This window comes from Gouania willdenowi, chromosome 5, assembly GCF_900634775.1.
Source record: "Gouania willdenowi chromosome 5, fGouWil2.1, whole genome shotgun sequence".
NCBI classification, from domain to species: Eukaryota; Metazoa; Chordata; class Actinopteri; order Blenniiformes; family Gobiesocidae; genus Gouania; species Gouania willdenowi.
In genome coordinates, this window is record NC_041048.1 from 4,209,135 (window position 1) to 4,342,292 (window position 133,158).

The 133,158-nt window shown below is 35.6% G+C and overlaps 7 protein-coding genes across 11 annotated transcripts; 6 read left to right on the top strand and 1 right to left on the bottom strand.

The window, feature by feature from the left end:
* The first annotated feature begins 4,880 nt into the window (after positions 1–4,880).
* On the top strand, positions 4,881–18,516 carry LOC114463107 (membrane-spanning 4-domains subfamily A member 18-like). Of its 2 annotated transcripts, none has more exons than XM_028446374.1 (8): positions 4,881–5,279; positions 7,239–7,425; positions 10,065–10,175; positions 10,259–10,315; positions 12,233–12,328; positions 13,835–13,936; positions 18,110–18,226; positions 18,308–18,516. In XM_028446374.1, exons 2-8 carry the CDS (start codon positions 7,282–7,284, stop codon positions 18,380–18,382), a joined length of 702 nt encoding a protein of 233 aa, XP_028302175.1. In that variant the 5' UTR covers positions 4,881–5,279; positions 7,239–7,281; the 3' UTR covers positions 18,383–18,516. The 2 variants fall into 2 exon arrangements, with proteins under 2 accessions (XP_028302175.1, XP_028302174.1); XM_028446373.1 differs by having other exon boundaries at positions 4,894–5,279; positions 12,233–12,343.
* Positions 18,517–26,897: 8,381 nt separating this feature from the next.
* LOC114463093 (monoacylglycerol lipase abhd6-B-like) lies at positions 26,898–38,532 on the top strand. The gene is made up of 9 exons (XM_028446355.1): positions 26,898–26,986; positions 29,232–29,359; positions 32,837–32,996; positions 34,421–34,534; positions 35,958–36,090; positions 36,175–36,335; positions 36,795–36,849; positions 36,972–37,072; positions 37,897–38,532. Exons 2-9 carry the CDS (start codon positions 29,241–29,243, stop codon positions 38,074–38,076), a joined length of 1,023 nt encoding a protein of 340 aa, XP_028302156.1. The 5' UTR covers positions 26,898–26,986; positions 29,232–29,240; the 3' UTR covers positions 38,077–38,532.
* A 1,057-nt stretch (positions 38,533–39,589) lies between these two features.
* On the top strand, positions 39,590–45,346 carry rpp14 (ribonuclease P/MRP 14 subunit). Of its 3 annotated transcripts, XM_028446382.1 has the most exons (6): positions 39,590–39,722; positions 41,133–41,262; positions 41,351–41,435; positions 42,858–42,934; positions 43,083–43,161; positions 44,642–44,848. In XM_028446382.1, the coding sequence occupies exons 2-6, from the start codon at positions 41,171–41,173 to the stop codon at positions 44,696–44,698; spliced, it is 390 nt and encodes a 129-aa protein (XP_028302183.1). In that variant the 5' UTR covers positions 39,590–39,722; positions 41,133–41,170; the 3' UTR covers positions 44,699–44,848. The 3 variants fall into 3 exon arrangements, with proteins under 3 accessions (XP_028302183.1, XP_028302182.1, XP_028302181.1); XM_028446381.1 differs by lacking the exons at positions 39,590–39,722; positions 41,133–41,262; positions 43,083–43,161 and having other exon boundaries at positions 41,375–41,435; positions 44,642–45,346; XM_028446380.1 differs by lacking the exons at positions 39,590–39,722; positions 41,133–41,262; positions 41,351–41,435; positions 42,858–42,934 and having other exon boundaries at positions 44,642–45,346.
* A 3,346-nt stretch (positions 45,347–48,692) lies between these two features.
* pxk (PX domain containing serine/threonine kinase) lies at positions 48,693–80,893 on the top strand. 2 transcript variants are annotated; one of them, XM_028446315.1, is made up of 19 exons: positions 48,706–48,978; positions 54,046–54,096; positions 54,353–54,400; positions 57,786–57,972; positions 58,132–58,209; positions 59,789–59,862; positions 61,118–61,192; positions 62,029–62,133; positions 63,166–63,267; positions 63,338–63,499; positions 64,083–64,200; positions 64,300–64,378; positions 64,461–64,509; positions 66,993–67,070; positions 69,174–69,260; positions 69,362–69,425; positions 70,377–70,436; positions 71,701–71,729; positions 77,190–77,281. In XM_028446315.1, exons 1-18 carry the CDS (start codon positions 48,877–48,879, stop codon positions 71,715–71,717), a joined length of 1,536 nt encoding a protein of 511 aa, XP_028302116.1. In that variant the 5' UTR covers positions 48,706–48,876; the 3' UTR covers positions 71,718–71,729; positions 77,190–77,281. The 2 variants fall into 2 exon arrangements, with proteins under 2 accessions (XP_028302115.1, XP_028302116.1); XM_028446314.1 differs by lacking the exon at positions 71,701–71,729 and having other exon boundaries at positions 48,693–48,978; positions 77,190–80,893.
* Positions 80,894–82,053: 1,160 nt separating this feature from the next.
* pdhb (pyruvate dehydrogenase E1 subunit beta) lies at positions 82,054–93,948 on the top strand. The gene is made up of 11 exons (XM_028446353.1): positions 82,054–82,162; positions 82,238–82,297; positions 84,517–84,624; positions 85,581–85,643; positions 87,029–87,064; positions 88,533–88,723; positions 88,817–88,911; positions 89,798–89,908; positions 90,809–90,900; positions 90,993–91,134; positions 93,323–93,948. The coding sequence occupies exons 1-11, from the start codon at positions 82,124–82,126 to the stop codon at positions 93,466–93,468; spliced, it is 1,083 nt and encodes a 360-aa protein (XP_028302154.1). The 5' UTR covers positions 82,054–82,123; the 3' UTR covers positions 93,469–93,948.
* A 190-nt stretch (positions 93,949–94,138) lies between these two features.
* On the bottom strand, positions 94,139–99,551 carry LOC114463070 (uncharacterized). Its single transcript, XM_028446324.1, has 5 exons — positions 98,929–99,551; positions 98,089–98,256; positions 97,830–98,008; positions 96,712–96,952; positions 94,139–95,856 (listed from the first exon to the last, which is right to left on the bottom strand). The coding sequence occupies exons 1-5, from the start codon at positions 99,424–99,426 to the stop codon at positions 95,368–95,370; spliced, it is 1,575 nt and encodes a 524-aa protein (XP_028302125.1). The 5' UTR covers positions 99,427–99,551; the 3' UTR covers positions 94,139–95,367.
* A 1,942-nt stretch (positions 99,552–101,493) lies between these two features.
* ccdc71 (coiled-coil domain containing 71) lies at positions 101,494–120,823 on the top strand. The gene is made up of 2 exons (XM_028446354.1): positions 101,494–101,711; positions 117,818–120,823. The coding sequence occupies exon 2, from the start codon at positions 117,828–117,830 to the stop codon at positions 118,902–118,904; it is 1,077 nt and encodes a 358-aa protein (XP_028302155.1). The 5' UTR covers positions 101,494–101,711; positions 117,818–117,827; the 3' UTR covers positions 118,905–120,823.
* The last annotated feature ends 12,335 nt before the right edge of the window (positions 120,824–133,158 follow it).

The window sequence follows — 133,158 nt, forward strand, 5'->3', positions numbered from 1 at the left end:
CAATAAGGGAGCTACCACATCCCACCGTGAGACATCGAAACAAATGTTATGAAATAGAACTCTAGGTTATTTACATAACGCCGGTTCTCTGAGTAATATGAGTGAGATGTCCCACAAAGACCACCCTTCTTGCTGGCAGAGCGAGAAGTGGTGCTTCCAGAATGCCAATGTAATCTCCGCCCGCCCCACTTATAGTGGGTGGGACTAGCGGCGGCCAATCCGGTTGGCGGAATGGGAAAGGACTTCTGAATATGATGCTGAGGCGTATATATCCCATAGTGAGACATCTCACTCATGTTACACAGAGAACCGGGGTTATGTAAATAACCTTTAGTTAATACATGTGTGTGTGCAGGAACAATAATATGTGTTAAGCATATAATTTCCTTAACAACCTCATCCATTCATAGATCACTAATCTCTTTGACATATGTCTATGTTACTGATGTGCGGTGGGTTTTATCACTTCTCAGCTCGAGAATTGTCGTGTGTGTGTGTGAATGTATTGAATTGCGTGAGATGTTAGAGCCCTGGAGTCTTTGCTGTGTTCTGGATTCATCCTTTCATTCATCTTTTCCTGGAGCAAACATCATCATTCATATCCACCTCCTCCATCTGTCCATCCATCCATCCATCCATCCATCCATCCATCCATCCATCCTTCAGCTGAACAAATGCAGAGAAAACCAGATGCACTCAGAATGTAAAACGTCTGCTTTTGACATTTCATGTGCATTTTTAATGAGTTGGATAATGTTATTCAACGTCATTCGCTACAGGAGGCAAAAAAAAACCTGTGTCGTGTAAAGGACTTCAGTTAAAAAGAATATGGTGTGTGTCTTTGTACATGGTAACACATGCTGCAGCCAGGGTTGGAGTCAATTATAATTGTAATTGCATAATTGATCATTAATTACACTTATGGCAAATTTATAATTGTAATTGTAATTTTGAAAATCTGTTATGTGCACGTCTGATGTGGGGTGACCAAAAATGTACCAAAAGTGGCAAAAATGTGGCAAAAAAGAGTGAAAAATGACTAAAATGAGGCACAAAAAGAGGCAAATTGTAGGGGAAAAAGGAAACAAGTGTTATTGATTGGGCATAGGTTAGCTTATTTGGATGAAAAGTGGCCCAAAAAATTAAAGAAAGGACAACAGTTGGGTAAGTGTCAAAAAGAACTTGCTAAAATGGAACCAAAAAAAATAGGAAAAAAGAGATATTTATTGGTAAAAGGTAGATAAAGTCTGAAAAAAGAGCTTTTTAAAAATGGGCCAAAATGGGACAAAGGAAAAAGGTAAAAGGGGGTTAACAAAAAAAAATGTTGCTGCTAATTTAATGCAAAGCTGGGGAACCACGTTACAGTTCTATGTACAGTTCTACACACAAGTAGTGAACAATTATTAAAATGTGTTTCATATCAAGCTTTCCCACATTTTACCATTTTAAAAATACATTTTACACCAAAATTATCAAAAACCTATATTTTCATTGATTAGGAATCCTAACATGGTAACTACAGTAAGAGATAAGAAAGAAATTAGAATGAGATCATGTTTTTAGTGTCTTTTACAGCTGAAATATGGCCCGTTACTGTCATGGGTAGCAGACAGGACCCAATTGCAGGACTCAGAGGCAGGATTGTGTTACAAAGTCTTTATTTTAACAACATATAGCACCGACTGACGTGAGGAACAGGGCGATCCTCAACCTGGGGTGTGCGGCCGACCTGGACTCCAGACTGACGAGTAGGACGGACCAGACGTGAAAGACTAACAGACCAACAAGGGAGATACACACAGACAGGATATATATAGGTGATGTGATTATAGCAGATTGACTACAGGTGTGGTGCTGACAGGAACGCACAGAACATGTGACCCTCCCACTAGCTGAAGGTGATCCTCAGCCTAGTCCCTGACAGTTACCATAAGAGATGCTAACAGAAAGCTAACACAACAGGAAAGTTAACTTTTATTAGGTTATTTATTTCAACTTTAGTAATTGAGAATGTAATTGTAATTTACTTTCTGAGGATAAAAAAATAATTGTAATTTAATTGTAATTGGAAAAAAATGCCAGTCACTGTGATTGTAATTGAACATGGATAATTGAAAACGTAACTGTAACTGATAAATGTAATTGACACCAACCCTTGCTGCAGCATAAATAAAGAGATGTGGCACCACGTTTTTCATTGGAGCTGCTTTCTCAAGGCTCTAATCTAATTGTGTGCGGCCCCTCAATTAAACACACACAACACTCCAAAAACACACAATACGACAGAAAAATATACAATATGACAACACAAAAATAACAGAAAACATTATACAAAATGAATGCCAAAATCCAGCCTCCATCAAGCACACTTCATCGGTTACCGCAGCATTTTCTGTTCAGCTCATGTTTCTTCCACCCACCCAAGGGCTTTCATTTATTGAAAAGTTTAACCGGCAAGGGCATTTTCACAAGTTTTAAAATTAAAAACCATTTATCAGGGAACAGGGTGCAGTTCTTCAAGGATGGTATACACATACTTTCTGCTTCTTAAAAAAAACTTTCAACTTTTGTCAACAACCTTGACAAACATGTCAGTCCAGAAAATAACCCTCCTCACAATTAGTGATGTGTTTGGCGTTAGCTAATGAGGCTAAGTTGGTCACTGTTTCATAGCCGTCATATTTTGAACATTTACCAAATTTTTCATTCATTTGAGACCGATAATCATGTAAAACATATCACTGTTAAAAATGTGTACACATGAAAAATAAATGTAAAACTAAGTTTTAAATCTAAATCAAAATGTGATATCTAAATGTTAAATGTAAAACTAAGTGTTAAATCCAAATCAAAATGTTATATCTAAATGTTACATGTAAATGTCAATCTAAGTGTTAAATATTACATGTAAAGGTGAAATTTAAATCTAAATGTTAAATGTAAATGTAAGTGTTAAATTTAAATTTGAAATGTAAATCTAAACGTTAAATCTAAATCTGAAATGTTAATGTAAATCTAAATGCTAAATTGAAATTGAAATGTTAAATCTAAATTGAAATATAAATTTAAGTGTTAAATGTAAATCAGTTGAAAGAAGAAGAAGTAGAAGAAGAAGAAGAAGAAGAAGAAGTTTATATACACTGTGCAAAAAGACACATAATGCTTTTTTTCTCACTGTCTGAGGTTAAATCAGACTAAATCTCTCCTGTTTCAGGTCAGTTAGGATCACCAAAATCATTTTATTTTGTTAAATGCCACAATAATAATTTCTTAGATAATTTTTCATTGAAATAAAAAAAATGGAAAGTGTTAATTCCAAATGTAAATATAAGTGTTCAATCTAAATCTAAATGTCAAATTTAAATGTAAATCTGAATAGTCCAGCAATAATAGCTGCTCTAACACAGTTAGCTGTCATTACAAACACAGGGCACTCGTCTTGGTACAAGTGCTATCATACATCTGTAATGTTGAATGAATACAAATTAATGGAGTCCTGTAAACAGAGTCCATGTGGATATCTACAGTCCAGATGTCCATGTTTTTGTTCCTCCTGGATAAAGATGATGCCCTGACAGATTTCTGGCATGTTGAGCACATTTTACCTTCATCTCTGCACTCAAACACACTGTGGTGCTGTGAAAACTGTGTTAAACACAACTCGGGGCTGGGTCCAGGTCTGGAGGGGTCTCTGGTGAGGGGATGGAGAGAATAAGAAGCTCATTTGCATATGTTATCTTCACCCCAACAATGTGTTGGTCTCATCTGCTCATGTTTGTGGAAAGCAAAGTTGACAAAGGCTGAGGCTGCCAGGCAGTCAGAGCCAGATCCTCAGATAACACCCACGAAATGAGTAAAATAAAACAAAAAACTAAACAATATTTATACAAAAAGTACACAAAAATATACAAAAGCCTCCAAAAACACAAAAAATGACTCTAAAAAACATACATTACAGATAAATACACCAAACAACAACAAAAATATGAAAATGACTCAAAATACATAAAACTAAATATTTATACAAAAAATACACAAAATGACAACAGAAATGCACAAAACTATACCAAAAAAGATACAAAATGATTCCAGAATTGCATTACAATGGCAAGAAAAACAATATTCATGCAAAAAAATGCACTAAAAGACAACAGAATGATACAAAAATACACATAATGACTGTGTATTTATTTGCTGTTTGTTGTAGTTGTCTATCATTTTGTGTAATCACAAATGTAATGTGTTTACTTAGGGGGCGACACACAGTTGAACTACAGGCTGCTATATTTGTCTGATATGTATTATGTATATATTAATATACTGTATGTTTGTGAGTTTTTAAGTTTTAATGATGGATCATGAAATCACAGTGAAAAGGCTTCAAGTGATGCCAGCAGTACTCCTGCCTCATGTAGGGGGCGCTCGTGAGCTTCATTTGACTTTAACCAGAAATAAAATGAAAAGTTTTAAAACGTGTTGTGTCGTGAAAAGTGTCACTGGTATGTTTGTGTGTATCTGTGTGTGTTCAGGATTTGTCAGATGCTGCTTTGCTGTGACCATCTCCCATTTGGCGACAGGTGGAACACACACACAGGCACACACACACACACACACACACACACAGGCACACACACATAGACTAATTAAACCTTGCCCTATTCTCTGCTCTGAAATTAGCCTGAGCACACAAACACAGCTGTGTGTGTGTGCGTGTGTGTGTGTGTGTGTGTGTGTGTGTGTGTGTGTGTGTGTGTGTGTGTGTGTGTGTGTGTGTGTGTGTGTGTGTGTGTGTGTGTGTGTGTGTGTGTCCTTAGAATAAATCTTCTCTTCAGTGAGGATGTTTTCTATTTAACAATATAACATTTAAATCATATATTTTTGAGAGAAAAGAAATATCACAAATTTCTGTTTTGTATTGCTGTAAATCTGGTCAAGAGTAACATTAAAAAAATTCACACATGTTTTTTAAAATGTGGTTTGTTGCTAAATGTTGCAAAAAAGTTGCTGTCTATTTTGTCGTGCGCTACTTCACAATCGGTGTCACATGATAAACGTGGTCCCAACGATTGGATCATGAACCAGCTTGTGAACAGGGTTGGGTTGGAAATGCTCCCAGTGGGGAACCTGCATTTCCCCAAATGACAAGGTTGTTATGACTGTGAGTAAATGCTGAGGACGGGCGTGTCTGGCAGACACATCTCAGGGCAAAAGGAAAATAAAAGAAGAGAGAGACTCAATCAAAGTGATCGGGAATAATCACTGATTCACACCAACAGGAGGTAAGTGATTGACTTTACATTACACTACACTGCTGGAGGACAGAGGCATGGCTGACACAAATATACAAATACATTCATATTTCTTCATCAGATAAAGACACAGTGTAGGCTTCATAGATCAATAAATCCAAGATCATTTGCACAAAAAAATATCTTGAAAGTTATGTAATATAAAGATGTAAATATATATTTGTGTTTTTGTTGTTGCCGTGATACCCATGGCATCATGTGCTGACTGCTCAGTGTTCCTGCCTGCTGATTGGGTAATGTCACACACTTGGGCCCAGTGTACTGAAGTCTCCAAAAATCACATACAATCCCAGAACAATAATGTTTTTTTTTTTAAGCTTCTACATGAACTACATGGTTAATTTGTGTTCAGATTGAAGTCGGACCTTTAGTGGTTACAGATGATGTGAAAGTTTGGAAATATATGACACTGAGTGACAATAAATCATGTTTTGAATACAGAAATCTGTACTACGCCAAAAAAAAAAAAACGAGAGATTTACATCAAATATAAAGGCAATTATCATAAACAAAGGCTATGAAAGCATACAAAATTAAACTAATGTATGGACATCAACTGCAGCAATGGTGATAATAATAAACAATAGGCCAAAAATACACATTTTGTACAAAAAGGTTCAAGCAGAAGCCCACTGTGCTACAACTGTGTAGCTGTAATATGTCAGACATAATGATTAAGCAAGAAAAAAATTGCTTCAAAGTCACTAATAGATTGTTTTCTGAAAAAGCCGTTTTTCTCAGCTTTTTGTCACAAACTGACGATTTGTGTGAAACTTGCAGATTACCGAACAAAACAAGCTAGGAACTAATTTTTTTTTTTTTTATGAAATTAGAGACTTTAATCTTTCAAAATCTGGATCAGAATTCAGATAGTCATTGTACAAAATATTCTGTGGGTATTTAAATATCAGTCAAAATGCTAAAAAAAATGGCTGGCACTGAATGAGTTAATTTGGTCTAATCCAGACGGTTTATTTGATTTATTAACTCGAAAGTTTGATTTTGCCTAATTAAACAATAAAGATTTATTGTTATTTATGTTTGCCATGGTTTTGTGACCTTTCAAGCCGGGTCATGACTGTTTCTGTGTGTTTTTGAGTCTGTGTATATTTTCTGTCATTTTGTGTATATGTGTTGTTGTTTTGCGTAATATGAGTCATTTTGCTTATTTTGTTGTCGTTTCGTGCATTTACTCCAGAACGACTCCAAAATCATACAAAATTACTCCAAACACACACAAGAATACAAATGTATAAAAAACTGCTGAAAAATATACAAAATAAAACCAAAGATAATCCACAATAATTACAGCAAATGCACTAAGTGACAACAAAAACAAACAAGACAACACATTAAACAAAATGATTACAAAAATGACTAAAATACCTAAAAAAATATATATACAAAATAGCACTAAAAAATACTACACATGAATGACACGAAATAAACAAATTGACAACAAAAACACAGAAAATGCCTGGTAAAAAAACACAAAATTACAACAAAAACAAAAAAGACAACAAATTACACAAAACAACAACAGAAGCCATTTGTTCTTTCCTGTTTCAATGCTGAAACTGGTCATTATTCTGAATGTTGATCATGTGGCACATTTTTGTGGCCCCTGCTGTGATGGAAGTTGCAAAGTATGAATTTCACTTTTGGGCAAGTAACACAATGTGTTTGTTTTTACAATTAATTTATTTATAAAACCATAAGTTTATGTGTTTTCCTTTAAAACCTTTGAGTTATAAGTCAACATGAACCAGTTCTAGATGAACAAATACTACATTTACACAAGTGTTTCCTGTTGTCTCCGCCCACTCTGACATCATACTGGTTTCCAGTAAACGCCAGTCACTCCCACCAGCTGTTGGTTTAGAGTTTCATCATTAATTATTAACAGACCATCTTTATTCTTTGCTGCAGGACGCTGTGGGTCAGACCATCAGAGGAGACGATCACTGCCAACATGTCCTCATCTGTATCAACCACAGCTGGAAACGTGGTGGTGGTCACTCACGTGCACCCAGCTTCCCAACAGGTGCAAGGCAACAACAATGGCAACTGTGTGAGCTACCTGAGGTTCAACAAGGTGTGGCCGATGGCACTGGGGGTAAGAGATACCATCACAACACATGATGTGTTATATAATAGAGGTTAGGATGCAGTGCACTGTTTTATTTTAGCTTCACACCCTGTGTTTGTATTAGTTTTGACATTAGGATTTTAGTCCAGGCCCAAAGTATTGTCTAAACACACAAAATGGAGTCATTTTGTGTGTTTTTGGAGTATTTTTGTTGTTGCTTTGTATGTTTTTCTCCTATTCTTTCTGTTTTTCTTGTTGTTTTGTGTGTTTTTGGAGTCATTTTGTGTATTTTCCCATCATTTTTGTATTTTTGGAGTCATTTTGCACATTTTTCTCAATTTTGTGTGTTCTTGTTGTCGTTTGTTGTGTATTCGGAGTGGAGCAAAAAAGTGACGTGGAGGCAGCTAGTTGTGAAAATAATAGATTGTGGTTCCCAACCTTTTTTGGATCGTGACCCCATTTTGACATCAAGAATTTCTGGCGACCCTGTTGCATCTCGTGTGTGGATGATGATGACAAACGAGGTGGTGTAGAAAAAGTCTGAGTTGTAAATAATAGGCAGTTTATTCATACAATCAGAGTCAAAACTGGTTAACAAAAAGAGGGACCTGTGGGAGTATGCTGGACGGATCATATCTGAGCTTGTTTGGGGGTCTTTTACATTAGCTCATCACCATATAAGGAATCAACTTGGTTCTGGGCACTAGTATGAGGAAAACAGTGTATTCATCGAATAGAAACTTGGACAGGAATACAAGCCTGTCTGGCACCAGCAGATACAGTGTAACAAACTTTAAAAATGCACGTAATCATTATATGTCTAACTGTGTCCCCCCCGATCCAGTAACAAGCTGAATAAACATTCTCTTTCCTCAAGAGAGCTGCACATCCTGTTATTGTCAACTGACTCCAAAAATACAAAAATGATGGGAAAATACACAAAATGACTCCAAAAACACACAAAACAACAACAACAGAAAGAATCAGAGAAAAAGGAACTTTTTGTGTTTAAACACTAGCCTTAATGTGATGCAGAGGAGGAGTCATGTTCAGTCATTGACACAGAGCTAGATTAGAATTAGAAAAAAAGTGACACAAAGGCCATTTTCACCATAATGTCAGAGAAGCTATTCTACAAGCGAGTCATGATAAAGTCAGAATGTTTCTTCAATATTTCTCTCTCTAATTGTTTCTGTCTTGCATGTTGTCAAATGAAAAAAATTAACAATAACATTAAAATCCAAATAGCCTTTTCTATCCTTTCAGTAGTTCCACTGTCTTAGAGGTGTTAGGAGGGTTAATTATGAATGTAGATGTTTATTAGGGTGTCACTCCTAGTAGGAGAACAACACTGTTTCACAGTTATTAATAATTCATAATACCTCAGGTTGTAGGGTGCTGGAGCGTTGCAAGATGTAAAGTTAAAGTCTACTGAACAAAATACTGTGATGTTACAAAGAAAATTATTTATAATAATAATAATAATAATAATGGTTTGGATTTATATAGCGCTTTTTTCAAGAAGACTCAAGGCACATTACAGGAAATACAGAAACCATGATTCATTCACATCAGTCATATAGTGATAATCTGACTGTTGTTATATCTGATTGTCTCATGGCCAACGTACAGCTTGTGGTGTTATTAGATTTAGATTCAGTTCAAATCAGATGATGTAACAGAAAATAGGCCTAAAAAAAGTAGACCTTTACATATATTCATCATGGGTAAATAAGGGCTATTGGATATAAGGATATTTAGTATAAGGTTATATAATTCTAATATGTTAAAAAAAAAAAAAAAGAAAATAAACCATGAAGAATAATTGACATCAACAGGTTACAGGTTTTTGGAGGCCTTCTCTTAAAGAGAGGCGTGCTGTGGTATCTGTGCACGAGTGACACGGCAATCTTAAAATATTGACACAAAACATGAGAAGAGAGGTGAGAACGGTCAATCAGTGACAATAACGTGTTCACTTGTACACACATCAAATTCTTCTATAAACACTGTTATTGTTTCCTATCAGAGGTCCTACTAAAATACTCATGTACAAGTAAAAAGTAGCTTCATTAAATAGTACTCAAAGTAAAAGTTACTTTCACCCCCACGTTTATTTCTGGTAATAGATCGTTGCCACGGTTCCCTTACGTACAGTAAATATCTCATGTAGAAACTTTAAAAGGAAGAGAACAAATCTACCACAATTGGAACTTTATTGATTTTCCACAAAGTAATCTGTATAAAATAAAAGGTTTGTCATAATGTACAATTCTTTTTAAAAAAAATAAAATAACCTTTAAATATAGTTACATTTATGAACTGTAAAACAGTGCCATGCCAAATGTGCCATTATTAACCGTAACAGCATAAAAGGCAGAAAGCCCCAACCTGAACCTAAATAACCAGCATTCAGTGCATTACGTTTAATCTGATTGGTCGGCTACGATGTGATACATTATATTGTCTGGTCATTTTGTTTTTTGTAGTTTTACAATGTCCGTTGATAATTTTAAAACAAAAAATAATAATTTAGTCAGTAATGGTTGGGTGTAGAAATGTAACAAATGACTTCTTTTAAAACGTACTTAAGTATAAGTAAAGTTACAGTACTCATTAAAGCAACTTCATTACAGTAATGTCAGTATTTGTAATGGTCCCTGCAGACAGTTCAGATCATGATCGGCGTGATGATACTGTTGTTTGGGATCGCCAGCCTGTTTTATGGACCTTCTCTGGGCGTTTACAGCGGCATCTTTGTGTGGGGGGCTGCACTGGTGAGTCACTCTGATGTTTGTCTTGGTGGGTTTCTGAGCTCAGAGCCACATTTCTTTATATTTATGTTTTCGCTCTCTTACAGTACGTCTCCTCTGGATCTCTGACCATCGTTGCTGGGAAATCTGGGAGCCGGTGCCAGGTCAGTAACGTCTGCTCCTCACCTCCAGGACCTTCATCTGGTCATGTTTACTATCAACCAGGGTTGGGGTCAATTACATTTTTTAGTTACAATTACGTTTAAAATTATCCAGGTTCAATTACAGTTCAGTTATGATTACAGTGACCAGCATTTAAATTACAATTATTTCTTATCCTCAGAAAGTCAATTATAATTACGTTCTCAATTACGATTGTTCAATTATAATTAATCATAATTACTGCGCCTGAAATAAACAACCTAATAAAAGTTAACCTTCCTCTTGTGTTAGCTTTCTGTTAGCATCTCTTATGATAACAGCTCCTAAATACACTAGCTGTAAAATACACTAAAAACAAATATCTATCATCTCATTTCTTTCCTATTTATTGATTACCTTGTTAAGATTTCTAATCAATGAAAATATAGGTTTTAGTATTTTTGGTGTGGACATGTGAGCCTTTTTTGTGTCAGTATAGCCCTCAATTATTTACTTTCTTAAATGGTAAAATGTGTGAAAGCTTGATATGAAATATATTTTAATAATTAACTACATATGTGTAGAACTGTACATAGAACTGGAACATGGTTCCCCAGTTTTGCGTTAAATTTTCATGGCAATTACCATTAGAATGTCAATTATCTAAACTCAATTACAATTTAATTACAATTACAACTGCAATATTATTTTTAATTACAATTATAATTACGCCATGATTGTAATTAATTATGAATTACACGATTACAATTTTAATTGACCCTAACCCTGCAATGAACACATGCTTCAGAGGCTTGTAGAGAGTGGCCACGTACTAGTCATACTAAATGAGAATGTAGCGTGTTCACATTACATAGTATGAAAAGATTGAGTACACTAGAAATATGTACTATATACTATGTACTGTACTATAACACAGACATGGGCCTGCACTGGCAGCCACATTCGGCCCTTGGTCTAGTTTTGTGGGGGTCCCAAACGTAAACGCACAACATGACTCCAAGACACACAAAATGTTACAAAAATACACAAGATGTCTCCAAAAATTCATTAATTTATAATGAGGGATAAATGTACTAAATGACACCAGAAACACACAAAACGACAAACTGAAATAGTCACTAAATTAAATCAAGAACATACCTCTTTCTTTACCAAAATGGGACAAAGGAAGTTGCAAAATGGCCAATTACTTTTTTTTTCAGCCTTTAGCTTCGTTTTGTCAATAAATATCCCTTTTTTCCTTTTTTTGGTCCATTTTAGCAAGTTTTTTTGGACACTTTTATACATTTTTTTAATCTTTTCTTTAAATTTAATTTGGCCCACTTTTCACTTAAAAAAGCAAACTTCTGCCCAATAAATACCTCTTGTTTCCATTTTCCCCAACATTTTGCCCCTTTTTCACTATTGTTTGCCACATTCTGCCCATTTTCACTATTATTTGCCACATTTTGCCCCTTTTTCACTATTGTTTGCCACATTCTGCCCATTTTCACTATTGTTTGCCACATTCTGCGCATTTTCACTATTATTTGCCACATTTTACCCCTTTTTCACTATTGTTTGCCACATTTTACCCCTTTTTCGCTATTGTTTGCCACATTTTGCTCATTAAAGCTGCCCTTTGCCATTAAATTCCACCTGGTTCCTCTTTATTTGCCCATTTCGTGGCCACCCTTTACTGCTTTCGGCCCATTTTAGTCATTTGTTAATATTTTCTTGCCTCGTTTTTACCACTTCTGGACCATTTTTGGCCACCTGTTACCATGTCTGCCTCCACTAATTAACCCAGCGGACCGGACAGGCCCACCAGGACGATGCCCGCTATGCCAGAGGGCCAGTCCACGTCTGCACCTGTGTGAGCTGTAAACATGATAAATCTTGGGGTATTCTACTCTGAAACATGTGTTTTCTCTTTATAGATCAACGGCTCAATGGCTCTAAACATCATCGCAGCCGTTGTGTCCCTGACCGGTGTCATCCTGTACGCCCTGGATTGTTTCATCTGGAATTATTACGTGGAAGTTACACCGGTATTTTATGTTAAATGCATTTTTAAACACAGCGTATCGGTGCTGGGCTTTGTGATGTTTTTAATCTGATCTGAGACAAATCCATCCAGCGTTTTATGATCTGTTTCTGGGATAAAAGGGATAAATCCACCCATTTTGGTTCAATGGTTTTTTCCCATACCAACTCTGCTCTGTTCAGTCAACCTTTATCTCCAGGTTCTACTCAGATGTTTAGAAGAGGAAGACGATTAGTCAGACCAGCAGAGAAGGAGGAAGAGGAAGGAAGAAAGGCAGAAGTAGGGAGTTACGGACATTGATCACAATTAAACTAGAACTGTGTAGATTAGAGAGAGGAAGGACGGAACACTTACAGGAGATGAACCAATCATTGTACAGCACATGTGTCAAACTCAAGGCCTGGGGACCAAATCTGGCCACTTTTAGATTATCCAATCTGGCCCGCAGGAGAAAGTTTAAAAAAGACAGAAGAATAAATAAATGATTGTCTACATTTCCAAATAATTCATTTGTATATATCTTAGTAAGACATTTTCGACACTTATAAACCCGTTCCACCACTTTTCCCACCTCATGTTGCATATACTGAGCTTTTATTGTCATTTTTTACCTAATTTCACCACATGTTATGTTTATTTTTGCCAATTTAACCACATTCATGATTTTCAATACCCATTATTTGCCAGGTTAAACCAATTTTCCTGACACTTTTAAATTCCATTACCCATAATTTGCAACTTTTAACCATTTTCGGTGGTTTGTAAATTTGAATTTCACCACCTTTTCTCCCATTTTTGGTCACTTTTAACTCATTTTATTTCTGATTAAAAGAAGGATTTACATCTTTAAGATGACTATATACTGTGGCCCAAATGATAATAATAAACTTCCTGGATTATATTTTATATTACTCAGATAAATAAATAAAGGTTATCACAGATTTATAGAACGATGGACCAACATTTTGCTGACTTTATGGATATGATTATGGTTAATTTCTCAGTTTCAGAGTTCATAAATGTAGCTATACTTAGAGCCTGATACATTTTTTAAAAATTTTGAATTGAATTCATTGGTGATTTATTTTACAATTGTATATTTTTAACAAACCTTTTATTTCATATCTTTGTGGAAAATTGTGAAAAGATTTGATCTTTTTAAGTTTATACATGAGAAGTTTACTGTATGAAAGGAAACATGGCAAGATTTATTACCAAAAATAAAGGTGGGGGTGAAAATAACCAGTAACTTTTTAACTGTGGTACTAGAGTATTTTATGTATTTTATGTAACTCACCTGTGAGCCCAAAGACTAGCATCTTACTCAAGTCGTGATTCATTTATTTGTTATAATTTTTGTCAATTCCAAAACAAAAACACAAATATTTGTGGACATTGATGTACCTAAACTTCTCTAAAGTTAATTATTTGTGTTTTTTTCAAAGTAAATGAGTAGCGTTTAACCCTAAAATGTCCATTCTTGGTGTGTTCTCAGGGATATTCAGGCGTTTTGGCTATTTTCCAGTTCCTGGAGCTCATTGTGTCAATCCTGGTCGCCGCCACCGCCTGCAACGCTACATGCAGCTGCTGTGCTGAGGTGAGTCCCTGAACGCGTCGTTTGCATTTTAATGTTGTATTTTAAAGAGCAAATAAAACCCTGTCTGCATTTAATGTGTTTGCTCCACCTGGGTCAGGCTCAGGTCGAGCTAATAATTGTTTTCCTCTGCAGTGCCTGGACACAAAAGAACAACAACCACGAATAGAAGCACAAATGTGATCAATCAAATGACACGACATTCAAAATAACAAAAAAAGAGGAAAAGGCTGTGCAAAATAGGTTTCAACCATTTTAACGTTTGGTATTTAGTCCAAAAATTGATGCCATTTTTCCGACTTCTGCCCAAACTATTGAATCCAACACATTAATAAACATTTTTGTGAAATGTATCATAATGCAAGACTTGTTAGTAAATAAAAACAAGTGTATGATATTTTATATATATATATATATATTTATTATTATTATTATTTTCATTATTTTAGGATTATATTATTTTAGTTTTTTATTTACTATCACACCGAGTTGGTCACAAATGAATCGGGATCAGTTGTTTGACAAAATAAATAATCCCATTGTTTATTTATGATTTGGGAATTTGGGGAGATTTTGTGGAATAATTGGAGAAACTTTTGCCAGATTTTGAAAAAACTGAATTTTTTCACAAATTTCAGATTAAAAATAAGTGCAGTCATCATGTGATATAAGAAGTGGAAAAGTGAGTCCTGCAAATATTGTGGATTTTAGTTGAATTTTTGTATTTGGGGTGGCTGAGATATCTACAACTGAATACCAGAGAATCACATGAGTGAGCATGAGAAACAAATGTTAATGTTTAACTTAAAGATAAGCAACGTGAAATTAACAGTAAATATTCAATGTGTTGACTTGTATATGAACTGTAAGTATATTAAGAAAACACGCGCTTCATATACACATTTATATTTTAATTTAGGCTGTTTTATGATCAAAGGATTAGGGCTGGGCGATATATCAAGATGTATCGAGTTTCTGTTTTAACGATATAGAAAACTACGTGTATAATTAAGTAAAAGACTGTTAAAAATAGAAAAACACACATTACAGTAGTAGAAAATAAAGTAGGATTATTAATAATAATAATAATAATAATAATAATAATAATATACAATATACAACTTTGGCAAATCGGTAATGGAGAAAACAAACAGTTTTCCATTTTCTGTACCGAAGCAAAAGAGCTTGAATTTGAAAAACAAGGCGTTTTCCGTTTTTTTCATTTTGGTTTTGGAAACAAATATCAAATAATGAGTGTTTTTTTCGTTTTTCATGTTTTTGTTACATAATGAAAAACGAATGAACGAATGATACACGGATTCTTTTACTTCTCAGAACAGCATGTAAAGTTCAGTTAGATGGATAAATGAGTGCGTTCTAACCCAGACCTTCTTCATAACAAGCCTCACTACAGAACTCACTCACACGTGCTGTCCCTTACAGGTGAAAAAGCCAAAAGTGGCACATGTTGTGCAGCTGTTTGTTAATAAATGAACCTGTGTGGCATTTTGCATCAGCAAGTTTAACTATACATTTTTTGAGATTTATATCGTATATCGACATTTTGATGAGTTTTGGTCCATGTCACCCAGCCCTCGTAGGAATGTTCACAGCATTTTAATGTTAATAAACACTTGTTTATTAACTTGTACACTTCTTGTACACTTGTCTTAAAATATAATGGATACTGGAGCTTGGTTGGGCGGGTGGGACGGATCGTAGTGGGCGCCAAAAAATGTTCCATTATTTCAAATCTAAAACTTGACAGGTATGAGTTTCTGTGTTTGTTTTCCTGTTTATTTCTATAATTCTAACTACGTTTACCTGCTGACGAAGAGAGATCAAAGTTCTATCTTAGTCATGACTTAGAAGCCTTAAAGTTTTATGACTTGAAGCCACAGTCCTACATTCAGGACATTTGACCTCAATGGAAAATAAATCTGTGGAGAAATGGAGGCTTATCTTAGTTTTTACTGCACTGAGGTCATGCTGAGATCAGGTGGATGTTTTAGGGAGTGTTTCAAGCCTAACCTTTGCTCATTTGTTGTGATTCAAAGACGTTGTTCACTGATTCTCAAAAGAGTTTTTTTTTCCAGCTGATCTGATATCCAATAAGCTTGAACTTAAGCCACAAACGATAGATTATTTCATTTTTTCTTTTTGTAAAGTCTTACATCAAATCACTAAATGATCGCATCCCATAAATGCTTAGATTAATAATCTGTTCCTGATACTATACAACTATACAATTAATCTGTTGATGAAGCACATTTACATCCTGTACATCAGTTGTTTTATTCCTTCTGGTGTTTTTCCAGGTGAGGGAAAAGGAAACGTGAGGATGAATCTTTGTTTTTCACGTATTAAAAACGTTCAATGTGTCAGAGACCAGTCCCACGTGTTTGGGTTAGCTTAGCATGTAGCCGCACTGACTCAGCACGGTCAAAGGGTAAAGGGGAGTGGCCTAAAGGTTTAAACTGCTATCAGAATGATTTTAAAAATGAAAAAAAAAATATGGCATAACAAGGGCAGTAACAATGAGCCCATAACAATGCAATACACCAGGGGTTCTCAATATTGGGGTCAAGACCCTATTTGGGGTCACCAGACACTGGGAGGGGTTCACCAGATGCCTTTAAAAAACTAAGAATATTTTTTGAACAATTTTTGCTTATTTTTACCCTTTATCTGGAACTACACCAAACTTGCCTTATTTGAACCTATGTTTGTTGCCACATTTTTGCTAATTACTCCCATTTCTGCCACTTCTCCATCAAATTTCAATACTTTTTGCACAATTTTTCCACATTTTTGTCACTTATAAACCCTTTCCACCACTTTTCCACCTAATGTCACATATGTTGTTGACCCATTGTTGTCACTTATGTGGTTTGGTTTGGCAGTTTAAACACCTTTTCCATTACACACAATTTCTAACTTTTAAACCATTTCTGTGCTTTATAAACTCCAATTTCACCACATTTTCCATCATTTTTGGTCACTTTTAACCCATTTTATTTCTGATTAAAACAAAGATTTACATCTTTAAGATGACTGTATACTATAGTGCAATTAATAAAAAGCTTTCTGGATAACAGTGGATATTAGGTACAATGGGGGTCCCTGGTCTCTGGAATCTTTATTTTGGGGGCTGAAAAGTTTGAGAACCACTGCTCTACAGTTCTGTTATCATCTGAGAAACTTAGAGTTTGTTTCTGAGAACAAGCTTAGTAAAAACCAGTGTAGAGTTTTGAATTGTAACGGGTGAGAAGTGAGAATTTCAGAAAGAGGGAATTAAAACTCAGCGTAACAGATTTGCTACAGTCTGTAAACATATTGTGGTCAGGATCAGTTTCCTCCCTGTCCATTTCCTCTTTTTGACGTTCCTGTAACAAGTTCAATGTAGGACATTTACGGAAATTGAGAAATTATGGGGTGCCGATTGTGAAGTTTTACAACATTGAGCAACAAACTATTTTTTGTATGTTACTTTTGTCCAGATTTACAGGAATATTTGTGATATTTACTTTTCTTGTAAAAATATAACGTCAATGTTAAATATAGATTTAAATCTTAAAAGGTTAAATATCAAATGTAAGTGTAAAATCTAAATATTACATTTACATATGAATGTTAAATCTAAATCTAAATGCAAAATTTTAAATCAAAATGCAGAATTTTAAATCAAAATGCAGAATCTAAATGCAAATGTACATTTTGAATCTAAATGTTAAATGTTTGATCTAAATGTCACAGGTGAAACTAAATATTTAATATGCAAATTCACCAGAAGTACCAAAGGAGAAGCTCAAAGTTTTAGATTTAGCATTTAGCATTTAGATTTAACATTTAGTTTTTAATGTAACATTTAGATTTAGATTTAACATTTTGATACAACACTTTGATTTAAAATTTAGATTTGATAGTCAACCTATAGATTTAGATTTAACATTAACATTGACATTATGTTTTTACGAGAGAAAAAATCACATATTTTACAAATATTGCTGTAAATCTAGTCAAAAATAACATAAAAAATGTTTTATTGCTTAATATTGCAAAAAGTTGCTGTTTATTTTAACGCGCAACTTTACAATCATCGCCCCATATGAAATAGCATCTAGTAAATGTGTCAAAACAGGAAAGCTTTAGTCATTTGTGTTCGTCTTTCCACAGCCGCAGCCGCACTTCATTCCAGCTGCTGCACCGGTGATGAACGCTCCGGCTTTTCCTTCTTACCAAACACAAGTAGCACCCGTCACACCGGCTCAGTTCTCCGCTCAGCCTGCACCCGTACGTATGAGAGTAAACACTGTTATTGTTTTTCAACAATGAAAGCTGAATGTAACGTGTTACTTTTTTGTGTTTTTATAGATGATGGACTACTCTAAAAACCCAAATAATGGAAGTTTGGCAGGCGGGCCTCCAGCGTACGATGCCCCGATCTGAACAGTACTGATTATAGACTGTTACAATAACCACGAATCAGCTGCTTTGCACATCTTTGCACTAGATTATCTGTCCTCTAAATTTCACTGCTTTGAAAAATGTAGCTTTAATAAACAGTAATTCAGTAAAGAAAAGGCTGTGGTTACTGTCTTTGGTAATGCCTTCAACTGTTAATCTGTGTTTTTACTTCCAACAAAGTACAAAAAATGTAATCTGCAGAATTAGCGATTTCAACTAAAATCAGTGATGATAATTCATTTTCTTGAACTTTATCAGAAGAATGCCTAAGAGACATGAGTTTGGAGTTATTGTAAATAGTTTTTTTTTATATAGGGCACCGATTGTCAAGTTGAGCATGCTAAAATAAACAGCAACATTTAGCAACAATGCTAAAATAAACAGCAACATTTAGCAACAATGCTAAAATAAACAGCAACATTTAGCAACAATGCTAAAATAAACAGCAACATTTAGCAACAATGCTAAAATAAACAGCAACATTTGCATCATTTAGCAAACCATGTATAAAAAACATATGTGCATGTTACTTTTGACCAGATGTACAGCAATGCTTCATTCACGTCAATTAGCTTTTAATTTTGATACTTCCGGCGAATTTGCATTTTAGCAAAATATTTAGTTTCATCTGGTCAAAAGTAACCTAAAAAAAAAATTTATATACATTTTTTAAACGTGTTTTTTTGCTGAATGTTGCAAAAAGATGCTGTTTATAATAGCATTAGTTTATATCGGCGCCGCATAGTTTTGTTTATTTTTGTTGTAATTTTGTGTGTTTCTCAAGTCATTTTGTAAGTTCTGTTTTTGTTGTTTTCTATATTTTTCAGATTTCTTTTGTGTGTTTCAGGAGTAGATTTGTGTATTTTTACTCCCTTGTGTATTTTTCTGTCATTGTGTTTTTTCTGAGACGTTTTGTGCATTTACTTTGGAGGCTGCACGGATGCATAAATTTGGGCCTAAGGCTGCATGTGGCCCCGGGACCATGAGTTGCCTACAATTGCATTAGGCAATGATTGAAAAAACTTCCTGTGTGTGAGCGTGCATGTGTATGTTTGTGTGCTACAGTTGTCAATGCTAGTGAGGATAACAGTTGTGTCTTTGTGCCGATGCTAATTGCTAGCATCAACGATAATGAAGTGAAGGATAAGTTTAACCGTGTGTGTGTGTGTTAAGTATAAGCACCATCAGTCAGTGTGTTGTCATTAGCGCATGTGCTAATTGCTAGCAGACAGGGTAATGAAGTGTTCGCCAAGGACGGTTCAACAACTTCTGATTAGGGCAGTGTGTGTGCACGCGTTCGTGTGCGTATTGTGTGTGTGTTATTTTTGCTTACATTACTCGGCCATAATTTTGAAATAGTGTACTTATTTCTGAGCGATACTACATGCAAGTGAGATCAACATCTGACTTTTCAGTAGATTTTTACCATCATTTCTTTTGTCTAAAAAATAAAATGTTCTTTCAGCTTTATTCATTTTGGCCAATTCACCATCTGACAGCAGATTGTGACCATCTACAAAACTACTTCTTTCTTTTTTAGCTCCTACACATGACATTGTAATCTCTTTAAGGACTTTGAAGAGATATTTCCAAAAACGTAATTTGTTCAGAAGGAAAAACCGGTGAAGTTTGGAAGAGGTGGAGCATTCAGTCCGTCTGTGGCGATTTGACTTCATTAGAAAACTCTTAACTCGTATTGTTTATTTTCGACTTTATTTTCGAATACATTGTAAATGTATTCTCGTAATTTCAATTTTAATCTCGACATTTTGATTTTATTCTTAAAGTGCCTAAAATGATTTTCCACATCAAAGTTGTCCCTAATCCGCTAACGTACTTTCTCTGCTCGTGTCGCAGACGGTAAATGTTCTGCCTTCCTCTGAGACTGTGAAGGAACTCCAAACCACTGGCCAGTTCTACATGTTTTGGTGTTAGCTTAGCATGTAGCGAGTAGGGTTTGCCAATTTATTGTTTTAAAGGATCAAATCAGGGTGCTAAAGAATGCCAATTATTGATCAATAAATTGTAGAACAGAAAGTTGTCGTGCATCCAGGGCTGGCCTTTCCGACAGGCAACCTAGGCGGCTGCCTAAGGCCCCATTCTGCTGGAGGGGCACCTAATTGAACCCCCAAAAAATAAAATAATAATAATAATGCTTTCAAAATGGATAATAAATGTGAAATACACCCGTTACAAACACTGTACATGTACATATCTTAATTAAATATTAATATTTAGAGAGAGACAAGATGGGAGCAGCATACAAACAAAAAATATATAAACCAGAAACACCAAGAATGCATGGGAGGTGAAAAAGTTAGAAACCCTCACTTGTAAATTAAAATATAGGTTTAATAAGGTTTAGCAAGACTGTTGCAGGCAATGTAACCTATTAAATAAATGAATGTATAGTACTGAAAACATTGCATTGTATTGCATTGCATATGTAATAATTCTTGTTCTATTCTATATAATTCTATTGTTTTTTGCACATTGTGTTCTTTGGTTTTAAAATGTTTGTTATTGACTAGTAAAACCAAACAGGAAAGTAGAATTGTCCTTGCACTGAAAGGTTCATATTCTATTTTAACTTTTTTGATTGAACTGTTTTGCATTGTTTTTACACCATTGTTGTTGTTGTTGTTGTTCCCTCAGGACATTTTCACTATACCTGTAGGTGTTATATTGTATTATAGTGTATTATTCATTTTTTATTTTTTTTAAATAAGTTATATTTTGTGTACACACTGTGTATACACTTTCAAAAAACAAAAATATGTATATTTATTCATTTATTTGATGGGGAGGGGGTGCAAAGTCCACTCTTGCCTACGGCACTGATTGACATAAAGCCAGCCCTGCGTGCATCCCTAATATACAGTTAACACATAACATGTTTTTTAAACTAACAGCAAAGTGACTTTCATTCCATCCTATAACCTTTGGAATTGGAACATTAGATGATAATACATGATTTAATTGTGCCTTTGTGTTTCAGAAGGTGATCATTTACTGCAAAAGTGTGACTTTCAAACACAAGAAAAGGACAAGTGATGATTATAATGAACATATTAAACTTAATGAAATGTCGACGCTGCGCCTCCTTAAAGGGACAGAGAAGTAAAACAAAGCTGCAGCATTTTTCTCTCTCCTCACTTTTTATTTGTGTTTTAATGAGAATATTCAGACGATCAACCTTCAAAAAGCTGCTCTTATTATCCCACGCTGCAGGAAACTGCTGATGTGTTTGTCTTAGAGGCATCTTTTACATCCTCAGATCGGTTCATCATCTCCGATCAACTTCAGTTTATTGATAAAGTCACTTTGAGGAACCATGATGGATCTTTGAAGGACAGGAACGGAAGAAAGAAAAGTGCCATAAAAACTCAAACTAAAAAGTTTTGGGCCAGTGTTTGTGTTTAAAGCTTTGGGCAGATTCCCAAGAAAACTGTTTAAAGCTCATTTAAACAAGATTGTAACATCTTAAATTATTCATTTATTATTCATCTCAAACATAATGACACTATACTATGTATGTACACTATGTAGCAGCTCCATGGACCCATGATGCTGAGAAAGAAAATGTGTCTTTTTTTAAAGCTCTTAAACATAACCCTAAAGAGGAAAATGTCACCTCAGCAGATGTTTCTGATCCGCCAACATTTGAACATGCTAACTGGATTGTGCGTTTTATGTTACATCACAATCACAATCAGAAACATCTTTATTGGCCATGTATGTTAAACACACAAGGAATTTGACTTGGTGAACTGTGTTCTCTCTGAACAATGTAAACATTAAATAATGACAACTAAAAACTATAAACAGTAATTAAAGACCAATATGTACAACACTAAATAGGATAATATAATAAGAGAGTTGAATAAAAATGCAGTGGTGAGTTAGTGCAAAAGGATGATGAAGTAAACATGAAGTGATTATCTTTTCTGGAGCCTTATTGTGTAATTGTGCTGTCATTTTGCATTCTTTGGAATAATTTGTGTATTTCTGTTGTGGTTTTGCTTGTTAGTACTGTGGGTTCACGGAGAAATTTTTCATGTTTTTCTTGTCTTTTTTTATACTTTTGTTATAATTTTCTGCCATTTTGTATTTTGTATTACTGTTGTCGTTTTGGTCACTTTTATAGTAGTTTTGTGTTTTTCTCTTGTCTTTTACAGTATTTTCCTTCAATGTTGTAATTCTACAGTATGTATTATTTTTATGTATTCTTGCTTTTGTTTTGTGTATTTTTCTGTCATTTTGTACAATTACTTTGGGGGCCATATAAAATTAGACCAAAGTGAGACGCTAAACAGGAGTCAAGCTTCTGCCACCACTGGATCATATTATACACTGGTATTAATACCCATGTGTATGCATATTCAATGGTCGATAGACGACAGCTCAGCCATGCTAGGGATCGTCCTGGCTAATGATAACATACACAGATCAATAGGTTATTTGAATTATAACAGTGCGTTTTTTTGTGTTGCTAGGGTCAGCACAATAAGGTGAAAATAATGTTTAAATGTTGTTTATCTAAAAATAAATCACTTTCTATTGTAGCCTACAAACTGAAACAGGGTTTCCTTCATGGACGGGATGTGAGGAAGAAGTTTATTTTTTTACGAATTCACGAATACTTTGGAGGTCTCAACAGTTATTTCTTGTTTAAGAGTTTGTGGCCGAAGCTCATTGATAAACGCAGCCGATTAACAGTTATTGATAGCCTCATTAACTGCTGATTAATAGTAACATTATTTTATTTATTTAAATTTTATTATGTAATGTTGTATTATTTTATTTAGTTTTGTTTTATTTTTATTTATTTCATTTTATTACGTTTTTTGTATTTCTATTTATTCTATTATTTTTTTCCCTATTTTATTTTATTTTATTTTGATATGCAACCCATGCCATAAAGATGATCACTCTCGAGCTAAATAATAAAACTTGGTTTGTGTTTTTTGTCTTTAGAGTGTTTTTATCAACTTTTAGCCTGAAATGCATGTGTGTAGGCTACCTCTTTATATGTGGGCGTGGCCATTTTGGAGATTTCAGCCAATCAGCATTGACATGCCATGTTCTTTTCACCACACCCTCACAGCAGCTAGACCAGGATTATAGATAAAGCTGTGAATAAACTGATCACATTGGTCTTTCTTCAGCTCGTCGTCCTTTGAAGGTGGATAACAACAAACCACATGGTTGTTATTGTGAGATGGGAAAATAATATTAGAGCTGATGCATCATTACAATGTTGGATCCTTTGATGCAGCGACTCCACTTATAACAAAGGGACAGCACTCACAGCTTGTCAGTGATGTTATCTTCAAGGACTGCACCACATTCAGTGCTCATTACCTGGAATGTACCAATGCATGTGGGGGGGTTTTTTATGTAAAACTTCTCCGTCCAAAGTAGAAGTCACTGATACGGGCAGATTTAGCACGAATAGTGCTGAATGTAAATAAATAAATAAATGTAATTAGCTGATATATTTTTAATATTTTACTAATTTTCCTCCCGTTTATAAAATAAATTCATTTAAAACACTTTATATTTAATCGTCAACAATATGTTTATTAAAAATGTGTAATCTAAATGTTTTATTTCATCATAAATCTAAATTTAAACAAAATGCTGCATAGACTGACTGTCTGCTCACAAATAATTTTTAGTGTTGGTTTTAGAGTTGTGGGCGGGGCCTCACAATTTGGAGCCACTATCACTATCGGCAACACATTTAGCATTCAAATTCAACGTTTATATTAAAATGTTGTATTTGTATTAAAATGTAGTATTAAAATTGAATTTGAATTTAGAATTGAAATTCCTATTTGAATTCAAAATTTGAATTTGAATTTGAATTTAAAATGAAAATTTGAATTTAAAATAAAAAAAACCCATTTACATTAAATTGTAACATTAAATACAACTGTTTATTTATGCTCACTATTGGTAACACAATTAATTAAATATGTATGTTAAAATGTTGTATTTATATTCAAATGTGGTATAAAAATAAAATTTCAATCCAAAATTAAAATCTGAATTTAAAAATTAAATTTGAATTTGAATTTAAAATTTTACTTTTAAATTTAATTGTAGCATATTGTATATTTTAATTTAAAATTTTACCTTGAATTTAACATGTATTTAAATTTTACTCTTTTTTATCATTTTTTTTTTACATGTGAACATACTGTTGACAATTATAAGAATTTCTGTCCTAAATGTGAGGAAACTGAGCTAAATGTAAAGAAAATGAGCTATATTTTTAAAATGTACCGGCTAAAAATAATTGTAACCAAATTCTTATATCCATCCTCACATGGCGCTCAGCAACAAAGAAATATAATAGAAAGAATAAAAATGTCATTGTTTAAAATCCAGCAGTGAGAACATTAAAGTAATCCGTACCTGTTTTATATAGTATTATTTAAACCAAATTATTAAACACAAATGATGTTTCTGAAATTCCTTTAAAGAGGAAATGTTCACGTTTATCATTATTACATTAGATTTCAGTCAGAAATACAAAGCGCTGTAATTAGACGTTCCGTCCTCTAAATCAATGCTTCAGGTGTCCACTGCTCGTATCCAATAACATGTACTCATCATTTATTTAACACATGCTGGAATAATCTGACCTCACCTTCATTAGAGAGAAAGCTTTGATCAAGCTGTAATTTAGCACCAGTAACACCAGTGAACCCAACATACAGTACGTACATGTTTCTGGATGGTGGGAGAAGAAACCAATGTGTATAAGAACATTATGGGTTCATTTAACTCTTTAGAGGCCAGAGAATTCTCAGAAAACTATTCATTTGTATCCATTCAAATAAACTTTATTTACATAACACGTTTTACTAAAATGCATCACAAAGTGTTTTACAGTAAAAGCAAAGATTTAGATTTCATTTTGTTGTTTATTTGAAAGAAACACATATAGTAATAAACAATAATAAACATCCATTTACTCGGAAATAAATGTAAATATATCAGATGACAGCAATGATGCTTGTTTATGGTACAAAGAAAATTGAGACAACAGTAAACAGAGTCTCATAATAAAAAATAAATAAAGAACAAGATGATTAAAGCAATAATAATAATCATTATTATTATTATTAATATTTTATTATTATAACAATAATAATAAGTTGAGTAGAGATGGTTTAAAAAAAATTATAAAGTCTATTACCATTATTTTGTTAAGATCAAAAACCACAGAAATTGGTTAAAAAAGAATGAACAAAAATGGACAAAAGTAGTTAAAAGGGTTCAAATTTGAACAATTAGTTTAAACTGGCAAATAATGGGCATGACAAATGGTTAATGTGGTTTAAAAGTGCTAAAAATGTCTTGAAAATGGAAAATAATGTGCAAAAAAATCAATTGAGATTTGACGGAGAAGTGGCAGAAATGTAGCAAAAATGCATTAAAAGGAGCAAAAATATGTCAAGAAAAAGTGATGAAAAAAGGTTAAGATATGAAAGGTTTGGTGTAGTTACAGAAAAATTGTAAAAAAAAAATAAAAGCAAAAATGGGTTTTAAATATTCGAAAAATTTTCATAGTTTCTTGAAGGCATCTGGTGACCCCCTCCCAGTGTCTCGCGACCCCAAATCGGGTCCTGACCCCAAGGTTGAGAACACCTGCACTATACAAATACGGAGCAGTTTAATCTCAAGTAGGCCACAGATTTTATGCGGTAAAACGAATAATTTCAACATTATTGTTCACTTCTACATAAAATACAATATATATATATATATATATATACTGTATATAAAAACCTGACAATATCCAAGCAATAAGTGACAGATATCAGTCCCAACAGGGTCTTCACTTTTTATTTTCTAGATTTTTGAACACATTTCTGTTTAATTAAGGGAAATATTAAATAATAATTTGAGAAACAATTCAAATACTTTTTTAGAATTTTGAGTTTTTTCAACAGTTTAACATAAAAAAATGACTTCAATTGTGCGATAAAAGCACCGGGAAAAACTGTGTCTCTGTCATTTTTACTTTCTCCTGTGGGCCTTATGTATTGGATGCTCTAAAGCAGTGTTTCCTAAACTGTCATGTACCCCTTAGTCTTTGTTTCCTATCACAAGCAGTACCCCTTTAGGCTTTTTTATTCATTTATTTCTGATGTTTTGCTCATTTTAGAATTTGAACTTCACCTTTTGTTGAAAAAATCTGTAACGTTAAAGAATAAACTGTTTCTGTGCACCTCCTGAGAGGTGTTCATGGACCCCAGTTTGGGAACCACTGGTCTAAAGGGCTGGATTTGGCCCCCGGGCCTTGAGTTTGACACCGTTGTTGCAGACACAATTGTTGAGGACAAACACTAATAATGTGGCGCCCTCGTGTGGAGGATCATAATACTTCCATATTGCAGGGATTGAGGAATCGTGGAGATTTCCAATTATTTTGGACGGTGTTTGAACGCAGCACGGCCTCTGTTCTACTCTCCCTTTAAGATAGAGATAAGAGAGTTGCGTCATCAGGTCAAAAAAGCGGACCTAATGGAGGACAACCGTTAGTCAGTGACAGAGACGAGATCTGCTCAGGTTGGTGAAGTCTTGTTTGTTTAACACACATTTAATCACATTTAAACAGTAGGTTTATTGATTTGTTTGTCTGTAAACCTTCAGTAGTTGTAAATGAAGGTAATTAATGGTCTGAGCTTTAAAACTCAAACATTCACCTGAGTTTTTGTGAGTCTCAAGCTTTATGTTCACAAAATGAATTCTGTGTTAGAACCGGTTTTTAAGTGTTTCAGATAAGATATGGTAAAAAAAAAAAAAAAACCTGTCAACCTCACGATGACAAAAACCAAACAAACATGTTTTACTCACAAAGTCATGTATTTGGTTTTGCAAATAAGAAACGTACCTATCAGATAAATACATTTGCACATACAAAGGAACATGTCTTAATTAAAGGTCTATGAAAAGATGATCGGGAAAAAAGTGAAATCTGTTCTAAACTTTGAATGTTAACTTCTTTACAACACTTTTATTGGACTAAGAAGTTATTTTATTCTGGCAGCAGTCTCCGTTATTTTAATGAACATTTGTGAATTGTTGCTATGTGTGTTCTGTGGAAGCTCTAAATCATGTCAATGGCATTTTTATTGTATGTCATCTATTTCTTTTGAATTTGTTTTTTTTTTTTTGTAATTTGTATGTACTTTTAACGTCATGTTGTGGACTGTATGTGTAAACCGTGCAACTTGGTGGCAAATAAATTTCCCCATTGGGATTAATAAAGTTTCTCTAATCTAATCTAATTTCAAACTAAAATCTTTGGCAAGTTTTATACATAAAGGCTACCATTACACTGTCATTAATATGACATGACACCTGCCATTAATATTGATAAAGTGTCATAAATGATGTCATTAATTTACCCTAACTCCTAACCCTAATTATTTATTTTATTTTAATTTGGTGGGGTGATAATCTGGTTTTTAATCTCACAGGGAAACTGCTGGTCTCTACCTCTTTAATTGGGACCTGGACCTGTTTATTGGAGAAGTTTTTTTTAATTTATTTTTTATTTTTTAAATTTGTTCTTTTACTTATTTATTTTATTCATTATTTTAATTTACTCTTATATGGATTTAGGGTATTTAGCAAAAGCAAAATGTAATGACAGCCTCTATGACACTTTATTTATGCTAATGACAGTGTAATGTCAGCGTTATGTATAAAACTTAAAATAAAGTGTGACCAAATTTTTCAAGTACAAAATAAGACATTTCTGAGAAAGCATTAATACCAGTATTAGTCTAAAATCAGTGTTAAACGTCACATGACAGTTTTTTGTAGTTGTAGATTATTATTATTATTAATTTTTTGTACTTAAAAATAAAAAAATGTGTATGTTTCTTTGTGTAAAACGTGCTGTATTTATTAGATAATTAGATAAATACTTGAATCACCTGCTTTATTGCTAATACTGTTAAAAGTTATTATTACTGTAATAATATAATCACATAATAGTTTCATTGATAAGACTAAATATAATTTTTTTCAGGGAAACATATTTTATCTGTAGGTTGTTATCTACCTCTACGAGCCTGTAAAACAGTGTTTCTCAACCTTGGGGTCGTGACCCCATGTGGGGTCGCTTGGAATGCTTAGTAATCAATAAGAAAAACAAAAAAATACTGATTCAAATTTAATTTTAAATGTTTTAATTTTTCTTTTTCAAATTAAAACACCACACACAATCTTAAACAACTGTATTCTACAATTTTACTTTCTCAATAGAGTAGAAAAAAATAGAATAAAGTACATTATAATATACTAGAATAGAGTAGAATAGACTACAGTATGATAGGATAGAGTAGAGTAGAATGGAGTTGAGTAGAGTAGAATAGAATAGAATAGAGTAGAATAGAATAGACCTTTATTGTTCGGACAGTAAGAAACAAAAATAAATACATTACCAACTTATGATAATAATGTAACAACTGTAGGGTAGGCATAAGTTAGAAGAAAAAAAATAAACAAATGCAAAAAATATTTAAACAAAAAATAAATATCTATAAATGTAGTTCAAATGAAAATATCTGTATCTGTGTGCATTAATCCTGTCTAATCTCTATGTGTAACACAGTAAAACAAACATGATCAAAAACTAATTCTACAGGGAAAAATTCTCTGGGGTCACCAGTCGTTATAAATGAGGTAACGACCTTAAAAAGGGTTGTGAACCACTGCTGTAAATGATTATTATTGAAATGCTGTTTGAAAGCAGGTGTTTACATCATGTTAGAATCCTCAGTGGTTTTCTTTCTGTTTCCAGTGTGACAGGATGGAGCTGAGCGCTGCTCGTATCGTGGTCCTAACAGGAGGACTTCTGCTCTTTCCTGCTGTCGTCTTCATCACGTCCTTCATCTTCTGGCCTGGAGCGCTGATCAGAACCTACAACTGGTACGACTGAACCATTAACAGAGAATCAGTGAACAAAGTAACCACAGAATTCATCAGTTTTTCTCCTATAGCTGCATTAAAGTTCTATTAATAGAGTTTACATCAGTTGTTCTCACACTTTGTTAGCTCACAGTAACAAAAGCAGCGACTCCTAAAACGAAACAAAATAAGCTACAGTATATAACGAAGGGCACTTTATGAATAATATTAAATACTTTTATAATGTGATTTTTACTGTGATTAAATGAATATAAACAATTTTAAAAAAGTAAAACCACAATAATAAGCACATTTAGTGATGCCAGTCAGTAGCACACACAGAGTTTCAGTATTTGTGGCTCACTTTGTTCTTTAGAACAACTTTAACAGCTTCCACACACACGTGTGTGTATATACAGTAGTAGATGTAACTGGTTGGGCTGGTGGAGGTTCTTCTTCTACTTATTGTTGGGAAGTTGGAAAGGGAGCGCGTTTAGGGGAGGGGCTTCTCTGTTACTGGTGGTGTTCAAACAATGGATGATCAGTTACGTTCATAATTCATCCAGTGACTGAAGTGGTGGGAACATTATTGTGTTGAGAAGGTGGTGTTTCTGGTCGGATGTATTTTGGTGTGACTCAGTGTGAGCACTGTGATGTCAGAGAGCTATAGAGAATAAAGTTTGGCGTTCCTTGCTGAACACGCCCCCTCTGACCCCCGTTCATCAGCTCTACATTATCCAGAGAGTGGCTTGGTTTTATTTGAGCCTCGGCGCCGTTCCTGGATTCACCAGAGCTTTCAGCTCTTGGACGAGAGTCACTGTCAGCGCTACTTCTGTCTCTCTCGTGCCCAGTTTGACGACCTGCTGACCCTCATCAGCGCTGACATCTCCTACCAGGACCCCAACTACAGGTGCTCTATGCCAGCAGTAGAGCATCTGTCCATCTGTCTCCGCCTCCAGTCAGGGCTTTTTTTTCCTTCTCATTATTCTGAATACGTCACAGTTGGGGAACGCTCCTGATTGGTTGATGCGCCGCGATGTACCCCAAAAGTTTTACAATCCCAACTCTTGCGTTGGCCGCGTTGGAGGCCGTTCAAGTCAAAAACTTGAAATCCCAAAACGCACAGTGTCCGCCGCGCAAAAAGCTTCAAAACGAGCCACACAGGAGGTGCTCCCTTAAACGCGTCCACCGTATATTGTCTATGTAAACCTGATGCTGTTAATGCTTTGAAAGTGTTTGGTGTGAATGTGTCATTAGACGTTGTAAATGAACAGATTGGTGCACTAGCGCCACAAATGAAAGTTCCTCCTCCTCTAGAAACTAATTATCCTTTATTATTCCTTAGTGACGCATGTTGTTTCAACAGAAAGTTTAAGACATTCTATAAAATAATAATAAAAAAATATGTAAGTTATTTTGTAACGTAAACTAATAATAGTATTAAACAGTAAATAGTAATAAAAATAAATAGTAATAAATAATAATTTATAATTGATGTAATTATTAATTAAATTATAATAATTATTACAATTTATTTACTACTATTTAAATAAATAGTAATAAATAAAGTACATTTATTAATAAGTAATAGTAATAAAGTAATTTATAATTAATGTAGTTCATCATTTAAAAATGATTAATGATTAAACATGAATTAATAATTAATCGTAATAAATAGTAGTGAACTTGTAAACTAATAATCTTTGTCATTCCTTAGTGACGCCATGTTGACTCTTTGTTTCAACAGAAAGTTTAAACATTCTACAAAAATAATAATTATTTAAGTTATTTATAATGACGTTTGGAAACATTAAATATGTTTTTACTTCCCTTAACAATCGACTGCCTAGAAAATAGAAGCTGCTGAATATTAACATTCATTCACTCCCATGGTGATATATAATCATATATAATCATATTTATAACCAAATCCTCATGCTTATTGACTGTGTGAGCCATGTTGCCTGTGAGGCTCAATTATTACATGTAATAGTATTTTACCTTTTTAACTACATCATTATTTGTTAATGTTCTTTTTATATATTGTTTTAATAAGAAACCATGTGAGAACCAAACCAAGTTTCCTACAAAATGATGTAGAAATGTTGTAGTTTTAGGAACATTTCACTGATGTTTATTAATATTGTGCTGCTGTTACCTAAATGCTTTTATTGTGAAAGGGCTGTGGTTGGGCCTCAAGGACTTTGACCAAGGCTGCATGTCGACTTCTTAAAGGATTAACGTTCACGCAGAGCTGAGTCTGTCTCATAGAACTTAGAATATTTATTTATTAGATACAATCATCAGCAATATTATCATTATTAATATAAACAGTTCACATAATGAAATGTTTTTTTTTGGGAAACACAAAATAAATAACATGTAGTGCAGGTTTTAATGTCCTCCTTACTGTCATGAATAAATCTGATCTTGTGTATAATTTAAATGGAGTTAATGTTAAATATGTCAATAACTAATCTACATATATTAGATCATATTATTATTAGCTCCCTGACGCTGTGTGGTTTACCTTTATCATCCAAACAGACCTCAGCATAACAAACGAGTTCAGGGGCCAAATACGGACCAGTTTGATCTCAAAAGGGCCACAGATTTTATGCAGGAAAACGAGTAATTTCAACAATATTTTACCCTAGTTTGCACTTTTACGTGCACATAAAATACAAAACATGTAAGAAAACAACAATATTCTAGCAATAAGTGACAGATATCAGTCCTAACAGGATCTTCACTTTAAATTTCTCATGTGACCAATTTCTATTTTATTAATGGAAATATTATGTAATAATTTGAGGAAAATTGAAGAATTTTGTAAGAATTTTTCAACAGTTTAACATTAAAAATGACTGCAATCATGCAATATAAGCACCAGTAGTGTCGAGTTTAATTTACACAATGATTCATGTTTTCTCTGTAATTTTTTTACTTTCTCCTGCGGGCCAAATTGGATGCTCCAATGGGCCAGATTTGGCCCCCGGGCCATGAGTTTCACACATGTGAACTAACCCAATAGAGAATTTTACGATTTTAAAACACAAGCTGAAAACCTATTTATTCAGTCTGGATTTTATTTAGTGCTTTATCATTTTATTCTTTGAATTATTTCATATGTGAAATCTATTCTTTTTTATTATTATTGTTGTTTTTAACTTTTACTGTTTTTATGCTAATCTTTATGTTTTATATTTTATAAATTCTTCGCTTATCTGCTGTGTTTTTATCGCTCACTCTTTCTTATTTGTCATCTTTTTAAATATTTTATTAAATAACTTCTGTGTGCATTCGTCTCTAAACCTTTTTGTCATTTCACTTTTCATCGTTGAACAGTTCTATCAGGTACTATGGATCACAGTTGAATCTGTAATAAAGATGCTATATAAATAATGTTGGATTGATATATTCAATCACAATAACCAAACACAATGTGAAGCTCTCAAAAACCCAAACCCTGATAATGTGGATGAATCCGTTCTGCAGGTACATGCGGCGTAAACTGGGCCTGGTGGTCAGTTACTCCCACTATGGAAGTTATCGCTTCTGTTACTCCAGTCGAGGAACGCCAGGACGTGTCACGCCATCGCTGCTGCTGCTGCATGGCTTCTCAGCCACAAAGGACATGTGGCTCCCTGTTGTCAAGGTAACCACATCCATTCATTCATTTAAAAGTTGGCGTATTGGTTGAAGATGAGATTAGATTGTACTTTATCTATTCTAAAAGGAAGAAGGGGAACCAACACTGTAGTTTGTATCTGTTAACTCGGTCGTTCTCAACCTTGGGGTCAGGATCCCATTTGCGGTCGCAAGACACTGGGAGAGGGGTCTCTAGATGCCTTCAAGAAACTAGGATTTTTTATATATATTTTTTTTTACAATTTGAGCTCATTTTTGCTTATTTTTAACCTTTTTCTGCAACTACACCAAACTTGCCATATTTTAACCTATTTTTAACCTATTTTCTTGCCACATTTTTGCTACATTACTCCCATTTCTGCTTTTTCTGCACATTTTTACCAATTTCATGACATTTTTGGCACTTATAAACCATTCCCACCACTTTTCCCACCTAATGTTGCATATTTTGACCTATTATTGTCACTTTTAACCTCATTTCACCATATTTCATGCTTATTTTTGCCAATTTAACCACATGCACCATTTGTCATGCCCATTATTTACCAATTTAAACTAATTGTTCCAATATTGACACTTTGAAACCTTTTTTACCAATTTTTCTGTCCATTTTTTACTACTCTAATTTGTAAGGTTTAACAAATTTCTGTGGTTTTTAAAATCCCATTTCACCTCCTTTTCCACCATTTTTGGTCACTTTGAAATCATTTTTATTTCTGATTAAAACAAGGATTTATTATATACTATGGAGCAAATAATAATAAACTTCCTGGATATTAGTGGATATTATTCAGATAAATAAATGTGGTTATCACAGATTCATAGAACAATAGACCATCATTTTGCTGACTTTATGGATGGACCCCATAAATCTCTCCCCTTTATTCCCCCTTATAGATGGTCCTGTCTGTGTCAAGGGCTATGTACTGTATATAGGTGTTCCTAGGGGGACCGATTTGAGTGGGACACGGACCGGAGCTAGAGCCGACTGCAGTAATATGTATGCTGAGAGACACGAGGATAAATAAAGAGCAACTGGGAAATAACAACGTCCATTCTGTATGCGTTAAGACGGAGTGAAGGGAACAGAATGAAACACTGTCCACATGACTGTTCTTCAATGTTCATGTCTGTGTTCAACCACCTTCAGCTACAGTGGGGGTCCCCGGTCTCTGGAACCTTTATTTTGGGGATCATGGGCTGAAAAGGTTGAGAACCACTGGGTTAACTTGTAATTTTAATGGACAAGTGGAGAAAAGAAATGATAGAAAATAATTTCATGTGATCTTAACAAAAAAAGGCACAATTTATGACATTGCTATGATTTATTGCCATGTTTATAACCCGTTTGTCACTTTCATAGTTTATGCAAACGCGTGATAAAACGAGCTGGTTGTTAATGCTGTGTATTTGTTTTTGTGTATAAACCAGTACCTCCCCAGGGACCAACATGTGGTGTGTGTGGACATGCCTGGACACGAGGGGACGAGCCGCACAGGCCCTCAGGATTACAGCATCCAGGGCCAAGCCAACAGAATCCACCAGGTCTGATTATGTGTGTATATATATATATATATATATATACAGTATATGTGTGTGTGTGTGTGTTTTCACCAATTGTAAGAAACACAAACCACCAATTTAATGGCATTTATTACCATTACAATCACATGAATAACCTCTGTGTTAGTTTTTTTTGTGCAACAAACATTTCATTTTTCTCCACATATTTATCACAGCAGTGACCAATGAGACGCCCTAAGGAAGATTATAGACCTTTACTGTTCATGCCATCATGACTGTTTGAATAACGTCGTTTGAATAAAGACTAGTTACAGCCACACTTTCCCCCTCAACATATCATAAGTAGTGACGCACATTTTCAGTGATCGCAGAAAATAAACGGGGAAAAGTGGAATTCACTTCCTGAAACTGAAATGCTAATATCATTAATATTTTTGATTTATTGTTTTCAAAATCAAGCTTAAATTACAGTACGACAGGAGATACAACATTTTTTGACAATATGTCGCATTTTAACGCAATTTTGTGGTGGCCTAATGTGTAGCAACTTTAGCAATTGGACAGGTGTCAAATCTCGTGCATAATCTCACGTGATTTCATTGTGTGTATTTGACACAGACAGCGGAGAAATATGATATTAATAACAAACGTTAACATCATTAACTGTATTAAGTACGTCTGGCATGATTTTAGGAAGTTTATTAGCCTGTAATGAATCTAATTAGTGTGAGTAAACCAATTCAAATTCTGAATTTAGGAAATTTTAAAATTGGAAAATCAGAGCCTCTATATGAGAAATGTGTGGCATATAATTGTTGAATTTCATTGTTGTTTTCCTTTATTCCAACTATAAATACATTAAAATACCAGCAAGTAAGTTATGTACATTATTAGCTAGTTATTAGCTGAATAACTGTTAATGTGTTACGTTAACATAAAGCTCAGCCTGTAGTTCTGTCTGCTGTCGTGTTATTTAATAACTTTCCTTTCCAGATTAAATATTTATTATTGGTCTTGGATTTTGTGAAAGAAATTGCTAAATAAATGCAACTTATAACCTAGTGCGACTTATATGTTTTTGTTTGTTTATTTTTCCTTTTTCATGACGCATTATTTGGCTAATGCGACTTATAGTCAGTAAAATAATGTGTATTTTATCAAATCAATCTTTATTTATCAAAAACACTTTTCATACAATAAAATGCAGCTCAAAGTGCTTTTACAAAGATAAAAATGAATTAAACATCCACCCCATATAAACCCTATTATAGCAGAGATTTTAGATGCAGGTCGATATAACGAATACTCTTTTTATTTTATTTACATTTTTGTCTGCTGCTATCACTTCCCTTTATTCCCACTGTAGATAAAATTACATTTCCTTTTTAGTCTTGTTTAAACATTTCTAGGTTATTTCTCGTGACTAAAACCACACTCTGTGCAGTTTGTGCAGAGTCTCGGTCTGGATAAAACACCCTTCCACCTGGTGGGCACCTCAATGGGAGGGAACGTGGCCGGTGTCTACGCCGCCCGGTATCCCACACACCTGTGCAGCCTCACACTGATGTGTCCAGCAGGTATCTACAGCATCTCCTCAGCATGACTCTTTCTGATGTTTGACGACTACGTTTTTAACTGAAGCCTCGTCCATGTTTCTCCAGGACTGGATTACCCAAAGGAATCAAAGTTCATCAGTCGTCTGAAGGAACTGGAAGAAAATCCACAGGAGAACGAGTCGATCCCGCTGATCCCCACCACCGTTCAGGAGTTAGAGGACATGCTGAGCCTCTGCTGTCACGCACCCATGAAATTCCCTCGACAGGTACAAAAAAAGCTTTTTGCTGCTATCGTTCTGTGTGCTACTGTGTAGTTGAATAACTTTCCTTTCCAAAGTAAAAGTCTATTCTTGGTTTTGGATTTTTTTTTTTAAATGCATTTCTAAATATATGTGACTTATATATGTTAGGGTTTTTTTCTCTTCAGGACTCATTAGACGTATAGTCTGGAAAATACAGAGTATTATATCAAAGATTTTAGATGCAGGTTGATATAACCAGATACTGCTATTGTGTAGTTTAATAACTTTTCTTTCCAGAAAAATCTATTCTTGGTATTGGATTTTGTTTAAATAAGTGTCTAAATGAATGCAACCTATAGTCCAGTGCAACTTGTATATTTTAGATACAGGCTGATATTACCACATGTTTATTTATGCTAATTTTTAAATAAATAGGACTTATAGTCCAGTGCGACTTATATACATTTTCAATTTGTTTTTCAGTTCCTTAAAGGTCTCCTGAACAACAGGATCAAAAACAATGGTTTCTACAAAGAAGGTGAGTCGACTCTTCATTATCCGTCATCCGCTCTTTGTCAGATTATCAAAGCCAACCTTATGATGGTGCTGCTAACCACAACTTCTACTATTAGTGAAGACAAACCATGTCTGTGTTTGTAGTTTTCATGGAGATCGTTGGGGAGAAGTGTCGTTACATGCTGCAGGAGAACATGCATCTGATCACAGCGCCTCTGCAGGTCATCTGGGGGACGGAGGACCAGGTAAATAAATCATCACAGAAACAACAGTCAATGTTAAACGTTAAAGGTGTAGCGATTAGTTTTAACGATTTGATTCCAATCATGATTCAGTGAAATCAATGCAGTAACTTTGAAATAAATCCCTGGATACTGGACAGTACAGCAGTACAGGTGAGGTTTCATAGACTCCAGCTTTCTCTCACAATCCAAAAACATGACTGTTAAGTTGATTGGAGTCCAACATTTCCCGTAGTAGTGATTGTGTGTGTGAGTGGTTGTCTGTGCGTGTTGTCCTGTAATGGACTGGTGCCCTGTCCAGGGTGTACCCCCACCTGGAGTTAGGCACTAGCAGACCCCCGCTACCCTGAAAACAAGAATAAGCGAGTCAGAAAATGTATGGTTGGATAATCATGTTTTTAATTTAATTGACTGGCCCTGACCATTGCTGTGCAGCAGCTATAATTGTTGAGCTCACAAAGCACTCATGTATGATTTTCAGTAAACAAGGTGCACGGTAACCGTTAGAGTTTGGGTTCCAAGTGCATCTTGGGAAACTTGGAAGCATACTTTAGTGGGAATGGTCACAGCCTAATCATGTTCATAGTATATAGTAGACAGTATATACTCAATGAGTTTATAGTGTACAGTACGAAGTAGAAAAGAGGTTTTTCATAAATTATTATTTATAAACTTCAATAAATAAATGTAAGAAGTTATCAACAGAACATAATGTGTTGTTAATGTAATGTTGCGTTATTTAACCTTTATGTTTTAAATAAAGTGAGAGCCAGTATTTTAGTACATTTTCAAACCACGATGTGTGTGTTTTCTACCTTTACCCTCAGGTATTGGATGTTTCTGGTGCGTCCGTGCTGCAGGCGGCGCTCCCAGACTGTCGGGTGGAGCTTGTGGACAACTGCGGACACTCTTTGGCGCTGGAGCGGCCGAGAAAGACCGCCAAGCTCATAATGGACTTCCTGTCTGTGCAGGAAGTCAACAACGTAAATGCAAAGAAACTTTCCTAAAGTGTGAAATGTACTTGTACCACAGGGTGGATGATGGAGGTGAGCTGGAAGACGATGATGCTGCTGTTTTTATGGTATTATTGTTTTTGCAGAACTGTGAAAAGAAAACAGATGCTTTAAAAAAAAACAAATGTTTGGAAATAGTTCATTTTCATTACTGCACACATTCCCTTTTAAAGTTTTTACTGGTTTTATTCCACATTTTCTCTTATATTTGTAAGGAAACCTTTTCAGTAACAATATATTTGACCTCATGAAACGTTGCACTGTAGAGAATGTCAATGTAATAATGTGTGAGATTTCTGATAAGCAAATAAATGTAAAGCAATAACAGAAAAATGTTGAACAGATTTGAGTAATAAATCTTTTGAAGGAAGACGTGTTTGGGTCATTAGATCCTTTTGCAATCGTTCCTCATCCATTTTCCACTAATGCACCATAAGCCAACAGAACCCACTGTAAATGAACGGTAATTCTGCATTAAATCTGTTGATCAACAACTAAAAAAATGCTATTTATTTAATTTATTTTAATAGATCTTGCATCGCATTGCTTTGTAAACCTTTTTGTGTACATTTCTTGCTCTAATGGGGCAACTGTGTTCTTACTGTTTAAAGGAAGGGGTGAGAGAAATAATCAGTGCAGCTTCATTAATTTCGAATAATCGATTTAATTTGTAAATTACATAAATTACTGTAGAAATGTTTCTAAATCGCTATGGTTATAGTTTATTGTAAAAAATAAAATAAAAAACAGCATATAATCTATTATTTAGAACAACCCTTTCTTTGTGTTTAGAGTTTTTTGTAATTTTATACGTTACAGGCAAGGATGCTGCTACAGATATTATCTGCTGGTTTGATGGTAAAAAGATGTCCTTAGTCTGAATGTAAATGTTATGTTTCTAAAAACAGCAATTCATCAGTGATCACGATTAGAAACAAAAAAATACAGTGAAAATCTGCATTTTGAATCTGCATCAAATCACAATCCCTTTAATCAATATTTTCAAAATAAAATAAAAAAAAAAGAGAAAGGATTTCTGTCTGAGCTGAAGGCCTGAGTTTGATCACTTAGTGGTATTTGGTTCAGTGATATTAATACTTATGAAAAACAGTGTTGTTTATGAGGACAAAAAATTACATGACTACAAATAAGTAAATGTGGAAATGCAATTACATCTACATGATATGAATATAGAATATCACAAATAAATGCATACATAGATAATTGAGGAAATAAATATATATTTTTTTAAATGGTAACAAAGACCCCCGCGACCCTGAAAACAGGAACAAGCGGGTCATAAAATGGATGGATGGATGACAAAGACATTATAAAATAAGCATTTCATTATTTATTTATTTATTATTGTATGTGTTAATTTATACTTGAACAACTATTTTTTGTACAAGTGTATATTAATTTATGTATTCATTTAATTCAGCATTTATTTATTTATTTGTTTGTAAATATGTCATTTTTTGCAAACACTGGGAATTCACATCTTTCTTGTCTGTGACTCGGTCTCCATTTGTTCAGCGCAGTGATCATCTTCACGTTCTCAGATCTTTGATGGCACAGTGCGCATGCGCAGAGCAGAAAGGCTCCTGCGTAATGAATGTGCGGCACGTGGTGTGTTCATGGTGAGTTTGGCGCTTTTAACGCGTTTTAACGACATTAATGCAACGTTACCTGAGCAACACTTTAGTTTATTGTTTATCCGCTGTTTTTCTGCTAGTGTGGCTGTTAAAAATAAAGCTTAGCTAAAGCTAACCGTGATTAAACTAGTTGACCTTATCCGTCATGACGCATGCGTTAATAAACAGTTTGTTTAAATAATAGATCATTAAATCAAGTGTGGTTATATACTGTCGTAAAATAAGTAATAATGCAAATCTTACAAACTGTAAGTCTTAAAGAAATACAGTTAATCATTAATCATACTATTTTTTTTTTAGAATATTCTAACTGTAAATATTGAACAACACTATTACTTAATCATGTACTGAGTTTATTTGTATTTATTTTTCAGTATAATAAGAACTTTATGAAATTAAAAAACAATTTTAAGTTTTTATATAACTTGAAAAATCATACAAACTGTAAACACTAAAGTAATATAATTAATTATTCCAACTCTGATTAAAAACAGAAATCGCCTGAAATGTCTAGTAATTGATTTTTTTAAATTACTGATTAAAATGATATTTTTGTAATGTTTTTACTTAATATTGCTTTTTTTTATTAAAACATCACATACAATCTCAAACAACTGTATGCTATACTTTTTTATTACAACATAAATATTAAATAATAATGAAAATTTTAATTATATTTTTGTCATTTTTTAAAACGATTATTCCATTTCAAATTAAAACAACAAATACAATGTCAAACAATTGTAATCAAATATAAATGTAGTTTAAAAAAGGCTGTATTAAAATGTTATATTTAAATAGTTAATTCAATAATTAAATAAAATTACAATTATATTTTCGTAATTTTTTTAAATCAGTATTCTTTTTCAAAATAAAACATCTCAAACAACTGTATATATACTTTAACTTCCTCAGATATACATCTAGTAGTACTAGTAAAATACAGTTTAACAATTAAATAATCATTAAAATGAAAATTATATTTTTGTATTTTTTGAAAATGAATATTCCTTTTCAAATTAAAACACCACACACCATGTCAAACTACTGTACTTTATACTTTCACTTCCTCAAATATAAATTTAGTTTAAAAAAATAAAAAAGGAAATACACTAGAACAATATCTGAGCTGGTGCATCCTGTCACCATAGTGTTTACTCGTATCACAAACATGATCAAAAAATAATAAAAATAAAAGTATCCGGGGTCGCTACAAATGTATGATATCAAAATGGGATCACGACCCAAAAAAGTTTGAGTTATGCTAAGTTTAGCTAAATTGTCATAATCAAAATATTTTGCAAATGTTGCACTCTGTAAATACTAAAGATAATAATAATAATATTTGCAGATCCAGATCAATATGTGTATTGTTTTTTCTCCTCCTGCTATCAGCTGATTGATCTGCTGCTGATCACTAATGCGTGAGTAGGATGAGAAACACCGACGAGAAAGAGGAAACGTCCGTTTACCGACGTGTGGTGCTGAAGAACTCTTCACCGTACCATTACATGAGAGTCTGTCTGTAAGTCCATAATTAAACTTAATATTTACATTATTAATATAACCTGCTCAAATGCATTTGTTTCTGGTCCTGTGTTGTTTCTCCTCAGAGTTGTGGATGATCAGAGGATCAGACCGAGTGTTGTGGAGTTAAAGAACTTCATTATAACAGGCCTGAGGACTCTACATGGACAGGTGAGACTTTAAAGCCATCATCATTCATTAAAACCAGCTGATAATGTTAAGCTGGAGCTGAATTTATCCTCAGGAAAAATAGTGGTGGAATTTGTGTTTATATTCAGAGTTTCTCAACCCCGGGGTCAGGACCCCATTTGGGTCGCGAAACACTGGGACGAGGTCGCCTGATGATTTCGAGAAACTAAGAATTTTTTTTTTTTTTTTTTAACAATTTGAGTCAATTTTTCCTTGTTTTTACTCATTTTCTGTTCATTATAATTATGCCATAATTGTCATTGATTATTAATTACACAATTACAATAATAATTAGTGGTGCAACGGATCAAAAAACTCACGGTTTTGAGTCACGGATCGGATCAGCAGGAAAAATAAAAAAGACCAGACAAATAACTCTCCATTTATTTTGTAGAACACTTAGCGCAACATTTTTCTGCTCATTAAATACAAATAACGTTTAACTTGAGGTGTCACTTCAATGCTTAAATAACATTTTGCATCATATAAAAACAAATTAAAGTGTAATATAAGGCATGACACCTTCATCTTTTAAACAGGATGAAGTTTATGGAAAAAAATTTAAAGCATCATCTTTTTTTAAACATGGAGAGTGAATTAAATACTAGCCTACGCCCACATCATCAAAAAGAAAGCAGATCTGACTTTTAATTTCTAATTCTTACAATAGTCAAGTATGGCCATTCTGACTAGAGCCGATATTTATTTAATAAGAGCCTTAAAAGACATGGATGGACAGAAGCATAAACATGACGACACTTATTACGCACACACACAGAGCTGTTCCTCTCTCTCTCTCTCCCTGTATGTGTGTGTTCTTCAACTCTCATGCAATCACACACAGATACACAATCAAGAGCCTGAACCACACATATGCAAGTGCACCCGCTGTCAGTTGCGCGCGCACACACGCATGGACACACGGAGTTACACACACACACACACACACGGACGGACGTCGCAAACGGAACAGGCTTCATCGAGGCATTACTAATGATGCGCTGATCATTATAAAAAAGTTTTTGTTTTTTTTTTTATTTTTATTTACCATCAATCAATCCGCGGACCACGTGCGCGCCGAACCATGGAGAGTGATCCGTATGGATCACAAATCAATGATGACCCGTTTCATCACTAATTATAATTGACCTCAACCATGAACAATGTGCACGGTAACATTTGGGTTTGGATTCCACGTTTTGAAAAAGAATGTGAACAAAGCGTGTTTGTGTATTTTATGATGTCTAACATTTGTTCTTTCCTTCGCGCGTGTGTGTGTGTGTGTGTGTGTGTGTGTGTGTGTGTGTGTGTGTGTGTGTGTGTGTGTGTGTGTGTGTGTGTGTGTGTGTGTGTGTGTGTGTGTGTGTGTGTGTGTGTGTGTGTGTGTGTGTGTGTGTGATTCAGGCGGGAGCAGCAATAAACTTTGATGTGTTGAAATACGAAGAAGACTCTCTGACTGCCATTCTGCGCATTTACAGCAGGTGAGCTTTAGGAGAAACTTCACTAATGATGTTTATCAACAAGAAATCTCTCCCAGAGTTTGAAAAACTATTTCTGTGTGTGTGTGTGTGCGTGCGTGCGTGCGTGCGTGTGTGTGTGTGTGTGCGCGTGCGTGCATGCGTGTGTTAGAGGTTTGGTGAAGCTGTGGAGCTCGCTGACTCTGATCAGTTCCTACGAGAACCACAACTGTGCCTTCAGAGTGAATCAGGTCTGTAGAATAAAACCTATTTTAAATCTTGTTAGAATGAAATGCAGATAAGAGCGTTGTTATGTATACATCAAATACATAATTATGTCTTTATACAGTGATCCCTGATCACTGTATTGAATGTATTTGACTTCCATTAGTGATGCACCAACATTTTGGCCACTGAAACTTTTTGCCTGAAAATGGCCCTAAAGTACATTTTTGGTTTTCAGCTGAAACGGGTCAACATGTCTGCAGACTCAGAGCGTCTGTATTTCAATACATCTGAGAACTAAAGGGTTTTCTGAGACGGGGGATTTAAGTGTGTTTTATGTTTCTGAGTCACGTCGACACTGTAGTAATTGTTAGCCTTCGTTAGCATGGACTTCTACACCGCAGCTTGACACATGGCTGCACATCAGCAGTATTAATCAGAGTCTGTTGGCACACGTTTCACAGAGATCCTCTGATACCTTCATCAGGACTTCCTCTTCTGCTCCTCGACGAAGGCGGTCGCGTTTTCTCTGCTCCCTCTTTCCCACCATATCTGTCCTTGCTGCTGCTTTGTTTTGTCTGGTCTTGTGAATCTAATAGGAGCCTCTCTTTGCATCTCTGTCCAAACTAAAATTATGGAATTGATCAGTTGGTCTCTCAATGCAATCGATCACATTTTTTTTGACAAAAAGATCGGGCAGTGGTGAGCCCGCCTGTCCGAGCGGCAAGTTTGTTGTTGGATATGCGCTCGACACTTTGAACAAGTGGCTAGTTCTGTGTCTGTGGAAAACATCTACATGATTAGAGTTATGGTAGCAGGCATGCTGCTGATTGGAGCTGGCAGCTTTCTGACCTATCGCAAAGTCTGTATTATTGGCAGCTGTTTTGGGAAGTCATTTCTGATGGATGGAGCAGGGCTCTCAACACTCAGACTCATGTGATGAATGATCTCAAAAGCAAGCAGGAGGCTGCTTTGGAACGTTTACACAAAATTGAATCCAACTTGGAGAAGTTGATCGCTCGGTTTTCTAGTTAAAAGGCCTCCTCATTGGATTACTGCTGGGAGACCTGGGAATAAAGGCTGTTCAAATTGAGCTAGCCTGAATCAAAAACCAAATGGCTCATCATCTTTGGCTCCCAAAGCCAGCCGTCAAGACTGTCTCATCTATCACCATTATGTTGTGCGGAAATGTTCAAAGAATAATTGATTTATTCTTTCAAGCATTAATATTAATTTATACAATTGCAATGTTTTCATTTTTGGGTGAAGTTACAACACATTCCGACTCAGAGCCATAAATGCAATGGTACTAATAATTAGCATTAATAGTTTGTTTTGGTTTTCTCATTTTCGGTTTTGGCCAAGAATTTTCATTTTATTTTCGAGCTCATTTAAAAAGAACTGGTCAGTGTGAGTCAGTGAAGAACACCAGACTAAACATGTTACATAATGACGTTTTTCACCATTAACATCAAATCTGCTCTCTGCCCCTCGTGTTGCCTTCAGGTGTCTCCGTACTTGCTAGCGCTGACAGGAAACAGTCGGGATCTGCAGCTCGACTGAAGCAGGAAGTGATTTGTTTTTGTCGTCATGGCGTTACCGTGGAGAAAAGTCCTTCATCCACTAAAGCTCTTCTTCTCCTCCTCCTTCATCGCTCCTCCTCTTCGTCGTCGTCTCCACATAGGACAGCGAGCTTCACTCACTAAAGCTTTCTCATCACGTGATGTGGAGCTGTTTGCGGAGCTGACGGGTGACACTAACCCCCTCCACCTGGACGCCGCCTACGCCAAAACCACGGCGTTTGAGACGCCCATCGTGCACGGCGTGCTCATCAACGGGCTGATCTCAGCAGTGCTCGGCACCAAGATGCCAGGGCGCGGCTGCGTCTTCCTCTACCAGGAGATCCGCTTCCCGGCGCCGCTGTACGTGGGCGAGGAGGTGGTGGCAGAGGCCGAGGTGCAGAAGATCAAGATGTCGTTTGCGTTCATCGCCGTCACGTGTTCCGTTAAAGACAGAGTGGTGATGGAGGGGGAGGTGATGGTGATGTTGCCTGAGGACCAGCAGAAAGGCTGAGAAAAGGAAATATTTAAACTCTTATCGACACCAAAATACACCTGATTTACTGTTTAATAGACTTAAATTATCAGCTTCACGCTGTTCTGTGTTTGTACCTGTACATTTAACTTGAATAAAATTGAAGTGTGGCCTTGATATATTTGTCAGCCATAATATTAGGGCAGTGGTTCTCAAACTTTTTTGGCTCAAGTAGCTTTCCCCCATTGTCCGAATACAACATTTTGTTCAGAATTCTGTAAAAAAAAAAACAACTATAGAGCATAATCATGAAATGAATGAGTGATGACACAGATTTTAAAGAATCTAATTTTCTAAATAAATGTAATGAAACAGTATTTAGTGCCTTCTGAATAGATTTCTATAGATTTTATCATCACTGGTCATCTCCCTCCTGATGTAGGACTGTTCCTTGTATTTTCAGTTCATGTTCTAATCAAGATCATTTCTATCATTTTTTGTATTTTTTTTTTTGTCATTTTGTGAATTTTGTTTGTTTTTTAATATTCAGTATATTTTTTTTCTTATTTTGTTTATTTTGTGTGTGTTGGCATTATTAAAATGAATGTGTGTGTGTTTGGTGTCGTTTTGTATGTTTGTTTTTGTGTATTTTGCAGTGAGCTTGTGTGTTTTTGTCTCATTTAGTGTGTCTTGTCGTTTTGTATGTTGCTGATAATGGGAAATATTTTTCTCTGTGTTTTTGGTGTCATTTTTATGTTTGTTTTCATTATTCAGTAAAAGCTGTAACAATGAATCGATAAAAATCGACTATTAAAAGCGTTGGTAACGAATTTCATTATTGATTTGTTACGTCGTGGGATTTACGTCACTGAACGTGAGTCGAACCGTTTGATTCACCTGCAGAGCTTTGTGTGCGGCGCGCGCACCACGAGTGTTTGTGTGCGCGCGCGCACGATTGTTTTTGTGTGACTTCGTGCGCAAGCGTTTGTGCGTAAGGGACACTTTTACTACAGTTTAAATAGTTTAAGCAGAGTATAAATGCTTTTTAGATAAACTATGTTTAAAAATAAATCACATAATTGATTAATTTATTGACCGATGAATCTTAAAATGAAAATAATCATTAGTTGCACCTCTATTATTCGGTATATTTTATCTCTTTTTGTGTGTTTTGGTTATTTTGTGAGTTGCTAGTAATATTTAGTATGATAGTCATTAACTAGAAATAAACATTACAAAAATCCATATTTTTAATGCTTTTATTTGTTAATTTTCCTCTCTCTCTCTCTCTCTCTCTCTCTCTCTCTCTCTCTCTCTCTCTCTCTCTCTCTCTCTCTCTCTCTCTCTCTCTCTCTCTCTCTAGGGCCATCGCGTACCCCGCGTACCCCCATTTTGGAAACACTGCCTGCCTTACTATGTTATTTGGAAAAATACATTAGTTGCTTTAAACCAGGAGCATTGAATTCATTTTAGTTCATGGGCTAAATAATACGCATTAGTTTGATTTGTTAGGCCGCAGATTTAAACCTGTGAAAATGAGCAATATCAAGATTAATAATGCCCTAGTTTGCGCTTCCATCTCTTAATAATATATAAAGTATGTAAGGTATCGATAATATTCAGGCAATGTGACAAATAACAGCAGGATCTACATTTAAATTTCCTTGATTTTGTGACCACATTTTATTTGGTTTGAAGAATTATTGTGGAATAACTTGAGGAAAATTGCTGGATTTTGGAAAAAAAGTGAGAGTTCTTTCAACAATTTGTGATTAAAAAGGAGGGGCTGTGATATCTACAACTGAATTAGTAGGTTATTGACAAAATGATTCGTTTTCTGTGATTTTTAGTTTACTTTCCCCTGCAAGCTGAATTAAATGTTCTAAAGGGCCAGAATAAGCTCCTGGGCCTTGAGTTTGACATTGATTATTGAATTGATTATACTTTATTAATCCCCGAGGGGAAATTCAGTTTCAGTTACATCCCGACCAAGAAACATGAAAGACAATAACATATCACATGGGGAACAGGTATGGGGGTACTGGGGAGCAGCCAGCAAGAGCAGCGATGCGTTTGTTAGATGAGAAATATGAAACAATGGGTAAGAAGAAGAGATTTAAAAAAGGCAAAAACCAAACTAGGCCCTTGTAGAGAGGGGCGGAGTTTGGGATCATGAAAAAACTCTTCAGCAAACCTTGCAACGTAAACACAACAAACACAACATACAATTCAATACAACAGCACGTGAGCACAAGGAATGGATCTTTAGGATGGGTAGTTCGCAGGTCAGCCAGAGTGTGGCGCTGCCCTCCCACTGCCCAACCGCTGGGAGGGAGGAGGGTTGGAACCAGAGGAGACGGTGACAAAGACAGGATATGTAGTGATGTAGGGGGAGTGAAAGTGTTTGTTGAGATAAGCCTGTTTACTCAGACTCTGCTGCTGACTCTCACATAGAGATGACCTCGAGAGTTCGTCGGCAGAGCCGAGTCCAGGTGTACATGAAAAATGAGGGTAAGGTCAGAGCGTCTTATCAACATTCCGTCCTTGGAGAGTTTGGAGAGAAGAAAACAGACCACGGGCTGTTCATTCAGGAGGGGGGGGGGGGGGGGGATGAGAATAGATAAGGTGTTTTGAGACGGGCTAGCCATAACATGGCTGCCAGCCCTACTGTTCCTGGTCAGTTTAATAAGTAATTCAATGGTGTGGCAATATCCAGTGAGACAAACTATCCTCCTCTTAAAGTTCCATGGTGGAATCCATCTGAGAGAGTTTGGAGAGTTTGGCTCCATTCGTCGTTAACTGCGGCTTCCAATCGTGCTGCCAACGTGATCCAATTTTGCGATAATTCAGGAAAATGCCAGATCCAATCAGCAGAAGACCCGATGTCATACATTCCAATCTGGTGGTGGACGTCTTCCACATCCTCAGGACTTGTGAACTCTCCCATTGCCCATCCTTCTAGTAGAGAAATTTGACCAAAAGTGAAGAAAGACCAGATTCAGACAAGACATTCTGCTCTAAAAAGATGTGATTTTTGTTCTTGGCTATTTACACATTTTGAAGTTTGCATTTTCTTTATAATCTAGTACCAGTAGCTCTTATTATGATATTACAAATATGCTGTTGTTAATCTCATTTGAAGGAATCTTTAATTTTAGACAGATTTTGTTACACGAGCAGTTGTTTTTTTTTTCTTTTTCTTTGTTGACTGATTCCCTTTTAGTTGATAAACTAGGAATGAAAAAAAAAATGCAAAGGCTCTCAAATTGGCTTATTATTATTATTATCATTATTATTTTTTGTCTTCCTTGCCTGCACATGCTGTCGAAGGTCAACACTATACATGTAGTGCAATATTTTTGTGACAGCAATTGAATGAATTTATTTGATCGCATAACTGTGACCATGTGTGTGAGGTTCCCTGCTTTATAGATAGATTCTATTTTATTCCATATTATTACAAACAGGTGGCGATGATACGCCTGCTTTAATTTATTTATTTTATTTTATTTTTTGCCTGCTTTTATTTTCCACAGTCAGCGTGATGACGTAAGACGCACGTCGCTCTTCCTGGTTACTGTATGTTGGCGCTAGCCCTAGTTAGCCTCAGTTAGCCTGGCTTGTTCCACTCGTTTGGGACGTTGCTGGTTCTCCGTCTCGGTTCGTCTGCGACAGACGCTGCGGTCTGTCGGTGGTCCTTGACCGGCATGTTTCTTCAGGAGAAGCCGGTCCCTGGTCGCCTGTTGCTGGACGACACCGTCCCTCTGACCGCGGTGATCGAAACCAGTCAGAGCCTTCAGTCACACACGGTGAGATTTTACCGGATAATAAACGTTCATTAAACGGTGACAAGCAGCGGAATTTATTGCTGAACACATTCCCATGTTTCCAACGATGACTCGCAAATAATGTTTGTTATTTATGGTTTAAATACTACATAATCCAGAGTGGTGGTGGTTTGAGTCTAATGCTGCGTCACTGGTTCCAATATCGGACATCGTGGTTCTCCTGTTATCCTGTGGTTTTTCAGACATTTTTTAGTGTTAAACTCAGGTTTCCTTTAACTGAGCTATAAAATTATTGCCTTGACACATATTAATCATTTAAGAATAAAGCAGCAAGGTTTTCATAGACACCAGGCGATGACTGATGGTTCCATTACCGGACACCTCGATCACCGTCCCTCCAATCTGCATGCTGTCACTTTTTAGACTATTTCCATTATTTTTCACTGCCATCAGAAAGCTGTCAATACTGCACCTCACTGTTACGACTTTTAATGTAATGTGTTTAGATGGACGTTGTTTCCCAGAAGTTAACAGAGCGTTAACATCCAATGAATCAAAAATGCTTGTTTTTCAAATGAACTTTGGCTACGCATTTTACAAGAAAACCACTCTTATTTTACGCAGACTGTTTTAAATCATTTTAGCAGAGTTATTTGGTATTAAAATAGTTCTCTAGGATTGTTTAGGTAAAACATCCACATGGTCAGGCATAGACAGGCTCGTCTCTGTCCGATAATGGGCGTATGGTCGGTGTGTTGTTGACAGTCGGGATGGGATCAGCTGAGCTAGCCATGTAGCTTAGCATCCCACTATCAATGCAAACCAGGTGGAATCTGTTTGTAGCATCTGGACAACAAGTGCATTGGTGATTGATTTATGTTAGTGACAACTTTTCACTTTTATTTAATACTATCAGAGGTGAAAGTAACAGATTACAAGTAGTCACATTACTGTAATTGAGTGGTTTTTATGGGTACTTGTACTTTTTTTAAGTATATTTTTCAATCAGTAATTTTACTTGTAGTTAAATATATTTTAAAAGAAGATTAACTTATTTTATACAGATGGAAAATAAATTAATGGAAATTTCCATTTAAACTGGAAAATAAATTAAGTTCCAATTGTGCAAGAATTGATCTCTTCCTTTTTAAGTTTAAACATGAGCTGTTTACTGTATGCAAGGGAACCGTGGCAAGATTTATTAGCAAAATAAACGTGGGGGTGAAAGTAACTAGTAACTATTACTTTGAGTACTATTTAATTTAGCTACTTTTTACTTGAAGTTAAGTATTTTATATTGGACTTAATTGTACTTGTACTTGAGTACAACTTCAAACAAGTAAGAGTACTTCTACTTGAGTATGATTTATCAGTACTCTTTACACCACGTGTGTCAAACTCAAAGCCCGGGGGCCAAATATGGCCCTATAGAGCATCCAGTTTGGCCTCCAGCAGCAAGCAAGAAAGTTAGAGAAACCATGAATCATTGTGTAAATTACCAACTAATTCAGTAGTAGTTATCTCCAAATTAATACACAAATTCAGTGAAACTCCACAATATTAGCAGGCTCACATTACCCAGGCTTGTATCTCATGATTTAATCTCAAATTATTGAAAGAATTCTCAATTTCCCTAAAATCCGGCAATTTTCTTCCAATTATTACATGGAATTTCCTCAAATTACATAAAAATGGGCCACAACATCAAATAACATGGATGTGAAAACCATGCAGGGACCGATATCTGTCACTTATTGCTTTGATATTATCAGTTTCGTACATATTTTATCATTTATTTATGCGTGGAAGTGCAAGCTAGAGCACAATAATGATAAAATGATTAATTTTCCCACCTAAAATCTGTGGCCCACTTAAGATAAACTGCTCCGTATTTGGCCCCTGAACTAAAATGAGTTTGACACCCCTACTTTATACCTCTGAATACTATTCACATCTACTGTTACTAAAGGATCTTGTGGATAGAGGATCCTATCCAGTGTGTTGTCATCTATGATGTGTCACATTCATGCACATGTTGCTTTCCTCTAATTCCCTGCTTCCCTGTGAATGAACTGCATAATTAGGTAAGAGCAGTTTCTCACTGACTGCATCAGAGCAAATGGCTCAATTTTCCAGGATTTCCCAATAAGTAAACAGCTGTGACCTTACGCTGCAAGGACACTGTGATTTCCAAGCACAGCACTCAGAACAACAAGTAACCCTATTGCCAAGAGACTAATTATTATAAATGAATGATCTACCATGCAGCCATAACATTAATGATCACTGTCAGTAGTAAATAAGACTCTATATATACATAAAAAGAACTGGAGAAAACAGAAATGAGTTAAAACTCTCTTTAATATGCCAAAAACTTTCTACAGAATATTATAAACATGTTTTTGTCCTTCTATATCAGGGATGTCAAACTCATTTTAGTTCAGGGGCCAAATACAGACCATTTTGATCTCAAGTGGGCCACAGATTTTAGGCAGGAAAAAGAGAAATGTCAACATTAATGTGTCCTAGTTTAAACTACCAAGTATAACTGACATAGAAAGTATAAGAGACTGACAATATCCAAGCATTCAGTGACCATGGTGACTTTTTAATGTTTTATTTTGTGAACAGTGTGTCTTTTGAAACACTGTTGTTTTTTTATATGTAAATAGAAGTATTATATATTATTATGTAGTTGCATTCTTCACTGTATATTTCTTGTACCGTAATTATTGTTCTTTTAGGATAACAATAGAACACTGTGTCCAGGACTACAGATGAAAAATAGCCTTCTCTCTAAATCTGGTACATTTTCTGTATTGATATTAATGTCCACTGTCCCTGTTGAATAAACCAATAAATAAAATAAACCTAAATTCACTTACATTTCCTTGATATTATGAACAGTGATTTAATTTAGTTAGTGGCATATTTTAAAGCTGATATCCAGAGGATGAAAAGAGAAAATTCAAAAGTGAACGTCTCGATGTCCCGCCCTAAACAGCTCCACTTCCTCCCCCTGCCTCTGCCAATCTACCAGAAGCCACGCCTCTACTTTTGTGCATGCGCACAACAAAGTTTAACACACCAACACACGTGTAGTATTGTTTTTCACTAATAAACCACTTATGGTAGTTTGATTAAAACATGTTTATTACCTGTCCATGAGAAATGTCACCAAATCAGAGTCCGTTTGGAATCCTTTGAAAAGCAGCAAGTCCCTCCCCCTTTTAAAAGCATCTCCGAGATTAATTCTGTTGCGGTCACAAAGACGTTTATGCACATGTTTTGTACCCAGACTTTTCTTTAGTTTATTAGTAGAAGTTTTGGCGTTTCTGTTTGCTGTTGTGACGCACGGCCTTGTTTTCGTGCACAGTTTACTTTGATTGACAGTCTCCGCTACAGGAAGTGGAAGCCTATTGGATCACGGCGCAATTTTGTATTTGTATGGGGGTCTATAGGACAAAGGCGGGACTTATATACATTGTCGTATATGAATGACCACCAGCAGTAGACCATAGTAAAAGACTAGGTTAATATTTATTCTCATTTCAAAAGAATCACTTACATAAACATAAATTATAGATTTCTCAGAAATTCTGGATATCAGCTTTAAGGAAATTTGCATGATTTTGAAGAAAAAAATGTATATCAATTTGAGTTTGAAATGATAAAAAATGACTGCCATCATGTGATATAAGCATGGGAAATTTGTGAAATTTAAGTGTATTTGGAGTGACTGAGATATCTACAACTGAATTATGATTCATGTTTTCTCTGTCATTTCTACAGTCTCCTGGGGGCCGAATTCGATCCTCTAAAGGGTCGGGTTTGGCCCCGAGCCTTGAGTTTGACACAAGTGTTCTACATGTTTACAGCTCATTATTTTGAACTGTGATAGTATTGTGTAATATTTCCCCATTAATGCTGATTGTTTTAACAGTGGTAATAAAGACAGTCCTGTCTCTATCTCAGCTGTTTGTTTGTTTACAGTTAAATGTGAATAATAACCCAGAGCAGACGAAGGGGATTATGAGGCCGTGTTTATTCCTCTGGGTGTTGTGTTCCAGTTCCTGCTGTTGATTTTAATTTTAATGCAGCTTTTATCGCAAAAATCTTATGCACTGTGTGAGGTAGCGTGAGCAGACCGGGAATTAATTACCTGAGCCCTCATTAGAATCAGATTTGTGGAAATGAAACATAATTAGGGGTCGACCGAAATATCGGCCAGGTGATATACTTTTTTTTTTTTTAAGACCGCCCATTGGCTGATTTTTTTGATTTTTTTTACATTTTTTATTTAACACTTTAGAGTAGCCATTAAATGAAAAAAGAAGGAACATAAATATGAATATACAACAAAAAGGTAATAATAATAACAGCATTTGCATGTGAGAGGTAGAAGCCAATAGGCTTACAAATAAAAAGCCGATATAATAGGATAAGGATATTACATAATCATTAATGTTAAGAGTTCTATTAGTGTATTTAATTTAATGTCTAATATATACATTTATATCATATGAGTGTTTCAATTGTCTTTCATAATCAATGTGCTTTAAAAAAAAAAAAAGTATATCGGCCTCAAAAATCAGCTTTAGATATCGGCCATCGGCTGAATTAATATAAAAAAGGTATCTGCATCGGCCTTTGGAAATCCCACATCGGTCGACCTCTAAACATAATATTAACATAATAACTAGGATCATTTGTTTATTTTTTAATCGCAAGAAAGACAAACAACTGTTTATATTAAACACATTTATTATTTACTCAACATTTTCAAATTCCCCCTTAAAAAAAAACAGAATTCAGTCATAGATTACACTTGACTTAACATATAAAACATTTTCCTTACAGTATTAGGATTTTTATTTAATAATAATACTTTTAAACTGTTGCGATTGTACATACATTTTGTGGAATAACTTGAGTAGAAATGCTGGAATTTGGAAAAATTTGTGATTATTTGCCAGCTTGTGATATAAGCAGCGGAATACTAAGACTTGCAAATAAATCGTATCGTCTGATTGGTTATAGTTCTGCTTTTAATTGAAATGGCATATTTTTTGTTTCTTGTGCTTTCAGGAGTACATAATCAAAGTCCAGAGGGGCGTGTCTTCAGACAACGTGTGGCAGGTAAATGAACCATAAAGAGCACTGCATGGTTATAAATTAGCCCTGTTTAACTTCATCATCAATAAACAATCATATTCAGTCTTCGCTGCAGTCTATCAAATTATTTATTGTTTATTATAAGTCTGTTTTAGTTGTAGTGAACGAGATTGTAGAATAATGACTTTTTAAAATCTTTTATTTTTATTATTCAAGCTTTTATTGACTTCTAAGTTGTCTTATCTTTATGCTGATGATGAGTTGTAACTGTTCTTCACAGGTGATTCGTCGCTACAGTGACTTTGATGTTCTGAACAACAGCCTGATGGTGAGTGTGTGTCACATGGTGTGGTTTTAAAAAAACTCATCATTAACCCACATGTGGTCACTTGGGGAAACGCTCTGACAGTTACACACACACACACACACACAAACCGACACAGTTACATAAACCTTACACGTCAGCCTTTTTCTCAACAATGTCCGTCATGCTTTTGTTATGACAGGCTCCAGGCTGGTCACATTTAAATATAAAATATGCAAAAATGCGTTTTTTAAGGCAAAAAGACCCTAACAATATAAAATGTATAGAAATATAATGAAACACTTTATATTTATGGTTAAGTTTGAAGTTGTTGAAAAGATCTGATGGGAAAAAATATTTATATATGACACTTTTATGAGGGTTACAGTTTTGGTACCTAAGCTCGAAGAGTGGAGGTTTTTTTTTCCCCAATAAATGCTTATAGCTCCAAAAGTAATAAGTAATAATACCTCAAAATCATTGTTCCTATCAATTGCACCTTACTTTTGGAAAAAATGCATGATTTTTTTTTCTCATTGAAAAAAAATGTTTTTATGACAGAAACAGTTTAAAAAAATACATTTGTAACAAAATACAGAATTACAATGAAAACTTTATCTATAGCCTAATATTAGGCTTTCTTTACCCACAATGCATTATGGTCCAACTTTTGAATTGAAAAACCATGAAGTCGTTACAGTGGAACGAAAACACAGAGCTGTCACACCCTCAGCTACTGTCTGTTATTTATACACGTTTATATATGTTAACCATTGATCAGTCATGTGTACTGATGCGTGTGTGTCAGAACACACACTCATGGCCATTTAACTTTACCAATATCCAAACCCTGTGTCTCAGCATTACTCAAAGTGAAGTCTGTGGACCACTCGTGGTCCATAAGATTCCCGTAGTGGTCTGTAAGGTGACTTTTTGACATTACAGTTGAATGTTCCTGTAATATTTGTAGGACCTTAGATTTCCTGGTTGAAACTGCCCCAAATAAAGTATCGATCTATATATTTTGTAGTTTACTGTTCATATAGATCTATATTAAATAGGTTACTGTTTGTATAGAGCTATACTAAATAGGTTACTGTTCTTATAGATCTATACTAAATAGGTTAATGTTTGTATAGATCTATACTAAATAGGTTACTGTTCATATAGATCTATACTAAATAGGTTAATGTTTGTATAGATCTATACTAAATAGGTTACTGTTCATATAGATCTATACTAGATGGGTTACTGTTTGTATAGATCTATACTAGATGGGTTACTGTTTGTATAGATCTATAATAGATGAGTTACTGTTCAAATAGATCTATACTAGATAAGTTAATGTTTGTGTAGATCAATACTAGATAGGTTACTCTTCATGTCGATCAATACAAGACAGGTTAATGTTTGTATAGATCTATATTAGATGAGTTACTGTTCAAATAGATCTATACTAGATAAGTTAATGTTTGTGTAGATCAATACTAGATAGGTTACTCTTCATTTCGATCAATACAAGATAGGTTAATGTTTGTATAGATCTATATTAGATGAGTTACTGTTCAAATAGATCTATACTAGATAAGTTAATGTTTGTATAGATCAATACTAGATGGGTTACTCTTCATTTCGATCAATACAAGATAGGTTAATGTTCGTATAGATCTAAGCTACATACGTTCTTGTTCATATACAGTAGATCTACGCTACTTATGGTAGTAGTAACCTGTTCTAATGCCAGGTTTTTTTTTATGTAAAAAAAATACACTAAGACAAATAATTTCACAACTTTTTCCACCTTTAATGTGATCTATAACCTGTACAATGTGATTGAAAAACAAATTGAAACCTTTAAAGGGTAAAAATAAAAAACTTAAGATAACCTTGTTACATAAACATGCACACCCTTAAACTAATACTTTGTTGCAGCAACTTTGGCTTGTATTACAGCACTCAGTGTTTTTGGGTCAGAGTCTATCAGTGTGGCACATCTTGATGAGGTAATATTTACCCACTCTTCTTTACAAAACCGCTCCAAATCTGACAGATTGTGAGGGCATCTCCTGTGCACATCCCTCTTCAGATCACCTCACAGATGTTCAATGGGATTCAGGTCTGGACTCTGGCTGGGCCATTCCAAAACCTCAACCTTATTCTGGTGAAGCCATTCTTTTGTTGTTGTGGCTGTGCTTAGGGTCATTGTCGTATTGAAAAATAAAGTTCATCTTCAGCTTTCTAACAGAAGCCTGAAGGTTTTGTGCCAACACTGCCTGGTCTTTGTAGCTGTTCATAATTCCCTCCACCCTGACTAAGGCCCTAGTTCCAGCTAAAGAAAAACAGCCCCACAGCATGAAGCTGCCACCACCATGCTTCACTCTAGGTATGGTGATGAGCAGTGTTGTTTTTGCACCAAATATACCTTTTGGAATTATGGCCAGAAAGTTCAACCTTGGTTTCATTGGGAGACTTCAAATGTGTTTTTGCAAAATGAAGCCGGGCTTGGATGTTTTTCTTCGTAAGATAAGGCTTCCGTCTTGCCACTCTACCCCATAGCCCAGACATATGAAGAAGACGGGAGATTGTTGTCACATCTACTACACAGCCAGTACTTGCCAGATATTCCTGCAGCACCTTCAATGTTGCTGTTGTCCTCTTGGCAGCCTCCCTGACCAGTTTTCTTCTCGTCTTGTCATCAATTTTGGACGAACGTCCTGTTCTTGGTAAAGTCACCGTTGATGACTGTCTTCACTGTGTTCCATGTTATATTTAATTCCTTGGAAATCCTTTTGTCTCAGAAAAAGTTGTGCCTCAACATTGCAAAAGACACGAGTGAGTGTTTCTAAAGACAGACACAGAGTGGGGAGTTGTGGTAATTTGTCTTGCAGACGATGTACAAACCGCTAAAGCGTCAGTGAGTCACTGTTTTATTTATTTTTATTTTACCATGCAGGAGAACAGAGTTTCTATTAGAATGTGTAACAGCAAACCTTTAAAATCAGCCATGTCAGCTTTTTACTGACTCAGTTGTTGTTCATTCTGGTGGGATTTTGGATGTTTATGTGACTTGTCAGTAAGGGGTGGGTAACCGGAAACTCTCAGCTTTTCTGATGAGGTTTGGTCTTCTGGTTTCCTCACGCCGACCTCTGACCTCATGAGGCTGCAGAGCTGCAAAAATAAGTGGTTTATAACATGTTTAAGATGTATTTAAAAAAAAAGTGGTAGATTTTTGCAAAATGTTCAAAAATTGTGGCTAGTGAAATAGGAACATGATGATTTCCTATGAAAAGTTTCAGAAGTAGTCATTTGAAAAGGAAACTGTTGCATAAATTAAGCAAAATAAAGACCTCAGCTCCAGATGAGGATAAATGAATAAGTTTAAACTGGTTCCCTTTCTGTTTTCCTGTAGGTGTGTGGGATCAGCCTTCCTCTCCCTCCAAAGAAACTGATCGGAAACATGGACAGAGAATTCATAGCAGAGAGACAGAGAGGACTACAGGCCTATCTGGACTCCATTACCCAGCATCCCCTGCTTTCAAGCTCCCTAATTGTCAAAAAGTTTCTGGATCCTAACAGCTACTCTGCCAACTACTCAGGTTCATGTTCTGATGTCTCAGACTCTCCAGAATAATCAGAAACAGTAGATTTCCTGATGTTTATATATGTTATGAACGTTGTTTTGATGTACAGCAGCAATTCATTTATTTATTTTAGGTTGTTTTGCTCATAATTGCTGTTCTTCATCTATTTCTCAGAAATCGCCCTTCAGCAGGTTTCCATGTTCTTCAGGTCCGACCCAAAGTGGGAGGTCCAGGAGCCCCTTAGAGACATCGGTCAGTGTGATCCATTCACTGTGTAAACACCATGTCAGTCAGTCAGCTGTTTGCAAACCTACTTAATTCATTCCCACTCAGAAATGGAAGCCAGCGTGTTCTCAATAACATCACACTTATTTCACGTGACTGCACATGATTATCAGGAGTGTATGCCAATGTTTTCTTTCTTTTTTTCTTTTTTTAAAGTGAATATCTTTTTACTGTTACGGCATCTTAGGGCCACATTGAGAGGAATAAGCTGAATAAATAAAGTTTAATGAATAAAGTTTAAATTTAGGAGAGAACAAAATTCATAATATGAGAGTGAAGTCAAAATACTAGGATAAAAAAAGTTGTAATCTTACAAGAAGAAAGTTTTAACTTTAAGATAAAGAAACCTTGCAGTGTATCTGCATCTCAAAGTATTCAGATAAAGATCCACAGATCCGTCATTAAAAATCAGATCTGTGGAGTTCATTGGAAAATTCAAAAGACTTCATCTTTTGGCTCAAATCTGCACCACATTAAGATCAGTATCAGAACTATAGTAAGTAAGTGTATTTCAGACAAGAAACTTCACAGACTTAAAGAACATTGCGATTCCCATGGAGGAGGAGATGGCTGCTACTGCTACTGGCCAATTTCATGAACACATTATTATTATGTCGTTTAATACAGAGAATACAACTTTATTCCCGTAATATTATAGTTATTCCTCTTATTACAAGTTTAATCTTGCAATATTACAAGTGTATTCTAGTAAACTGAGATCGCAAGTTTATTCTTGTAATATTATGACTTAATTCTCAAAGTCAACAAAAAAATAAAAACTGTCTCTAAAACGCTTTAGTAATTTCCATGAGGCTCCATGGACAGAAATGTTTAATTTGATGGTGCCCTCTTGTGGATAGTAGGCAGATTACAACTGTACCAACGTGGTGAACATTTTGAGTTTAACCCCTAAGTTTCCATAAGAGTCGATGTGCCAATCTCCACCGTATGCCAATCTGCTGCAGCAAATACACTGACATTCTATTTTTGCTGGACGCCGGAGCAACAATGCATGAATTCAGCAAAAATAAGCTTGTTTATTTTCAAAATAAAATACTCCGTGTTCAAGGCGGATCGTATTTCCATCCATTTACTGACCCACTTACTCCTTCAGGGTTGCATGGGTCTGCTGGTGCCTATATCAAACTTTCTTCAGGCGCTAGGTGGGATTGGATCGTAATTCACACATAACTATTGAAATTATCAATGGTTGAATCACAATAATCTCCATTTTAAGCTGAAGATCTACAGGGTAGGAAATAATGGATTTCCTTCTGCTCCTCTCCAAGGACACAATGAACTGTTTGTTTGGCTCTGTGCTTCTTTGTATTCACTACAACTCACTATATCGTGTGATTATGTGTGAATTAGCGACATCGCCTGAATCCTCGCTGCAACAGTTACGCATCACAGACTGAGGTAGTGGGGGTTGACGTACAGTCAATTACGCAGCAGTTGCACAGCAGAGACGTTACGGAGTAGTTATGCATTCCAGTGGAAGTCTGGTGTAAGATTCTGGTCCGCTGACAGATTGTTTGTGTTTCAGGTTGGAGAATCAGAAAGAAATACTTTCTAATTAAAAACAAAGATGTGCCCAAAGAGAAACATCTGCTCAGCTGGGTAAGTTACTGAGTAACAACGGACATTTCATCGCAATTTTTATCCAATAACTAAAAGGATATGTCCATACTGTTGGACTTACTGTATGTTTTTTTATGGCAATAGAAATGTATTCCAAGCCTTTAAAGTGTGAATGATCATGGTACCATGATCAGCATCATAGATCCAGATAACTGATTATATTTGACATAGAGGAGATTTGGCACTTGGCAGAGGTTTTGTGTTTTTGTTCTTTTTTCATTTTTAATCAGTATCAGAAAGGATTTTATTTGCCAAGTAAAGTTTAAAAACAAACACAAACACGCCGCGGCCGCCAACTGTGGCGTTATGTTTGGATGAAAAGTGGGAAAACAGGATGAAAAGAGAGGGGGGAAAAAGGCACGTTGTAAACTGAGTTCTCTTTGGAGAGCACAATGTAGAACTAGGAAAAACCTCCTCAGCGATCACCAAAACAAAACAGTCACAACAAACTTGAGAACATAGCACGTGGGTGGGGGGGTTGAGGGATGGGGTGGAGAAAACGATTGCAGCCCACCGCTGAGGGGCGTGCACGTGCAGCCTCATTTACTCCTGCTGTAGCCGCTACAGGTGGAGGAGGGGGTACGGAGGGCCGAAGAAGGTATTGAAACATGATCCGGTTGCTTCATTCTGTTCAGTCCAGCCCATCGCAGATGACGTGAGATGACCTTGGGTAGATCTGTTTCAAAAACAAAGCGGTGGCGGTGTGGGAAGAGGAGGAGGGGGACGGAGCGTCATTTCTGCTTAAACATCCTGATGAATAGATGAACCAGCCTTGAACGGCTGGCTTGTGAGGGGAGCCAATGATAAGCCATTTGTTTTTCGGACAGGCTAAACACAATTCTGTTAGCCTTGAGTTCATGTCTCTAGCAGTGAATCCCATAAGGTGGCCTTAACTCAAGCATTTAACTTTTCTAAGTTAGTTTCAAATCCGCGTAGACGTTCCAAAGTAGCATCCTGCTTGCTTTTTAGTTCGTTCATCGCATTAGTCTGAGTGGTTAAGCCTCCTTTGTACAAGTGTTGCAAATTAGCGCTTGTGCGAAAGCATTCTGAATAAACATCTGAATTGTCCAATGTTATTGTCGTATCAACATCAAATAATAATAAGAATCATGTGAAAATGTATATGTGGCGTTCCAAGGTGTTTTGAACAGTAAAATGATTGCAAAGTGGAGGTTCACCTGATGATTTTATTGGTTGGGGGAACTCTCCTCTCCTTGTCTTCTTGCCTGTGCAGGTGGACCTGGGACCTGATAAGTTCCTGTCAGACAAAGATCTGCAGTCGGCCATGAAGCTGCTGACCAGCCTCTCTGTAAGTGCTCATCAGAAGGAAAGATGCATGATTGAGCTTCCCATCTGGTTTGAAATGTTTTGTATATATGAAACAAACCACGTAACTCACATTTTAAAACTACCTGTATGTCGTCCAAAAAGTGAAAGATAAAATATCAATTTCATTCTGTGAAAACACCAGAAATGTCACTTTAACAGAGTTTTTGAGGGCACAACGAGAAGAAATATTGGATCTGCAACTGGCAGCCCGGGGTTCACATGTGGCCCTTGCTGTAATTTTGAGCGGCCCCTGAAGTAAATGCACAACATGAGTTTAAAACACATAAAAAATTACATCAACATAAATAAATACACAAAAGGACTCCAAAAACACAAAACTAAACCAACACCAAATGAGAGAAATTTTAAATTTACAAAATGACATCAAAAACAGAAAACAAATACACAAAAATGGTCTTCAAAAATGCAAAAATTGGCTCATAACACACAAAAAAATCCATCAAAATAAGAGGAAAATATGCTAACTGACTTCAAAAGCACACACGCGACAACAGAAAGCACAAAATGAGAAAACAATTACACAAAAAACAAAGCAAAACTATAAATTATGCCAAAAAGGAATAAAATGACAACACAAACGTATTGTTTTTTGCTTTATCAATGCTCAGATTGATCGTTATTATTCTAAATGCTACGTGGATGTTGATTATTTTGCCCTCTGATCAGAAAATCACTTTTTGTGATGAAAGTTGCACACACCTGAAATCCAGGTATTGTTTTAAAAATGTTGGTTATGTTGTGAAGCAGATTTATTGTCTAACACCCAGTCCTTCTGGTTTCTCTGACCCTCCACAGAACCCTTACCTGTGTCCACTGATGTTCTCCAGCACCAGTGAATCATCAGCCCTGCTCATCAGACCGTTCAATGAGAACGGATCACTGAGAGATCACATCTGTAAGGTAAAGTCTTTTACTGAGAACACAAAGAATTCAATCAGATACAACTCTAACTTTAATAACATTAAATAACTAACATTGATCGTAATCAGAGATCAATATATTACCTATCACAAGCAACTAACGGCTTTGATTTTCATGCTAGGGTTAATTTTGTTAATTTCATCATAGTTTTTGTTGTCTAAGTTTTTTTAAGTGACAATAACTAGACTATGACTAATAAAAATACATGTGTGAATAAAAACAATTTTAAAATTAGTCGATATTGATACTATATATGTAACAGATTTAGTTGACTACAATCTTAACATGATTTAGTTGACTAAAACTAGACTATAACGTAAGTAGTCCTGATGACAACATTTGAACTAAAATGAAGTTGAATTTTAGTCAAAAGACTACGACTAAAACTAAATCAGAATTTGCCCCTCCCCCACACAAAACGACTCCAAAAGCACAAAATTGACAGAAAAAATACACAAAATGAGAATAAGAAATGTCATCACATAAAACTGATGACAAACACAAAATTATAACAATCAATTACAATATCAACACAATAAACCAAAGTTTAGGACAACAAAAACACAAAACATCTCTAAAAACACACAATTGACAAAAATACACAAAATGAGAGTGAGATATTATGAAATGTCAACAAATCTACACAAAACTGACAACAAAAAACACAACATAAACAAACAAAATATAGGAGAACAAAAACACAAAATGACAATAAAAAAACAAAGTTATAGAAAAAATATACAAAATAAAAACAAAAATGCATAAAAGGGCTCGAAATCTTTTGTGGCTCCTGTTGTGATAAAAGTTGTTTACTCAGAGAATCTTTATAATGGCCTCCTCAGCCATCACAGAAGGGTCTGAAAATTACCTACATTTGGTCAAAACTGAAACACATATGGTTCACTTTTTTATTTTTCTTGTTTGTGATCTGGTGACTCTGTTCATGTCATGTGTGTCATCACACACAAAGTAAAAAATGTTTGAAACTTTTTTTCTTCCTTTTTTTTCCAGGTAAAACCCAGAGAGAATTACTTGAAGAAGTACTGTAACCCCAAAAAGAGTCAGGGTCTGGAGCTGCAGGACATCAAACTGTACGGCCGTCAAATCCTTGAGGTACGTGCTGAAAACACACACACACACACACACACAGACGATGGATCAATGTGTGTGTGTGTGTTTTCAGGCTCTGAAGCTGCTCCACGACAGCGGCCTCTTTTTCGGTCACCTTCACACGACTAACGTCATCATGGAGGACGGCGTGTGTCGACTGACGGACGTGGAGAACGGCATGCTGGGAGTTCCCTCAGCGTTACGAGCGGCTTTCACACAGTTCAGGAAGATCAATGTAAACACAAGTCTTAAATAAATAAATGTTTGTTTAACCCAGAGGTCCCCAACCTTTTACGGGTCGTGACCCCATTTTGAATCAAACGTCCGACGACCAGAGAGACATTTTCTTTTTCTAGAATTTGTTTCTGATCATGTTTATTTACGTGTTACAAATGCGCAGTAGCCAGAATTAGTACACAAAGTTACAAGTGCCTCACTTCAGATATTTTTATAGTGCATTTTACTTGAACTAGATTTATATTTGAGAAAGATTAGATAGTTAGTTGATATTTTTTGTGTGTGAAAAATGATAATTTAAAGAATTTTTTTTTTTTTTTTTTAATCTGTTTTTATCAGTTTTTTTTTATACCAATTACTAGACATTTCAGGCGACCCCATTTTAATTCTGGGCAGCCCCATATGGGCCCACAACCCCTTGGTTGAAAAATACTGGGTTAACCCAATAAATACTAACGTCATTACTGAATTTCTAAAACATTAAATTACAATCAGAGTTAAAGGTTAAATGATGTCCTTCAGTTTGTTTTTGAGATAAAATAATAAATGTCTCCAATATTTCATGTGTGTGTCCCTTACAGACGACAGAGAGCGTCGACGTGTTTTCCTTCGGGCATTTACTCTACGAGATGACCTACGGACAACCTCCAGCCTGCGTCCCTGTCGATCTGTTCCCTTCTCTTCCCTACACGGCTGTTGGTGCGCACACGTGTTGTTTTAAAGGATTTGTCTAATTATTAGTGCTCTTTTTTCCCCACAGTATGAACGCAGTCTTAACGTGTGTGTGTGTGTGTTTAGTGTCGGTGCTGCAGTCCATCCTGTCCACAGAGGCCTGTAAGAGTGGGATGCCCACGGTGTCGGCACTAATCCAGACTCCGTGAGTTCATCATGTGATGAAAATAAGAGCTTTGAATTTTCTTCATTACAATAGAGTGACACAAATTATAATTACTCTGCAGGCTCTTCAGTGACGTCCGGCTGCAGCACTCAGAAAAGCTCCAGATTAAGGTGAGAAGATGTTCACTGCATGAAAAGTTAGTGAAGCCCCAGTTTAGACTTAAAGAAACTCCCACACAGGACCCCCATATAATCCTTTTCCTTTATAACATTATTCATTATGCTTTAAAATTATTCTGGATCAGGAGTGTCACACCCCGTTTTAGTCAGAGGCTACATTTGGCTAACTTTAACTTCCAAGCTCTCCACACCAACATATTCCAAGAATTTCAGCCAAAAAACAACTACGATTTAAAAGATAATGGCCCTCATTTATCAACCTTGCGTAAAAACACATCTGTTTGTACGACAGGACCAATGTGTGATTTATGAAACTTTTGTATCTGACCAGTTCCTGCGTACAAATGATCGGGTGTTGATAAATGTGGCGGCTGAATTCGATCGTCATTAACTTGTTACGCCCTCCTGTTTTGGAGGCCCCTCCCATTGAGGTCAAACCAGAATAGTAGCTTTTCCAAGATGAAAATCAGTATCCTCACATCTGAGGTGGAGCTAATCAAAGATGTGCTTTTTGAGCGTGTGAAAACTGGAATTAAAAAAGCACATTTAAACGCTCTGTGGAAGAGGATCAGCTACTGAGCAGGTGACGTCTGCCCCCCTTTGTGCGCTGCGAGCAACTTCTGTTTTCCCCTGTCTGTGTTTATTATGTCTCTAGTCAATTTCACCTATAATTCATCACTTTACTGATTACTGCAGCCCATTTGTAAAACTTTAAGGAACTATTTACATTTAAAAGCATGAGCATAGCACCGTGTCCCATGTATGTTCAGGCAGTAGCAGAGGTTACCATCGGGAATAGACAGTATTTCGTGAAAAGAAAACCAAAAGTGTTCTCAGTAATAATGTGGGCTTTTTAAAAATGCATTTATTTTAATTTGCTTTAAAAATCCATTTTGATCTGTTCTGAATGTGCGTCTGCTTATGCTTAAATGACAGCTGAGGCTTGTTTAATACTTAATTTTTAGTCTCGGTCAGATTAGGCTGTGCTGAACCACAAATCCACTCAGATACAGTATGCGCACACGAGCTCAGACCTGACGTTAGATCTGATTGTAGTGTACCCTCACGTCAGAAGTGATAAATATTGGTGAATATGGTCGAACGCATGTCATTCGCTCAGATCTGAACGTATGAACGATTGATGAATAAGGGCCAAGTTTATCATTTAAAGATGTCTCACTCAACACAAACATCTGGAACTGAACTTGTTCAACGATTCCGTGTGTGTAATCTGGTCCGGTTTAGATATTCTAATGAACATAATCTGAGTTTTTTTTTTTTTTACCTACTCTATATTATCAATAATTCTATTGACAAAGAACATTAGCAGTTTAAGACTTTTGTGAGAAAAACAAACAAAAGCACCTTTGATTGTAGAACAAGTATTCAAATGCAAAGTTTACAGGGACTTCAAACAATAATTTGTTTATCACCAAACCTTCATTTTGTGATAGCTATTAGATAACTTAAATTATGGGCAGGATGATTCTTACCAAAATAATTGCGAGCAAACTCAGCTGTTGGCCTGTTTATCTTGTTAGGTTTCATAATTCCATTGTTTAATTGTCCCGTTACTTGTTGGTGAAATCAGTTACCAGCTATAAACACTTAAAGGTCTATTCTACCGTCTGGATTTAAGCGCTTTTTTGCGTGCCTGCAGTTACGAGCTTCTCTCCTGCGTGTATTCTCCGGTCCAGGCTCCTGACACGCCCACCACACGTAAGGAGCCAAAAACCGAGTATGTGTGAATGAAGGCGGGTTGAAGGAAAGGAGGCGGTGATGACATTTTTTTTGGGTTGTTTCCCCAACGCTTGTAATTGTCATTGAAATCCGTGAAAATGATAAAGTTCATTTTTAATTTGAAATGCTTTCATTGATAAACAATGTAACAGGTTGATTTGATCAGATCATTGATCAGATTCATGCCATACCTGCTTCATCGCCATACCTCATCTCGCTCCTCCGTTGCCAACCTCCTGTCCCCTCCCTCCAGGAGCAGGCGCCGAACCTGGGGAGACGGAGCTTTTTCTATTTTCGCCCCCACCCTCTGGAACTCACTCCCTAAAAATCTCAGAGGCTGCACGGACTTTCTCACCTTCAAAAAACACCTCAAAACCCACTTATTTTGGACTGCTTTTAATGTATAGCCATTCTAATGTATAGCCATTTTATCTTGTAGTCTACCTATTGTTTATTAGATTGTGTTTTTATTTAAGTCTGTGCCTCTGTATTTTTACCGATTGTTTATCCCTGTAAAGGATCTTTGAGCACTGTAAAAGCGCTATACAAATAAAATGTATTATTATTATTATTATTAGATTATTGCATTGTGAGGATCGGCCGCATTCTGTCCGAGTCACATTTGAAATCTTTCTCATCATCATCCGTGCACATTACATCACATCATCATCATTTTGTCGTTTTCCATCATTGTGAGTTTAAAATTGTCAAATTGCTGAACTTTTCTCCGTCAGGTTCCCAGCAGGTTGAAGGAGGCGTTGAAGGTGGCGAAGGCGAGTCTCGAGAAACGTCTGCAGGAGGAGCAAAGACTGGTGAGTCGTAGCATTTCCTCAATTATGTTCACGACCCACAGGGTGTTAACACAATCATTTAGAATCCCCTCTGTTTTGCCGTGCCTGATAAAGCCGAAAGATACGTTTTCTCATAGTTCAGTTCAACAACAGCAGCTGAGAACAATTACACAATTACATTAACTGAAAAAGACCTTGAGGTACAAAGAGTCCCAGAGTTCAGAATGTTCCAGTATAAAACTACTCAGACCATATATTTCTCTATCATTGTCGAGGCATTTTTAGACAATGAAGTTCACTTTCATAATGAAGCAGCGACACAAGTATTATAAAATCTATAATATATGATGATAATAATAAATAATAATAATCAAAACAAGCTGACATAGTCATCAACATCCACCGCCAGACTGGTTCTCATTATAACTCACAACCTTTTCCTAAATGTCCTAAATCTAAGAACTTAGACGTATACATAAGAAAATATTATATATTAATACTATCTTAAACATTTTCCAAGAAAAGCTGTCCCTTTTGAAGATACCTCGAACAATAACTCCGGAAAAAATAATTGCTCACTTCTCATTTTGAAACTCCATCAAAGTATTGATATCCTGAAGCCACACACTGAATTTAGTTATCCTATCTGTCCTCTTTAACTCGGACAGACAATTCACACTTAGTGAATTGTTTTAATCATAAAACAATATACATAACGATACACTTTTTTACCCCGAGACAATAACACAGAAACACGCTGTTGGAGCATATTTTTTATTAATACTTTATTGCAATAATTAACAGAAAATTAATTGTATCAGACAACTGTCATCGAGAGTACATTACATTGTTTTTAAAGTACCGTATTTTTCGGACTATAAGGCGCACTATCAATGAATGGACCTGACTGGGTCTATTTTAATACATAAGGCGCACCGGACTATAAGGGGCACGGGTTTGCTATTATTAATATTATTATTGTTAAGACCCATTAAGCGAAATAAAATAGTCAGATAAGTCAAACTTTATTCAACTCATTAACAATAACTCTGAACATTGTTCAGATTTAACACATAAAATACAGAACAATACACTCACTTTTTCAGCTCAGTATGTTGAAGCACAGTAGTCAATTTCATACATAAGACGCACCTGATTATAAGGCGCACTGTCAATTTTTGAGAAAATTAAAGGATTTTAAGTGTGCCTTATAGTCCGAAAAATACGGTAATAGTTTAATTAAATAAGTCTTGATACAAAATGACAAAACAATACCCACCATCTTCATACACAAAAAAGGGGAAAAGCAAAAGTTTAAAAGAAATGTGTAATAGTAAAAGGGGGATAAATAAAGAGGATAACTGCCTTTTTTTAGAACTTGTTTTTAATTTTCCAAGTCAACAACTGGTACATTTTCAAACACAATTTTTTTCTTACATCGGTGTCCATGTTAACATTAACAATCTTATTTTAATAATAGCAAATCTGAGCATATTTCAGCCACAAATACGTTACTTTAATAAAGCGATGTTTTTCATAAAGGCAACCAGGTGAGGATGAATCAAAGAAAAAAGAAATGGGCGAGGGGGACTAAACAAAAAATACATCAGCAAGTAAATCAAAATGGTAAATAACAAGAACCAGATATGTGGGACTGGCAAGGTTCCATCTAGTGAAAAATATTTATTTCTTAAAAGGATATGTGATTTTCTCCATGTGGTATATTTCTATTTCTATTGGTTTTAGCCAATTCATTGTATTTCATTTAATTGATGCTGTTTCCATTATTTCTAAAAATGTGTTTTCTAGCTTTTCCATTAATGCAAGTATTAGGCCCAGAAATCCTACTGTCGGATCTTTAGCTAGATTTTGATGGAATACATTTTCAAGAGCTTCAGAAACCTTGTCTTAGAGTTTTGTACATGCCCCAGAAAATGTGAGTATGATTGCCTATTTGTGTGCCACAGTTTCTCCAACATAGAAGTTGGTCACATTTTAGCAAATGTCCCGTAGTGCAAAATTCCTTCCACGATAAGTGCCTTTTTGTCACACATGTAATGATGTAATGATGTAGTATAGTCTACTTCGTCCAGGTCCATATGGTGTTTTTCTATCTGACCACAGCTCCAGCAGCACAGGAGGCTGACCAGAGCCAAGTCTCACCACGGCTCTGAGGAGGAGAGGAAGAGGAGGAAGATCCTGGCAAGAAAGGTCAGCAAACACCCAATGATCCCATTTGGTCACATGGTTCGTTATGTACACGAGGAGCCATGTGTGAAGATGCTTCACTCAGGAAGTTTTTGTGTTTGTAGAAGTCCAGACAGTCTGCGTACGAGAACGAGGAGGAAGTCTCTTTCAGAAACAACAACAACTCTGGTGAGGCACTGAAGTCGTTACACATACACATTTGCACTGGTCTCAGGACCACCAGTCTCCAATCCCCCCAAAATTCAAACACCTTCGTAACGGATCCGGAACCGGTTTTCATTGCCCAGCCCTAATCTTTGGCAATTCATTTTCAATTTTGGCCGAATTCGGATTTTCCCGCAGAAACTGTAAAACTAACATCTCTCAGTGCAAACACCAAAATGTGTTTGGAAGTCACTTTGGCAGAGTTTTTTGCGGCTCCTTTAAGACAAACTTTTTTTTTTTCTGGCTGCTCTACAAGAACTTTGAAAGAAAATAACTTGAGTAACCTCTAGTACAGTGTTTTTCAACCTTGGGGTCATGAACCCATTTGGGGTTACCTGGAATTTAAACGGGGTCGCCTGAAATGTCTAGTAATTAATAAAATTAATTACTACTTAATTAATTAGTAATAATTACTTTATAATTATTAATAATATGTTGTAATAATAACTTATCATAATTCATATTTTAAATTAATATTAATTAATGAATAAAAATGCGTTTCATATTTAAATTATTCAATAAATTATGATTGTTTTTCAAATTAAAACACACAATGTTAAACAACTGTATTTTGCATTTTCACTTTCTCAGTTGTAAATTTAGTTTAAATAAAATGCAGTATAAAGAAAATAAAGAAAGAAAGAAAGAAATAAAATACAAAATAAAAATATCTGAACTGGCACATTTTGTGACTGTGCATGAAATCCTGGTTACTCTGTATTACAGGGTATAACAAACGTGATTAAAAACTAATTTCACGATCCAAAAATGGTTGAGAACCACTGCTTTAGTATTATATATGATTATGTATTTTTTATTAATTCTCATCCAATTACAATTGACTACATGTACTCTTTATTATTGCAGCATTGATCATCACTGTTCTGTTGTGTTTTTTTTTATACTTAATCTAAGGTTCAGGAACCAGTTCCCCTCTCACCTGCCCCTCCTCTCCCACGCCTCCATCCACCACAGGTACGTCTGTCTGTTATTAACCCCACCCCCCTCATCAGTCGTGTGTGACGTGTGGGACGGCCCTGTAGCTCCGCCCTGTGATCAGAGCCTCAGATCAGCTCCAAACTTTAATCATAGAACATGTGAATTTGAAATCATAAACATGACATGTTTGTCTGTTATGGAAGTAAATTGGGGACAATTTAGATGGAGAAAATAATCAAGAATAAAGTTGAAATATAATTTTGAGATTAAAGTTGAAAAACGAGATCATACACGCAATCGAAATGTCAACTTTAATCTCGATTTTCAGACTTTAATTTTGACATATTTCGACTTTATTCTCGACATTTCAAATTTAATCTTGACATTTCGACAATAATCTCGACATTTTTACTTTATTCTCAAAATTATAATTTTAATCTCATCTTTTCGACTTTTATATAAAATGGTAAATGGACTTGATTTTATATAGCGCTTTATCACCACACTGAAGCAGTCTCAAAGTGCTTTACATATCAGCTCATTCACCCATTCACTCTCACATTCACACACCAGTGGGACAGGACTGCCATGCAAGGCGCTAGTCGACCACTGGGAGCAACTTAGGGTTCAGTGTCTTGCCCAAGGACACTTCGACACATAGTCAGGTACTGGGATCGAACCCCCAACCTCTCGATCAGAAGACGACCCTCTACCACCTGAGCCACGGTCGCCCTATATCAACACATTTCAACTTTATTTTCGAAATTTCAACTTTAATTTTGACATTTCGACTTTATCCTCGAAATTTCAACTTGAATCTCGACATTTAGACTTTATTCTTGTTTTTTCGACTTTCTTCTCGACATATTTCAACTTTAATCTTGACTTTTCAACTTTATTCTCCAAAGATTTGCCCAAATTTCTTTTCTCCATCAGAATTGTCCCTAGTCCTAGCCTGTCTGTTTGGTGTCTCGTCACTTCTCCAGTCATCGTGTGGTTAATATCTGATGATATCTGACACAGGGATAATGGGTTTCTGTGGGCGTGCAGTGCGTGCGTGCACTGAGCTGGTCGTGTGCTCATGGTGGGAAATGTGCTTGTTTTAAATGTTAGATCTCAGACTTTGTTGTTGATTTAAAAATGTTTAGACTCCAGCACAAATTTTCCCACCCATCAGCCCCTCCTCCTCCTGTTTCTTCCCCTCCTTCCTCCACCCTGTGCTGGTGAGGATTGATTGGTGCGCTGTGCTGTTAACCCTCATCTCTCTCTCTCTCTCCTTCCTGTGGCGTCTCCACCATAGAGCATGCCCCATTCTGAGTGTGTCGTCAGGTAAAGTAACGAGGTTCATGGTGCCGATGACGATGGTGATGAAGGTTTTTTATTTTAAGCTTTCGTATACCCTGACTTCCTGGCAAGCTTCTTATTTGTATTTGTATTAAAAACAAATTAATATAGGAAATGTGTGGAGAGGCAACACGAGACCGTGCGTGTTAACCATTCAGTTAAAATGTGGTAATAAATCACTAAGATAAATTAGAGTATCATTTTAATTTAGTAGTCATTTCAGTTTTATGAGGTTTTTTTTTTTTTTTTTTTTATCAATATTTGGTGGACTAAATTAAGGTTTTTAAACTCAAATAAAGCTTTTAAAAAGGGACAGCAGAGCTTGCCTAGAAGCTGGATGTACGCACTGCTTAATTAAAACATCCCAAACTGCAAAGGATTTCTAAACTGAAGCAGTAGCTCCTCCCCCTTTTAGAAAACCACCTGTTATTGTTGTCCGTCAGTGTCTGTTTTGTCTCTCCTTTTATTTTGTCTGTTTTCTTTCTTTTTTTTGGGATGGGTGTTTCATTCAAGACGTGTCACGTTTTTCAGATTTTCTTTCCTCTCCTGCTGAGAAACCTTTTCAGTCACAAAACTTTTTTTAACATTTGAAAAATCCTTCAACACTTGGGAAGGATTTTTTTTTTCTGGTAAATTCATCTGATATTCAGATAATTTGTTATCACACTTTGTTTTTTTTAAAGGAAACATTTTTAGCGAACAAGCTAGGAGAATTCTCATCTATATAACAGATTTTCAGTGAAAATAGTGAAATATTTTCATCCAATAATAACTTTCAGTGATAATTCTTGTTTAAATCGTAATTGATCACATATGTGAAGGAGTTGGAACTGCACCAAGAATCCAATCTGTAAAGGTGCTTCAGCGACTCTGGCGACTAGATGACATTAAAAATCAATGTAAATAATGCAATGTCGAGCAACGCGACTCACACAATTCCAGCGACTGAATCGCGCAATCTGAGTCACTGGAAGTTGATCAAAGTTGAAAATTTTGAACTTTTCAAGCGACTTCAGGTGACGTTGTGTCGCGACATTTAATCAGCATGATTTTCTCCTTACGTCCATTCCCCATCGTCACGTCACTGGGGTAGATGAAGAGAAGAAGCGAGAAAAAAGCATTGCTTTGTTCAAGCGACTCATCACTGGTGATTTAAGCAACTATAGTCGTTGAAGAGTGACACGTCGCACCTGTTAGTGTCCGATATGTAACAACGACCCGAATTATTATTTCTTTTTTAAATTGTAATAAAACCCAAAAATGTAATAACTGGTCAAGAATGTAACAAGAAATGTAAAAACTATTTGCCTATGAAATTGAAAATGTCCTCCTGTTTGTCGCGCCACTCCTCCCCCTTCAGGAGAATGGACGTATTACATACTAAGTATAGTTACATTTATGAACTCTAAAACTGAGAAAATCACTGATATTCAGCGCTGTTTTAGCGCGGTGCACTACGTTTAATCTTATTGGTCGGCTGAGATGTGATGCTTTTGATTGTTGTCTGGTCATTTCATTTGTTGTAGTTTTATTATCTTAAAACAAAAAAGAATACATTACTCAGTAACAGTTGGGTATAGAAATTAAAAGAAAGTAAAATTACTTTAGTACCCATAAAATCAAGTAATTTACAGTCGCATGAGAACTTGTAATCCATTACTTTCACCTCTGCAATTAAAGAACTTAATACTGCTAATGCTTACTCATTATAAACTGTCAGTTGTCGTACAAATTTCTACGACTAAATGGAAATAAATAAAACGTTTGGACAGAAAAGTGAGAAGTTATCTGAATATTTCATGAAAGTCAAAGCGCAATGAAAGCAGGGATTTATTCCACAGCCCTTTCTGGAGAGCAAAACATCACAAATGTTTCTGTTCTGCATTAGAGGAATTATCCATTTATTAATAGATATTTTTTTAACTCACAAATGACATTAAAGTGGGTAAATTCCTGCTTCTCCAGGATCGGGCTACACAGTTATCCGTCCCACTGACAGATAATCTTTCATTACGTTGAACATCATTGTAGGAGCAACTCCAGCTGATGGATTTGGCTTCCATCTGTGTTTCTCTGCATGTGATTATTAATTAATGTAATTAATGTAAAGCAGGCGTAGGATGTGATCGACTCAATCCACCATCAGCTCAAAGCACGTCGACACATTTAATGAAAATGTTTTAATTTGTCCAATCACAGTGCTGCAGATTTGATTAAAGGTTGTAGAACAAAGCGACCAGTCGTTGCCATAGAAACGGCTCCTGAGGTGTTATTTTTAAATGTTTAGTTAATAACAGAATGACTGGTGGAGGGTTGAGTTGGACCTGATCACATTAATTTACAGGTGATGCTTTCACAAAGATAATCTATTCAAGTTATTAGTTTAGATGATTAAGAGTCTTCACATAACATTAGAAAAGTTTATTTTGAATGTATAATAAAAAGAAAAAAAATACAGAAAAGTAATTATATACAAAATGTGAAAAATAGAGCCAGCAAGTTATTTTTTGTCTTCCTTTTGAATATGTTATGGTACCCATTATTCAGACCTAGGTTTTTTAGGAAATGTACTTTGCTCTCCTGCCTGTCAACTGCCAGTCTTCTTCAGAGGTGTATGCTGAGCGATTTGATAATCGTAATAATTTCAGCAAGTTCTTTTCGTCTTCAGAACAAAAAGAGCATAAAGTAATAACTATAATGTTCATCATTAAACATGATTTTTTTTAAAATATGTATAATTTTCTATACTTATAAAATGGCAATGAGGAAATCAGCTAATCCACTGTAGTTACTATAGGAATTATTACATGAATGGCATTAACATATGAACACATTTTTTTAACTCTAGCGAACCTAATTTACATATATTAGACCACATGTGTTAAATTTGAGGCCCGCGGGACACATTTGGCCCACCTGAGCATCTATTTTGGCCCGGACAAATATTTTGTTCGAAAGTTAAAATTTCAGCAAAAATATAACTTTTGATAAGACAAAAGACCATGGTTCTACTCTCCTAGAAAAGTTATGGAATTTGACAAATTGATTTTCCAGTCTTGAAAAGACATGGAATATTTCAACTGTTTTGGAAATATAGCCTATTTTATTTTAATTTTTAAAATATTTGAAACCTCAAAGATCTTAAGCGTTACCTCAAAGTGAAAGTGCTGCATACCAGCAACATCATCGAGCGTGAATCACGAGATCTCACAAATTTACTCTCCACATCATTTATAAAACTGTGCGTAGGTAAGATCACTTCAGCTGGCGTACGCTAAAAACCAGGAAATGCATACGCAAAGAAAAGATCTTAGCGCTTCAGAACTTAGTCATTGTGAAATTTGGTCAAATGTTTTGGAAAAGTTATGAAAAATGATTGTGAAAAAAGTGTGGGAACCCTGTAAGACAAATAAATCTCCCTCACTCCAAATTCAATAAAGCTCCACCAAAATACAACGTAGTTTGCAGTAGCCTACTACATTATTTACAGTAAAATTGAATCAATGTTTTGGTAAAACCTGGAAAATTTGTGCAAATTATTTATAGAATCCTGGCAAATTACATTGTAGATTTTAAGAAAATGTGTTGCAAATTTAAGGAATTTTGACCAATTGTTTAACGTTTAGTAAAAAAAAAAAAAAAAGGAAGACATAAAGAAAACATATTTATGTACCAAGAAAGAGTTGTTTACTGATTGTTTCAGCCCCAAACACAGACAAACTTTTTTCAAATTTGAGGGGCTGGCATGTCCATCAGATAGGATGTACAGGTGCTATATAATTAGAATGTCGTGAAAATGTTTATTTATGTCAGTAATTCCATTCAAAAAGTGAAACTTGTATAATGAAGACATTCATTTCACACAGACTGACATATTTCAAGTGTTTATTTCTTTAAATGTTGATGATTATAACTGACAACTAATAAAAATCCCAAATTGAGTATCTCAGAAAATTAGAATATTGTGGAGAGGTTCAATATTGAAGACAGCTGGTGCCCTGCAAAGACCTTTAAATGGTCTCCAGTCTAGTTCTGTAGGTCTACGCAATCATGGGGAAGAGGGCAAGACACAAAAGGTCATGGCTAAAGAGGCTGGCTGTTCACAGAGCTCTGTGTCCAAACACATTAATAGAGAGGTGAAGGGAAGGAAAAGATGTGGTAGAACAGAGTGTACAAGCAATAGTGATAACCACGCCCCCTGGAGAGGATTATGAAACAAAACCCAGTCAAAAATGTGGTGGAGATTCACAAAGAGTGGACTGTAGCTGCTGACCAACTTTATGGAGATGCAGATTTAATTTTCCCACAGGACTTGGCACCTGCACACAGTGCCAAAGCTGCCAGTACTTGGTTTAAGGACCATGGTATCCCTGTTCTTCATTGGCCAGCAAACTGGCCTGACCTTAACCACATAGAACATCTATGAGATATTGTGAAGAGGAAGATGTGAGACTCCAGACCCAACAATGCAGAAGAGCTGAAGGCCACTATCAGAGCAACCTGGGCTCTCATAACACCTGAGCAGTGCCACAGACTGATCCATTGCTGCAGTAATTCAGGCAAAAGGAGCCGCGACTAAGTATTAAGTGCTTTACATGAACATTCTTTTCATCTTCATACTTTTCAGTTGGCCAGCAATAGAAATCATTTTTTTGTATTGGTCTTAAGTAATTCTAATTTTCTGAGATATGGAATTTGGGATTTTCATTAGTTATCAGTTATAATCATCAAAATTAAAAGAAATAAACATTTGAAATATATCAGTCCGTGTGTAATGAATGAATATAATATACAAGTTTCACTTTTTGAATGGAAATACTGAAATAAATCAACCTTTTCATGATATTCTAATTATATGACCAGCACCTGTATAGCAGATATTTGTATATATTCTGATAGAGTAGGTGGAGCTGTATTACTATACCAAATTTCAGTTTCCTATGTGATGTAGGTCCTGAGATATTGCAAGCTGAAAATGGAAGAAAAATAATGACTCGTGAAAATTTCCAATATCTCAAGTATCCATCCGATCAAACTAAAAGTGTACAGTTTGACTATTGAATAATTACAGAACAATTGGTAAAAAAAAAAAAGTCAGATTTTTTTTTTTTAGACTGAAGTCAAACCTTAGGATGTTGCGTTCAGGAACTAAACGGCTAAAGTCCATCTGATGGAGCTCCAGAGAAACAAAAAGCAGGATTTAAATCCAAAATCCCTTCCAGCCTGTTTTAAAAGGTCAGCTCTGCTTGAGTATTAATCAGTACTTTGATATTTGATCACAGCGTGTCCTTTAATACGATTGAAGAATGAACATCTGGCATATGTTAGTGATTGGACGTTTCAGAGTTTATCTTTGTGTAAACAGCTCCTGATGAGCCTGAACGCGTCACTATGAATGTTTACGTGTTCTCATTCACTTTTTCCATCTTTTTTCCATACATCCAGGATCACAGACGTTATTACCTCCCACTCCACCACCCCCTCCTCCGCCCCCTCCCCCCATGATGAACTCTCTCTCCTCCCCTCCTCATCCTCACTCCACCGATGGAGCAGCAGGAGGCCGTGCAGCGTTGCTGAGCTCCATCCAAACCTTCAGTAAAGGAAAACTGAAGAAGTCCGACACCGTGGACCGCAGCCGACCCCTCACTTGACACCCTCCCCCCCTTCCAAAATAACTGTTTCTACGGTAACACACTCCATTCTCCAAGTTGTACTCCCTGAGATGTGAAAAAGCAACAATCAGAAAAGTATCATTGACGTGTTTTTATTGATGCTTTGAGGAGATTTTTGGGGTTTTTTTGCTGCTGCTGCTTTTATGCTTTTATGCTTTTTTGCTTTGGGATCAGAAGAAAAATGGTCGCCGATGGGGAGGGTTTCAAACACTTTGGACAATCCAACGCACCTGAAGGTCACGTTTTTTTTGGGGTTTTTTTTTTTACCTTCAGCTCTTTGAGTGAATTTTAATGAAGCGTTTACCTCCAGGAGCCGCCGGGAGTTTGGTGGAGAACTTTGGACTTTGTGGATATTTAGTGTGTAGCTGCAGGTCCCGCTGAGTCCAACTTCTGCACTAATCACTATAAAAACTGGACATTTGTGCCTTTATGTAAAAAGAAATCCTATTGAGTGGGAAGATCTTCCTGTCACAGTGAAAACATGTAAAACAAGCCAATCGAGAAGATTTGTACTTTTCTAATATGTGATGTTTTCATTTTTGTCTAAAGAGAGATTAAGCATTTAACCATATAGCCTGTGTTTGATTTATAATTAAGTTTTTATAATAAATAACCGAGATTAGATCATCAGTATGAAACAAATGTCCAAGTTTCTGAAAATCCTGTTTTTACTTTTTATTCTTCAGGAACTTCGAGACAGACTTTTCTTTCTATGTCTTTGAGAGAACTTCAGTTTATTTCCTCCTCTGTTTGTTCCAGGAAGTTGTTATTTACAAATAGAATTTCCTCCAGTAGCCATGAGTGAATTTGTGTTGCAGGAAAAAAATCAGTTTTGCTTTTACCCTCCTATTATCTTTTGGGTCAATTTGACCCCATTCAATGTTTGTCATTCAAAAAATAATAGTTGACTTTTACCACAACCAGTAGGATTTATACTCGTGGTCATTAATGTTGTCAGTAGAGCTGCAACTAACGATTATTTTCATAATCGATTAATTGATCAATAAAATAATCGATGAATCAGATTTAAAAGAAAACTTTATCTATAAAGCACATTTAAACCCCGCTTAAACTGATTAAACTGAAATAAGTGTCTCACGCACAAACGCTCGCGCACGTAAGTCACTCAAACAATGGCACGCACAGTCAAACACTTGTGGGCACACATTCACAAACACTCGTGGTGCGCACACACACACTCTGCGCGCACACAAACATTCTGCACACACACAAGCAGTCTGCGGACACACACACAGTCGACACAAATCAATAATGAAATTTGTTGCCAACACTTTTAATAGTTGATTTTCATTGATTTGTTGTTGCAGCCTTAGTTTTCAGTAAATTTGAGAAAAATTGGATGGAAACTGTTCAAGATAAATTATTTCTAATTTAAAAGTTTGTCCTGATGGTGGCGCTAGAGAACTGGTCAAGGTATCAATATCAATGTGTTCAACACAAAGTGTCTGACACAAAAACTGCATTTTCCCTAAAATTTTCTCACCTCCGATCTAAGAAGCTTCTTCAGCTCTGATGATTCATGTCTTTGGACGGAGTTATTTAGAAAGTTGACTGAATCATAGACTATTATGTCTCTTATCTCAGCCCAGAGTGGAACAACACCGTCCAAACTCATTTCCTTCTTCCAATCTTTTTTGTTAAAGTGTAAGTACACCCCCAGGTTGTTTGCTGACCTGCCACTTTGGGGAAAATTCAAAAAAAAAAATTGCCTTGATTATGGGCGTGGCTCCTAGAGTAGTTAAGACACGCCCAGTCACCGTAGCCCCGCCCCCACCGCGCTGCACAGTTCCACATGGAGCTGTCAATCACACTGACATTTTACAACTAAAAACGCTAAATTTGGATGCTTTGGCTCAAATGGAAATAGAGAGACCAGGATTAATATACTATATTACTTCATACCTAATCATATATGTGTTCAGGAGGAAAAAAGTGGTTTTAGGTCAGACTTGCACTTTAACACACTAATTATGTAAAAATGCTATTTCATGCCTATAACTGTTCTCAATTTTGTCACTTTTCCACGACCAAATGAGAAGTATCTGAAAGTTTGAGGGAACGTTATCAGCTTTGTGTGTAGGTTGTCTTGCTTAACAGTTGATGACTGTGAAGAAGAACGAGGGTCTTTTTTCTCCTTTTTACTTTAAATTTCAATGTTGAACAAGTTTTGGGGAAAAACCCCTTTCCAGCGTGTGTGATAATTGGTTAAAATTCTATTGGTTAATTTCAATCTGTGGTTTTTGACCTGAAGGTGGTTGAACCTTCATGTGGAGACATGACTGCAAAAATGGACTGAAATTGTTAAAAAAAAAAAATGTTCTTAGTTTCTTGGAGGCATCATTAAATGAGTTCCTGACCCTTTACAGCCTAATCAGAAAGAGATCATTGAGCAGTGGATAATGGTGATATTTGCTTCTTTGTCAAATCACTGTTTAAAATAGAAATTCATACTTTTGAATTTTCTCAGATGAGAATAAAATCTGTTTTCTTTCAGGATAAATTAATGTTTTGGACCTTTAAGATGTGATCATTTATACCCAACGGTTGGCAGTGTTGATGAGTTGAACGGGTGAAAAATTGCTTGAAGAAAATTTCCAGAAACACAAACCCTGAGAAGTGAATCTCTACCTTTGTTCTGTGCTAAGTCCATGTTTTCCTTCTTCACACTCAGAAACTCATGTTTCAGCCACTGGGAGCTGTTTCTGGGCTTTGTTCTGTTAATCCCAGATATGTTGGGATCTTTGTCGTCCTCAGATCATCTCTTTTGTTGTGCCTTTATTTTTATTTTATTTCATTTTTTTACGTGCCTGAAATATGAATGTTTTAGTTTTTTTTTTTTCTCTAGACTTTATGTGCCATGACTTCAACGCAAAGTTTTATAACGTCTCTCCCCCTAAACCTGTAATATTATTCATTATTATTATAATAATATTGTCATATAAAGACTGTTTTGCCCATAAACATTAACAATATATAAATTTAATATAACTTCATATTTAGGACTTGCAAATTCATGTACCTATTATAAAATGATGAATTATACTGTAATTCATACAAACAAGAGATTGAAATCCTATTAAATATCTTTAAAAGTCAACAAAAAATGTAGATAAGAAATGTCGCAGTTAAACTAATTTGAGCTACAAAAGTAGAAATGTTCTATAAATAAGTAAATAAACAATCTGCATTAACAGGCTGTGTGCTAAAGTGTTGCATTAAGAACAATCTGTGTAACTCAACCACCATTTAGCACTTTTCCTTTGCTCCGTGTTTAAAATGTGTTTGTTTGGCTTCAGTTTAGTTTCCTGCTCCATGTAAAAGCCCAAACAATGTTTTTTAAATGTTTCTCTGCAGCACTTTAATCTGGCGACTGTAAATATTGAACATAGGGAACGTTGCAGAACTGCTGTGGTGGCAACAGTGACTGAATATTTCAATAAAAAAATTTAAAAAACGCTCCATGAAAATGTGTGCTCTGTGTTTTGAAGCTTAATACAACGTAGACACGTCCAGTAGTTTGAGTTAAAGGTTAAAGTTTAGACACATAAATTATGACTCTATTTTTGCAAATTTGTGAAAAGCAGAAAACTAAGAAATCACATTTACATCAATATGCACAGCCTGTAGTTGTGTTAAAATGTTTTTGGTAAAAAAAATAAAGTACAAGCTGGGCCACCTTCTTTACTTAAGCAAAATTAAAATACACAGGTTAATGTACAAATGTTAAAAATGTATAAATACATTAAAATAATAATAATGAGCCAAAGGGGAAAAATGTTTCCACCAATTACTTCTAAAGTGTTGGCGTGCGCGAGCGCCATTGTTTGAATGAATGATTATACATTATTAATTCCAGAAGGGAAATTTAGTTTCAGTTACACCCCGATCAAGAAACATGAAAAGACAATCACATATAACATGGGGGGGACAGGAACGGGAACGAGAGACGCTTTTATTTCAGTTTAATCAGCTTAAGCAGGGTATAAATGTGCTTTAGAGATAAGTTGTGTTTTAAAAGAAAATCTGAATCATTGATTAATTTATTGACCGATTAATCATTATGAAAATAATTGTTATTTGAAGCTCTATAATTAAGATTAAGACTGGGTTTCAGTTCAGTAATATTCCAACTTAGTTACACTTGTCGCATACAATATTTTTCTGTAGCAATATAACTTTGCTTCATGTAAACAAATTAAATTCCCCAATTTTAATCCATTACTTTTTGTGTTGGTGAGATTTTTGTAAATAAATGCATCCCTTGTTTTTACAGCTAAACTTTTAAAACACCTAAATATTTAAAATATTAATATCAATTTATCTATAAATGACCGTCGTTAGCACAGGCTGCATGTATGCTAACAAATGCTATGAAACAGTGTTGTGTTTGTTTTATTTCTGTAGCATTTTGTGTTGCAATAACTAAATAATAAAAGGGTTCAACAAATAGACGAGGTTGTGAAATTAATTTTGGCTCTGCCGGGGTTCCGTACTAAGTGGCGTCATAAATCGGTGTCCTTGGAATTTTTTTCCACCGCCTCTGTTAGTGAGTCCGCCCCCAAACCATTTCCTCCTTTATGATTGGCTATACGTTCACTCTGACGTGTGACTTGAGGTTGTGGTTGGTCACTTCCCGCTGAGCCTAACCTGGTCCCGCCCCTTGTTTCGGCAGAGGACAGGTTGAAGATGGCGGTGACACTGAGATGCTTTCTCCGCTCAGGAAAGGTATGGAGGACATTAATTGCAACGTTAGTTAAACTATTAGTTAAACGCTGTCAAACTGACTGTTTCTCTCTGCAGAATGCCGTGTCTGCTGTGGGAAGGCGGCAGTTCCACAGGACCGCCCCGGCAGCGGTGCAGGTCAGAAGCTAACATGCTAACTGTTACTATACATGCCGAGATGAGTTTTTGTTGTTGTTTTGTTTACCTGTAGATGAAGCACAGAAGAGACGAGCTCCAGTCTGTCTCAGTAGTTTGTAACAAAGTGACGTTTTTCTCCTGTGTGACTGAGAATAAAGGGAACCTGTCATGTTAGGTCAACCTCTGTGACCCATGTTTTAAAAAAACAAACCATAACATTATGACCACCAATGGTATTATTTGGTTTTTGGTCCAAAAGACCAGTTGGCATTTAAAGGTGTGCTGTGGTATCATTTAGTCATTTACTGATGTGAAAACTGATAACATTCTTTAAAAAAATAAATAAAATGTTTCATTCTCCTCATTTTGACTTTATATCAAAAATCTGTCTCCAAAACGTAAAGCTGTGGAAGGTAGAATCGTGAGGCACTCCACACTTCCCCTTCCCCTCCTGAACAAAACTTTTGCGCGCAAGTGCACACTGTGGAACTCTTAGTGACTGTTTTCTCCATTGAGGGTTTTCACGGCGCGTCATTAACCCAGAATTTGCCATTTTGGAGATGAGCAGATGGTGTACAAACAGCACACACACAAGCAAATCCCATATTTTCAGAGGAAATGGTGAGCTATTGCTGTATTTTTGGCTGTACTAATTGGCCTGACCGTGAAAAATGTGGCATTTTATAAACTGCCAAAAGTTATAGCAAATCAGGGAGAACAATGTCTGCATTTTATAGTCAGTAGTTCTACATCAGGAGAGCAGTGACATGAGACTAGCTCACTGTTGTTGCACCAGTTGTTATTGATGTATATGCAAACACCGCCGCCATCATCTGCCGTCTTGCATTTAAATCCAGCTTCAGGTAGTCCAGTTTGTTCTCCAGGGAGCGGACATTAGAACGCAGGATGGAAGGATTAGCTTTTAGCTTGGTTGCTAGCCCCGCACCTGCTTCCGATCACACCACTTACATCTCCTCAGCTGGGGGACACTGCTGGTACGAGGCTTCGCAGGCTGCTGAAAGTAGCCGGCATACCAATCCAGAGTCGTTGTATCTAACGGACTATAACTGTTTGATTTGCCTAAATCTAAGATTAAGATTATCTGGTGGTTGTATACTATTATAGATTAAGTATGCTGCAGGTCCACAGTGAAGTTATCTGCTGATTTACAGTATATCCGTTGCAAACGCGAGCCTCTGCAGCCACAGCCGACCTCCAAACTTGATATGTTTTAAGGTTTTCCGCTGTGCATGGGCTTTGTGAAATCCAGGTAGTTGACGATATCAGGATACATAATAGACAGAAGACTCTGGGTCGTCATTGATCCAAGACGAGGAAGCTGACTCGTATGGATCTGCACTACTAATAAACCATATTTTTTCCAAATATCGTGCCCTTTCCTACAGACCAAGTCCTTCCCTGTATGCCTTTGCATCTATGATGTAATTTGAGGAGCTTTTCAGTAATTTATTTGTCAGAGTACACCTCTATGTTATTTGAATTTTTAATATACCGCCGTACCGGTGTATTTGATTACACAACTTTCAGAACGCTAGGTTGTGCCGTGTTTCAGAGCAGACCCTTTTCAACGTTGCACTTCTAAATAGGAAGGTAAACAGTAGCGCTCTGGTGTTAGTTGTGGTGTAAATCATACGTGTAAATGTTTAGGAAAGATACAATTAAAAGCTCTGAAGCTGCATGAGCGTGCGCATGCCTCTGCTACAGGAGAACAACAGACACCGACACAGAGGCACAGTTAGCTTAGCATGTTGGCAGTTCGGCAGTAATACGCAAAAAAAAGAGCAAAGAATTGCACTTTAATTCCTATAACGAGGAAATAAGTCGCTGATGTTGCAAACTATGAGTGTGGAATTATTATTATTTTATATTATATTATATTATTATTACTACTCATGGATCTCTCTGTTGGTATAAAAATCTCTGATTGGCTGAAGTCCAGTGTCACGCTCCTTTATTTCTAAAGCTCATTTACAGCCAGGAGAAGAGATTCACTGTCCACTCAGAACACTTTGGATTACAATGTGCAATACAATATAATAAGATGGATCAATTTTTGACCAAATGAAACAAAAACAAAAACTTACCTACTGCAGCTTTAATATGTGTGTAGTTCATATATTTGGATGATTTTTTTCTCAGATAAATACTGTGTGTGTGTTGTTGTTGCATGGAAACATGGGTCTTCTGCTGTTTCCTAGGTTACTGTCAGAGATGCTTTAAACCAGGCGATGGATGAGGAGCTGGAGAGGGATGAGCGGGTGTTCCTAATGGGGGAGGAAGTGGCCCAATATGACGGAGCCTATAAGGTGAGGAGTTTAGGAAACAGGCTGTGGGTGGGCAGGCTTATTTACACGGAGTCTTTGAACTAATAATACTCAGTGAATGAAAGTGTTTTTAAACATTCAGTATAAGTTACTGTCCTTACTGTAATCAAGTATTACATTTATCTTTGATTGTTTTCATGCAATCCTTAAGGTTAGAATTAACATTTTTAATTAATTGTCAAATGTTTTTAAATTATTTTTAATGTGCACACAGTTTAACATCTATGGGATAATCTTAATCACATGAACTTATTATAAACTCAAGTGGGAGTTACATGAGAAAATAAATATAATTTATTCTAGGGAGTTTATTTTGTCTTTTCTGAAATATGTTCATTTATTTTGATAACTTTTTTTCAGGAAATTTACTTTCTACTGATCGCTTTGATGCTGTCCTTATGAAAGAACTTGTAGGGACACATCAAAGCAATCAGTGGATGCAAATGAAAGCAAATTTCTGAATAAATGAAACCATAACTTGTAAAATATAATTTATCCCCTACCTAGTAAAATAATTTAAAAAAATTCAACATAAAATAGTGAAATAAATGAAGACATTACAGTTAGTGTTATTACTTTTAAATTCCCCTGGTGGGCCATATTTGGCCCCCGAGCCGTAGGTTTGACACCCTTGATGTAGAGGATGGATTTATGTAATGTTTATTCAATTCCTAAATTTGTTTCACCATTCACTCTTTTTTCTGTAAAGCGACTTTGAGTGTCTATGATAAAGCGCTATATAAAACTGATGCATTATTATTATTATTATTATATTATAGAAAATAACTTTTCAAATTTGTAGCTTTTAAAGTTTTAATGTTATCAAAACAGAAATAACTTTGACAGAATTTTCATAAAAAACTAACAACTTTGATCCTTTTGAGTGTTTTTTAAACTTCATTTAATTGTTGTAAAAAAATAGTAATTTGTGTTTGTAGGTGAGCAGAGGACTGTGGAAGAAGTACGGAGACAAACGCATCATCGACACTCCAATCTCGGAGGTCAGACCCAAACGTCTTTGTTGTTAAGATGCTCTCTGTATGTTTTAATGTTTTAATTAGGGCTGGGACTTGAATACGTTAATTGCGATTGATTAATTAATTGCAGAAAAATAAAGTACAACAGAAAAAAAAATAACGCAGTTAACTCACTGACTGCCATTGACATACATATACATCATTTCAAATCCAACCGTTCACTGCCATTGACGTGTATTTATACACGTCAATTATGTTTTTCAACTGAGGTTGCTCGGAGATACTTCTTTCATGAATTTCAGGCTTGTACTATGATGTAGTGACCAACTGGTGCTATGTAGGTAGCAGCATGACATATCACCCATGATGGGCACCATCAGCGGGGAGGGAGAAACCAGGGACGAAAGAGAAAATGGCGCTACAAGAGAGGACGGTGAAGCTCAAGCAGCACACACTCCAGCAGAGCATGTGTGGACCTAAGTGGACTATAGAGTGTCACGATCGTGAGATAAGACGATCAACAAACTGAGCCAAACGGGTCAACTCGGCATGTTGGGGAGGAGGAGGAAGTTGCGTGTGTGGAAACTGAGGGGAGGGGTGAGACTGGAGGAAGGCCAACACACCATACAGCTCTGACCCAGATAGCAAAATGATAATCATTTTAACATCAAATGCCCGGTCTCATGTTGTTTTTGTTTTATTTGGGGTTGCTGTTCTGAAAATGGCTGGCAGCCAATTAGTCGCTGGTACTTATTTGCTGCCAAACTATGCGGAACCTTTCTCATTTCACAAGTTCCCGGTATACCCATATTAGTGTTGCACAGACTACGGAAAAATCAGAATATAAAACATTGCTGTGCTTCATAGATGTTCATTGTATTTATAAAAACACTGGAGGGAAAACTTTAGCCCAGTTTTGTGCACATTGTGCAAGAAAGAGTTTACCTATCACCATAGGTCTTCTAGCCTTCGCTACCACCTTAATACTAGACATGTAGCAGCTAGCACTTTGACAGTGCAAGCTACTACATGCTCCGAGCAGACAGTGTCTCCAATCCATGACAGGGTTCAGAACCAAAATTAATAAGTCCTTAAGTGACAAATGAACAAAGTCAGTGGATAAATGATTTTAGTGGACAGTCGACCACTCTCAGTGGTAGAGGATGTGGGCGGGGCTAGAAGCATCAAACTTATCAACTACTATGTAGAAAGATTATTTCAAACTAAATTCATCAGTTGCTCTGTTTTTTTCATGCCGGCTGTTTTGGAACGTTTATTTTCCACTTCTCTAGAATGTTCTGTACTTTTTAGTTGTTAAAGCACTTTGCCCGACACTTACTGTCGTTGTTCAAAAAAAACTTCAGTGGAAAAAGTTCTTTTTTTGATGGGTGAAATGCGTTTGTTTGCAGATGGGCTTTGCTGGGATCGCAGTGGGATCAGCCATGGTGAGTTCCCCCACACGATTGTACGTATGTCTCGATATAAAGAGCAGCTTATAAACTCTGCTTTAGTTTAATTTACCTACAGTGTTTTGCTTTAACACATTCACACACTTTATTTAAATTGTTTGGGGGCGGATTCATTATTTATTCATTTGTTTTATTTATGTACATTTGTTCATTTTTTTTTTTTAAATACTTTAAGGCTCCAAATGGAAACTTTAGGGTATAATATTGTGCATCAAGAAAAGAAAGTGATCTAATGAAATAATAAAAAAAATAATTTATAAGTTTATATGTTCATCCCAACATTTGGGGATAAATACAAAAATGTACCCAAGACCTACATCTGTGTCAAAGCCACATTTGTGTTAATTACAAGTCTCACCTTTTTAAACAAACTTTTAACTAGTGATTATGTACTTTCTGACATGTGTGTAATTAACTGTAAAATGTCTTTGAGTTTTTGAAAAGCAGTTATAAATAAAATGTATTATTACATGTAAAGGGTAAAACCTTGGTGTTTTTTGTACACTTAGATAAGTGTTTTAGTGTTTGTAGCAGGTTGGATAAAAGCCTGTCCTGTTTATGTAGATTCGGATCTAACTCTACAGCTAATCATCAGTAATTAAACTTCTGCTTTCTGCTGACCTGCCACTCGGGGGGAAATTAAGAAAATGCCTTGATTATGGGCGTTAATCCTGACGCAGTAAGACACCACAGCACTGGCAGTGACAGACCATTGTCTACTCAACTACTACACACAATACACAGCATAGACACACAGCACACACAGCCCTGCAGATGCTACATCACTCTCAAACAGTCCCTGCTCTACTCCCACCATGAGCGTCAAAACAGTGTGGCCTCACGCACACATAAAGACGCACACAGCAACGAGAAGTACATGCACATTCGCGCACACGCAGAGACAGATGGGGATACGCACACTGAGTCTGTACATACACACATAGCTTGACGAACCCTCTGATTAGACCAGAATCTGCTCTTTATAGAAGAACAGAGTCAAAAACAACACAGCAGTAATGCAGGAAGTTCCTCGTTGAGGCTGTCAATCAATGCTCACTGAGGGCTGTGATTGGCGCAAACCCTCCTCCCGCCTTTCAGCTTTTATAGGAGGGACGGGTCCAACAGTGAAAGTTGATGATGCAGGGTAATCCAAATAATCCCTCATCCAATAGCAAAATTAAATTGTCAATTAAAGGCCAGTAACGCTGACATTTTACAACTAAAAACGCAAAATTAAAATACTTTTTCTAAAGTGTTAAAAGTTGGACGAGGATCAATCAACACCACTACTTAATACCTAAATACATATGTATTCAGCACAATGAAGTGGCTTTGGGGTTTAGTTAGTCTTTAAATAATTTTGTGTTTGACCCTAAAATTGTGACTCAAAGCAGCAGACCTACCCTCAGTTTTCTTGATCAGCACGAGACTCTCTCTCTCTCAGGCCGGCCTCCGACCAATCTGTGAGTTCATGACCTTCAACTTCTCCATGCAAGCCATCGACCAAGTCATCAACTCTGCTGCCAAAACCTACTACATGTCGGCCGGCCTGCAGTCTGTCCCCATTGTTTTTAGAGGACCCAACGGGGCGTCAGCAGGCGTCGCTGCCCAGCACTCGCAGTGCTTTGCTGCATGGTGCGTTCACTGACCCAGCTTTTATAACAAGTTGGTTTTAGTTTTGTCAGAATGAAAATGTCTGCATTAAGTACTGAAGGTTACGTGTTGCAGGTACGCTCACTGTCCAGGACTGAAGGTTGTGAGTCCGTGGAATTCTGAGGATGCCAGAGGCCTCCTGAAAGCTGCCATCAGAGACGACAACCCTGGTGAGACGCCATGTGACCAATGAAAGGTTTTTAAATGTGTGACAGACCGGCCTGTCTGTAGTTTTACTTACTTCTTCTCATTTTGTCTCTCATAGTTGTTGTATAACTATGATGAAAATTACAGGCCTCTTTCATGTTTTTAAGTGGGAATACAATTGGTGGCTGACTGTATCACACAAATGGTACAAGTTTAAAAAAAAAAAAAAAAAAAATACTTTGCTTATCTGGTTTTTGGTTTTTCTGTACTTCTTTTTTGGTTTTAAATCAGAAAAACAAAATAACCACACTGTTTGTTATTTTGATTTGGTTGTAAAACGGAACAACCAAAGAACAAAGGGTACACAGATTGTAAACACACCTGTTACGCCTCTACCTCCCACAATGCACCATTTCTTTAAAGTGACAGGCTGTGCTGATCAACTAAAGTGTGTCATATCCTGACCAAAATGGCAACTCCATAGTTGATGCCCCAGGGTATAAAATTGTTCTAAAAAGTCATTTTAATGTTTTTTTCACAGTAATTTGTTTATTGGTAATACAGTAAACACATTTGTTCTTTTATGCATTTCTACTACAGGTACCATTAAAACCTACAGAAGGTTTGAAACCATGATCGAAATATTCTAACAAATGGTTTAGTTTTTCAATCCAGAGCAGCCTCCGTCGTTCATCATGTGATCTAAACTCTAAGGCTTTATTCTAGTAACTATTTGATCCTGTTGCATGTTTTTACTGTTCATTTTAATCTGTGGAGTTTTGACTCCTCATTCCTGAGGATTACATACACGTTGTAGAGCTTAAGAGCACAAACACAACAGGCTGCTCTTTGTAGACATTAAAACCTAAAACCTGTTTGTGCTTAATGACCTGTTTGTTTCTGTCTCAGTGGTTTTCCTGGAGAACGAGCTGATGTACGGCGTTCCCTTTGAGATGTCTGAGGAATCCAATTCCAAAGATTTTGTCATTCCCATCGGGAAGGCCAAGATCGAGAGGCAGGGTGAGACGGACCCCACCTGTTGGTCGCATTATATACAGATAAACTGTGATCAGGGGAAAAGTAAATGGGATTGGAACCATGTGTGACAAAGGTGTTTTAGATATATATTTATTTGTTCTTGGCTGTCTTCAAACATATACAGTATACGATACAATACAAAGAATAACGATGAATTTAAACAACCAAAAATGGAATGGGCTGAAGCAGTAACTGCTTATCGGAGCCCATCGTCAAACAGCATTATATAAAAAACACAATAGAAAACGACTCAATAACCGTTTTTTAATCAGCGTATCAACTTATGTTTCAATAAGAGCAAAACATTTTGTTTTACATCATTTTTGAACATAGACGGCAAACTCATTAACTTAAAGTGATCCTTAAGATCATTTAAACTATAACACCATAAACAGAAACACATCTTATTTTAACATTTGTTCTAAATTCACTTTTTTCAAAAATATAAACCCCTCCTAAATTGTATTTTCCTTCTTTGTTTAAAAAATGAAATAAAACCCAAAGGAAGGATTTTATTTCTTACTCAGAATTAAATCTTATTATGATATAATTATGATGATGCCCAAGAACTTGGTCTCATAGACGTGATCAATTTCTGTTCTATTCAGACCCAACTTTAAAGAACAATCCGTCCTACGGACTTGTGTTTTCTTTTTATTTAAGGAAGTTCTAATTATTTGTCCTGAACAAAATATGTTTGTGTCGTCTCGAAAAATAATTAACTTCAGAATTTGGGACATTTTGTAATATATTTAAATGTTATTTGCAAACAGCTCAGGCCCCAAAACTGAGCCTTGTTGAATTCCACAAGATAATACTTTTTGTTGTGATTTTATACCATTCATGATGATGATGATGATGATGATGCTCTCTGTGTTTCAGGGACTCACGTCACTTTGGTTTCTCACTCTCGGTACGTGGGCCACTGCCTGGACGCAGCCGCCGTCCTCGCTAAGGAAGGAATTGAGTGCGAGGTGAATCAGCGTTCTCGTTCATGTCAGACACACACACACACACACACACACACGTGACTTCCTGTTCACATTTTGTTGTTTGTTTGCATCAGGTGATCAACCTGCGGACCATCCGTCCCATGGACGTGGACACCATCGAGGGCAGCGTGATGAAGACCAACCACCTGGTGACGGTGGAGGGCGGATGGCCTCAGTTTGGAGTCGGAGCAGAAATCTGTGCTAAGATCATGGAAGGTAAATAAAAACAGACTCTGGGGATAATTTCATACGTGGCTTTTTAGGGTTACCTGTATGGTTTCAGAGTTCAGTGTAGATATGCAGATATTTTCTACATTTGATCAACCAAGCTCTAAAAACTGAACTTAAAACAGCTTTTTACAGCTGATTACTCCACACGCTCACACCTAGGAGTGTGACGATATCTCGATATGGCGATATATTGCGATTTTTTTTTATTTTTTTTTCCGCACGATCGATTATCGATATGCTCCCGCTAAGTATCTAATTTTTCACTAAAATGTGCAGGTAGGTCTTCACAGGAATGTTGTCACTGTTTGTTGAAGGAACCAATATATTGTTTACTGGAATATTTTACTATAATGGTGTTACTGGTAAGAAAGACCCTATTTTTTTGTTTACATAAAGCACTATTGGAGATACTTATCCATTTACATTGGTATGTTGACACTTATTTACAGAAATGTTGCACTAAAATAGTGTCACTGTTCATAGGACAGTTTTTCAATTTATTGTCTTTCAGAGATGTAAAATAAAAATTGTATTTTTTCACTTAATCTTTTTTTTTCTTGTTATGTCATAGAGTTAATCGTTATCGTGAGCCTTGTATCGCGTATCGTATCGTGAGGTACCCAGAGGTTCTCACACCTCCACTATGACCCTATGAAATCAGTTTCATTTTAGTCCAAATTCAATTTTATTTTTCTCCAAATTCCGTGTTTTAAAATTCTATTCTTTTAGAATTTTTAATTTTTTTTAAAAATCAGAAAATGTCAACTCCTGTGAGGAAACAAAATAAATGATGTGTAAGCAATTAAAAGATAAATATAAGATGAACTAATATGGATTATTCTGACTGCTCCTCTTTATTTATAATATGAAGATGTATCAGAGCAGCATTAATATTTTCATCCACATTATGTCAATTTCAGCGTCCAACAATGGATTCTGTTCTTATTGGTCGATTCCATTATTATATAAATTATAGGGCATTATAGACATTCTGGCTGTTATTCTTTATTCTGATCCCCATTAGATTCCACGAGGTGGTTGCTAGTCTTCTGAGGTCCATAAAAAGTAAAATTTGCATTTCAGTACAATTAAAAAAATTTTTTTTAAAAAAAGTCAAAAATACAATTAATATGTCAAAAATATTTACATTTTGTCATGAATTACCAGTTTGTCTAAATGTATAATGCATACAGTACTATACACATTACAAACAATATAAATATTTAATGTGCGCTATTTTTGTAGCTTACGTGCTCTCACGTCGTCCAACTTTAATTGAGTTCAAACAAATGGGTTTCTTATGGCTGGATCTGATCATAACGTAAAGATGGAGGAGGGAGAAGAAATGATCTGCACACCCTTATCAGACCCACACTGATACATAATTATGTGAAACTTTTTTATTTTTATTTCTGGAGAAATCCTACTTCCAATACGCAATTAATCACTAAATTGTGCACAAAGGTCCCGTGCCAGATGACATCATCTGCACAAACCACTACAGCAAGCTTCTATAGTTCAGAATTTTGAAAGTTTAATACAAATCAACCGTAAGTGCTGCAGATTTTCAACTTTCAGCAAAATATCGCCTCAACATTAAAGAATTTTGAGTACATTTCAATTTATTGGAGATTATGACATCATCACTCTGTTTTTATTAAAAACCTCCAACAATTTTTTCTCAATTGATACAAAACTGTCACCAGCTCATTCCCAGACTGTCCACACACATTTATAATGTATTAATAATTGAGCCTAAAGTTCATCAAATGTTTGTTTTAAATAGTATTGTAAACATTCATTTATTTTTTATAGGATTTTGAATTAGATCTGATGCTAACAATTGTCCATGCAAAAAAATGCATTTTTAAACAATTTTTCCACTTATGGAGCCAATAAATCATCCTACATCTCCATGCTGTCTGGGTGCAAATTATGTATTTTTAAATTTGTGTCTTAATAACTGAAGATTTAAGCCGTTAAATCTGCATTTAAACGCTAACAGCTGCTGTCTTGTTTTGCCTAAAATTGTTTGGCTCTGAACACAATTCCTCTATGTCCTGCTATAATTTACTTTGTGCTGCATATACTGTGCGCATTTGTTTTGCAGACTATGGGATAATTTGTGGCATTGAAATCTTATTTAATTCTTATTTTAACTTTTTACTTTAAGGTCCAGCCTTCAACTACCTTGATGCACCGGTTACCAGGGTAACGGGCGTTGATATCCCCATGCCGTACGCCAAAATCCTGGAGGATAACAGCGTGCCACAAATCAAAGACATCATCTTCTCTGTGAAAAAGACCCTAAACGTGTAGAAACGTCTCAGATAATGGTTCTCACACACTCAGTGTAAATAAGTGTCAGAATAAAAGCCACTGCTGAATGGAAAAATGTTAATGAAACGCACAGAAATAAGAAAGAAATCACATCTAAATATTCAGAGATAAAGCTTTGGTTATGGTTTAAACTCCCCCCCCCCCCCCCCCCCCCCCCTTCAAAATAAGAGCCATTGAAGGTTGGTCTGTGCAGATGTGGAAGTTTAGAAAAAAGCTGATCGTCTAAGGGCCTTATATGTTTGTAAAGTTAATTTCTCACTATGTTATAAACATTTTCTTAGATTTTAAACATGAAAATGTTTAACTTTAGCAAAAACATATTTATTTAAACAGGTTTATCTCCAGATTAGAAAAACACTTTAAACCTGTTGAAAATGTCCCATTGACTCCATCTTATAGTCTTCAGTTTCCTGCAGCTACTTCATCTCCTGTTAAAACGTAATAAATTTATTTTCTTTACGTTTCAGACGTGTTGAGATTATTTATTGTAGCTCTGAATGTTTTGGATTCTTTAAAAAAAAAAAACTGTTACAGAAATAAAAGCCTATGAATCCTTTCAATACGTTGACTTATTTCACACTATTGTTACTGTCACGTTAGTATCTGTTTTTTACTGTGAGTTGATATCAAATGGAAACACACACAGACGTCGACTGGTGTCATGGTTTTATTGCCATCAAACAGTGTCTCATTTCATCACCAAACACCAAAACTAAAGCCCACCCAGTCATCATCACTGTATAAACACATGGAAACTACAGTAGCTCCATTTCAGTGTAAAACAAACCGTTACAGTGTCAGGAAAGGCAATAAATCCATTTCCTGCTCTTTTAAACTGAAAAGCTAAAGAACCTGATCTGATGATTCCTGTTCTGTTTTAGTCCACTTACGGAAAAAAAATGTTACGTTCTGACAAAACCATGAGTTCCATTATATTTCATGACAGTCGTTTCAAAATACACGCAGAGAAAGTTAAATTGACCAAAGATTTGACATTAATGGAGGTTTATCTTTGGAAAATTTCTTTTTTTTTTTTACCTCATTTTATTTTTTCTTAAAAAAGAAATTCTAATTGATTTGTGTAACACACAAGCAAAGGAAGTAAAATTGACCAAGATTTTGGACATTAATGCAAGTTTATCTTTGGGAAATTTCAATTTTTCTCATTTGTCGGATTCCTCAATATTAGTTTTCTTAGGAATCTACCATTAGAAAGAATATGTTTTCCCTATTTTCTTAAAAGAAAATAAGTTTCGTTTCCAAAATTTAACACATTTTAAGAAAAAAAGATAAAATTTCAAAGTAACTAAATTATTGGTTTTCCTTTTAATTCTGATTACATTTTTTTCCTTTGTAATCGCTCCAGTTTTTGGACAAATTGAAGGAAAATTGGGATTCAGGCAGTTGATTATCTTTAAAAAAAAAAATCAAATACACGAAAAAAGTGTTTTACAGGATATTAAATGCAATCAAAGTTAAATTTGATATTTCTGAGATTCCACAGTTTTTATACAACTTGCTTTTACATTTGTCATAGTTTGTCTTGGTGCAACTTCCCATTTTAGAGAATTCGTTTTTCATAGTAGAATAACTCAGAAGTAGAATAATGAACAGAAGTTTAAAAAAAAAAAAAAAAAAAAAAGTAATCTGATTACTTTGTGTGTTTTCTTTAAAAAGTGAATGTTTAGAGGTGTAAAGTTCTGCATGTTGTTTGAAGTCTCCCTGAATCTAATAACTTAGTCTCTGGTTAAACGCTGGTCAGCTTCCCTCCTACATTTCCCAGAATGCCCCTGAGCACACTGCAGGAGGCGGAGCTTCTGTGCAGCTTTGTGATTGCACGTATGGATTGTTCAGTTTGTGGGAGGAGCCAACACAGCGTCATGGAGCCGATAGGTCGGATCGACCGACCTCTGAGTGTCCTTTGAGGAGGCCCAGCCTCACCACCACCACCCTCTTCTTCTTCTCCTCCGACTCTTCATCATCCTCCTCTTCCTCACGCTCCTTCACCTTCCGTTTGCCTTGAGCTTTCCTCTTCTCCTCCTTCTTCTGCTTCTTTGCCTTTTTTCGTCTCTTTTTCTTTTCTTTTGGAAACATTTCCACTTCCTCCGACGCCTCCACCTGGACTTCTTCTTCTCTTACTTCTTCCTCCCCCAACGACATCACCATTTCCTCGTCCACCTCCACTTCCACCTCTTCTACCTCATCATCCTCTTCTTCTTCTTCCTCCTCCTCCTCCTCCTCCTCCTCCTCCTCCTCTTCTTCTTCTTCCTCCTCCTCCTCCTCCTCCTCATCATCCTCCTCTTCCATATCTACATTTGTCATGTTTCCCATCAGTTCTCTTATTTTGTCTTGGTTGAGTTCATCATCCTGTATTGGTTCAAAGAGAGAACAAAGTTAGTTAAACAGTCCCTGGTGTACATAAGTGTCACTAGTAAGTAAACGCTCAATAATTGCATTTTAATAATCTACCTATATTAACCTACATTGAGCCGATAAATAAATACCAAGAAGAAAATGCTTAAAAAAATAAATAAAGAAATAAAGTACAGTGATCTTTTGTCTACTAAAGCAGTTGTACAAATATGCAAAATGCTATTTTGTTTAACTTAATATTTCTTTTACAGAGTTATAAAATATGTAGAATGTGTTTTTAAAGTCAAACTTGGTGTAAAAAAGAAAAGGTTAAGTCATCTTTAAATTGATGTTCTTTAAAAAATGATCAGTTGTTTCATTTTGAAAAAAATGTATTGGTGCAGCCCTACTTAATATTAGACATTATTTAGTTTAAAAACTAAATCTTACAGCTCTGAGCCTCTGGAAGGAAATCTATGGTTTCTTTTTAATTATTAATAATCAGTTTTATGTGCACTCAAAAATTTGACAAACACGTAGAGTAGTCTTTGATTTCTTTATTTAAATTTATTGATCAATAAATTCAGTTTCAGTGTCACCCTTTGACCTTTATGTGCTGTATCTTATCAGGTCACACATTTCTAGACTTTTTAAATGGCCCAATAAAATGTCTTATTCACTGATGAAAATTGTTAAGTTTCATTTAAAATAAGTGACTCTTTACGCTAAAACAAAGTTAAAAATAAAAAAGACTCGACTAAAGAAATTAATAGAGTATAATATAAGATTTTTTTTTGCATCTGTAGGATTTGTTTTTAAAATATATTTTTTAATAAACAATAGACAGCACAAGTGTAGCAGGTCACCCACCTCTCCTTTGCCATTCTGCAGCCTGTGCAGCAGCAGTCTGATGGTGTCCTTGTTCTGACACAGTCCCATCGGATTCAAGACGTCCAGGGCGGAGCTTGAGCAGCCCTGCAGACGAAGCTCCGCCCCCAACGCCGCCTGCAGATAGTTGTTCCTCCAGGTGTTGCGTGTGAAGAGCGGGATGGAGAGCGCTACCACGGTACGGCGTTCCAGCATGGTGAGGGCCTGCTCCTCTGTTAGCTGGCTGCAAACACACACACACACACACGTTATAGGAGACATGATGGTCATTAAAGTCAAACTAAATTGTACCGACGTAGTTAGAGTCCCCGATTTTCCGTGACCACGGAAAACGGGCAAAAAAAAATTTAATTCACAATTTGAAACAGAAAAACAATCCAACACAATATTTGTTTTCTCTTTATTTAAAATCAGTCCCTCACATGCAGGTTTACGGACAATATTACACATTTACCAGAAAATAAGTGACTGAATGTCTACTAAAGTGTGACAACATGTTAAATTCCACACATAATCTTGCTTAAAATCATGCGCTTCGATAACACTATGTATTACTATTCGGGTCGTTTCCTGTGATTGAAAACCAATGCAAATGTTATTGTGTTGTGATGAACGAGCGGTTTCACATTATTATGACTGCATTCAAATGTGAAAATGCTCTTCTACACAAACAGGTTTAGCTGATGGTGTATTAACTGAACTGATGATCATTTTACTTGGTGACAGGTCACGACAGAAACATCTACAATTAAATGTTTCACAAATAATGTTTTGGGATTATATCACATATTTCCATGGGATTTTTCCTGTTAAACGGGTAGCTTTGGGTTACCAGTGTGGCTAACGTTGCTCTTGCGATGCAATCTAGTGTTATTTTAGCGCAACTATCCTGATTTTGTCAATCGGAAGCCAATTAAATAAAAACAAATAGCAGTAGTTGATTCTATAAACCCTATTCAGCATGTTTAGTACGATTTCAGGAAGTTTAATAACGGCTAAAGTAATTTAAACAAGGAAAAACGATTAAACGGAAAGGAAACGGATTAAAATAAAAAAGAAAAGCATGTAAGAATAATGGAGTTATCCAGACTCAGACTTACTGTCTGCTCTTAAACAGAGCCTTCACATCGGGGAACAGCGATCGTAGGCAGGTGACGACTAGCGGCGCGTTGTCCTGAGCCCAGTTCAGACATCGTCGCCATGGGAACGACGACAGAGGTTTACGTCCTGAAACCTTCAGGTGGAACGGACTGCTGGGGTGTCTGGAAAGAGCTTTCATCTGAACCCAAAGAAACGATCACGATCAGAGACTTGAAGCTTTCAACCAAGTCCTGATCATCGTTGCCATGGCGACCTCACCTCCTTCTTCATCTGTTGGCTCCAGAAGTCCAGCATGGGTTTTCGGGCTCCTTTGGCCGACCACAGCATCTGGAACGCTGCTTTGTATCTGGATTTGCTGACTAACTGGGCCGCTTGGCTCTTCTTCCCCATGCGACGCAGCGGAGTCTTCTTATCTTTCACCTGTGACTGCGTACGGTAACGGTAAGACCACACAAAATAAAAACATTCAGCAAATCTGGAACAGGTGAAAGTAATGAATTACAAGTACTCACGTTACTGTAATTGAGTTACCAGACATCAAATCATAGCCGACCAATCAGATTAAAGGTAATGCACGGCGCCAAAACATCATGAATGGAGTTCATAAATGTGTCTATACTTAGAGCCAAAGAATGTTTTTATTTGGAATTAATTTATTAGTGTTATTTCATTTTAAAAATAATTATACATTTTGACAAACCTTTTATTTTATGCAGATGCCTTTGTGGAAAATAAATGAAGTTAAAATTGTGGTAGATTTGTTCTCTTCCTTTTTAATTTTATACATGAGATGTTTACTGTATGTAAGGGAACCGTGGGAAGATTTATTACCTAAAATAAACGTAGGGGGTGAAAATAACTAGTAACTTTTACTTTGAGTACTATTTAATGTAGCTACTTTTTACTTGTACTTCAGTATTTTATGTATGAGTTACTTCTACTTAAGTATGATTTATCATTACTCTTTACACCTCTGAGGAAATGATTGTTTTCCATTGATTTGAGTCGCAGCTTTGGTTTTTCCTACAGATTAATCAGTTTAAAACCACTAATCTGTGTGATTTGTGAACTTTTTTTCCCACATGTTGAGTTTCTCACCGGTTTGTTTTCAGGCGGTTTGATCCACAATGGCCTCTTTCCGCCCTGTTTCCTTTTACATTTGCTCCTGATCACTTTGGCGCAGTTCTCGCACAGGTACGACTTGTCGTTGACGCAGCATCCCGGGAACACCCACAGCACGGAGTCCGGGGTGGTGAAGGTGAACACCGCCCTGCGGGTGAAGCCTCGGCCCTGCCGCAGGAACTCCGCCTGGCAGCAGGCGCAGTGTTGGCACTCCGGGGTCGGGGCTCCCCGCCTGGAGCGGCCGCTCACCGACTTCACCTTCTCCACCACCTCGTTCCCCACCGGGCAGTCCACCTCAGCCCCCACGGCCGGCTCCGGCAGCTCCATGGAGAGAGACCCAGAGCCAGCTGTCTGCACCGAGGAGGAACAGGTTTCCTCCGCACAGGTGAGGCTCTGCTCCGCGGAGTGAGCGTAGTCATGCTCGGCGGGCTCGGAGGAAGGCCCGGGGTCTTCCCTCGGCTGTTCGCTGGCCATGATTAGCCGCTGGACCGGAAAAGTCCTCTGCTGTAGGACCCAAAGGTAGAAGAAACACGGTCCAAGTTTGTTTAGAACTCCGAGGAATACAGTAACTCCTGCAGCCGGAAATACAGCATTATAAACAAAACCACTTCCGGTTTAGAGCTCCTCTCAGTGGCGGGAGGTAGTTACTGCCGTTTATTCGTTAAATCCTTAAAATGTATGGAGTCCAAACTCGCCAAAGAAATTATATAATTGATTGAACGCAACAGGTATTGAGTTCACTGCCTAAATGTATAGTTTTTTTGTTTTATTTATTTATGTATTTTGTGTGTGTGTATTTTTCTTAGTGTTATTGAGATGTGCTTAATTTTCATGTTGTTATTTTTTTTTAATCTTGTATAATATGTATATATTCTTGAAAAAGTCTGCTTATTTCACTGGTTTGTATATTTTGTTTACATTAAAGAGAAAAGGGGGAAAAAAAGTCATGTCGTGTTCCAGTGGTAGAGTGGGTCGTCTAATAAACGCAGGTTTGGGAATTCGAATCCCGTTCTATGCAAGTCATTATCGTTGTGTCCTTGAGCATGGCACTTTATCCACATTGCCTCGTATGAATGGGTATGAACGCTCCTGTCATTCTGCCCCGGGGCAGCTGTGGCTACATTGTAGCTGGTGTGAATGAATATTGGTTTCAGTACGCGCTTTGAGTGTCCTTGAAAAAACTGTTATTTTATTATTATTACTATCTGTGAACAGTCTAACAAAAAAATAATAATGCAAAAAAATACATATCTTGATTCTTAATTGAATGATTTTTATGATATTTGACTTTGTTATGTCGGTTGGTTCCTCACTTACGCCGCCAAATTTCACCCAAATTAGATCTGGATTGCAAAATTAAATCACGTTTTCAAAATTTGGAGCTACTATATCGTTATCCATATTTTCTTGACAGTGGCTACCTGTACTGTAGCCGTATCAATATACCGACACTCTATTCGTACACAGCGCCCCTATTTGGCCAGTTTAGGTCACGTGATAGGTCAGTCATTGGCCAGTTTAGGTTGTGTGACTAAGTCTAAACCTTTCTCTAAACCTAAAAAATGTTGCGATAAACTAAACCTAACCCTAAGATACTACGTACTTGTACTTCGGTAACTGTACCAATAGCACCGGTGGTTGTCCGTTCGGCAACCGTACAAATAAACACTTTCTTTTTTTTTCTGTGGGTTGTTAACTCCTCCTACACCATTTTTTCCAATTTCGACAATTAAGTATAGAGCTCATTAAGATATTGTGGAGCCTTTTTTACCTTAAAATATTTATATAAACAAATTACAAACCATTCAGCCAATACGTTCAACACATTTCATCCTTTCAAACCATTTAAACCTTTTTCAACCTTATTGCTAATGTTAAGATTTTGTGTTTTCATTTGAAAAAGAATAATCAGTTCAAATTTTTAAATATATTTTTTAAAGTATTTTTTTCCCCCTTTCAATTACTAGACACTTCAGGTGACTCCATTTAAATTTTAGGTGAGCGGCCCACATGGGGTCACAATTCCAAGGTTGAAAAATACTGGGTGAGCTCGTCCGATTCATGATTAGAAGCAGGGTTTACATTTAGGTCCTTTCTGTGTGGAGTTTGCACGTTCTCCCCGTGCTTGTGTGGGTTTTCTCTGGGTACTCCGATTTCCTCCCACGATCCAAAAACATGACTGTTAGGGTGATTGGATTGCCCGTAGTAGTGAATGTTTTTTCCTGTGTTGCCTGGTGATGAACTGGCGCCCTGTCCAGGGTGTAACCGCGGCTAGCGCCCGAAATAAGCTGAGAGAGAACAAAACGGGTCAGAAAATGTATAGATGGATTAAATAATTGTTTAGCATTTTAATTTAGCATGGTTTGTCAGCTCTAGATGTTCTAGAAGTTGCTGTATTTTTTACGCGAATATTAGCATCCTGAAAAAAAAAAAAAAAATACGACATAAGCCCCACCCCCCCGTGACGTCAGGTGTTGTTTCTATTATTATTATTTTGCTTACTCGCGCTCACTGAGAATAAGTATTGTTGTGGGACATATTTATGTTGAATATGTCGTTAGTTTGAGGGTATTGTGTTAAATTTAAAGTGGGTTTGTTGACACCGTTCCCAACCCCCACCCCCACCCCTCAGAGGGTGAACAGAGACCGCCTCTCTTCCCTGTTCTGTCACCCACTCCGCGCTCGGTTGTTGCAGCCATTTTACCCGTGGACGTCGGCGTAGCGGGCACCGGAGGATGCCGAGACAGCGCTGCTAAAAGGTACTTCAGCCTCCCCTTGTCCATTATTTCACGTGTTTCTGGGTAACCTTGACGTGTGGGTTAATGTGGCGAGTCCAGGCTGGCTGTGCTGGAAGCAGGATAGACGGAGAGAAGGTTAACAAGGCGAGGGTTTGATCAGCCCAACGATGCCTTGTGAAAAATGGCGACGTTTTCAACTAAACTGAACTGGCTGAAGTTATAAACGAATCGTACTGAATCTGCTCCGTCCATGTGCTTTTTTTTTTTTTTTTTTCCAATACTGGTTTAACTTAAAGTTAGACAATTGGCGGTGTGTCGGGACAGGGGGCGCTAGTGAGCCGTTTACGACACGCTTTGTTGATTAACGCGCTTCTGACAAGCTTTAGTTTCAGCCCCATAAATACATTTTAAACGTGAAAGTAGGTATCTTTGTACTTTGTGAACACGTATTTTTGTTATTTGCTATTGTAGTGGTTATTTAAATGTCTAGCGAGGGTATGAACGATATGCTTCGTGACTTTATGCGGTTAATATTTTATACTTACCCATTACGCTTTAGGCCAGGTCATCTTCGTAAATAAGGAACAATTTGTACATAGTTAGTGACATTTCTGTGAGAAGACTGAGTGCTAGCGGTGCGTCGGGACAGGGGGCGCTAGTGAGCTGAGTGATGGCACACTTTGTTGCTTAACGCGCTTCTGACTAGCTTTAGTTTCAGCCCCATAAAATACATTTTAACCGTTTTAAACATAAATGTATGTATCTTTGTTTTTTACGAACAAATATTCTTGTTATTTTCTATTGTAATGGTTATTTAAAAGGTCAAGATAGGGTGTGGACGACATGTTTCATTATGACTGTACTTAATATATATATATACTTTATTGTTGCCAGTTACGCTTTAGGCGAGATCGTCTTTGTAAATAAGGAATGGTTTGTAAATGGTTAAAGTGTGACAAGAAATAAAATGGTGGCACAAATAAGCTCACTAATAAACCTTGTGTAGGTTTGCGTTGTCACTGGCTAGCCTGTATTTTAGCCCAATAAAACTGTATCTCTAATACACTTTAACTGTGAATATAGCTTCCTTTTGTTCTTTTATAAACATGGTTTATTGTTGTCGTTAAGTTGGGCCTCCGATTTTCCGTTTTGAAATTTCCCAAATTCCATTTCAGGGTTAAATCATTTTCACGTCTGTGTCAAGTTACGCTTTTATTTTTAACATATTTTGACTTTTAGATGACTTTACTGTGATGTTGTCAGGCAGGGTAGATGGAGGGAATGTTGACAAGGAGATGGTTTGATCAGCCCAACGATTCCATGTGGAAAATGGCGACGTTTTCGACTAAACTGAATTGGCTGAAATTGTGAATGAGTTGTACTGTGTCTGCTTTAATTTAAAAAAATACTGGTATAACTTTAAGTGTGACACTTACTGAGAGCTAGCGGTATGTTGGGACAAGGGGTGCTAGTGAGTCGTTTAACGGCAAGCTTTATTGCTTAATGCTCTTCTGGGTAGTTTTAGTCTCAGTCCCATGAAATACATTTGAACCATTTTAAACATAAAAATAGGTTTCTTTGTCCTTTATGAGCAAGAATTTTGGTTATTTGCTGTTGTAGTGGTTATATAAAACTAGTTTGGGTGTGGTCGACATGCTTCATGACTGTCCTCGAATGATGTGTTTTATACTTGCAGACTACGCTTTAGGCCATGTCGTCTTTGTAAATATGGAACGTTTGTAAATGGCTAAAGTGTGGTGTGATCATTTTTCCGAGCAGACTAAGAGCTAGCGGTGCATCGGGAGAGGGGGCTCTTTGTTGCTTAACGCTCTTCTGGCTAGCTTTAGTTTCAGCCCCATAAAATATATTTGAGTAGGTATTTTTGTTATTTATGAACAAGTGTTTTTCATATTTGCTATTAAAGTGGTTATTTAAAGGGGACATATCATGCTAAATCCACTTTTTTAGCCCTTAAATGCATTTTGTTGTATATTTAGAGTGCTTAGAAGTACAGAAAAAATCAAATTAGTCTCCTAAGGTGCTCCGTAGATATCTTTATATTCTGTTTTGCTCATATCTGTTTCGATTTTTCTATTCTCTATTACGTTTTTTGAACCATTACATCACAGTATTTGAGGCGGAACTGCCAAATTAGTACATCAACTCCAGGTCCAACACTTCGAGCAATCCGCCATTTTTATTTCTCGCTTATATTTGTAGTCCAAGCTCAAGGATGCCGAAGTTACGAGAGGATAAGTCAAAATGTTCGGTTGTTGGATGTCGTTACCCACACGCTTCATTACACCGTCTCCCAGCATCAGAACCTTTTCGAAGTGCCTGGTTGAGTTTTATTTTTCACAGAAATGTACCCACATCTGTGAGTCAGGTCATGTTTGTGTGTGCGAAGCACTTCAAGGATGACCGCTTCGCCAGTATAAAGAAGGATTTGCCGAAAGACTTTGTCTGATTGAGGGTTCAATTCCTTCTATCTTTGGAGACGACGAACAGAGCACTTCGGTAAGCTGTAAATAACGCTAAAAAGTGTGATAAGACGTCCCTGTCATTGTTTTGTTAGCATTAGCAGTTGCACCGTCTTCAGACATCATATGTAGCGCTGTGTGCTCGTTTTAGATCCTTGATGATATGGCCTACGTGATTTAATTTAAGTCTAAAGTTTTCATTAGTCATTTCATTTTGCCGTTTTTGTCTTTGAAAAGACTGTATTAAAATGCATTTCGTGACGTTAGCTTGGCGCTAGCGTTAGCTCGGTGCTTGTGTTAGCTCACTTGTTAGGGTTCTGCAGATTCATCATCTTCATTTTCATCTCGCTCCGCCGGGTCCGACTCTGGCTCAAACATGTAAGGCTGGATGGACAAGTCTTCTGTTGTTGACATTTTGTAAATAACCTCTGAATAAAAAGTTTATGCGCCGCTACATAGCCGTATCTCTTCTATCAAACGACAAAAATGGCCGAGCAGGGTGGAGTTGAACCGAGTGTCACCTGAAGAGGGGGCGGGGTATGGAGTGTCTCATTTGCATTTAAAGAGACCGCACCAAAACGAGTTGCTCTCAGAAGCACATCAGAAAAGGGGTAGAAAAGGGGCCTGTGGAGCTATAATAATGAGGAATTCAGACCCAAGCATTGCAGTTCCGCTTTATATAGACCACAACTGTATGATTTATATGTAAAAAGGAAGGATTTAAAACCATGATATGTCCCCTTTAAGAGGTGTAGCTCGGTGTGTACTACATGATTGTATATATTTGCCCATTATGCTTTAGGCCAGATCGTCTTCGTAAATAAGGAATGGTTTTTAATTAATTAAAGCGTGACATTTTCTTTAAACAGAGAAATAAAAAGGCTGCACGAATGAGATCACTAATGAACCTTGTGTAGGTTTGCATTGTTGCTGGCTAGCCTGTATTTTAGGCCAATGAACAAGGCTTGTTGTTTTTTTAAGTTGGGCCCCCGATTTTGCATTTTAAAATTTCTCAAGTTCCATTTCTGGGTTTGTCCACGCATCACGTTGCGCTTTTCCATTTTACGCCTTTCCATGTTCACTGTCAGCTGTATAAGCCAAATGGTTCCATATTTTGTTCTGTGTGTAGAAGGCTCCGCCCACTATAGAAAGAGAGGACCAAGAGTGCAGCCTTTAACCACTCTGATTAAAACACTGTCTTGAAGTGTCAATACTGAAAACACATGGTATTGTTTGTTTTTTAATGGCATTATATCGCATTACTTTTGTAGTATCGGTATATCGTGTAGAGATGTCCTGATACAACTTTTTCACTTCCGATACGATACCGATATTGCAACCTTGCGTATTGGCCAATACAGATATTGGCCCGATATGATATCAACATAAATCATACATACTGTTATTACTTATTTTGTAGTGTGGAATGTTGGAAAAAGCTTGATCAAGTGATGTTAATCAATAGTCAGCAACAGTAGGTATGAGAAAAACTGACCCATTTATCATGAACAGATTGGTTACATACATTTTAAACCAGCTCCTCCACACACACATAGATGTTAACAGCAGACACTGACTTCAGTGGACTCTGGAAGCAGACAACGGCCAGTCGCTCCTTTCAGAAATGCTCGTACTATAGAGCCCTGTTACGTAGCGCAAACATGTCGCTGTTGTGGAACAACTTTGGAGTAAATGAGACAGATAAGACAATGCAATGGGAGCATCTACATAAAGTGTCATCACTACAATAAAGGTCATTAATCGGCAAATGAAGATATTACAGCCGATCATATTGTCGTGATTGTCGTGAATGCATGATATCATCTCTAGGGTTCTCACCAGTGTTGTGCTAGTTACTGAAAAAAGTAACTAGTTACCATTACGAGTTACTTCATTAACAAAGTAACTCAGTTACTATTTTTAATACTTACACCAAAAAGTAATGCGATCCTGGAAAAAGTAACTTTTGAGTTACTTAAAATTAAAGAATGTATTATTTATTTTGGGTCATTTGTGTCCATACAGCTTCATATTAGTGCTGTAATAATATAATAATCCACTGTTGATCAACTCCTATAAAACAACCATAAATGATGTGCATATAAAACACAAAACAGCTGCTCCAAAATTAAAACAGTACTTTTTCAGCCTTAGCACAGTAATGTAAAGTAAGATGTGCACATTCTGCTGTTGAAAATGCTTATGAAAATAAATGTGGAAAAACAAATTCACAGCATTTTTCTCAGCTACACAATGCTAAACATATTAGGCTAATGAGCTGCTGTTAGCAGTGACTAAGCAGCAGCAACAGGCTGTTTATTTACAACAACATGCCGTGCAATAGTTTGGCTGACCTATCCCTGGATCACAGTCAGTCCGTTAAAATCCAGTCGCAGCGTTAGCTTAGCTTCACTGATGCATCTTTTGGAGACAACAATAATGCGCGTATTTCCACTCTGAGAAGCTCGTCCTGCTCTCGCATTGCCTCGCTATGATTGGCGCAAGCAGAAACACGCTGACAATGCTTCTTCTACTGTTTTACCGTGTTTGGCACGGCATCCCGCAAAAATATGAAGCGCCACTGTAAACATGAAGTACAATGCAGCTAGCAAAGTAACGGACAAACGCACCATATTGTATTGGTAACAGCATTATTATGACGTTGGCCCAACACTGGTTTTCGCCAGGAATTTTTCACAGCATAGGGGGATCCAGTGTCGGCGTCATGTGGGGGCATTTGCGGGCCATGCCCCCCCAACTGATCTACTGCGCCCCCCACTCTTACCACGACAGGGGGAGCTTTTTGTTAATCAAAGATATCTGGCTATTGCAACTGACTGTGTCCATTCACTGACAGCGGACGAGAGTCTGCTCCATAGATATAATATACTGTGGTGTAATTGTAATTCGTGCTGTTGAACGTACCCTAGAGTTGTTATTAGGATCAACCAATATGGCCTGCTCTGTCGATTCTCGTGACGTCACTGACATTGCTGCATCGCGACAAAGCGACAGCGCAAAATTCAGATGGAGGGCAGGAAGTGAAGTTTGAGAATCTGCCATCTGAAATAATCGAAATGCCCATGTTTTGTATAGTTTACGGCTGCTCCAATCATTCTAACCGAGAAAAGGAAAAGAGATTTGATAGAGTACCGAAGTTTGTTGTTCACAAAGGTGAGAAATGTAAAAAGCTTACAGAACAACGCCGTAAAAGGTGGATTTTAAACCTACAGTCATGGCCAAAAATATTGGCACCCCTGCACTTCTGTCAGATAATGCATCACTTCTCCCAGAAAATTGTTGAAATTACAAATTCATTGGCATTCACATGTTTATTTCTTTTGTTAGCATTGGAACAACACACAAAAGCAGAGAAAAAAAGCCAAATCTGACATCATTCCACATACAACTCCAAAAATGGAGCCTTATGTTACTTTTCTGTTACCGTCTCGTCTGAAATTACATAGAAGCAATGTTTGAGTTGTTTTGAGTCCTGTTTATGTTATTGACCCACAGACACCTTTTTTTACTAACTCACTCTTCGTTCGACTCTGTCTCTAATGTTGTTGCTGCGGCTGCAGAGGTGAGTGAGTGAAGGAGGGGGGTGTTTCGTCAGCGCGTGTGTGTGTTGAGTTTCACTCAGGGAGAGGCGGGGCGGGGTTAAGAGAGGAGAAAAAGGCATACTGGCGGCTCTACAGAAGAAACTTTTAATGTTAAGAGAAATATATTGATATTACAATATAGTCCAATGCTGTGACGAAGGACTCAATGTATGTGTGTCTTTAATAGTTTTTTTGACAGTTCTTATGTAGCCAATCACAAGTTAGACTGTAGCATGTTTGGTTGTATGCGCTACATCTACAATGTGTCATTGGTTTCTTGGGTAGCCAATCACAAATTAGGCTGTAGCAAGTTCGGTTATAATCACTACGTCCGCAGAGTTTTAGCTTCTCTTTAGTTATCGGGTGTGGAGCGGACCTTGTGGTTGTGTCCGTGTGCGTAAATTCTAAACTGTAAGTATTGATGAGAAAACAAGAGTACACCCACCTCAAGTTAGCTGTATACTGCTTTGATATAATATGTATAATTTGTGCATGCTGTTGAATAGGGATTGACCGATATGGGATTTTTAGGGCCAGGGTCAGCCTGAGCCAATGACCGACTGCCGACTGCCGATTTTCTTGAGCCGATACTACTTTTGCTCCCTCAATTAACATCATATAAATTACACTATGATGATGATAAATGGTACAAGTCTCATTAAAAAAAGGAACATTTATTTAAATTAACAAAGGTGAGGTAGAATGACACCAAGTAAAACGTATTTAACAAATAATAAAAACAGGTGAGGTAGAACAAGAGCAAGTAAAAGAAATAGTGAGACATCTCATGAAATATTATGAAAGATAACTGTTTGTCCTTGTCCTGAAAATAGCTTTGACAAAAGTGGTCCTGACTGAAGATATATTTTATTAACAGGATTATTATTGAGTATAAATAATATAATCATAGTATTAAACACAAAAAGAAACCATGAATATTAGTCCATTACAACACAACCCCAGAACATAAAATAGCAGAGGAAACGTGATGTCAGATGCGTAATAAGCAACAAACTCCTCAAGTTGCTGTTTAAATTACATTAACAAGAATAAATATTCAAACAAGTAGTAAACTGCTTCTCAAAGTTAAAAACTTCTCAGCGCAGCACTGAGAGAAGCAGAGAGAGGGGGGAAAGAAACACACGCCAAACCTCCAGCCAGCTGCTCGTTAACTATGACTGCATCGTCCGATACACGTAAAACACGCAAAAATTGGCCGGCCGATGAATTGGTCGATCACTACTGTTGAATGTGTTCAGACAACATTATGGGCTAATTTAGCCATCTGCTTGATATACTAGGGCAAGTACTAACAGCCTTGCGGTTCGTCCATAGCCATTAGCACATGATAAAGATACCCTTTTTAATGAGATGGACCTGCTGGAGTCATTTTGTGTATTTTTGTGCATTTCTGTTGTCATTTTGTGTATTTTTTGTATGAATATTTAGTTTTGTGTATTTTTTGTATGAATATTTAGTTTTGTGTATTTTGAGTCATTTTCATATTTTTGTTGTATTTTTCTGTAATGTATGTTTTTTGGAGTCATATGTATGTTTTATTCTTTCACTTGTATTTTGTGCATTTGTGTTTTATTTTACTCATTTAGTATTAGTATATATATTTAAATAAATAAATAAATACCATGTGTGTATGTTCTGTGAAATGTTTGAGAAGCTGATAACCAAACTCCATAGTGATTGTATCGCCAATCAGAAAAACAACCAGTCATTTTCATATTTTTGTTGTCGTGCATTTTTTAGTGTTTTATTTTACTCATTTAGTATATTTTTATTATAAATAAATGAATACTGTGTGTGTGTGTGTGAAATGTTTGAGACGCTGATAACCAAACTCCATAGTGATTGTAGCGCCAATCAGAAAAACAACAAAACTGCGCAAAACAAAACGTAAAGATCTAAACTACATGAGTGAGTAAGTAAATTAAAGTATTATCAACAATTCGGCTGTCTTTTTTTTAAAAAAACAAAAATCATTTTTTACCTTTGAATCGAGTGGTCAGAGCTTAGCTTCCATGCACGGCACCACAGAGAATCCGCAGTTTTCCAGATGGGTTGAGGTCAAAATCGACTCTAGTGAAACAGCGCGTTATTGAACAACAGTTATATGGTTTAAACAATGGGAAACGTGTCTGCAAAAGACTCAAATAAATAAATACCGTGTGTGTGTGTGAAATGTTTGAGACGTTGATAACCAAACTCCATAGTGATTGTAGCGCCAATCAGAAAAACAACAATACTGCGCAAAACTAAACATAAAGCTCTAAACTACACGAGTGAGTAAGTAAATTAAAGTATTATCTTCAATTCGGCTGTCTTTTTTAAAAAAACAAAAATAATTTTTTACCTTCGAACCGAGTGGTCAGAGCTTAGCTCCCATGCACGGCACCACAGAGAATTTGCAGTTTCCCAGATGGAGTATTGAACGGGTTGAGGTAAAAATTGACTCTAGTGAAACAGTGTGTTATTGAACAACAGTTATATGGTTTAAACAATGGGAAACGTGTCTGCAAAAGACTCAAATAAAAAAATACTGTGTGTAAAATGTTTGAGACGCTGATAACCAAACTCCATAGTGATTGTACCGCCAATCAGAAAAACAACAAAACGTAAAGCTCTAAACTACATGAGTAAGTACATTAAAGTATTATCTACAATTCGGCTGTCTTTTTTTAAAAAACAAAAATAAATTTTTACCTTCGAATCGAGTGGTCAGAGCTTAGCTTCCATGCACGGCACCACAGTGAATTCGCAGTTTTCCAGATGGAGTTTTGAACGGGTTGAGGTCAAAATCGACTCTAGTGAAACAGTGCGTTATTGAACAACAGTTATATGGTTTAAACAATGGGAAACGTGTCTGCAAAAGACTAACCAGTGGCTGACGGTTTCAAATGAACTATTCAGAGAGCTCCCGTGTTTGAGAAGCTAACAATAGCATGGCACAGGAGGAAGTGGAGGAGGAGTGGCCGCACACGTGACTCTTGCTTGGGTGAGGAGCAGTGCAGTGAAATAGATATAGATGGTGCGCTAGCGCCCCCTCACACCCTGAGGTCAAAAGCTCAATAGGTTTCATTTCTGGGCCGTCCAGAAGTGACTAACCTCCCTTGCTTTTATAGGTAGATATATATGTATAATTTTATTTCAAGTGAGCAAATAAATGAATTACATACAATAACACTAATAGTAATACACATACACAAATATATTCCATAAAATATCAGCTCATGAGCTGTTTGAGTCAGCAGTTATTGTAGCCTTTTTAAATGTGTCTAGTGTTGATGTATTCAGATTTATTTGTAAGGAACCTGTTTATACTAAGTTGTGAATTTTTTTCTTTATTTTTTTCTTTATAGTTTTTATTTATTGTGATTTTTATCACTATCGTATTAAATACTAGAAATTATCGGGATACATTTTTTTTTGTCAATATCACCCATCCATACTAATGGTAGGTTAGTGCTAATGCTAGGTTGTTATTATTATTGCTAGGTTAATGGTAGTGCTATTGTTATTGTTCAGATCTTTGATTCAAGCCCCCGGAAAATGCTTGCCAGGCAGCACACAATGTTACGAATCGTGTTTGTCTTGTATTAGTTTTTATTCAAACGTCATAGACCAAAGGGCTGAGTGCTCCTGATGACGGTCTAGTTCCGACCATTCAATCCAGTCACCTTTTAGTAACTGGCTGTGCCTATAGACATCGGAGTCTGACTTATTGGGCTTTTTGAACATAGCGTCATCACTAATCTTGCTCTGTCAACAGAGCTGTTTTAACTTGTCCTCAGTTGTCACGACTACCTGTCAACATCAGTTCTTTCCATTTTAACTCAGATTAATAATATTATTAATTGTCTAGACCAGTGTTTCCCAACCAGGGGTACGCGTACCCCTAGGGGTACGTGGAAAAATGAAGAATTTATTTCCAAGATAATAAAACAATATTCTGTCTTTTCGTAAGTCCTTAAATAAAATGGTACGTGTGCGCTATGGCTTGTTTTTAAAATTGAAATGCCTAAATAGGACATATTCAAATAAGCTCCTTTTGTGGTAAATGTCATATAAGTTATATATAATACAGGTAGGTTAATTATTTTTGTATTTATTTATTTATATTACTTATTGTTTTTATTTCTTCTTATTTTTTCTAATTTCAACTTTATTAATTCTCTTTAATAACAATGTAATCATAATTAATTAGTATTAATACGGTATTAATAATACAAACGTTTACTATATTTCTTATATTTATCTTTTTTTTTTTTTTTTTTTTTTTTTTTTTGCCTTGAAGGCAACATCATTTTATGTTTAATTTGAGTTAAATAAGAAGATAATCCCTGAATATTACTTGTTCAATTTAAGAAGATTAATTAAAAATGACTTGCGTTGAATATTTAGTTGTTATGTTCTACTTTTGGAGAATCATGAACACGTATGAGTGAGGGGGTACTCATGGTATGACAAAAAGGCTCAAGGGGTACACAAGAAAAGAAAGGTTGGGAACCACTGGTCTAGACCTCTTAATTTTGTTAAATGACTTTGAACCGAACAGCTATTTTAATGTTAATGCAATGCTGATGCTATTGTTAGTAGGGCTGGGCGATATGGTCTTTTTTTTATTATCTCGATATTTTCAACCTATATCCCCTAACCGTATATATATTTCGATATTTTGCCCTTGGCTTGAGATGCTTTGATGCATACAATCGAACCAGAATGGCAATACTCAATATATATTGATGTTTTCTCTGTGATGCATTTGGGGTTTTCTATTATAGCATAGCGTACCTGTTAGTTTCTTTTTTCAGAGGCAAACCCTTAAGAAGGGTTACGTCAGGTTAAGGATGAACGATTAACCTTAATTACATTGGTATTAAGTAGGGATGCACCAAATATTCGGCCACCAAATATATTCGGCCGAATATTGCAAAAAAAGCCACATTCTGCCAATGGTTTAGTGAGTTAAAAGCAAGGCCGAATAGTAGCATGTGACGCAATCAAACAACGTGCAGTGATTTTGAGTCGGAAAAGTGCCTGCGCATTGCTGCAGAGCAGCAGCAGCTCCGCCTTTCCACACACAAACACAGCCAGACTTTCTCCTTATCGCTCTCCGTTGTCCGTCACTGTGTAAAAGTCCAATTCCATTACCAAGTCCATTGTTGGTGCTGTGAGCCACAAATTCGTAAACTTTCCAATTGTTTAATCTTCAGTTCACAAGAAATGTTGGGTTTCGCTGCATAGACTGGTGTAGCATTAGCACGGAATGCTAACAGCTGATGTGTGTAAACAATGGGTTCGTGGCTGCAAGCAGTGACTCCCAACACGATCGGCAGCAGATAAAGTAGTGCAGTTTGTGTTTACATATATGACAATAAAGTATAATATATATTCTATATTAAACAGCAGTGTTGTTTTAGCTGTTGGATAGTTGGAGAGGGAGGAGCTCACATTCTAAGAGGCGTGTTAGGTGACGTCACCTGCCAACGTGGGCAAAATCCAACTTACCCGTTTGGAGCTGACTTTTTTACAAAATGTGGAATAACAAGGGAAGGAGGAAACAGAACTTTTTCAACTTTGGCCCTCTGAATGAGGCTAAAGGGATGTATATCACTGTAGTAAAACCATTATAAAGTGATTTTTTTTCATCATACCTCCCCTCTAATTTTTATTTTATTTGAAGGGCTAATATAAATGAAAAACTTTGTTGTGCTTTTTTAAAATCAAAGGCTACTGGAATATTTAAAAAATGTCAGAATATTCAATAAACATTTACTTTCTTTAAAAAAACATGTCTAAAAATGTATTCTAGGCTATTTAGGCACTATTAAAAAAACAGTGAAAAACTTATGAACCGCATTCGATACAAGGTATTATTCGGCCAAGCGTGTATATTTTTTTCGGCTTTAGCTTCGGCCACAAATTTTCATTTCGGTGCATCCCAAGTATTAAGGTTTTCACTACTGCAATAACGTAACCTCAGACGCTGGAGGGTTTTTATTCCGTCTCCATCATTTGAGTAATATATATGTTCACCAATCAGAATTGTTGAGAACTGCCTTCCTGGGCTGCTGGCCAATCAGAGATGGTTACAGGACACGCTTGTATGCGCTACAGCGAGTCTATGATGATAATAAATGGTACAAGTCTCAATTTAAAAAAAGGAACATTTATTGAAATTAACAAAGGTGAGATAGCACGACACCAAGTAAAAAATATTTAATAAATAATAAAAACAGAACAAGAACAAGTAAAAAAATAGTGAGACATCTCATGAAATATTATGAAAGAGAGCTGTTCATCCTTGTCCTGAAAATAGCCTTGACAGAAGTTGGCCTGACTGAAGATGTATTTTATTAACTGGATTATTTAGTATAAAGATATAAAATTATAGTATTAAATACAAAAAAGAAACCTTGAATAATAGTCAATTTCAACACATAAATTAACAGAGGAAAATAACGTGATGTCAGATGCGCCTTGAACATTTAACTGCTCAAGTTTCTGTTCTAAACTGCATCAAAATTAACAGGAATAAATATTCAAACAAGTAGTGAAAGCTCTCCTTCTCAGCGCAGCGCTGAGTGAGAAGCAGAGAGGGAGAGAGAAAGAGAAACACACAAGCCAAACCTCCAGCCAGCTGCTCGTTAAATACAACTGCGACACAACACAGAATCACGGAACAACGCTAAGTTAAGCAGTTAAAAGATGCTTTGAAAGTTTAAATCTTGCCATTGGGATTGAAGAGCTTCCTTCACGCTCTGCTAGTGGGGGGAGGGGCTCTGCAGCCTCTGTCTCCAGCAACACAGAGCAGCCTGTAGCAGCCGCTTTGTTAATAAAGTGGATCAACGAACGCAGCAGCGTGCATCAGCCAATGCCGATACACGTAAAACACGCTTAAATCGGCCGGCCAATGAATCGGTCGATCAGTTCTTCTGATACTTAAAGAGGGGGTATTATGCTTTTTTCAATCACGTAGTACCATTCTATAGCACACTACAATGATGATGCAACCTTATGTTGGTCTGTAAATGCAGTAAATTAAAATAACTGCCTTGAATAAATTTGCTCTCATATCATGGCTGTATCAAACGCCTTGAAATAGGCCTCTGTCTCTTTAAGAAGCTCCTACCCGTTCCGACACGCCTCTTCGCACACTGTCTGTGGCGTCATCACAACACTACTGCATCTCCTCCACACGCATTCAAACTACTATCGATCTGGGGTGCATTTTATTTTTACTGTTGGAAAGGAGCTACACTTTATCACTTTGTGAACAATGGCCTCTCAGGATATGGGCTATATGCACGCTTTACTTCCGCGTTTGAGTGAAGACTGTAGTTATGCAAATGTGTAAGATGTCCTCTGCTGTTTACTGCTGTTGTTGAGTTGCGTGAGATTAATATGAAACATATTGTCATTTGTCATAATTCAGTAGGGTTAGGAACCGAAAGTTCTTTGTCTTCACTCAAACGCAGAAGTGAAGTGTGCATAAAGCCCATATCCTGCGTGGCCATTGTTCACAAAGTGATAAAGTGTAGGATTTTTAATGAATTTATTGGTAAATTCCACGGTAAAATAAGTATTTGGTCACCTACAAACAAGCAAGATTTCTGGCTCTCACAGACCTGTAACAACTTCTTTAAGAGGCTCCTCTGTCCTCCACTCGTTACCTGTATTAATGGCACCTGTTTGAACTCGTTATCAGTATAAAAGACACCTGTCCACAACCTCAAACAGTCACACTCCAAACTCCACTATGGCCAAGACCAAAGAGCTGTCAAAGGACACCAGAAACAAAATTGTAGACCTGCACCAGGCTGGTAAGACTGAATCTGCAATAGGTAAGCAGCGTGGTGTGAAGAAATCAACTGTGGGAGCAATTATTAGAAAATGGAAGACATACAAGACCACTGATAATCTCCTTCAATCTGGGGCTCCACGCAAGATCCCACCCCGTGGTGTCAAATGATCACAAGAATGGTGAGCAAAAATCCCAGAACCTCATGGGGGGACCTAGTGAATGACCTGCAGAGAGCTGGTACCAAAGTAACAAAGGCTACCATCAGTAACAAGCCAGGGACTCCAATCCTGCAGTGCCAAACGTGTCCCCCCTACTTAAGCCAATACTTGTACGGGCCCATCTGAAATTTGCTAGAGAGCAATTGGATAATCCAGAAGAGGATTGGGGGGATGTCATATGGTCAGATGAAACCAAAATAGAACTTTTTGGTAAAAACTCAACTCGTCATGTTTGGAGGAGAAAGAATGCTGAGTTGAAGTCAAAAAACACCATACCTACTGTGAAGCATGGGGGTGGTAACATCATGCTTTGGGGCTGTTTCTCTGCAAAAGGACCAGGACGACTGATCCGTGTAAAGGAAAGACTGAATGGGGCCATGTATTGTGAGATTTTGAGTGAAAACGCACTGCCCGTGCAACGAAGGAGTGGCTTCGTAAGAAGCATTTCAAGATCCTGGAGTGGCCTAGCCAGTCTCCAGATCTCAACCCAATAGAAAATCTTTGGAGGGAGTTGAAAGTCCGTGTTGCCCAGCGACAGCCCCAAAACATCACTGCTCTAGAGGACATCTGTATTGAGTAATGGGCCAAAATACCAGGAACGGTGTGTGAAAACCTTGTGAAGTCTTACAGAAAACATTTGACCTCTGTCATTGCCAACAAAGGGTACATTACAAAGTATTGACCAAATACTTATTTTCCACCATAAATTGCAAATAAAATCATTAAAAATCCTACAATGTGATATTCTGGATTTTTTTTCTCATTTTGTCTCTCATAGTTGAGGTATACCTATGACAAAAATTACAAGCCTCTCATCTTTTTAAGTGGGAAAACTTGCACACTTGGTGGCTGAATACTTTTTTGCCCCACTGTATTTCTTGACTTTGGGGTTGGAAAACCTGTAGTTTGTATTCACAGGTGTATTGCGGAGGTGGGGCGCACACACGCATCTGTATCCACCATCCCCCTGAAATGCACAGAAGTGTCCGGTATTACCATGAAGGTAAACGGTAACTCTCCGCTCTTAGGTCTCTCCCTTTTACCATGCAGCTTCACGGGCTGAATAAACAAAACAAGCACACACACAGACGCTAACAGCAGATGCTGCCTCCGCTTTCAGAGCCGGTAGACCCTGGAAGAAAACTGGGATCAGCTGCACCACTCCAACCAAGCGATTGTTTCGCCATTTGCGCATAGGTTTTCAGCTATGTGCACAAACGCCAGTGAAATACTATAGAGCCGTGTCACGTAGAGCGTAGGTGGTGTGGAACGTCTTCAGAGTAAATGACACGAATAACACAATGCAATGGGAGCATTGACAAAGTTTAGTCACGACAATGACGTGATTGATCTGATTGACAAATTAAGACATTACAGTTTATCACATAAAATGCAAAATATCGGCCGATCCGAGCAGATCAGATTGGTGTAAAGCATAGTATTTAGGAAACGTTACGAATAATTATTTGTAACGCAATCATGACATCCCTACTCCACCATAAATAGATACATTAATCGGAACCTTCTCAAAATGTATTTTAATTAACTAACTTTTCTGAGGCTGGTAAATCCGGCATAGCAGTATGAAGTGATGTGGTGCGCTGTGTAGTACTCTTATATTAATAGGACCGGATAGAATTTTTGGAGTTATTCATGGATTTAGTTCACTCTTCAATTCACAGCTTCTTCACAATACTTTTAGTAATGCGCACGTGCAACATCAGTTACATGCCAAAAACGTCCCTATTATTTGGCCTGACAATTAATCGGTCGAGCTGAGATAGACCTATGTTATGTGGTGTTTGGACTCTGAGTAGAAGATCTGAGAATCCACATTTAGGGTTTGAGTATTGATCTTTCAAACGTGGATTTGTACAGTATGTGGTCATAGATTCATAAACTGTTTAAATCTCTGACAGCTTTTGTGGAAAACGAACATTTTGCTTCTGTCTTTACCAAAGGTCTGTTAGGTGTTTCTCTGACTGTGCTCCTTGCTTTTGTTTTTTAATAGGACCACAAAGATGGCTGACGCAGCTCGGGGTCCGGTGGTCAGACGGCCATTGACTTTTGTCAATGAAGAGAGGAAGGTTGTTCACTCCTGGTGCCGGATCTCCACTGCAGGGAACAATGTTCTCCTGGACGCTCTTAAGATCATAAGTCCGATGTCCCGTGACTTATCGAGCACCGAAGAATTGGTAACCTTCTTGCAGGAGCTCAGTGCAGAGGGTCACAGGCCTACGGTGCTGCGCAGCAAGGATGTGTACAACTATCGCTCCTGCACCAACCAACCCCTGACGGAAGACATGCTGAGGCCATCAAACAAGACTCCGAGATCATCTGCCAAAAGGAGGGGAAAGAAGGGTCCGACCAGAAAGAAGGAGGTGCACCCTTCCTGGAGCACTTTGGACAAGAGGAACCCTCGGATTCAGGGAGTCCCCCCTCATGAGCAGCTGGTGGACCATCGCGCCACTTACTGCAGTAAGACGCCTACTAATATCATTGAAATGCCGCCAGCAGATTGGAAGCCGTGCTACAGACTGACCAACATTGAGGGTCTTTCAGGCTGCCACACAGCCAAACTCCAGATCCACACGACCTGGGACCCGTCCTCCGAGGCACCCTTGGTCGCATTTTCACAGAAAAATCACCCTCCGAAGATTTCAGGAATACCTTCTCAGCCTTCTCAGAATGGTGGTGGGACACCCACCAAAGCCGTGGCCTTGTTTAGCCAGAAGAGCCTGTCGTGCCCGATCCGATTAGACGGTGCCCTAATCGGAGATTCGGCGCCAGTCTTTTATGGGAACGGTCGAGTGTTCTCACAGACTCACACGGAGCTGACTAGTAAAGGATGGAGGAGCAACGGCCTCCACCGAGATGCCCGGGGCCCCAAAGATGTGAGCGAGCAGAGAAGCCGTCAAAGAATCAGCCGAAGGGACAAGAACAGTTTTCGGGGCAAAGTAATAAAGGTGGACGAGTCTCTGCCGGTAGCAGTCGCCTGCAGAAAGGCACAGAAGATTCTACAGGTCAACCTGTCTCCGGTCATTCAGATCCACCCTCTCAATCACATCCTGAGGGACTTAAGATACCAGATTAAGTGACACTTTCATTCATGGTTAGTCATTTTCATTTAGCAAATAATACTGGTTTACATTCGTTAGCCTTCACCCAGCTGAAAGCTGGTATTCGTTACAGGAATCTGACTTGGGTTTCTGTGTTTCGCTGCTGGAAAAAGGAGTAATGGGCAACTGGGAGTAAAAGGCATTTCAAAATGGAGTGATACTTTTCCTAGCTGGCTGGGAAATTACTACCAGCTAACTGTTCACTCATTCACATAACACTAAATGTTATTCTGCTTTGAGTTCAGTGCTTTTTCTTTTCTGGGATGCAGTGTACTGTAGCCAATCAAAGAAAGATGGGTGTTCTTCCCCTTTAAGAAGGTGCAAGCATAAGATGCACCATCTGTTTCCAATTGGGTTTTTTTCTGTTTTTTTTTCTTTGTGCAGTTCTAAGCAGCAAAAGCTTTTTGTCGACGCTGAAACTAGCTACGATGGAGTGACGGAGTGGAGTTAACATGCTGATTTGTTTGCTAAATCAATAAAATTAAAGAATGGAAAAGCGGTTAAGTGTTCTCCATATTAGGAAGAATCTTGGAAAAAGCTGCAGAAGGAAATCAGAAACACCCGTTGAACACCGGTAATGTACCTGCTCTGTGAATTTATCAAAGCAAACAAACGTATGAGGAAAAAAATAATCAAACGTCTCAAAATTTTAACTGCTGTTTGCTTTTTATTAAGAGAAGTAATGATACACACTTTTTAAAAACATGTTGGGGTTTTTTTTAATATATATATATATATATATTTAATATCTTCTGACTACAATTTCATGTCTTTAGAGTTTCTGCTTTTTTCCAGATGCTTCCTATTCCTGGCTTCAGGGGTGTAAAGTTTCAGAAGTAAAAAGAAGAACTAAAAAATGTACAAGGCCTGCTGTTCAAAGTATTTAGAGAAAGTAAACTGTGTGTTTATCGAGAGAACATTCGTCCGGCTGAGTTGCGTTTGAGGTGGATGTTGCTTTAACTACAGCCTGTTTGTCGAAAATAGGACACTTTTTTTTTCTTTTAAGAGCTTGATTTCCCATTAAATCTGTTCCCAGTTAGCCAGACTCTGACCTGTTTTTCAACTATTATTTACTTATCTTCACATTCGAAATACAAAATATGCACTTTTCTATCTTCCTTCCTTTGTATGTAGAAATGTTTGAACCAAAACGGGAATCTGGTAAATTTTTCTTGAGGTGCTTTTCACACTGGTGCTGAAGATCGATTTGGAACGTCATCTGGTTTCTGTAACCATTTCAGTGCTGGTTTTAAATAACTTCTGCAACCAACCAACCAGTGACATTGCTGCCCAACGCAGGTGGGTATGAGTGCAGAAAAATCCTGGTTTTGCATTTATTTCACATCGACACTAACAAACCGTGACGGTGTTGCTTGACAGAACAAGTATTAAGTGTTTAGTCCTACAGTGCTGCAGAAAAGGACCATGAATACATACACTGTTATCATCTAGAACACGCAGAAAACCATCAACAGGTATTTTTAAAAACAATGACCGTGACATCACCGCCACAGTAAATACTGTAGATGTGGATCTGTGATTTATTTTTTAAATAAAAGCATGGAAAACTTTTTTTTTTTTTTTAAAGAGTCCAGGTCTGACCAATACCTGATAGAATCCACTGTGGAAATCTCTCCATTCAAAGACCAAATCAGCCGACAGTGTGGCCAACACCTTTTACTCATACGTTTCTTCTTCGACTCCAGCACATAGTAGTGTCTTGCGTCCCTTGTCTCCATTTTGACGCCCACTCCTTGACACCCGGTGCAATTCTGTTTGTACCCAGTCATGTTTGTCTTTTTCTCAACCTTTTATTTCCATCTTGTTTGTGCAACACTTGTATAATATTGTATTTCCTGTATGAAATGTTTTTGTTCAATAAAACTGATCAGCAAAAATATTGGTAGGTTTGTAATTTAATATTTATTATATTTCTCAGTTACCTCGATGTGTCAGTTTGATTTCTCAATTTCCCACCAATTTTTGTTCGAATCGGATCAAGCTTGCGCATTTCAACGCAATTTTAAAAAAAAAAAAAAAAAGATGATTTGTTTAAATTTTTTGCGCCATGTGGTTTAGTTTTGCGCTGCCTCTGTGGAGAGAGGCGGGGCTTCAGACTTAGCAAGGTGTGTGCCATGCAAGCGTTTCGAATAGAAAGGAGGCACAGAGACGCGAGAAGACATAATTATATTCAGACAAACTATGCGGTGATGGTAAGGGAAACGAGTGAAAGAAAACATAGTAAAGTTTGGTCACAGTTAGCTCCTATTATTGTAGGGTCTGTTCTATGCTACATATGCAAATAAAACCTAATAAATTAAACATGACGGATGTTTGATCTTTATTTTACAAGGAAGTTCCTTGAGAAAGAACTATTTATAATCAGTTGTTTTTGTTGGTTCTCAGATTTCATAATTTTGCACCTCAAAATGGAGGTATGGCTATAGTAAGGCATAAAAAAGTGTGAAAAAAAATTCAATTGCCTCAAAACGGAGCTAAGGCCATTGTAAAGCATAAAAAGGTCAAAAAAATGTCAAGTGCCTACAAAAGGAGGTAAGGCATGAAAAAGGGTGACAAAATTTTAAAGGTCTAAAAACAGAGGTAAGGCATAAAAAATGCGACAAAATAGGCGATAGTAGGGCATAAAAAAGGGCAACAAAAATTCAGACGCCAAAAAACGGAGGAAAGGCCATTGTAAGGCATTGTCATGGCAAATTTGCGGTTGACCTCATTTGGAGACATGATTCATTGCTCTGGTTGAATGATGGAGTCCAGGCGAGGCATTGATGATTTTATAAAAAAGATTTATTATAAAATTAAATAAAAAAAGGAGTAAAAAAGAAGCTTCACAGTTTCACAGCTTAAGCTTTTATACAGATAACAGAAAAAGGTCCACCCTGAGGTGAGGAGAAGGAGGGGGTCAGATGCCCAACAGTGGAAACATTTGAGGATGATGAAGACGTGTATATTATGAGGAAGATTGGGCACCACTCTTATCTATCCTTGATAGTGTGTGTGTTCGTGTGTATGGCCTTCAGCAGAGACTCTGTGTTGCACTGAGTACAATACGATCTGTACTGTTTAATCTAACATGACTAAGCTGTTCAAAAGTGCGAATTGTAATGCAGTCATCATGTATGAAAACATGACAAATTGTACACATGAACACACATTTGACGATATTATGATGAATATGAAAATTGCCATAACAGCATAAAAAGGGCGAATAAATTTTAAACACCTAGAAATGGAGGTATGTTATAGTAAGGCATAAAATAGGGTGAAAAAATTTTTAACGCCTAAAAACAGAGGTAAGGCTATAGTAAGGCATAAAAAGGGTGAAAAAATATATCATGCCAAAAAATGATGATAAGGCTATAGTAATGCATATAAACAGAATTTTTTTTTTTTTTTTTTTTTTTTTTTTTTGAGGTAAGGCTATAGTGATGCATAAACAGATTTTTTTTGAAGTAAGGTTATAGTAAGGCATAAAAAGGATAAAAAAATATATCATGCCAAAAAATGATGGTAAGGCTATAGTAAAGCATAAAAGCAGAGTTTTTTTTTTTTTTTTTTTTTTTTTTTTGAGTAAAATTTATAGTAAGGCACAAAAATAGATTTTTTTTTTTTTTTTGAAGTAAGGCTATAGTAAGGCATAAAAACAGACGTTTTTTTTTTTTTTTTTTGAGGCAAGGCTATAGTGAGGCATAAACCTAGATTTTTTTGAAGTAAGGTTATAGTAAGGCATAAAAACTGGAAAAAATATATAATGCCAAAAAATGATGGTAAGGCTATAGTAAGGCATAAAAACAGAGGTTTTTTTTTTTAGGTAAGGCTATAATAAGACATAAAAATAGATTTTTTTTTTTTTTTTTTAAGGTAAGGCTATAGTAAGGCATAAAAACAGTTTTTTTTTTTGTTTTTTTTTTTTGAGTAAGGTTTATAGTAAGGCACAAAAATAGATTGTTTTTTAGGTAAGGCTATAATAAGACATAAAAAAAGAAGTTTTTTTTTTTTTTTTTTGAGGAAAGGCTATAGTGAGACATAAACGTAGAAGTTAAAAATAAAAATAGATTTTTTTTTAATTTTTTTTTTTTTTTTTTTTTTTTTTTTTTGAGTAAGGTTTATAGTAAGGCACAAAAACAGATTTTTTTTAGGTAAGGCTATAATAAGACAAAAATAGACGTTTTTTTTCTTTTTTTGAGGTAAGGCCAAAGTAAGGCAAAAAAACAGAATTTTTTTTTGTTTTTGAGGTAAGGCTATAGTGAGACATAAAAACAGATTTTTTTTTTTTTTTTTTTTTTTTTTTTTTTTGAGGTAAGGCTATAGTAAGGCATAAAAAGGGTGAAAACATATATCATGCCAAAAAATGATGGTATGGCTATAGTAAGGCATAAAAACAGTTTTTTTGTTTTTTTTTTTGAGTAAAGTTTATAGTAAGGCACAAAAATAGATTTTTTTAAGTCAGGCTATAATAAGACATAAAAATAGAATTTTTTTTTTTTTTTTTTTTTTTTTTTTTGAGGTAAGGCTATGGTGAGGCATAAACCTAGATTTTTTTTTGAAGTAAGGTTATAGTAAGGCATAAAAATTGGAAAAAATATATAATGCCAAAAAATGATGGTAAGGCTATAGTAAGGCATAAACCTAGATTTTTTTGAAGTAAGGTTATAGTAAGGCAGTAAAAGGGGAAAAAATATATAATGCCAAAAAATGATGGTAAGGTTATAGTAAGGCAAAAAAACAGAATTTTTTTTTGTTTTTGAGGTAAGGCTATAGTGAGACATAAAAACAGATTTTTTTTTTTTTTTTTTTTTGTTTTTTTTGAGTAAGGTTTATAGTAAGGCACAAAAATAGATTGTTTTTTAGGTAAGGCTATAATAAGACATAAAAAAAGAAGTTTTTTTTTTTTTTTGAGGAAAGGCTATAGTAAGGCAAAAAACAGAATTTTTTTTTTTGTTTTTGAGGTAAGGCTATAGTGAGACATAAACGTAGAAGTTTTTTTTTTTTTTTTTTGAGGTAAGGTTATAGTAAGGCATAAAAAGGGGAAAAAATATATCATGCCAAAAAATTATGGTAAGGCTATAGTAAGGCATAAAAACAGATTTTTTTTTTTTTTTTTGAGGTAAGGCTATAGTGAGGCATAAACCTAGATTTTTTTTTGAAGTAAGGTTATAGTAAGGCATAAAAATTGGAAAAAATATATAATGCCAAAAAATTATGGTAAGGCTATAGTAAGGCATAAACCTAGATTTTTTTGAAGTAAGGTTATAGTAAGGCAGTAAAAGGGGAAAAAATATATAATGCCAAAAAATGATGGTAAGGTTATAGTAAGGCATAAAAACAGAGTTTTTTATGTAAGGCTATAATAAGACATAAAAATAGATTTTTTTTAAATTTTTTTTTTTTTTTTTTTTTTGAGGTAAGGTTATAGTAAGGCATAAAAAGGGAAAAAATATATATTATGCAAAAAAAGCATGGTAAGGCTATAGTAAGGCATAAAAACAGTTTGTTTTGTTTTTTTTTTGAGTAAAGTTTATAGTAAGGCACAAAAATAGATTTTTTTAAGTCAGGCTATAATAAGACATAAGAATAGAAGTTTTTTTTTTTTTTTTTTTGAGGTAAGGTTATAGTAAGGCATAAAAAGGGGAAAAATATATATTATGCAAAAAAAGCATGGTAAGGCTATAATAAGACATAAAAATAGAAGTTTGTTTTTTTTTTTTTTTTTTGAGGAAAGGCTATAGTAAGGCAAAAAAAGGGTGAAAAAATATATCATGCCAAAAAATGATGGTAAGGCTATAGTAAGGCATAAAAACAGTTTTTTTTGTTTTTTTTGAGTAAAGTTTATAGTAAGGCACAAAAATAGATTTTTTTAAGTCAGGCTATAATAAGACATAAAAATAGAAGTTTTTTTTTTTTTTTTTTTTTTTTTTTGAGGTAAGGTTATAGTAAGGCATAAAAAGGGGAAAAATATATATTATGCAAAAAAAGCATGGTAAGGCTATAATAAGACATAAAAATAGATTTTTTTTTTTTTTTTTTTTTTGAGGTAAGGCTATAGTAAGGCATAAAAACAGTTTTTTTTTTGTTTTTTTTTTTTGAGTAAGGTTTATAGTAAGGCACAAAAATAGATTGTTTTTTAGGTAAGGCTATAATAAGACATAAAAAAAGAAGTTTTTTTTTTTTTTTTTTGAGGAAAGGCTATAGTAAGGCAAAACAACAGAATTTTTTTTTTTGTTTTTGAGGTAAGACTATAGTGAGACATAAACGTAGAAGTTTTTTTTTTTTTTTTTTTTTTTTGAGGTAAGGTTATAATAAGGCATAAAAAGGGGAAAAAATATATCATGCCAAAAAATTATGGTAAGGCTATAGTAAGGCATAAAAACAGATTTTTTTTTTTTTTTTTTGAGGTAAGGCTATAGTGAGGCATAAACCTAGATTTTTTTTTGAAGTAAGGTTATAGTAAGGCATAAAAATTGGAAAAAATATATAATGCCAAAAAATGATGGTAAGGCTATAGTAAGGCATAAAAACAGTTTTTTTTGTTTTTTTTGAGTAAAGTTTATAGTAAGGCACAAAAATAGATTTTTTTAAGTCAGGCTATAATAAGACATAAAAATAAAAGTTTTTTTTTTTTTTTTTTTTTTTTTTGAGGTAAGGTTATAGTAAGGCATAAAAAGGGGAAAAATATATATTATGCAAAAAAAGCATGGTAAGGCTATAATAAGACATAAAAATAGATTTTTTTTTTTTTTTTTTTTTTGAGGTAAGGCTATAGTAAGGCATAAAAACAGTTTTTTTTTTTGTTTTTTTTTTTTGAGTAAGGTTTATAGTAAGGCACAAAAATAGATTGTTTTTTAGGTAAGGCTATAATAAGACATAAAAAAAGAAGTTTTTTTTTTTTTTTTTTGAGGAAAGGCTATAGTGAGACATAAACGTAGAAGTTTTTTTTTTTTTTTTTTTTTTTGAGGTAAGGTTATAATAAGGCATAAAAAGGGGAAAAAATATATCATGCCAAAAAATTATGGTAAGGCTATAGTAAGGCATAAAAACAGATTTTTTTTTTTTTTTTTTTGAGGTAAGGCTATAGTGAGGCATAAACCTAGATTTTTTTTTGAAGTAAGGTTATAGTAAGGCATAAAAATTGGAAAAAATATATAATGCCAAAAAATGATGGTAAGGCTATAGTAAGGCATAAACCTAGATTTTTTTGAAGTAAGGTTATAGTAAGGCAGTAAAAGGGGAAAAAATATATAATGCCAAAAAATGATGGTAAGGTTATAGTAAGGCATAAAAACAGAGTTTTTTATGTAAGGCTATAATAAGACATAAAAATAGATTTTTTTTAATTTTTTTTTTTTTTTTTTTTTTTTTGAGGTAAGGTTATAGTAAGGCATAAAAAGGGAAAAAATATATATTATGCAAAAAAAGCATGGTAAGGCTATAGTAAGGCATAAAAACAGTTTTTTTTGTTTTTTTTGAGTAAAGTTTATAGTAAGGCACAAAAATAGATTTTTTTAAGTCAGGCTATAATAAGACATAAGAATAGAAGTTTTTTTTTTTTTTTTTTTTGAGGTAAGGCTATAGTAAGGCATAAAAACAGAGTTTTTTTTTTTTTTGAGTAAGGTTTATAGTAAGGCACAAAAATAGATTGTTTTTTAGGTAAGGCTATAATAAGACATAAAAAAAAGAAGTTTTTTTTTTTTTTTTTTTTTGAGGAAAGGCTATAGTGAGACATAAAAACAGAATTTCTTTTTTTTTTTTTTTTGAGGTATAGCTATAGTAAGGCATAAAAAGGGTGAAAAAATATATCATGCCAAAAAATGATGGTAAGGCTATAGTAAGGCATAAAAACAGTTTTTTTTGTTTTTTTTGAGTAAAGTTTATAGTAAGGCACATAAATAGATTTTTTTAAGTCAGGCTATAATAAGACATAAAAATAGAAGTTTTTTTTTTTTTTTTTTTTTTTTTTTGAGGTAAGGTTATAGTAAGGCATAAAAAGGGGAAAAAATATATCATGCCAAAAAATTATGGTAAGGCTATAGTAAGGCATAAAAACAGATTTTTTTTTTTTTTTGAGGTAAGGCTATAGTGAGGCATAAACCTAGATTTTTTTTGAAGTAAGGTTATAGTAAGGCATAAAATGGGGAAAAAATATATAATGCCAAAAAATGATGGTAAGGCTATAGTAAGGCATAAAAACAGAGGGTTTTTTTAGGTAAGGCTATAATAAGACATAAAAAAAGAAGTTTTTTTTTTTTTTTTTTTGAGGAAAGGCTATAGTAAGGCAAAACAACAGAATTTTTTTTTTGTTTTTGAGGCAAGGCTATAGTGAGACATAAAAACAGAATTTCTTTTTTTTTTTTTTGAGGTATAGCTATAGTAAGGCATAAAAAGGGTGAAAAAATATATCATGCCAAAAAATGATGGTAAGGCTATAGTAAGGCATAAAAACAGTTTTTTTTTGTTTTTTTTGAGTAAAGTTTATAGTAAGGCACATAAATAGATTTTTTTAAGTCAGGCTATAATAAGACATAAAAATAGAAGTTTTTTTTTTTTTTTTTTTTTTTTTTGAGGTAAGGTTATAGTAAGGCATAAAAAGGGGAAAAAATATATCATGCCAAAAAATTATGGTAAGGCTATAGTAAGGCATAAAAACAGATTTTTTTTTTTTTTTTTTGAGGTAAGGCTATGGTGAGGCATAAACCTAGATTTTTTTTGAAGTAAGGTTATAGTAAGGCATAAAATGGGGAAAAAATATATAATGCCAAAAAATTATGGTAAGGCTATATAGTAAGGCATAAAAACAGATTTTTTTTTTGTTTTTTTTGAGTAAAGTTTATAGTAAGGCACAAAAATAGATTTTTTTAAGTCAGGCTATAATAAGACATAAGAATAGAAGTTTTTTTTTTTTTTTTTTTTTTGAGGTAAGGTTATAGTAAGGCATAAAAAGGGGAAAAATATATATTATGCAAAAAAAGCATGGTAAGGCTATAATAAGACATAAAAATAGATTTTTTTTTTTTTTTTTTTTTGAGGTAAGGCTATAGTAAGGCATAAAAACAGTTTTTTTTTTTGTTTTTTTTTTTTGAGTAAGGTTTATAGTAAGGCACAAAAATAGATTGTTTTTTAGGTAAGGCTATAATAAGACATAAAAAAAGAAGTTTTTTTTTTTTTTTTTTTGAGGAAAGGCTATAGTGAGACATAAACGTAGAAGTTTTTTTTTTTTTTTTTTTTTTTTTGAGGTAAGGTTATAATAAGGCATAAAAAGGGGAAAAAATATATCATGCCAAAAAATTATGGTAAGGCTATAGTAAGGCATAAAAACAGATTTTTTTTTTTTTTTTTGAGGTAAGGCTATAGTGAGGCATAAACCTAGATTTTTTTTGAAGTAAGGTTATAGTAAGGCATAAAAATTGGAAAAAATATATAATGCCAAAAAATGATGGTAAGGCTATAGTAAGGCATAAACCTAGATTTTTTTGAAGTAAGGTTATAGTAAGGCAGTAAAAGGGGAAAAAATATATAATGCCAAAAAATGATGGTAAGGTTATAGTAAGGCATAAAAACAGAGTTTTTTATGTAAGGCTATAATAAGACATAAAAATAGATTTTTTTTAATTTTTTTTTCTTTTTTTTTTTTTTTGAGGTAAGGTTATAGTAAGGCATAAAAAGGGAAAAAATATATATTATGCAAAAAAAGCATGGTAAGGCTATAGTAAGGCATAAAAACAGTTTTTTTTGTTTTTTTTGAGTAAAGTTTATAGTAAGGCACAAAAATAGATTTTTTTAAGTCAGGCTATAATAAGACATAAGAATAGAAGTTTTTTTTTTTTTTTTTTTTTGAGGTAAGGCTATAGTAAGGCATAAAAACAGAGTTTTTTTTTTTTTTTTTTTTTTGAGTAAGGTTTATAGTAAGGCACAAAAATAGATTGTTTTTTAGGTAAGGCTATAATAAGACATAAAAAAAAGAAGTTTTTTTTTTTTTTTTTTTTTGAGGAAAGGCTATAGTGAGACATAAAAACAGAATTTCTTTTTTTTTTTTTTTTGAGGTATAGCTATAGTAAGGCATAAAAAGGGTGAAAAAATATATCATGCCAAAAAATGATGGTAAGGCTATAGTAAGGCATAAAAACAGTTTTTTTTTTGTTTTTTTTGAGTAAAGTTTATAGTAAGGCACATAAATAGATTTTTTTAAGTCAGGCTATAATAAGACATAAAAATAGAAGTTTTTTTTTTTTTTTTTTTTTTTTTTTTTTGAGGTAAGGTTATAGTAAGACATAAAAAAAGAAGTTTTTTTATTTTTTTTTGAGGTAAGGCTATAGTGAGACATAAAAACAGAATTTCTTTTTTTTTTCTTGAGGTATAGCTATAGTAAGGCATAAAAACAGAGTTTTTTTTTTTTTTTTTTGAGTAAGGTTTATAGTAAGGCACATAAATAGATTTTTTTAAGTCAGGCTATAATAAGACATAAAAATAGAAGTTTTTTTTTTTTTTTTTTTTTTTTTTTTGAGGTAAGGTTATAGTAAGGCATAAAAAGGGGAAAAAATATATCATGCCAAAAAATTATGGTAAGGCTATAGTAAGGCATAAAAACAGAGGGTTTTTTTTAGGTAAGGCTATAATAAGACATAAAAATAGATTTTTTTTTTTTTTTTTTTTTAAGGTAAGGCTATAGTGAGGCATAAACCTAGATTTTTTTGAAGTAAGGTTATAGTAAGGCAGTAAAAGGGGAAAAAATATATAATGCCAAAAAATGATGGTAAGGTTATAGTAAGGCATAAAAAAAGAGTTTTTTATGTAAGGCTATAATAAGACATAAAAATAGATTGTTTTTTAGGTAAGGCTACAATAAGACATAAAAAAAGAAGTTTTTTTTTTTTTTTTTTGAGGAAAGGCTATAGTAAGGCAAAAAAACAGATTTTTTTTGTTTTTGAGGTAAGGCTATAGTGAGACATAAAGACAGAATTTCTTTCTTTTTTTTTTTTTTTTTTTTGAGGTAAGGCTTTAGCAAGGCATAAAAAGGGTGAAAAAATATATAATGCCACAAAAAGATGGTAAGGCTATAGTAAGACATAAAAATAGATTTTTTTTTTTTTTTTTTTTAAGGTAAGGCTATAGTGAGGCATAAACCTAGATTTTTTTGAAGTAAGGTTATAGTAAGGCATAAAAATAGAAGTTTTTTTTTTTTTTTTTGAGGTAAGGCTATAGTGAGGCATTAACCTAGATTTTTTTGAAGTAAGGCTATAGTAAGGCATACAAATTGGAAAAAATATATAATGCCAAAAAATGATGGTAAGGTTATAGTAAGGCATAAAAACAGAGTTTTTTTTAGGTAAGGCTATAATAAGACATAAAAATAGATTTTTTTTTAATTTTTTTTTTTTTTTGAGGTAAGGCTATAGTAAGGCAAAAAAACAGAATTTTTTTTTGTTTTTGAGGCAAGGCTATAATAAGGCATAAAAACAGAATTTCTTTTTTTTTTTTTTTTTTTTTTAATAAAAAAAGGGTGAAAAATTATATCATGCCAAAAAATGATGGCATAAAAACAGATTTTTTTTTTTTGAGGTAAGGCTTTAGCAAGGCATAAAAAGGGTGAAAAAATATATAATGCCAAAAAATGATGGTAAGGCTATAGTAAGACATAAAAATAGATTTTTTTTTTTTTTTTTTTTTTTTTTTTTTTAAGGTAAGGCTATAGTGAGGCATAAACCTAGATTTTTTTGAAGTAAGGTTATAGTAAGGCATAAAAATAGAAGTTTTTTTTTTTTTTTTTTTTGAGGTAAGGTTATAGTGAGGCATTAACCTAAATTTTTTTGAAGTAAGGCTATAGTAAGGCATAAAAATTGGAAAAAATATATAATGCCAAAAAATTATGGTAAGGTTATAGTAAGGCATAAAAACAGAGTTTTTTTTTAGGTAAGGCTATAATAAGACATAAAAATAGATTTTTTTTTTATTTATTTTTTTTTTGAGGTAAGGCTATAGTAAGGCAAAAAAACAGAATTTTTTTTTGTTTTTGAGGCAAGGCTATAATAAGGCATAAAAACAGAATTTCTTTTTTTTTTTTTTTTTTTTTTTTTAATAAAAAAAGGGTGAAAAATTATATCATGCCAAAAAATGATGGCATAAAAACAGATTTTTTTTTTTTGAGGTAAGGCTTTAGCAAGGCATAAAAAGGGTGAAAAAATATATAATGCCAAAAAATGATGGTAAGGCTATAGTAAGACATAAAAATAGATTTTTTTTTAATTTTTTTTTTTTTTTGAGGTAAGGCTATAGTAAGGCATAAAAACAGAGTTTTTTTTTTTTTTTTGAGGTAAGGCTATAGTAAGGCAAAAAAAACAGAATTTTTTTTTGTTTTTGAGGCAAGGCTATAATAAGGCATAAAAACAGAATTTCTTTTTTTTTTTTTTTTTTTTTTTTAATAAAAAAAGGGTGAAAAATTATATCATGCCAAAAAATGATGGCATAAAAACAAATTTATTTTTTTTTGAGGTAAGGCTATAGTGAGGCATAAACCAAGATTTTTTTGAAGTAAGGCTATAGTAAGGCATAAAAACAGTTTTTTTTTTTTTTTGAGTAAAGTTCATAGTAAGGCACAAAAATAGATTTTTTTTTTTTTAAGTAAGGTTATATTAAGACATAAAAATAGAAGTTTTTTTATTTTTTTATTTTTTGAGGTAAGGCTATAGTGAGGCTTAAAAGCAGATTCATTTATTTTTTGTTTTGTTTTATTGAGGAAATGCTGTAGTGAGGCATAAACATAGATTTTTTTTAAATTTTTTTTAAGTAAGGTTATAGTAAGGCATAAAAAGGGGAAAAATATATATCATGCAAAAAAGGATGGTAAGGCTATAGTAAGGCATAAAAACAGAGTTTATTTAGGTAAGGCTATATAATAAGACATAAAAATAGAAGTTTTTTTTTTTTTTTTTTTGAGGTATAAGGCTATAGTACGTTCCCTCCGTTTCAGGGTGTTAAAAATATTTCGCCCTTTTGTATGCCTTACTTTAGCTTTACTTCCAGTTTCTTACTATGGCCTTACCTTCTATTCTTGACGTTTGAAATTTTTTTTGCATTTTTTTCTGCCTTACTTTTGCCATACCTCCATTTTGAGGGTTTTGAAATTCTGTCGCCCTTTTTTCTGCCTTTCGATAGCCTTACCTCTATTTTGAGGCTTTTTTACATTTTTTCATGTGTTTTTATGCCTTACTATAGCAATTCCTCCGTTTCGGGGTGTTTCATTTTGTTCCACCTTTCTTTAGCCTTACCTCCATTTTGAGGAGTGTGAATTTTTTTTGCCCTTTTTTACACTTTACTATACATAGCCTTACCTCCATTCTGGGATGTTTACAATTTTTTTTTTTTTGCACTTTTTTATACCTTACTATATAGTCTTATCTCCATTTTGAGGAGTTTGAATGTTTTTCACTTTTTTTATGCCTTACTAGAAATTTTTCACCCTTTTTTATGCCTTATTATAGCCATACCTTTGTTTTGAGGCGTTTGACATTTTTTCACATATTTTAATGCCTTACCTCCATTTTTAAGTGTTTTAATTTTTTTTAACCATTTTTATGCCTTACTATATATCCTTCCCTCCGTTTTAAGGCATTTAATAAATGTACACCCTTTTTAAGTTCCTTAATATATTCTTACGTGTTTTGAGGCGTTTGAATTTTTTTCGCCTTTTTTTTATACCTTACTATAGCTTTATCTTTGTTTTGAGGTGTTTGAAATCTTTTCGCCCTTTTTTATGCCTTACTATAGCACAAAAAAGGTACACACCACCAAAAGCTTAGATATTTGGAGACACTTCTCACAGAGAATGAACAGCATTACAATTAGCCGTCACTGAGGATTTAAAAGACATTTATTTGGAGTTTAGAAATTTCAATATTGTGCGGGGAAAAACTCAACCAGTATTCTCTGATAATTGCTCAAAGGACGGAAGAAGCTGTTTTTGGTTTCGCTGAGTAAGGCGTGAATGCAAAGCATTCCCACTAATAGTATAATTATAAGAAAGAGAAAGATTGTAGCAACATCTTACGCTTTACACAATTAGAAAAATTACCATTGCCATGACATTGCAAGTGGGAATGTGAAAAAGAATAGCCAACTCCTTTTGTTGTATGTGTTTATTGTCAATGAGCAAACGTTTGTCCACATTAACAGAAGCATAGATACAGTATTTGTAGGCAGTACTCACAGGGAATGAACAGCATTA

What these genes read in the sequence shown, in the direction of transcription:
- LOC114463107 (XM_028446373.1), top strand. Translation starts at nt 7,282, where the DNA reads ATGTCCTCATCTGTATCAACCACAGCTGGAAACGTGGTGGTGGTCACT. An exon ending in ATTACGTGGAAGTTACACCG is followed by an intron (nt 12,344 to 13,834) that starts GTATTTTATGTT and finishes GTGTGTTCTCAG; the next exon opens with GGATATTCAGGCGTTTTGGC. An exon ending in TCTCCGCTCAGCCTGCACCC is followed by an intron (nt 18,227 to 18,307) that starts GTACGTATGAGA and finishes GTGTTTTTATAG; the next exon opens with ATGATGGACTACTCTAAAAA.
- pdhb (XM_028446353.1), top strand. Translation starts at nt 82,124, where the DNA reads ATGGCGGTGACACTGAGATGCTTTCTCCGCTCAGGAAAG. An exon ending in TCGCAGTGCTTTGCTGCATG is followed by an intron (nt 88,724 to 88,816) that starts GTGCGTTCACTG and finishes TACGTGTTGCAG; the next exon opens with GTACGCTCACTGTCCAGGAC. An exon ending in GGCCAAGATCGAGAGGCAGG is followed by an intron (nt 89,909 to 90,808) that starts GTGAGACGGACC and finishes TCTGTGTTTCAG; the next exon opens with GGACTCACGTCACTTTGGTT.
- ccdc71 (XM_028446354.1), top strand. Translation starts at nt 117,828, where the DNA reads ATGGCTGACGCAGCTCGGGGTCCGGTGGTCAGACGGCCATTGACTTTT.
- pxk (XM_028446314.1), top strand. Translation starts at nt 48,877, where the DNA reads ATGTTTCTTCAGGAGAAGCCGGTCCCTGGTCGCCTGTTGCTGGACGAC. An exon ending in CTACTCTGCCAACTACTCAG is followed by an intron (nt 57,973 to 58,131) that starts GTTCATGTTCTG and finishes TCTATTTCTCAG; the next exon opens with AAATCGCCCTTCAGCAGGTT. An exon ending in AGAAACATCTGCTCAGCTGG is followed by an intron (nt 59,863 to 61,117) that starts GTAAGTTACTGA and finishes TTGCCTGTGCAG; the next exon opens with GTGGACCTGGGACCTGATAA.
- rpp14 (XM_028446381.1), top strand. Translation starts at nt 44,726, where the DNA reads ATGGCGTTACCGTGGAGAAAAGTCCTTCATCCACTAAAGCTCTTCTTC.
- LOC114463093 (XM_028446355.1), top strand. Translation starts at nt 29,241, where the DNA reads ATGGAGCTGAGCGCTGCTCGTATCGTGGTCCTAACAGGAGGACTTCTG. An exon ending in CTGATCAGAACCTACAACTG is followed by an intron (nt 29,360 to 32,836) that starts GTACGACTGAAC and finishes TCCGTTCTGCAG; the next exon opens with GTACATGCGGCGTAAACTGG. An exon ending in TGTGGCTCCCTGTTGTCAAG is followed by an intron (nt 32,997 to 34,420) that starts GTAACCACATCC and finishes TGTATAAACCAG; the next exon opens with TACCTCCCCAGGGACCAACA.
- LOC114463070 (XM_028446324.1), bottom strand. Translation starts at nt 99,426, where the DNA reads ATGGCCAGCGAACAGCCGAGGGAAGACCCCGGGCCTTCCTCCGAGCCC. An exon ending in AACCGCCTGAAAACAAACCG is followed by an intron (nt 98,257 to 98,928) that starts GTGAGAAACTCA and finishes TACCGTACGCAG; the next exon opens with TCACAGGTGAAAGATAAGAA. An exon ending in GCTCTGTTTAAGAGCAGACA is followed by an intron (nt 96,953 to 97,829) that starts GTAAGTCTGAGT and finishes GTGTGTTTGCAG; the next exon opens with CCAGCTAACAGAGGAGCAGG.